This window comes from Corvus kubaryi, unplaced genomic scaffold, assembly GCF_017639235.1.
Source record: "Corvus kubaryi isolate FWS band 111438036 unplaced genomic scaffold, C.kubaryi_AGA036_p1.0 133, whole genome shotgun sequence".
Classification (NCBI taxonomy): domain Eukaryota; kingdom Metazoa; phylum Chordata; class Aves; order Passeriformes; family Corvidae; genus Corvus; species Corvus kubaryi.
The window spans coordinates 24,597,568-24,741,746 of NW_024580667.1; the positions used below are offsets into that span (position 1 = coordinate 24,597,568).

General features: G+C 40.0%; 1 protein-coding gene and 2 long non-coding RNA genes across 3 annotated transcripts in view; all 3 read right to left on the reverse strand.

Moving 5' to 3' along the window:
- Nucleotides 1-1,194: 1,194 nt before the first annotated feature.
- Nucleotides 1,195-13,346, reverse strand: LOC121670005. The gene is made up of 4 exons (XR_006017990.1): nt 7,617-13,346; nt 7,377-7,497; nt 5,429-5,507; nt 1,195-1,818 (listed from the first exon to the last, which is right to left on the reverse strand). It is a non-coding gene; the product is annotated as an uncharacterized LOC121670005 (long non-coding RNA).
- A 16,280-nt stretch (nt 13,347-29,626) lies between these two features.
- NCK2 (NCK adaptor protein 2) lies at nt 29,627-116,026 on the reverse strand. Its single transcript, XM_042039696.1, has 6 exons — nt 115,705-116,026; nt 113,561-113,651; nt 83,799-83,876; nt 61,037-61,278; nt 40,263-40,984; nt 29,627-30,997 (listed from the first exon to the last, which is right to left on the reverse strand). The coding sequence occupies exons 4-6, from the start codon at nt 61,260-61,262 to the stop codon at nt 30,803-30,805; spliced, it is 1,143 nt and encodes a 380-aa protein (XP_041895630.1). The 5' UTR covers nt 61,263-61,278; nt 83,799-83,876; nt 113,561-113,651; nt 115,705-116,026; the 3' UTR covers nt 29,627-30,802.
- Nucleotides 116,027-131,613: 15,587 nt separating this feature from the next.
- LOC121670016 overlaps nt 131,614-144,179 on the reverse strand; it is a 15,496-nt gene continuing 2,930 nt past the window's right edge. Inside the window, exons 2-3 of the long non-coding RNA XR_006017991.1 lie at nt 139,787-139,978; nt 131,614-139,482 (exon numbers count right to left, since the gene is read on the reverse strand). This is a non-coding gene — a long non-coding RNA (uncharacterized LOC121670016). The remainder of the gene's footprint in view (nt 139,483-139,786; nt 139,979-144,179) is intronic.

Sequence of the window (144,179 nt, forward strand, 5' to 3'; positions counted from 1 at the left end):
CAGGGACAGGGGAGCTCTGTCCTGTAGCACTACTTCAGAATACACTGTTTCATCAGATCACAGCCTACTTGTTAATTCAGTTAAATCACACGAAAAAGTGTTCTGGCTGAGGTGAAAGGGTCAGAAATAAATAATGTATCTTGCTTCAAAAGGTTATTTTTACTAAAATGCAGCACATTTCAGCATGCAATGATGTGATGAATAAGTCTTTCATCACTGACCTAGCAAGCACATGAAATGGCCAGATATGTGCCAGGGCCGAAGGTTTATGGCTTTACCCTTGTACCCACTCCACCATTCATTCCTCCCGCAGGCACCATCGCTGTCCCCTACAGCTGGAGAGCCCTTTGGCAATTCCAGCCTCATCAAACCCTCCCTTAGACCCTGCTCCTGCTGGCTGCCTGTTACCCTGCACAACAGCCCCGCAGGAGGCACTGGCAGCATGGTTTCAACATTCTGTGCCAGGGCAGCTCTTCCACCCTTGCCTCACCTGGCTTTTCACCTCTTCTGCCTGCAGATCTATGTATCCCTCTGGTCTTCAGTGTCAAGGAGCTGGAAAGATGAGTATGCAGCAAAACAAAGCTTTTTTTTTTTTAAATTATGCCACAGGGTTTGGGTTTGGGTTTTTTAGTGATTTACTCTACCTTTGGGTAGATAGTTGTGACTTTGTGCTGGTGTCATCACGATGCTACTAACTTTTGTGCAGGTGGCAGCTCTATCTTGGAGTTTTTCACATCCACACAGCCTTCTCTACTAGATGTGTGGGAACTGGGTCCCATCAGTCTAACTGAACCCATGCCAGACGGATGTCCAGATTTAATTGCTACAGATGGAGTTACAGCACTACCAAAACTGTGTAGGTAAACCCTTGTGTATCACATGAATATGCAGCGGGGTCCTTTCTGCTGAATGAGGGTGCTCAGTGTAGTCTATTACTTTCCACCACACGATAACCCGTGAGCGATGCTTGGGCAGTTACCATCCATCAGCACTTGACCTGGCATTTGCCTACAGAAATCTTTATTACAGCAATTTTCTTTCCTAGCAGTGGCTCTTTCCATTTTCCTTCCAGCTTTCAGTCACCCTCCTTTTCTGGCCTCAAACCCCCAAGCTCTCTGAAAAAGCAATTGCATATGCTGCAGGTTTACCTTGATACCCACTGCACCAGTCTAAATTCCATCCTACAGCTCTGAGTTGTGGTACAGTCACAGCTTTAGATGCAGCTGGGCTGATCTCACAGAGCAAATTTTATTCTTTTGCTAAAGATCTGAGAAGCTAGAGGAGATAACCTTCATTCAGAGCCATCTGAAACAATAAGTACCAGAGCACACCTAAGGGTGAGGACCTGTTAACATTCACTGTTCCATTTTCCAGACACACATGGCTCATTCAATTTTCTGATGGAAAATATTTCTGGGGGTGGATGCCCCATCCTTCCCAGCATTAAAGCACAATAGGGAAGATGCAGAGGTCCTTGAGGATATTGGAACATGTAGCAGAAGTTACAGAAATAATCTCTCCTAATATGGGAAGCCTTTTATTTTATTAATAAGTGACTTTCCAACATTGGCACACAGATTTGAAGGGGGTGGGAAGGGAGGGAAATGCCTGCAGGATTTAGATGGCAGGGATCCATGGCTTGCTCCAGCAGATGAGTGGGAGACACTACATGAAAATAAACACGTGGTCTTTCTCTGGGTGCTGTTGGCAGGAACAGAAAGAGCCGGATGCAAACGAACAGGGAGCTGGTTTGATCCTTCTGTTGTTCCAACTGGATGCCAGGGGAGAGTCTTCAGCATGGGGGGGAAACTGCATGGCCTGCACCAGAACAGGCAGGAAGATAGTTGGTGTCTGAAGCCCTTCTCCCCACCACTTCATCACACAGTCCACACAGGTTAGTGGACAAATGTGCACATTTCACAAGGATGTCGTCTGTCTTCAATCCTCCCCATAATTAATCACAGACACTACAGTGCTGAGGTGATTGGTTTCAATTTGGTTTTTTTTTTTCCATTAGAGAGGAAGAACTCTAAATACGGCTTACAAACACACTAGCAACACATGACTGTTAATAACCTTTAATTGTGCTGTGCCTGGCTGTGGCATTAAGAGTCAAAAGGAACACAGGGCTCAAAGACTATAGCGAGTCAATGTAGCTAGAAGAAAGGCTAGAGACTGTCAGCATTTCAGCACTGGAGTTGTTACATGGCTATCTCTTGAATAGGCCAGTTCAGGGATAGGGATAAAACTCTGGTTACAGTAACATTGTTTAAGAATGGGACAAAGCCTAAAGCCCCAGTTGGCATTGCACTGTCAAAGCAATGTATAGGCTGAAAAAAAATTATCCCCTGAGAACCTTTTTCCCTGGGCTCTGGGTAAGCTGAGGTTAGAGTCTGGGGCAGGGTTCAATTTGGGACAGAAACAGGGAGAAAGTTGGGATGGGAGCTCTTTTAGCATGGGGCTGCCAAGGGGATTCCAAAGTAAGGAGAAGGCAAGAAAAATGTTTCTTCCCTACAGCTTTTTCATTTAAATGATGGCCCAGGGCTCATTCCACATTCAGTGTTAGGATTAAAGTATGGGTTTCCTGAAAGCTTGTTCCTCTGACATCTTGGTCAGGACCACAGCAGGTTATCCCTAACTATAGTTAACTGAAGGTCAGGCTTTTGCTTTAGGAGGGTGAGATGCCCTGAAGCTTCAGTAGATGTTGCATTTGCCACAGGCTGCCAGGAGAAGCAGCAGTCTCCTAGAAGGTCATTCCTTTGACAATTGCTTGATTTGGGCTTTGGTTCCTCCCATGGTTCATCCCATGCACAGCCTTAGAGTTGAGTTCAGTGTTGGGAAAGGGAAAAAGCCTACAGCAACAGTTAACATGGCACTGGTGAGGGACTTCTGAAGGGAAGTGTGGGTCACAGAAATATTTCTCCTTTGATTGCTTTTTCATCTGGACCATTGCTCTGTGTGCTTGACTGAAGATCAGCTGTCCCCAGGCTTTAGGGCTAAGGGTGGAAGGGGGACAAAGCTTAGAGCTCCAGATGGCAAAGGTCTGCAAAGGGTTTGGAAAAGGCTAGAATGAACAGGAAAAAATTTAACCCCCTGCTGCATTTTCATCTCAGCCACGGCTGAGTGTTCTTACCTGTGAAGCAGCCCACACTGGGGCTCAGGGTTACAGTGGGAGCACTTAGAGGTCCTATAGCTCCAGCTGGCATGGGGTTGTTAATGCACTGCTAAAGGCAAAGCAGAGGCTGCAAAAAGCTTTCTCCCCTCACCAGTTTTTATCTTGGCCATGGCTTAGTCTCTTAGGCAAATGCTCAACTCTCACAGAAAGTTTAGGGTTAGGTTCAGGGGAATGTCAAAGCCTAGAATTGCATGTGATGTTGAACTGCCAAGGACCTCCCTCAGAGGGAGGGACTGGATTCATTAGGATTTTGTCTCTGAAAATTTCATCATTGGTGTGGCTTGTGATAATCCAGCCAAGGCCAATGTTTAGGGTTAGGAGAGGGAAAACCCTTGAACTCTAGTTGTGTTGTGGCTGACAAGGGAAAATGTAAAAATATTTCTCCCATGATAGCTTTTTGATTTCTACTACAGCTTGTGGTCCTTGGAAAAGGGTTTAGTCTGTGCCTAGGGTTAACGTTTGGGTTGGGAAATGAACAAACTTTAGAGCTCCCATTTGCCTAGGAAGCCTGGGGTTGCCAAAGGAAAGAACAAGCTGTGCAAAGACTTCTTTGGGAACCTCTTCATCTGGGCCCATTGCTCAGGGTCTTTGGTTAAGCCTCACTCAAGTCCATTTGTCAAAGGATGTCAGCAGATTTTTTTCTCTCTAAGTAAGTGGGAATTTGGTCATGCCCATTAGTTGTATTTTGCTCCTCAGGGTTAAAATCAAATCCTATTTTATAATGTTACTTAGAAGTCTTTTGAAATAAAACTCCCAACCAAATCTCACAAACTTGACTGTTCCAAATTATTGCTCACAGTGTTCAAAAGGAGGAAAATATTGGTATGAGGTAAACACCATAAATATCTCCACGAGACTCTCTCTTCTCAGTTGTGCAAACCAGATCTACAGACAAATTCATAATTTTCTTGCAGTGGATAGAAGTCTATCAGGACTTGCTCAAAAGCAGATTCTGTCACAACTTCATACTTACAAGCCTGTTGACACTTCCACTTAAGTAGCACCAAGTAATTCCCTACTGGGATATGGCCAATTCAGCCCTGTCTTGCCAAAACAATTGAGCTCTTCAAGGGGCAGTCACACATGCAAGAGCTCAGGCAAATGGGTCACAGAACACAAGCTTGGGCAGGTCCAGAAAATTCCTAGCCTTCACTTTTTCTCTTTTCCTCGACACAATCAGTGGGACAGTTCACTACACCCAAAAGCTGAACAATACCTACAAAACGTACTCTTCGTCCAAGGAGTGGGCAGAAGTAAAATAGTGGTATGCTCTTACAACCTGGGTCTGCTAAGAAGGTGATGAGGAGGGGCAAGCTCACTCTGAGGTGCTGTAATTTGAGTCCAGTGAGAGATGAAAAAACCACTTGAAGCTAAACAAATTCTTCTTGGCAGAAAAGTTTGAACTAAGGAAAAATGGAATAATAGGGTGAAATACTGAAGAAAGGTATCAGTGAGGAAGAGAAGGCTGAGAGCTCCTGTTGATGGGGAAAGGTAGTTATCAGTGTGGGTGTGAGATACAGGAGACCCCTCAGAACTCCTTCTCATTTCCATCTGCAGTAGAAAACGGGCCAAGGAGCAAGACTTGGCTAATGCTCAATGGGTCATGAGTGTTGTGGCGGTGTAAATGGCTGCAAGCACCCTAACCTCAAATGAAACACTAAACCCCAATGTTTGGTGGTCAGGCACCAATGTCTGAAGACTGTCTCCGTGGTTAGGGTGAGAACCCATCATCCCCTGGTTCAGTAATTTGTACACTTTAAAATGACTGGTTCATGTTTTCCCCTCCCTGTTTTATGTAGGAAGTTGTGAATATTTATTTCCCTTAGTTAACTATGTATTAGTTCTAGAAAGTTCTGTACTCCTCGACATCCCATTGGTTGCTTCCCTTGCTCCCGCCTATGTTTTGTCCCCATTGGTTCTCTTAGCCTCAACTCCACCTCCTTCCCTTTGTCCCATTGGCTGTATCCCTTATTCCCGCCTTTCCAACCATCTATATAAAATCCCTGGACCCTCAGATTTTTTTAGCTCTTTGTCCTTAATCCCTTCACAAATAAAGCTTCATGTGCAATCTATACAAGGAGTAGCTCCCTCAGGCGAGGAGCTCACTCTGACCCATTTGTGTGGAAGCCGCCGTGAAGCGGAGGGTGCAGCCAGACCTTTGGGATTCTTTAGTGTTTCCTGGCCACCGCGCCCTCAGAGTGTGAGTGGCCTAGTGGGATGAGAAAGGACATGGCACTCATGCCTGGCACTTACCTGAGGCAGAATGAAGGCAGAAATAGACTTGACATCTCATAGGTTGGCAGGTATCGAAGCCACCAACTAATAGCTGTGCCTAGGGAACACTAAAAAAAGTGATCCATAGGAAACCCTGCGGAAAACAGTTCACCCTCCTCTAGTGTTTCATGGATGGCAATCTCCAGGACATCACCACCTGCGCCGGCCACTGACAATTGGCACAACATGGATCACTGGTGGTGCAAGAGCTGCAGGTGGCCTTGCATGACCAGCCAACCTGTGCTCAGACAAGTGTGTTCAGGGAGCACTGAGACCCAGGCACAGTCTGCTGCACTGCCCAGCAAAACTGCTCTAATGGACAAAGCCAGAGTGCTGCAGGTAAATCCCAGCAGCTGCACCCATCTTTGAAGGTCAGAGAGTGAAATGTGGGGACTTGTACCTTCACTTGGTATTTTTCCTGGTTTGTCACACTGACCTTGGTGCTCTGGAAAGATGTTTGTACTCAGCACTAACAAAGGCTGGGGCTGGCAGGGGCAGGTGGGCACAAAAGTTGTCTTGTGGTTGTTTTGTCATTGAAAATATAGTTTAGCACACAGTGAGACATGCCAGGAGGTGCCATCCTGTGCCTGCACCTGCAGGCAGTTTTAGGCTTGTTGGATTAAGGCCACAAGGAAAAGCTTTGCTGAGATGGAAGAAGAGAAGGGCAAAAAATACAGGATTAACACAATGCACTTGGCTCTGTTTCAAGAGCCTATTTTGGTGCCACAAGGATCCCAGCCCTTCCCAAAAGCGCACAGGGCACAACTTGTTTCAGGTTGTGCTACAACCTCAGCCATGTTATGGGTCTTCGAGTGCCAGAGCGGGTGTCAGTTTTTAGAAGAACAGATGCAAAACTAACATGAACTGAAAGCAAGATGTTTATGCCCTCACACAAAAACATGACATTCCAATCCTATTCAGAAGTAGCCCTGCAAAAATCAAGCAAAATTAATAGCTCATATCAAAGTTGGCCTCACTTCAGGAAAATTTCTGTTGCCTTGGTAAACACAGCTGAGTCTCCGTTTTTCTCCTTTCTATTGGCAATGTACTTCACTTGCTAAATAAAGGTATCTAAACAATCTCTCTTTGTACAATAATTTTTATGCTTTCCCCATCGGTCTGTTTCAGTCACTTGCCCCTACTCTGTGCAGTACAGTGCAAAGCAGCATTCAGAGTATGCATTAAAAAAAGTGTTTGGGGTTTTGGTCAAGATACTAACAGGAAAAAACCAAAATTTTCTGGATGTAAATGTAGGGTGAGAGAAAGCCCCTCTTCCTTCATCTCTATGAGACAACGTCCTACTACTGTTTCCCTTATAAAAACCTCATTTTTTCTGCACAGAATTAATGGTACAAATTTACTCCAGTATACAATCTAGTATTCAGAATCTATCAAAAGTACTTCCACACATAAAATATTTCATTTCTCTGTTTTCTATCCTAAAATCTTTGTTGCTCAAAACCAATTAGTTATTTCTGCAACATAAACACTTACCTTATGATTAAATTGCTTTCATTTTTGCCTTCCCATGGAATTCTCTGTAATTAATTTCCATTTATTCTCCACCCCCAGAGGAGCATTATCCTGGGCAGAAATATCTGCTCAAGGAGAACTGAAAACTGGCAGCTTTCTCTATCCAGTCATTTCAGCCTTTATGGCAACGAGCAGAAATCCCTGATCATCAGTTTAACACTGATTTTAACAGGTCTTTGGGTTGAGGACAATCCCAGAAGCAGTTTCTCAAAAATACCTTACCTGGGTGGTAAGCTGGAGCTACTTGCCAGCTTCCCCAGCAGCCCAACAGCAGATGGTATGTAACAGAGCAGCAAACCTCTCCCTGCACCTCTAGCTGCAAAGAGCAGCATTGCTGCACCCAGCCTTAACTTTTCCCAAACTAAAAATCCTAAAAATGCAAGAGCAGCATTACCTTCAAATGCAGATGGGCTAAGCCATACTCCTCATGCGCTCCAGCTTTAGTATAACAATTTCCCATGAGTCAATCCAACCCCAGCGTTTCTCTAACAATCATCCTGAGATGAGGAGGAACCCTGTGAAACAAATTGTTAGGCTGCTGGTGTAGCCTGCTCCCTATTAAAATAAAATGGGGGATGATGATGAGAGGGCAGGCACATTACTAGGTCGAGAGGGAAGAAGACTGTGTACTTACCAGTGGTGTCATCTGAACAGCAGCATGGGCTCTGTAACTGATACATGGCATTTTAAGCATGCATGAGCCTGTGTCCTGTGCTGCAGGGAAAAAGCAACTCCCCTGAGACTAGGAAGAAGGATTTACTTGCCTCCCTATGCCTTGGCTTACAAGTGCATGGCATTAATTTGGTTTTAGATGACTCTGAAGACAGTGCACAGTTACTGCTTCATCTACTCAAATAAATAATTTGGTTTTAAAAAAAAAGCTGTTGTCATTTCTATCCAAGAGTGAGCGCTTCTCACTTCACCAGCTGCACAGGCAAACCTTTGTTCTATAACCCCTACAAGCTTTTCCAGCGGTCAGCACAGAGGGACAGATTGTGCCTGGCAGAGAGAGGATGGGTGTGGAGAGCATGCCACTGGTGTGCCAGACCAGTGACTAACCATGGTCTGGATGAGGGGCAGAGAAACTGTGTCAGTCTGTTTGAGCTGCCAGATTTCCTTAAAGGAGATGGTTTTCCCTGCCCCCACTCCCTAGTCTAGACCAAGCTTTGGCCCCTTGTGAACATGCCCTGTTGTCAGCCATCACCCAGATGTTGCAGGGCTTGTAATTCAGCTCCATGCCTTGGTCATGGTGAGATACGCGAAAGAGAAGAGCTGCGTACAAAGGGATTTTGATTTTCAAGTAGCATTCTGGTTTGTAGTAGTGCTCAATTAGAAGAGATTGACACGTCTCCCATTAGGCTTCTGTAAAGGAACCTCCCCCATGTTTTAATAGCAACTGGGGCAGGCAAGGGCCGTTCACCCTGGAGCTGTTGTCCCTGTGTGAACACAGCCTTCCCCAGCTCCTGTCTGGGACCAGTGTGAGATGGGGATCCAGTCCTGCAAGAGGGATGGGCGCAGACCTCAGGGAAGCAGTTTGTTCCACAGTTTGGGGCTGGGACAAGTACCTTGTTGGGGTCCTGCATGGAAGAAACAGCTGTTGTTTGTTGTACAGGAGACTTGATCCATATGCTAGTCACATGCCACTGTGCCCATGTTTCAACAGAGAAGATGGTAAGCATCAGGACAGAGGAAGATGAAAGGTCTGCCTGATTTTTGCATCGTGTTCAGCTTCAAAAGTGCATCAGAAAGACTTTTTTCTCCATGAGAAGGTAGAAAGAGCCTAGAAATAAGCACCAATGATTGGCTCCATCTGCACTCATATTGCTGGAAATTATTTTGAATTACAAACATAATAAGGGCACCTTGTGCTTGTACAGAAGCAGCACCACCCACGGAGTGATTCAAAAGCAAAAGGTCTGGTTTAGCCTCCAAGTTGAACTCGTTGCCTAAATAACATCGTTCAGATCCAAATTCTCCCCCACCTGCTTTTTTTCTTTCTAATGTAATTAAAAAGAAAATGTAGAAGAATGCACCAGGCTCAAGATTAGACATCAGGACTTTTTCTCAGCAAACATGTTACTGAAGCCCAGCAGATGCAGAAAGTAAGAAACTTGCTATCAACAGGGGTAAAGAGGCAGAGTTTTATAATCAGTAAGTAGTGGCAGGGATGGAAGAGCAGCAATACCACCAGTCAGTTTACTTAAATCAGCTGCATAACTTCTGCATCATAAAAGTTCATGTTTGTGCTGAAAACAAAATTACTAACTTTCTTTGCTGACATGGAGGTTTCTTCAGATCAAATCAGAGGTGCTCAAGCACAGCTAAACTGGCAGTTTAATTCTGTTACTGTACAGGACCTGCTTTATGAACCGACAGCATCTGCATCTGGAACTGCCAATCCAAACCCTTTAATTTACTCAGAATTGAAAACACAAGATTTCATAAAGGACAAAAAAAAAGGGGGTTGTAAAGATGCCACATGGCAATGCCTCCCATTACAAACAAGTATGTGCAAAATTATAATAAGAATGCCTCAATCACAATGCTGATTTTACACAAAAGTAGAATAACTAGAAATGAAACAGAACAACCTCTTCTCTGTCTTTTTCTGTCTCTTCTAGTTGCATTAGACATGCAAACTACATATATTTGCTTTTTCAGATGAACCCATGCAAGACAATGAAGTGATCTTGTCTGTGGCAGGTTCTGGGTGCCCACTTAACACGTTTTACTAAAATTCCTGTGTCAGCCTTTCACCTGATCCAGAAGACAAAGCACAGTATCAAGCCCAGGTTCACTAACTTTGCCAGATGCTCTGTGACACAGAACCTTGATGCTCGCTGTTCACCTCTGCTCTCAGCCAGAGCAGGGATGACACCAAGCACCAGGAACTGCCTGCTCAGGTGGAAAGCCCTGGAAGAGGTGGGTGGCTGCTGGCAGAGGCGGTTCCTCTGGTTCTTGCCGTGCCTCCAGTACAGAAACTTGGGGCATGCAGAGCGAGATGTGCTTTCGTGGCACGGTGAGAAGGGACTATTTAACTACAGAACTGGTTAAAAGTTCAACGACTTCACAGCAGGATGAGACACAGAGGGACTGAAGCTGATTTCACAGTCTCAAGAGGAGCTGGAGCTGTGGAAGAGAGGGACGAAGATCCCGGTATTCCCAAAACATCTCAGACCCCAGAGTAAAGAAAGAAAAGACAACCATCAAAAGGAAATTGATACAAGCCCATCAGCAATTCCTGCCATAGATATAATTGTTTTGAGTGCTCACCAAGTAATGAAAAAGAACTGTGTTTAGAAACCTTTCTCAGGTGGCTGGTTTCTACAACAACAAACGACCCTGCATTTGTGAGGTCAGCCCCCAGCTGCGCATGGAGAGCCCCACTCACTTCTACAAGAGAGCTCCACATTTTCAGTAAATACCCTCTCAAAGGGGATGATGCTCTGCCTTGCCTCCCCTTCCTAAAGCTGTTCCAAGGCTCTTCAGAGTCATCACATACCAGCCTTTTAAGAGACACTAAACTGATTATACTTGTTCATAAAATGTGCTTACAGAATGATTTAATTCCTGTTATTAGCACTTAACACGACGGACTGGTTTTCTTGACATGACTGCAGCTCCAGTCGGCACTCAGACAATCCCCCAAGAGCATTCCTGAGACGTTCCTGCAGTTTAGCCACACGTGGGCAAGCTGGGTCTCACCTCAAGACAGGCTGATACCAGAGACCGAAACACGTACGGCACTCTTAGCTGTACAAGCACGTGTAGCATCCTTGGCACTTGCCAGCTCCCAGCGCTGTTACTGTTTATCTGCTCACCCATCACTTGCATCAGCTTTCTTACTGCTGACCGGTGGGATGATCCAGTTCTAAGAGGCTCCACTGCTGTGCTGTACATCCTAAATTATACATACAGCACTCTGCCATAGGAGAAAAGCAATCAAAGTGATTTATTTCTGGGTGAGCGGAAAGCGTCCCCTTTGTCTCAAAACAGTAATTACTGTGGGCCACATTCCAATGCTAGCCTTAGCCATGGCAGGAGTTACTAGAGCAGGGATTATTTGTGGAGTAAGGTATTTCTCAGCAGGTATCAGGATGTTGGTTTTCAGCCTTAAAGCCTCTATGTTAAATACCACATCTTTAATTATTTCAATTTACTTTTAATCAAACTATGTGAAATTAGAGTGCCTCCCTTTCTCTTTGTTGATAGCTGCTCCACAGATATACAGAAAAGCAATTAATTACTGCAAATTTTAGAACAGAAATAGCTATACAGGTATCTGTGAAGATGCTAAAAATGTCAGGAGAAAAGTGAGATAAATGTCAATGTTATTAAAAATAAATGTTACTTCATGCAACATTTACCTAAATGTTTGCCAGAAAACAGTAAATAAGGAATTTAAATCCTGATGTAGCACAATAACATACTGAGGTTAAACTCCACCTCTGCACTGAAAGGCAACCCAAGATGAAAATCTCATTCCAAGCCCTGATATCATCTGTGCTAGCCCTCTGCACAAAAGTGGATTTTATCCAACATACAGTGACTTTGTAAACAACCCGCTTCCGTTTTACCCATACTGAGTTCAGTTTTCTAATGTTTCCTTCCACATCCACAATGGTGCCTTATCAAACCCCACAGCCTGGCAGAGTGTCGGGATTTATACTCCCTTTTCCATCCACCAGGGCCTCTTGATTGCTGCTCTGCAGGACCAAAGCCTCAGGCCCCTTCAAGACCTGCTGTCCTGAGCTTAAATAGAAGACCCTGTACCAGGCAAGTAATATATGAGCGTTTCTTACATTCTCACAGTTTATCATATAATGTGGGTGGCTCTTACAGTGAGCTGACTTATTCCCTCAGTTGTGTCCAGTCTGCGTGCACATCTACAAACAGTAGCAGTAATCATTTCATGTTTTCTAGCAAGCTAATGACACAAGTGTTAAATAGTGAAAAGACAGTAAATGACCTCTGAGGAGCCCTACACCAAATGCTCAGAGATTATTGCCTCCATCCATCTCCACCTGGAGATCTGTCAGCATCAGAACCATTTTCTGTTGGACATTGTTCATTTTCTCTCCGGATCAAGATGTGAAGAAGGCCCACTCAGGAGACTACCACGACTTTTATCAGGCAAGCTTGTAATCTTGGTAAAATACATCAGGCTGATTTGACAAGATCCATTTTCCTTAGGCTCAGGTAGATAGATGTTAACAAAGTGCTGCTCCCTTAATTTGTTAATAAAGGGCTCCTATTTCAGTTGTTCCATTATTTTGCTTTGGATCAATGTCAAGCTGATAGACCAATACTTACCACCAGCACTCAATTTTCACAGCCTGTTAGCAGTACACTTTTTTCCACTTACTGACTAAAAAGCAACATACAGAGATCACCAGAGCTCCTATCTCCAGGTCTTTAAAATTTCATGGGTACAAATTTGTTGGATTTAAGAATTCTAAAACGTTCAGAGTCAGCAGTTGTCCACAGTAACCTTCTCTAGCTTCTATCTCAATGGAAAAGACTTCAATTTCATCATCTGTGATAAAGCTGTATCTTCTATTTGTTAGGCCATGCAAACTGTGTATTAACACTGGCTTGAGCACTAATCTCAATAGAAACAATCAAAACTGAGCCAGACATTCAAAGCTTCCACCTGCAAAACTCCTGAAAGCTGGTTTCAGCTCTGCACAAGCTTATCTTCTCAGCTCAGTGAGAATAAGCTCTTTTCTAGAACATCTTTAAGCATTTCTGGCCAAGGTATAACAATTTCTTTGATGCTTGTGTGATGGACTAGAAGTGAGAATAGAGGGCTTCATGCCAAATAGTTAAACCTCTTCTAAACCAGAATAAAATGCAAGCTTTGTTTTACTTAATTTGGGTTATGAGCAAGATATTGGATCACTTCCTAATTTGACTGGCATGATTTATTTCCCCAAAAAAGCTGTGCTGGAAGCAATCACTGTAACATCAGGGTAACACTCAACTTCATATATATGCAAGAACAGTGACAGAAAACAGCAAATGTCCTCACATGCACTGGCAGCTCCTAAACCTGCAGGGGTTGTACTGCCTGACAGGGAGAAAGCTGGGACCTTGCCACTGTTCAAACTAATAAGCACATGCTTGGCTAAGATTTGAACAGTGGTTGTAATTGCCATCTCCATTATTTGCCTCTGCTATGTACGAACAGTGTCAGGCCCACATTTTTTGAATATTCAAGGAGGAAATTCAAGATGTCAAGATGTGCCTTCACAGACTGGGGGGTCAGGGTATGTAACTCACATTGTCCATTTTTTCACACACTACCTTCCCTCTTTTGGATCACTTCTGACAATGTAATGCCCCAGCTTGAGTTCTGAGCAAGCTCTAAAAACTTATCTTCCTCATGGAGGGCAGAAGGAGATATCTGCAGACCATAAAAGATTGCATTTGCATAGCTTAGATACTATCAGCTAACACGGAAACATAATATTCTTCCTTGTATCCCAGTAATATTGAACCCATCCTAATTTCCTGTTCTGCACATCAGAACATCTGTGGCAGCAAATACTCCCCTCAACAAGTTGGAACTGCTGCACAGAGAGCTCCTGCACTCCCATCACAGGAGTTCCCACGAAATGGCTCCTGTTAGATACCTGTCAGCAATCCTTCCCCTTCCATTGCTTCAGCTTACTCCTGCTGCTTGATGCACAACAACAACAATGCTCTATAGCCAGACAGACTTCAGTGAACAGCACAGCTCTTCTTAAGAAGTTTGCATCATCAGAGATACAGCTCTTCATGCCTCTCAGCGAAAAAACACTCCCTCCCCAATTACATTTTAAAAATCTATTGTAGATTTTACTGGCACTGCTGCCAATGACAGAAACCACACTGTCAGTATGAAAGATGAAACTGCAACACAACTAAGAATGAATGCCCACTTTTGTGCAAAAATGCAATCCTAGAAAGCTACAAAAACATTCGGAAACAACAGCTCTTTTATTTGGCCTTGATACTGCCCTCGTGTTCACTCCAGTTCACCAAAATAAGACACCCCCCTATCATTAGAGATGATCTCATCGAAAAGCAGCTCCCTGCAAGTTTTCTTGCATAGGAGGTTTAACCACCAGCCCTGATGCAGCCTGACCAGGAGCGGTGTTTGCTCAGCACATTCTGGTGGTTTCAGAGACAAAGCCAGCATTCCCAAGGCTCGAGATAATCAAGCAGATGAAGTCATGCACTCTAAATGCTCCAGAAAGAGAAATGGATGGGGGGTGTGGAGGGTGGGTGTTGGAGGCAGGAATGGGGGACCACATTTAACATTAATGCACAGAAAAGTAGACAGAAAAAATGTTCCCCATTTAATGATTCCCTACATTAATGACACATTGGCATTACCAGTAAGATAGTGTGTGAACAAATGAACCATTTAACCCCAGAAGGAGTCTGACTGACAGGCAGCACATCTAAATGCAGGCACTACAACGCTGCACTACGTGCTTTCCCCAGGGACAGAGATCTTTGGTGGCTACAGACAGAGCCTAAAGCCAGTGAGGTCCTTTCAGGGACCTCAGTTAAGCACTACCTCATTATCCTCATCTCTTTTGAGGAAGGTACACTAATACCAGTCAACAGCACGTAGAAATAAAAGGTGAAGCATGTGCTTCACATGGGGCAGAGAAGGAGCACAGAGCAGTTCTTGGTAGTGATACTTCAAAGGCAGCCCAAGGTTGGGAGACAGGCTGGAATTAGATACTGATAACCACAAACATTTCAGAAAGCAACCAGTGTTTTAAGAGCCTTTAAGAGTTCAACTGCTTAAGGGAAATAAGATTTCCAGCCCTTTCTAGAAAACCATGTACTAGTTGCTTAAAAACTGAAATCTTTGTATTGACCTATCCCTGAACTCCTGTGACTTCTTATATTCATCTCTGCCTGCAAGCCCTCCAGGGATGGATCTGGCCTCACACTGCAGCATATTTCTGGGCCTTATACTGCAATTATTATAACGGACATCTTTCTTTTCAGAGTGGGGGAGAGTGCGGTGAAAATCCTTTCCATTCTCATGTGTTTTCAATCATTTTTTCCTCCTTCTTACAGACACACATCTCTTTCCAATTTTAAAATGTATCATTTCCCTGCAGATAGCACAGCTGGATGGGTACAGCTCATTACTTTCTTAGAAGCTTCTTTTCTTCCAAATTCCCTATTTTTATTTGAACTCCAGCTTTATGCTTTCTTCCACCTTGGAAGGGATTATGGGCTTGGTGTCTGCTGCTGGATGGAAGCGTATTATATTCCAGTTATCTGCTGCATAGTAGATACAGCCACCTCTGGATAAACTGGAAATCTCCCAAGGGAGCATTTCTGAAGGAAAGCCCATACCAGATGCCACGCCGGAATTTCTCTCCTTATGAGACAGGCAGCCACAGTCAGGCTGAATTCTCCTATTGCAACTGAAATGCGGAGAAACAGTTTACACTTCAGCATTCCAGCCATGGATAAAACACAGCTAGCATCTCTGTTGTCAAACATCCTGCCGTCTCTTGCCACATTGATTTCACTTCATGCTGAGTCTAGTGGCAAAATCCCAGCACTAATGAAGTTAATGGGAGTTTCACCAGTGGATTCAAGAGGGCTGACATTTCACACTGACTCTTCCATCATAAAATTCCCTCTGCTCACCTCTGAGCTTAACAACTGTGCCCGTTACACCCAGCACGGAGGATCTGGGGTTGATCCAATATCCTTTTAAGTTAATGGGAAGGCTCCCACTAACTTTAATGAGGACTGAGATAGATGAGTTAGTGGATGAGAGCATTTTATTTGAGAGAGGGAAGATGATGTTCTACAGCCACTAACACTGTCTTTTTAACCCCTCATGTACTATTTTTGTGCTTCTCTAATCCCCCGTGCTGATGTCACTTGGTTCCCAATAATGATTTTGCAACAGTGAGGGACATTATAAGCACTCAGGTTTTTACTCTTCCCTCCTCCTACCACTTAATGTGAGCAGTAACAATTAAGAAAGTCTGACTATCAACAGAAGCACTCAGGAGAGAAAAATACAGATGTAAAAATGCACTAGGAAAAAATTGTCTGCATAACCATGCTTGAGAGTATGTCACAGCCTCAGTTACTCCTGTGGCTCACAGCAACCTCTCTGCATTAAGGTAATGTCTTTTGTTGGGAGCACACATCAGTAGCCAAAAAGCTGTGACAGCAGAGTTGTGCTTAAGAGAAAAGCATTACTTTTGTATCAGTGCCAATCAATAGACCTGATTTAATGCTCTTCCCTTTCTGTGTGAGTATCAGTGGAAGCTCATTCCTCATCCTGATCTTCTTGTTCACCCCCCACCCCACGCTTGTTGCATGAAAAACTCACGTGTGTACCTCAGCTTTCTCTTGTTCTTCCGCATGATCAGTTTTTCTTCCAATACCATTCCACAGGGCACCTTTTTTAAAAGGGTTTACTTATCTCTCTTAATACTGCCCATTTGTTTTAAATGCCAGTCCTAGAACTGTGAGGCAGTTTCTTTTATTCTGGATGAAGCAAGATGGGAGAAAACAGGTTGCACTGATAATCCAGGCAAACTAGGTCTGATTCAAGTCCCAGAGACTGTTGGAGGACTGTGGATTTCAGTGACAGCAGCATGACACCAAAGCCTCTGTGAACATCATACAAACCTTCACTGTGTTTCCCCTCAATCAGTGACAAGAAATTGGGCTTTTACTAATATTTCACACTTTTATTTTCACTGTTGTCTTTAAGCCTCATCCTCAGTATTATGGCATGCTTGAAAACTGAGCAGAAAGTCGCAGGGCCACGTGCAGGGCTGAAATGACAGTCACAAGTACGTGAAGCATGAGCCAGTGGGTTTTAATGCTGTAGCACTGAAGGGAGATACATTTCAGTCCCAGAGTTCCCACTCCCAAGTCCCCATGTCTCCATTTTTTAATTTTTTGGATCCCAAGAATATTCTCAGACCAATGTATTCAAAATGGAAATGAATAATCACCAGCTTAACAACAGTCATTAATCCCCTGTAAGCACACTTCTGCATGAATCTATTAATTCTCATTTCCAAGTTTTCAGAATTAAAGTGTTTGATATAGTACATGCTACTTATTCCCTTTAATTAAACAACCTCCCACTGCTGAAGCGGGTGAAATATTTCATCAGTCAAGAGCATGCACAGCCCTCATGAAGAAAGTTTCTGGGCTTGCCTGACACACAATAAAATATGGAGCATCAGCTGAAGTTTCTTGGCTCACCTTAAATCCCACTTGTGGCAGAAGCAGCAGGGGAATGAATTCCCTCCTTCTTTACAACATGCACCTTAAGAGAGAATTGCACAGTTCAGATTTATATTGAACATCCTCTATACCCTTCTTCACAGCCTGAAGTGTGGCTCTGATCAACAGCAAAAAGAAATTATGAATAACATCGCTGAGCACCTGAATAACAGCAAATCAGTGACCTATAGGAAACAGTTTTGCAGCAGCAAAGCAATTCCACGTGAACAAGGGTCCATTCATGTGATGAATCCATGTGATTTGCCACTTGGCAACTCTGGAAATAAATTCTAGTAGCAGAGGGATACACTGTCTAAGTAGTGTTGTAAAAGGAAGAGACTGGCTGGGTTTTTATTTCTCAGTGCTGCAAAGCACATGGAGGAACAGGCCAATGGCAGAAAATGCACAATACCATTAAATTTTTCTAATTCCTTATTTAATTCCCTCTATTTTGGGGGCATCTACAAAACATGTATACAGTGTACAGGAGTAATCTTATGACATTTGTTATTTATTATCCTTCTCATAAATAGAAAATGGAAACATACCACTCTGCCAAGAAGGTGGACTTTCACACATTCAAGGCAAACTGAAGTCTGTAGTGGCTTTTAAAATGGTGTTTCATAAGCAGGGCCCAAGATTGTGCCTTCAGTTTCATATATGATTGAGAAATCTCACATAGTAAGCACACAGATAAGAAGAGGAGAGCACAACAGTGAAAGCATTGGGGTCATAGGGGGTCTATTTGACATGGGTGCCTCACGTCCAAGCAGGATTGTGACCCTGCTTGCACAGAGGAGCTTAGGACTAGAGGAAAGGGAGCAGGATATCTTGGCATGGAGCAAGCACACTCATCCAAAAGAGCACAGGCATTTGAGGAAGTCATGTTTTTGAGTCTAGAACTGAAAAAAAATGCTCATTCCTTTGAGACTTTTAAGGTTTTAGGTCACTTTGAACAAGCTTTCTTTAAGTGTGTGCAATGCAAGTCATTCCTGAAAATCCCAGAGGCCTAACACCATCCCCTTGATGGAATCAGATTACAAGGAAAACTTGGGTCATTCAAGAAACATCAACTAATAACAAAGTCATCTCTGGCAGTCCCAGTGGACTGCAGTGTAGGAGGCTGTGAATCACTGAAGACATGGGAAAATGGCAGCAAGAGAAACTAAAAAAAGACCAGTTTGCAGCAGATAAACAGGTGTAACCTTGCTAAACCCTTCTGCAAGCAGTAGTCAGCAGCTGATCACCGCCTGGAAACTCACTGCTCTTTTAAGTATCCAGTGTCTAGTACTAAACATCTTATAATGAATTACAGAGTAATTACTGAAATGTGAAGCTTGTGAATCCAGTCAGTTCCAACCAGCAGAGAAGAAAGGAACATCATTAAACAGCAAGCTTAATGCTTCTTTCAGAGAAGCTGAAAGAGAACCCAAGAGGAACAAACTGCCAAACAAGCTACAGTTGTGTTATATTGCTATACCATCACAAAGATAAACATCAAAACCCATGAGATGAAGGAATTGAAAGCAATCATTCCTAATCTACTTTTTAAGCTCTTTCACACATTGAAAACGTTTCTCACTACGATGGTGCAACAAGTGACTGTCTCGAAGGCAAGTCCTGAAACTGGGAATATATGTGACACTGTCTTCTCTGTAATTCCAAAGGACTGGAGGAAAGTATGTCTCTAAAAAAATACAGGCTGGGCATGACCTGGCAATATGCACATTGCAGCTCAGAAAGCTGATGGTGTCCTGGGCTGCATCAAAAGCAGCGTGGGCAGCAGGGCAAGGGATGGGATTCTGCCCCTCTACTCTGCTCCTGTGAGACCCCACCTGGAGAGCTGCATCCACCTCTGGGGACCCCAGCACATGAAAGGCGTGGACCTACTGGAGTTGAGAGGAGGGCTGCGAACATGGTCAGAGGGCTGGAACACCTCTCCTGTGAAAACAGGCTGAGAGAATCTGGGTTGTTCAGCCTAGAGAAGAGAAGGCTCTGGGGAGACCTTACAGCACCTACCAGAACCTAATGGGAGCTGACAAAGAGAGCTGGGCAGGGACTTCCCACAAGGACATGTAGTGACAGAACAAGGGGGAAATGGCTTTAAACTGAAAGAGGGTAGATTTAGATTAGATATTAAGAAGAAATTATTTACTTGTGAGGGTGGTGAGGCACTGGGACAGGGTGCCCAGAGAAGTTGTGGATGTCCCATCCCTGCAAGTGTCTAAGACCATGCTGGATGGGGTTTTGAGCAACCTGGTCTAATGGAAGCTATCCCTGCCCATGGCAGGGGGATTGGAACTAGATGATCTTTAAGGTCTGTTCCAACCAAAACCATGCTGTGATTCTGTGAGACATCCAGAATTTATTTTTAATACTGGCTTATTATAGATGAAGAAAACTTGCAAAATCCCTATGGGATGGGAATGTAAGGCCCAAGTGTATAGGCACAGTAATACCATAGTGTTCCTTGAAGAGCTGGAACATTATTTGGAAACATTATATATGGAAAGGTGAAATAAACTGAGAAAACAAATAGCATCCTTTTCTTCTCCAGCTTGAGGTTCCTAAGTCCCAAAGTGTAATATCCTTTAAATTCTTACTATTAAGGTTTTATCCATTAAAAATATATCTAACACTTAAAACACTTTCCTCTAGCTAGGATCAAATAACATTAGACAAGGGAGCTCTGAAGTTGGAGGGCTGAATTTTAATAACCAGAAAATCTGAGAAAAGCCACACTAATTCTACAGCAGAAAACTTAGGAAGTCAGATTCAGTTAAGAACAGTGCAATAGTTCATATTGAAGGAAGCATGAAATATGACATTCTCTTAGCAGATTTGGCACCATCTCCACTTTTTATACTTCCTGCAAGATTGGTAAATATGCCTCATCTGAGATAGTTTAGAAAACACAGATGTATACTCCAGTCAGCTGCTCTGGAATACAAGTTAACATTCCTGATCCCCTATATTTTCTAAAATTAGGTCTCTTAAAATCATAAGTGCAAGTGCCTTAATACCTTCTGATATCAAACAGAAGTCAGTAAAAAATGAATTGTATTAGAGTTTGATCCAAAGCCAAGTCTAGTCATTTTGATCTTTCCATTAAATTTCAGCCTGCCTCAGTATAAGCCCTTAGAGAACACGTAAAGTAAATGTTGATGCTCTTTGTGGTTATTGCATAATATTGCGAGGTTCTCTGCAAGTAATTTCCTTCTTCTGCATCTCAGTTCATGGCCACTGCCCATTAAAACCCAAAGCATTCTCAAATTAACAATCAGGGTGCCAGATAAGTTACATGTGTGCTTCTCAGTATAGGCAGCATTGCTGAGGGGCAGTGACACACAAATCGTGCTGAAACATGTTAACAAGCCTGTATATTCAAAACATGTGGCGAGTGTAAACTGCAATCATTTACCAGAAGACAGTACCAAGACTGGCCAGTTTCCTGAGTTCTAGGGCAAGAAATTCAGACAGGAGGAAGCACTGTCAAACTTCTCTACCATCTGGAAAGGATAAGGCTTACAGGAAGGGTGAATGACATTCAGAGAAAGAAATGCCTTCATTAACTTCTGTTTTTTTCAGTACCTATCATGTTAGATGAGCATAAAAATCTATAGCTCTCTAGATCACAATTTATCATGACTTAATTTCAAGACTGTTCCTCCCAATGTCTGCTGACACAGATACAAGCTTCTGTGAAAATCTCTCCGCTTTCTTTATCAAGCCAGTAAAAGATGGCTTTCATGACTGGGAAGCACAGCAGCTGAAAGCCCAGGGGAGGATTAGTTCAGAGCACCATGTTAAGAGTTCATAACTCACTTGCACCCATCCTGACTGGGAGGAGATGGGTCCCATTCAGAAGTACAAGGCCTCACAAGGACTGATGAGGAACCAGCAAAGAGACCACATCAGCCAATATTACTAACAAGAAAGGTGTATTTTTAACCCACATTCACTACTTTTGCAACAATTACGTTCTCTTGCTTTAAAAACAGAAGCACCACAGAGAGCCTTTTATGCAGTGTTTTTAAGGCCTTGCATCCCTCTAATATAAGTGTACTGGTTAAGTCTACTGTTAGAGCTGTATAAATAGGAGGGCCAGCACAGACATCAACACCTCTTCATTGAAAAGAGATGATTCAGAATTGACACACACCTTATTTTACCTCTCGTTGTCAAGTTTCATGCATCATCAGCTCCCAATCCAACTCATATCCATGCTGATGTGAAATGACATACAAATAGCCTCATACTGCACTTCCATCAGGGATGGAGCAATCCTGTATTTTCTGTGTACTGATGGCAGGCAACACATTCTTCTTATGGCAGTGGGCAGTGAGGTTCTCTGGCTGGCACGGGTATGACTACATAAGTGCAGACATTTTTCACGTTTAGTGGGTATGGCTGGTGTGAGAAGCAGGTTCAAGGGTTTTTTTTCCAAGTATCAGACTTAAAACAACTTGAGCAAGTATCAGGGCTGCAAACCATATCAGCCATGGAAACCAAAGGGATATGTGTCCCCAAGCTATCAGTATGGTGGGGAAGGAGGAAGAGCAGAGGAGTTTTAATGCAATTAAGTACCTTACACTAAAATTGTTCAAGTATTGGTTCTTCCTTCCTAAGGCACTGAGCTCACCAAGGATTAAAGCACCCATGTGAATCTAGGACAACATGGATTACACTCATGCTCAAGGGTAATCAAACTTTCCCTGGCGATCAGTCTGCTGCGAAAAGGCTTGCACTGATTCTGAATGGAGCACTGAGTTAGTTCTGGAACAAATCAAATCTGAAGCAGTCTTTTAAATGGAGGGAAAGTAAACAGGCAGACACACATATCTATCTGGGACAAAGGGGATTTCTTAGATGTCTTCATTTCCTGCCACAGAGGCTGACTGCTTATTCAAGCCCACTGCTATTTATATCCCGTCTCTGTATCTTGGGAGAAAATGCATGAATTTCTTCAGAATGAAACTGAAGTTCCTCTGGGCTGAGCCTGCTCAGCCCAGTCCCTTAGCAAATGCCTCACGTGATCATTTTGAACTCCACTCCTGCTCACTGGTGCCAACACATGCATCACTCCATTCGTGTGGGTGAGCACACTCCCAATGGCACTGTCACCAGTCCTTTTATGCTGCTTCGTTTCCATGGCTCCTTGGTGTATGCTCTTTGTCTGCTCTCCATCATCACTGTACAGTGCATGACAATTACTTTGGCTCCTCTTTTCAGTTTGAGCTTTTCCTTCCTTTTGTACGTGGGCTGGGTGCTATTTTTTTCTTTTTAATTAAAGGGCTTTGTTTATGATATCAGGTTTTGAATGAAGATTTTATAGCACACACCATAATTATAACAGTCCCAATAAATAGCCCAAACTGGCATTTACAGCTATAACACAGTGTAATAGTTATATGCCACTGTAAGAACTCCACTGTATCAGCCTAAATATGGATTGATGCAATTCAAGCAAATTAGATCTCAAAAGCTGCTACTGATGAATTGCAACTCTCTTGGAGGAATGATTGCTATTCTCTCTGTTCAGTGCTGGAAAATACCATCCAGTAGGTCAAGCAGAAGAAACTTCAGGCAGCAAGAAAGGAGGGATTGGGACATCACTCCCAAATACCAGCAAAAGAATTTCACTACCCCTCTTTTGATGAGCATGCTGTGTGGCATTTGGGGTAAATATGCAGAAATACTGGCCATTTATTTTCCCACTCCCCATTTCAGAATTGCAGATGCTTAGCCTGTTTGAGCACCTTCCACAGTGAGAACACATGCACTGAGGCCCTGAAGTCAAGCTGCTGATTCAAGTGGGCATTATACCATCCAATAACCACCTGCATGAGTAAGAACAGGTTTGATCAGGCCATACAGTTATTTGCTCAATGGTCTGTTCCTTGATGTTCCCACAGCACAAATACTGCTCCATGTAGGGAAATAGGTCTGCTCCTCTGCAATCTGGGGGTGTAAGGGAGAAGTGTGGAGCAAAGCAATCATTCCTCTTCATTAGGCAGGCTCTAAATATGAAAGATTGTAAATGGAGGGAGAGTAGAAATAATTGAAGACAAGAAGAAGGAGATGAAAAACTGAAGAAGCTCTAGGGCAAAAGAGAAAACAGGTGAGAAAAGCAAAAAGGCAGAATAGGAGACCAAGTACAAATGAGGCAGGAAGTCAGTGCAGATGAATAAAGCACAGGACAAGCACGATTCCTGGAAGCTCAACCAACTTCAAAGAAAATTATGCCAGACCACATGCAACTGCACTAGGAAAAACAAAAGAAAATTGATTCATGTAAGTCATCATAAAAGTAAAATCATTGCAGTTAACAGTAAAATAATAAAAATTTAAGATAGGTGACTGTGTAGTGCCCTACCCTCAAAGATTCAGAACTGTAGTATGCACAGCTTGATTTCAGATATATTCCTGGAGGTGGTTGGGTTTGTTCTTCAGAAATTCTAAAACTAATTAACATCCTCGTAATGCCGAGGAACGCAATCTCCTCCTTCCATAAGTAACCAAAGTGGTTCCTGACATTGCATTATATAACAAGCTCCTCCGTTATTAGTTTTAAAATGATTTGCAAGCTTATACAGAGCATTCTACTCAAACCAGAATGGTAACCTGTTCCCTCTTTCTTTCTTCTCAAAAGAATGGCCAGAGTTCATTCTATTAGCACAAAGTGCTTCCCAGAACTACCATGAAGTAGGAAAGCACCTTTGGCTCTTATTTCCCCAACAAAGGATAACGCAATTCATCAAGACGAGTATTATTTCCCAAGAAGCCAACACTGGATGGAAAGGCCATTTTTCCAAATGATCCACAAAGTTCCAGAACAGCAGCCAAGGACGAGGAGACTTTCCAGGAACTAAGAAGACTGTTAAGACAGATGCATGTGTATTTCTAAGGAAAAAAAATTGGAGAGAAAAAAAGCCAAATGAACAACAAAAAAAAAAAGGAAAAGGTAAGTCTGATGCTATTTTAGGGAGACAAGTCTCCAGGACCACTGTTTTACAATATGGAATGTTGCCATGGAGGGGCCCATAACTGGTAATCTAATACTCACCACTCGGCAAAGGACTGAGTTGAGATTGATAACTTTTGAAACATGCTCAGACTTCTAATTTTTACAGAAGAAGTAATACTAAAGAGCATCAGAAGGCTAACAAGATATGTATGGTTATATGCTGCATCAGAAATACCAGCTAAAATGAAGACATAATTTCTCTTAAACCATTCTGAACTTCATAGCAGAATGATTACAGAGATAAGCCAGAGAAGTGGTACATCTGATCAAAGTTACCTGTTAGCACAAGAAACAACCCTGAGACTTACTAACACAAAACATCAAACACTGATAATGGCAGCATTCACTGCTGAACTAGTAAGGGCAAAGGACAAAAATAACTAGGTTTAATGAGTTCTCTGTGGCACCCACCCATTCCTGGTGGGTTCTTCAACACCTTGTTCTTCTCTTCACACTGCACTCTGTGCTTAGCCCAAGCTAGCTGCACAAGAGCCCTGACACTATTGAAATCTCTTCTAACATAATCACAGTTGCCCTGTCTTTGGTGGAGACAGGTTGTGGCAGCACAAAGCCAGGCCAATGCCGATGCCAAACCAAGGAACATGAAGCAGTACCCCACTTTTCACTGGGACATAAACCTAGAAGGATTTTCATTAGGAAAGCTGTCATAAACACCAGTACCCTTAATTCTCCTGGGGCCTCAACATTCATATTCCCTCCTACAGTGCTAATTCCTGCAAATTTACTTACATATAAATGCACTGTACAGCAAAAAAGGGTTAAGTTTAACTTCTACAAATTAGCTATGTATATTCAAATGACAATAAACATCCGAATTCTCCAAAGACAAACCATCAAGACACTTGGTTAATGATGCCAGAGCCTGCTCTCTCTGACTGTCTTCTGGTGCCCTTACCCGCAATTGTTTATGGCTGTATTATCATCATCATCATCTCTGGACTTAGTATTCCAAACATACCAGCTGCCCACAACTGAAGGGCTTCTTTGCATTACCAATTATAATTGCACTGAATGCGTTACTGGTTCTGTGACATAAAAAGGAATTTAAAAAAAAAGTCATCAAGCTTATTTCAACTTGAGAGAGCTGAACCCAGGTGAAAAACTAAGTCAGTAACCCACAGAACCCACTAATTAATTACCATATAGATGTATGTATCCAATCTAATAGAGATCAAAATTTAAAAAAAAATAAAGAAAGAAAGTAGCCCATTATTCACCACCAGTTTCAATTACAGCTGGGAGAATAATTCCATTTAACACATTCCCTGTGGCCTGGCCCACACTCAGGACATGTTTTTTGGGAAGAAGCTTAGAAGCAAAATCTGGCTTGAAAACTGGAGCAAGACACTTCTTTTGAAGTCTTCCCTCAAAAACCAAAATGAAAAACCCACCACCACAAAAGAAATCCCCAAAATCCCAGTTCTCCCCTTTTTAAGATGACTACTATTTTCTGTAGTAAAGCATTGAGATTAACAACTTTATCCATCCACTCCTTCAATAAAATGGACTAAATCAGCATTAATTTGTTAACCTTTGTATTGCTTCATGCACTCATGTCATATGATGTCAAGATAAATTCCAAACTAAATCCATTTAGGAAAATAGAAAATAACATTTCTTACCTGTTACTATTTCCTCATAACTGTGAACTCCCACTCTGAAGATAAGCTGTCAAGTTAGAGTCCTCTTTTTTCTTTCTTTTTGTTAAGCCTCCCACTCTTAAACCGTTTAATATTACCACATGGGAAAGAAAATGCAAGGAAAAACTTGTCTAATGTGCCAATGGCTACATGCCACTTCTATTAGTCAGCTTCTCTATCAGCCTGGGTGGATAGTTGAAGTAACAACAGGGGAAACAGCCTATTTTCTAACAAGAAAAGAAACACTAAGAATACGCCAGAAAAAAAAGTTACATTTTAAAATACAAAAAGAGTGTAGGGTTCCAGCAGCATGCAAAAGACCAGAAAATACTACAGGTATAAGTATACTATATATAAGTTATTTTTCACATTAAGTCAATTTAGGTCAAAAAACATTGTTTCTCCAAATTATATATCTAACAGCTACAGATATGAACACCCACCTAAAACAGAGAGAAAGACAGCAAGCTATTGCTTTTGCAAGACACTGGCACAGGAACATACACACATTAGGCATTATTATCACGTACTAAAGCTGGTGCACATTTGGATTGCAATTGCAGTATACTTTCTGAAAGAGTATTGCACAACTGATTTACTTGTTAGTCAAAACAGTGAATGAATGGCAGCGTTTACTTGCATCCTACTCTAAAAACTTTCATTCATGTGGTACAGGTGATCTGTAGTGCTCTTCAGGACCGTGCACGCTGTACTCTTGCTGGCTTACACTTTTCCACTTCATAAAAAAGGCACTGAATTTTGAATGTACTGAAAAGAAAAGAATAAGAAGGTTCACAGTTCCTTGAGCATTTTAAGAGCTCAGTGTTACTTTAGCAATACAACTGTCACAGTTTATTACAAATATGTTAACAAGTTTCCATTTAAAAATGAGTCATCCCATCCCACTGGAGTAAGAAAACAGAACTTGTCAGATTCAGATTGTAGAGATTGCCCAAGTTTCATTTACCTCTACAACACTGAATTAAACTAGCTTAAGATCAAGAAGAAATGAAAGCCCTTGCAGTTATTTAGTAGCTTTTGCCACATAAATTGTCACATGTAGCTCAAAGGAACTGTGATCCATTTTCTAGTTTTTTATTTATAATTTAGGAAAAAATCTGACTCATTTTTTAGGTGAAATTGTATCGTGGCATTTTGAAAGTACTTCAACGTTGTATTCTAACAGAAGTTATTGTTCTAAGTGTGGAGGATCTCTATTTTCCCATAGTGAAACCATTAAACCAGACACCAAACTTTACAGTACAGAAAAGTTACAATAAAGGTTTGGAAGAACAGCTGTAAACTTTTAGGATTTAATATACGTTTATGAGACAAGAAGATCTGAATAGAGAACACTGAGCAGAATCATTCAAGTGTGGGACTTCAGAGTTTGTTCATGCAGTCAGTGATGTTAAATACCCAACTGCATGTCTATATTATTGCCTCTTCTCAAAAGCAAAGAGTAAGCAAATCCTTTGCTTTTAAAACACAGTAGGTCCATGTGAGTTTACCTGGCAAGTTCTCAGTGACCTCTTATATTAATCCTTTGCTAATTTGTCCCCACCTAATATGTGATACCAAAAGGGGTGATACCACAAACAGTCAAGATAACTTCAATTGGGAGCTTGTCAACAAGCTCCCAGAGCTAAAATTATAAACACGGATCTCAAATTTCTGCCACTGTGTGGAAAGTACAGCAACTGTTACGGATTCACAGGTCATCCACAGTCCTTCGTAGACACCAGCAAGGTAAAGAAACATTAACAGCTGTACAGGAATAATACTTAAAAGTACAACTTATGCACCTGTGTCAATCAGGTATGATGGCAAAAGCCAGACTGAACACCATAAGGAAAAATCACCACTTCTACTCCATCAGAAATTATTTGAGCCTTTAATGAATACTGCAGGCAAAGGAAGTCAGGTCACCATGACTCAGCTCATATTTTTAAAAAACATCCCCCCCCCTCCCCTAAGCTTTGACAAAGAGGCTATAAGTAGTCAAAAAATAAAGGTGAGGTTTTGTCAAATAATTGAAAGGTATGTATGAAATAGGAAAATAATAATAACATCCATGTCTATTGCCCCTTTCAAGCAGTTAGTACTGAAGATTATTAATGCTTAAGCCAAGTCCAACAAGTGAGATGAAAAGGACAGGAAAAGGTGGCAAAATTTGTATGAATATATCTCATTAATGGTGGGAACAACTGAAGAGCTATTAATGAGCCTGTTGAATGGAAAGCATGCTGATAAAATACACCATGGGAAAAACCCAGGTGAGACCTACTTGAAAAAAAAGAAAAGAAATTACATGAGCTAGTCATTTACAGGTCATAAATTAACTAACTGCTTCCAAAACAAAGTACTTTACAATTCACACCTCAAGACACAGAAGCTGTTTACAGAGGATGAGGTAACAAAAACAAGCAAAGAAAATTTGATAAATCCATTAAAATATAAAGCATATGGCAAAATCTTCATTCAGATGTCTATTTGACTTAGTTCTAAGCTACTAAGACTAGAAAGGAGTTAGGAACTAAGAGAGCTTGTAAAAATGGACTCTAGAAAAAAGTGAAAAAAGATTGCAAGAGGCATAATGAAGGCCCCTGAAACAGGAAACATAGGCAATATTTCAGGAAAAAAATGAACAAGGGGCATGAAACAGTAATTAATCAGTTTACTGAAAAGGTAAACCAATCCCATATATAATTTTTGCAAATACTACCAAGAGACAATGAGACTGAAAAGCAATTCACTCAAACCTGAAAATGCTCATACAACATATGACTTTCTTAATGTTATTGCCATACTTGGTACATGCTTAGATTCACCTAAAGAAAAAACTAGGAATTAGAAGGCAAATCCCTACATTCTCTGCAGAATTCACTCATGAGGTTTAAGAAGCTCACTGTGAAGTCCTTCTGTAGGTAAGTTGTAAACAACTGGTACTTCTCACCAACTTCCTAAGGAAAACTTCTATCTTCTTAGAAGACAGTCATGGGTAGATGCTCTTCAGGATAATGCATGATCATTTTGGATTGCTCGGAATCACTGCTTTCTTTCATTACGCTTTACCAAGCACAAGTGTCACTGCCCAGTTTTTAGTTAATGCACATACAGAAAAATACAGTTTTTAGTTCCAATACAAGCTGTCAAGTCAGAAAACCTTACAGAAATAAGATTTCAAGAGTGGTGGAAAAATAGTACGTGCAAAGAACTTCAGAAACTGTACTTGCCTCTTGGATCTGAGCAAGGCTGCGGTTCATTTGCAAAGGTGCCAGTGCAGTCTCCTGGCAGTGGCATGATTTACCCCAAAGCAAGTCAGACAGTGCTGGTGTCTGCTTAACCTGCTCTGGAGTTATACACAGAGGTAGTTCCACTACTACTGGCTGAAATACAGAATAGGTTAAGAAATGTGTTTTAATAGCAAAGAGGTACCAGGAAACAGGTCCATCTTGCAGTTTTCATTAAAGCTTTGAATGGACTTAATCATCACAGAAACAAGAAACACAGAACTCATTAGACACTGCCTCATATCAAAACTGTCCTCTGCAGTTGCAGATGATTTCTTTTTAAGCCACACAAATTCCAAGACAAACAAATTCATTATTCACCCTATTTCACCTTGCTAAAGTAACACCAGGACTACCACCCAAGGATAAATCCAGTACTCCATCATGACATAATACCTTTTTTATTACAATATCCAAAAAACTGAGTATGCAAGATTTTGAGATCTCATGATCCCTTCTTCAATCTCAGGAATGTGCCATCTAAAGACTGTATATTTAAACCATAAAGGAGTTTAAATGTAAAGAAAAGAGAAAAATGCATTTTCTTCATAAACATTCTGTGTGTCTCTTCCTACCAACCACGCCATCCTCTGTAAAACCCGAAGATTTCCTTCTGTAAAGCAAATATATATATAGTGTTGGTAGCCCGTCCCACCCTGTCCCAAGATCAGTTTTTATTAATCTTCTGTATTAGTGTCAACAATCAGCTACAGATACATATTACTTTGAGAATTAAATACATAATCATTTAATTCAAACAAGCAGAAGGGCAAGAGGAAAAAGCATTATGTGGATGGCACATTTGGTTGTAGATTACCAAAACATTCAGCCTTTACAATTCAATTATTCTTTCTCTAGTAATCAACTTTCAAATAAAATTTCTCTTTGTTGCAATTACAGACCAAAATACACTAGTTTTCTTTTACTACAATCTTACCATAGTAGTTTAAGAAGTACTATTACAAAATGTTTTGAATTAGTGTACTCTTTACAAAGAGTCAGAGAGGCAATGTAATAGCAGAGTACAGTGTAAAGAGTGCTTCTAGGAACTAGGAGATTTTGTATTATCCTACTCGGTGAGCGATATAGCTACAGAACTCACAGCCACAACTGTTATGTCTACTCTCTCTCACTCAAGCAGCTGCAGCTTCAGTGCATTCAAACTGTGCCCGATGTCTCTGAACGGAGAGTTCTGCCTGCATGAGCAGTCTGAACAGATTAACACTGGTTCGAATTGAAAACGCCCCTCCTTGATCTGAGCTAACTATGTAAACGTACACAGGAGAGGGGCGTTTTGAACTCTGCCGGGAAGGTGAGTGCTCGCCATGGCCACCCAAGGGAAACTCTCAACCTGAAGAGAGGTGGTCAGAGGTTAACAAAACTGGAACACAAAAAGATGCAAACAAAAAGAAAGGACAAACAGCAACTGACAGAGCAAACACTTTAGAAAGAGCCTATTCCTTAAGCCTGCTTCAGATATTGCTCTGCTCTATAAAAGTGAATTTAGGACCTAAGGCTTGTAAGTTATAAGAGGCCCAGGTGGCCAAGTCCATCTTCAATGTCACTGAAGTGCTTTCACAAGATATAGCTTTTCCCCGTGTTCACTGGTGAAGATGGGAGCCTTTTTGTAGTGTTCCACCAACTCATCCATAGTATTAAAGCGTCGCTGCCCAATACAATAGACATTGTCCACGAGCTGCACCTTGAAATGTTTGTTCTTCCCCGACGCCTTTAGAGATACTGAGAAGTCACTGGGCTGTTGAGAAGAATTCAAAAAGAAAAAGAAAATTACATAAAAGTGAACAAAATGAAGGTATAATTTTTGGTTTCAGGAACAAACTGTGTCATATAGTTGACAGTAATTTACATAAGTCTTTGTTCCACAGCTCAGTGCTTTAGCTACTTAAGAAACCCAATAGCCTATTATTCAATAAATAATTGCCATCGTTATTAAAGTGTGCAGTTAAGTCAGTTAAGTGAAAGCTCCCCAGATGCACAGTCTGAAGTTGCCAATTACATGACTAAATTGCAAATATTATCTTAGTTACTCAATCTAGAAGCACAAGAATGTCAAGGAGAAGGGAAAATTTTTTATCATGCATGTCTTCCTCACTAGAGTGCCCTGGAGAAAACAGTGACTGCAATACTGCTTGTGCAAGATGAAAATTCCCCATATCGTGACCACTAGAGGGCCGTTCTTGCTTTGCATTGCAAAAGACAAAAACACATGCACCTTTTATCTTCATTATCACATGTATGGGGAATAATTTCTCCCATTGAGTACACTTTCTTTGTAAAAAAAGATAATCTATAGAAGAAAAACACAGGACAAATCTCACCATCACACCACCACCCACAAAAGACAGAATTTATGCACTAATTAAGTTATTCAGGATGTAACAATTTCTAATGATAAATCTCTTCATCCTGGCCATCAGTTGCTTTAACAAGGGAGTGCTGTCATCCAAACAGCCAGAATAAGACCATTCCACTTTCTTCACCACAAGCCACCACAGGAGGGTAGAAAGGACACAATATCCCTTGCTTCCAGCTGAACTGTCTCCAGCCACCTACTGCTGCTAGCTGGCCACAGAGATGGTGCAGAAGCCTGGGCAATAAGGATTTAATGTGCTGCTATGCCTCAAGCACGGACGACCATTCAAGCAGGCAAGCTAGAAAAGGATGTGGCTGGAAAGGGGGGATATGCAGAGGTAAGGCAGCACCTTTCTGGGACCAATTTTCCTGTTCTGGTCCATGAAGACCACACAACACAAAACAGTGCAGGCATGGGAATGGGGTCAAGGAGCAGGCAAGTCCAGTAGAGGGGGATCAAGACCACCAAAAGGCCCTCAGAGCTCCCCCCATTTTCATGAAGTCCAGAAGACTACACATGCCAATTCATTTACATGACAAGCAAGAAACCTAATCCCAGGGAGGGGAAAACTTACCTATAAGAAGGTAGCCCCAAAACGCCTTGGATGTGTCCCCCAGGCCCTCGATACCCTGTTGGCTGGATTGATCCTGGATCCAGGACTGTGGATCTCTTTTCCTCTGCAATATGATCTTTCACTTTCTTCCCTCTTTTCTTTTATTATTCCTCTCACTATTAGAGAATGGGGGCAAAACATGAATTTCTATGCCAAGTAGTTTGCTAATAAAACTCCATGAACTTCTTTTGGACCCTTCTGGTTTTTTGCCATTCTTTGATGAATCTTGGATGCTCCCTTCCATGTAGGAGTGGGATGTGACAGATGGGAGCATGGGTTTGCCCTGTGGCAGCTGTATGGAGGTAGGTGTCACCAGCCAGCAGGAAAATGAATAATAAAAAGCACACACTGGAGTCTGTAACAAGCACTTAATGGAGTTAAGTAATGCCTGGTGCTAGTCTGGAGGTCCTGCTGCAGGGTCTCAGCCCACTGAAGGCATGGCTTCAAGCACAAACTGCTGAAGGCACGTGCCAGGCTTTTGACACAACCTTACTGTGTCCCTTGGTCCTTTCCCACCATGCTGCTTTGGCTGGGCCAGCACTGCAAACCTGAGCTTGTCCAGGTTAAACAAAACCTACCAGCTGGTTAACAGCCCTGCCTTAGGAACAACCCTGAGCATAGCAGAGGACCAAGTGGAGGGGTCAGGAGCCCTCACATGTTACTGCTGTCACCAGACTTCAGGTCATGAAACCACACCCTAAGAGTCCTCTACACTGCATTTGCGAGGGGTCAAATACACACTGAGTGCATACTCATGTCCAAATAAGCTGGAGGACAGCATTTTCTCAGACAGGCTGTCTTTATTCCTGAAATAAAGTGTGTCTCTACCCACACATCCTTCATGTCCTGCCTATCCCAAAATCTCATCTCTTGCATTTCCCACTCACCTGTTTTAGCACTAATGCTTTCTCTGCCTTCCCTCTGACTCCATGCACCCTGCCCACAGCAAACAAAGCTCCTGCCATGCCTGTTGATCTGGCTCTGGTCCAACTCCTCAGACTCACAGCTTGGCTTTGGGCAGCAGCTCTTCCTTTTTTGTAGTGCTAAAGGCAGCAGCAACCTCCCCACACCCCTGGCCCAACCCTCTTCTACTTGAAGCCACTACATTCCAGAGCAACAGGCATCACTTCTTCAAAAATTATTTTATGTAACACCAACAGGATAATTACTTGTTCCATCTACAGTCCAGTGTCACCGGGCCTTGACCGGGTCAGTACAGGCTCCATCAGGAAGGCTTCCTCTGGCATTGAGCAGCCACTGGCTCAAAATACATGGAACACTCTCTGTGACTGCCAGGAGGGGACTGGGAAGGGTGGGGGAAAGTGATGGAAAGAAATGTGCATAAGAACATATCTTTGGTATTTCCAATGCTCCACCCAAGATACATTTTGTGCCTTGTCATCCATCCCCAACTCCAAGCATGAAAACTGCTATTTTAAGCCAGCTCTCTCTGATACTAAGCCCCTGCCTCAGGAGCATCACAAAGAAGGCCGCACAGAACTCAGTGACACTGAGACTGACTTCTTTTCAGCACTTACCCCACTGGGTTAAAGCTAACCTGGCTGTACAAACACTTTGGTGTGGTTAAGGCTCTGAATGCAGCGTGGACAAACCCTCCAGCAGCCACAGCCACACAAGCCTGGGACCTGGTTCCAGTGGTATCTCCACAGTTCCAAGCTGCAGCCATGGAACAGTAACAAAGCACAGGCCCGCACAAACGAAGCTCTGCAGAAGCTTTGGGACCTTGGGCTCACAGAGGAGAAATTTAGGGCATGGGCTCTGGGCAGTGTGCTGATTGCTGGGCCCTGAACACAGGCAGGTCTGTAGGGTCTCACCAAGGACAGACTGAGGCAGCAAGTACAGATTAGCTGGTTAGGATTCAAAAAACAATATCAAATCTTGCTAAGTTCTGCTGCTTCCATGGGTGATGCCTACACCAAACAAAAACCACGAACCAGAAGGCCCTCAATTAAAACAGAAGAACTTACAAATGGGAAGTTCATAATCTGAACTAAACAGATTTGTTTTAGGAACAGGAAACAATGTTATGGCGAAAGTTTAAGTGAAATAATCACTTTGCTCTCAAAAAAGTTTTAATGTTTTCTGACAAAGCAGAGTTGTTTTTAGCCTGTAAAAATTATGAGCTTTCAAAGCTCCTTGTTATCTGTTGAGAATCATTATTTCTAGACCATTAAGGATGTGCTAATGACATGCAGAGAGATGCTGGACCTCTGACCTACTGTCCTATGACCCAGACACTGGCCAGACTTCTATCTTTGTGAAGTGATCCACACAATACATTAAATACTCTTTCTGCCATTTTAATTATAACCTTAGTGAATGAACATTTCTCATGAACTACTGTCTATTCTCCACAACCGTGGAGCCTGCTAGTTAGATTGATACATAAGTAGAAGACGTTATCATATTTTCTGCAGAATATATTACAAAGTTTATTCTTTTCATTATCTGATTTAATTAAAATAAAATGTAAAAAGCGGAAAGGCTGATCTAACTCTTTTGAGAGTCATCATCCGGTGCAAAGAGATGGAAGAGCTCAAACAGCTGTTGCAAAAATCAAAACCCTTTATTGGTCTCAGAGTAGTAACGTCTGTAGGATTCAAGAATGAACAGCAAAAGCAATTGGACTTGGTTTTGTTTTTATTTCAGTTCCTTTCTGCCCTACCAAAAATGCAAATTCATTAAAAAATACTATTTAAAGAAAAATCTAAATAAACTATTGCTCTTAACACTACCATTTTAAAGTCTGCTGGATCAATGCAGTTTGAATTGGTTCCCTGCTGTCCTCCTTGGATTTGCTCCAAGGCTGTTTATTTTATTTACTGTTTAAGCTATTTTGTTCTAACTGCTGGCCAATTTTTCTCTCTTCTCCCTCTTAAATTAATTGCTACATTTGGATGTTTACACACTAACTTTTCCAGGAATAAAAGACTCACATACACCAAAAAAAGGCATATCAGAAGTAAGCTTTAATCCCTTAAGTTATTGAAGAGTTGATGATGCTGCAACAGTTACAGAGCATAGCTTTGTGGCAGGGACCCTATGAGTATTTCTGCACCATCATAATTGGAAAGACCTAGACCTGAAAAACCTAACCTGAAGTGAAATCAATCCCTAAACCAAAAAATTAACTATTAGCTCTAATGTATCTACAGTCCAGGTGTAGTACTACTTTGAATTGTTTTCCTTTCTTTTAACACCTGCTTATATGTAGAGATGATCATAAGCTAGCTGGTGCCCACAGCACATGGAAAACAAAAGGTAGGAAGATGTATCTTTAATTTTATTTCTTTGGTGAGGAACTGAACTATCTTAAAAAGAAAAACCAAAACAACTGAAAACTATTACAAAAACAAGTGATAAAGTAATATAAGGAAAAACAGGTGAAATGGGAAAAAGAGAGTTTCCTCTTACAATCTCCATTTGAGAATGAAACGATAGTTGTATCATTTATTAATGGCAAGGTTGTGAAAAACAGCTCCCTCTGAGAGCCTTTTACTGATCCTGTAACTTATTTCAATTTTTCCCTTTCAATCCACTTCCATTCGCCAATGCCGTTTCTCAAAGAAAGATATTTTCATGCACTCATTCTTCAAACTATTCCTGACCCTTTGAGCTCCCATCAGTGAGCCTGTCCTGGGGCTCCCCAACTCCTTCCACTTCCATACCCAAGTTTTCTCTCACTTCTCCTCTTACTCAATCACCCAGCCAAAAAACTCCAAGTCATGGCTCAAAGATCTGAGGTCAGGCTGGAAAGACATTTGGATATAACCAAATACCATTCTCCTCTCTATGTAATGTTCATGTTCCAAAATCAGTATTACACAGGTTAGAAATATGAATTGGTTCCATCAATCTTCAAGTATAGCTCTAATAAGATTTCTGTTCTTCCATTTAAAATATACCACTAGGATATTTCCTTATTCCTGTTTTCAAAGAAAAACTGTCTCCTCATGTCTGCTGTACTCATCAATCACCACATGTCACAGAACATGACCAATGTTCAGTTTTTAAACAACTGCCACATATCACTGCTTCTATCCAGCAGCTGCAGGATTAAAAGCCCAGGAAAACACAGGGCACTCTGAATGCTACAGAATTGGCACATCAAAAAACATACAAATTCTCAACCTCTACTCCCTCCCTCTATTGTCATTATTTCTAGACAACAGAAAAGCTAAATATGATCTCAAAAAACTGACAAATCCAGTCACACCTACAATCCTCAATATCATTTTAATACATCTACAATCATCAGTATCATCTTTAAACTATACCCTGCAACTCTGTTTAGGATGGGCTACTGTAATTTGAATGCTGTGATGCTACCAGCAGAAGGTAGACATTACTTCCTAATGAATAACTGCCCCTGAAATCATCCAAAAATTTGCATAGCTCAGACTCTCAGAGTCTGAGAAAAATAACACCTTCTCTGCTTCATGAGAAGACCTTATAGGACTATGAAGCACTGGTGTTTGCCTGATCACCAGTTTCGCACCCACCTGCAGAGGAGTGCAAGGGGCCCGCCAAGTTCTGACAGAAGCTCCCTTTGAAGTTTAAGGGTGTCTGCAGCAAAGGCTCTGCTCCGAAGCTGGAGGTGACACACTACTGCTTCCTGTTAGCTACAGCACTAGTGAGCACACTTGTTTCCTGGTGTGAATCTGAACAAAACAACACTCTCCCACCCAAATTTGCTTCTCTAAATCTGAGATCTTCAAAGCATGACAATCACCCACCCAACTAAGACCACCAGTATCAGCCAAGGCCTGTTTGTCTTGGGTTAGGAACTACACAAAGAGAGCAAAAATCTGACCACTGAAGAGCCTGCAATCCAAAAAGTGATTCTACAGAGACTGCATATGTTAAATCTACATTTTTTTGTTCAGGAGTGCTACTTAAATAAGACAAATATCAGGTTTCATTAGCCTGGCAGCCTGCAACAGAAAGAACAAATCAAGCAGTATTTCTAACTAGGCACATGCCCAGTTCTTTTAGATCTCCAAAACTAAGGTGACATTACCGAGCTGTAACAGAGTTGGCAAAAATGTTATCAGTAGGTAACTGTGCCTGTTACATAAACTATGGGCTTAAATGGTTCAAACAAGTTTATGGTTCCAATAATAGTATTTCGTAATTAATGAAGATAATCAGGCTCCTAGCTACCTTATGGAGTTCATCTCAGGTTATTCTCCACTATGGCAGCATCCTGTAGATCTAAGTGTTTCTGAGCAGAATATTTTTGGCTAAAGGAATCTAGCTGTTAGACAAACACCTGGTAAATTAAACCTAGAGAAATATTGTAAAATCTTGCAACTACTAACACCTGAAATGGAAAAACATTACAGTCTCATCAAGTGACTACAGAATAATACAAACCTTCATCTATCCAAGGAGAGCTTTTCATAGCTCAGTAACAAGAACAAAACTGAAATCTAAGTAAAACTTTTATACAGACAAATTTTTGTAACTATGGTGATGGAACGCTACAGAAAACTCTAAAACAGGTCAAAAATCAGGCACAGAATTAGCAGTATGAGTCACAGTTTTATCTATGGGCCTTTCTATAAAGGAATAACCCCTGCATCCACAGCTTTAATAGGTAACACCACAATGTAAAGGGAAGTGCTGGTCTGCTGGTCAGATGAGCAAACCAGAGAGCTGACAACTTGGCTCTGCTCAGTCTGTTCTCTCTAATCAAGATCTTCTGCTCAGATTGTGCAGACACTCCTGGTGACTTTCAGCCACAGCATGAACAACCTCTGTAGTCATACACGTGAAATACAGCAACTGTCAGAAATTTATGAGATATTGCTAAACTCTTTCTTTGTTCCATACATAATAAGTTCGAAATAGATATTTTATGATCCTTTTCTCAATGCTATCAATTATGCCCATTCGCTTATTATATCACCTGTGGCACTTCAGGGAAAAACTAGCAATCCCCAGCATCTTATAATTCACATACATAAACACACCATTAGCATGGAATGATACATAAGGACTGGGGCAGATGAAAGTTTGAGATGCAGTAAATTATTTCTTTAAACCTAATAAAAACTAGAACTCTCATGTAGTACTAATAAAAAGGAGGCATTTACATGCATAACTACGGTTTTTTAATTGCTAAAAAAAGTCTCAAGTACAGGGTTTGCAAGACCAGATAAAGAGTACAAAAAGAAGGAAAAAAGGTAAGTTCCTCAATTCAGCGCTTTTTTTTTCCTGCGGGTGAGCAAAAAACTTGCTGTGATATGAACTGAATAAATTTTCTATTACCTCACTAAGTGTTAGGTGCTGGAAATAGTTTGAAGACCACATGCAAAATGAATCCTTTTGTACTCCAAAGCAATGATTTCTCCAGCAACAGTGCAGGCAGAAAAGTTTGAAACTGCTCTGAATACAAGGATTTAGCGTTATGATGTCACATTACATTAAAAGGTTACTGTGTTCTGTCAAGGCAATTTGTTTATTCCAGAGATAAAGGTAGACTCTTAAGAGCAAAAAACCCAAGCCATAGCATAGTGGTCACTGTGACATGTCATGCACTGAGAAATGGGTGAGCATTTTTGTATTTTAAGTAATGTATCAATTTTTGAACTCTCCTTCTGGCACTTTCCCAAGAAATGAAAGGAAATTGATAGCTATAGTCTCAGGATATATCACAATGTAGCCTCTAGAACTGAAAGTGAGCTTCTACCTGCGGGACAGACATGCCAAGAATCCACCACATCCAGTATGCCCCTGTCAGAAAGCATGTTGACAGAAAAATAATGTCAAAAAAAAAAAAAAAAAAAGGAACTACTGTAATTTAATGATCACCATAATCCTCCAGTGGCTTTCTACATTTCAGAAGACCATGTGTCCCACATCAGTCTTTTCTTCTGTTGACTAAACAAACTTGATTCCTCTCAGCCTCTGTAAATCAGTCATGATTTCTAAATTCCTATTTTATTTCCTGTCTTCCTCTGGTTTATTTTTATTTAATCTCTGTTTTTTTTCCTGTTCTCCTGTGGTTTATTTGCATTTGCCTTTGTTTAGTGATTACAATTAAGCAGAAATAGGAATTCAATTACACAGAGCTTCAAAGAAAGGGTAGTTTGATAGCTATCATGTTTTTTGCAGAGCAAATTCATTAAGGAGAGGTGCCTGAAATTTAATCAGACAATACTGTCTTCAGATAAAAATATCTGGGACTGTTACAAAATCGTGCTTTGTCAATTTTGTCAATGTTACATATGATGTAAGATTCAAATCTGTCACCTTTTCAAAATCACAGTCAAGGGATAATTAAATTTTAGTGCTTTAACTATGAATTCTCTGGCCTCAGCATACATGAAAGTCCTTTCAGCTGAATTTTAAATCTGAACTTTTGGAATTACATAAACCATAATCAGCATTACTCAGATCCCTCTGATGTCATCAAGGCTCAATTTACAAGGCATATGAGCTGCTGACTTGACCCCTTCTGTTGTATATTATAACTACTAGATTATTAACAACTAGATACAATAATAACTTTACCTTATTACAATCTAAATGATCTAAGTAGATCAAAAATACATTAAAATGGGATTTTAACTAATAAAAAAATGATGTAATTATTCAATTAAAAGCAGAACAGAACTGACCAATGTAAAGATTCTATTTGAAATTAGCTTTAAGATCAAATCAATGACCAAATATTCAATCAACTAGAATTATTTTATCTTCTAGTGCTTTAAATTTGAGGATTGCATAAGAAACACATGAAAAGCCAAATGGAAACCTGAAATATTTACCTGCTTGTCCATTAGTTAAAAAACCCCTGGATAATACAGATCACAGCTGTTAAATTTCAGTGTAAATGTCACTGCATTTCACTAACAGATCAATTTGCACAAGCAGGGAGGGTATTGGCTGGTAACGCTGACGCCCTGCTCGCTTCTTTATGGGTGAAAAGACAGGGACCCTGTTAAGTGCTGTGCTTGCTAACCCATGCATGGGGGGTTACAAACCTGTGGGCTGAGCACCACTTACCGAAGATTCACTATCTCTAACAAGGAAATCTCCTTCCACTCCCCTTTCGTTCAGGGCACATTCCGCTTGGTGCCGGGTAACGTTCCCATAATACCACTCTCTTCCAGCAAACCGTCCAGTAGAAGATGGTCCCGTGTAGCTTATCTGAGGCGGATGGGAAGTGTTCATGGTAGGACCATCACTAATGATTACTACATAGTTTTTAGGAACAAGACCGATTTGACCTCTGGAATTTTTACATTTCCACCATTCTGGGTCATTTTCTGGCTTTTCAATGACTTCCATCGTTTCCCCTTTTTCAAAATTGAGCTCTTCTTCTGTGACCGAGCTGAATGGGTACAGTGTCTGAACAATGTGGAGTACTTTGGTGCCCTGGCCGTTACTCATGGAAGCGCCTTTCCTTAGGCTGAGAAAGCTGGGTGAATCTGCAGTTGCCTCCTCAACCTCCTCTACCACATAGTTCGAAGGGAACCAGCCGATCTGTCCATTGTAGCTACCTCTCCACCAGCCGTCGCTGCACTTCTCCATGACAATCACTCGGGACCCTTTAACGAGGGACAGCTCATCCTCCCTCTCGGCGAGATAGGCAAATTTCACGTAGGCGGGAATGTTAAGATCGTAAATCCGGTCGGCGCTGCTGCCGTTGGAAGGGTATTCTGCGTCTGTGCTGGGAGTGGGGGAGGCGTCTCTCGCACTCGTCTTTCTCTTGGTTTTTCCCAAGCCTGTTAAAGACAGAAATGTAAAGTGGTCACTTGGAATGCATGTCCCCAGACTGCAAACACTGGATTTGGTGACATACTGTACCCTCACTTCAACAACAATGCTAAATGAATATCTCTCCTGTAACACTACATAGTCAGGAAATAGCAACACCTTTAAGAGATTCTTGTTAACATCCAGCTGATGCACCATTAGGTAAGGAGCAATTTGTGTTAGGATGACTTCTATTCTCTTCTCAGAAGTACCAGAGTTTAAACACACTTAAACACAGTGATTTCTCACTAGGAGAACAGCTAATCACTGAAACATTTCTGAGCTTGCTGTTATGTATCTTTAAATTCCAGCCAAATCACCATGCCTTTTAATTTTAGAGATGACTTCAATTTGGCTCAAACAAAAAGTGAAAGAAAATCTACAAAAATTAATGAGCAAATAAAAGCAATAGTTTCTCTGCAGATTGTTTTGCTCTCTTTGCTCTGGCAGTACCCAGGCAGGTACAGCTGCAATTCCTTCCAACTGCAACCCCCCATCCAAAATCCACAATTCTTTCACCTAAATTTCATCACATACTGTAACAGCAGAAACCTGAGGATGAGGAAGAGCATTTGCATATGTTTCCCTATAATCTGTAAATTCTGATGTCCTGTCATGGCTTTAATTATAGTGTGAAATACAACACACAGAAGAAACAACAATAACATTGAACACATCGCTTTTTTTTTCTTACTTAGAGGAACCATACTAATGTCTGTTTACATACAGAAAAACTGCATAACACACGTGGTGCACTTTTCAAACTTTTGCAGCAACCCCTGCTTAAGCTTATATATAAACAAAATAATGATGTGAACAAGTAGCCCTCTCTTGTGACATTAAAAGTTCTGAAAACAAAAGATGATGTCTCAGTATAGCACAACCCAACAATACCCAAGATGTCATGCAAGGGACAGAAAGCAAAACCACCACAGAAAGAGGAGCATTTGTACTTTTCTCCATACTCCTAGAGCCTGGCTGGCAGATGAGAGATTTAGTTGAGACAACAGAGCACACATGCTGATTATGGAATACTTAATGGAAGGAAAATAAATAAAAGTACTTTTTTTTGTTTCTTCTAATAATCTCAAATAAGGAGATGTATGCTATTCCGTTTTTAACAATTCAGGCCTACTCAATCCAGCCACTCCACTGCTGGAGTGTGTTTTAATATATTTAACATAAGTATAGGTACTTGCATATACAATGGGGATCTTCAGCAAAGCTGTTTTTTCAGCACAAAACTTCATGCTTATTTCACATAGTCATCTGTACAGCACAGACTAACAGTGCACACATAACCATGCAGGGATCACTGTCTAGAAGGGTTAAATACATTAATTAATACATGGCCTTATGGTCTCAGAATATGGCAGAAAATTCTGATGATCCTAAAGTGTTTCCTGACCTTCCCCAGTAGTGCCTTGTTTCCTGCTGGAACCTGCTACATCTTAATGTAATCCTAACTATATCATTTCAGCCGAGAGCCTGTGGCTGCACTTTCAGGCAAAATGAGGGAGGGCAGCTTATTGTACTAGGGGAGACAATCACAGGAAAAGAGTGTCCAAGCAAGCACTAATCAGAAGCTGGTCAGGGTCTGATCTCTGCCAAGACTGGAAATTTTCATCAGTTTAGAGATCAGTTTTAACCAGAAAGACAAGGATGTCTCGGAACTAATGAGCATTAAATTACAATGATATAAATAAACACAGCTTAAGGGTCATTCTGTTAAGAAAGGGGGGAAATTACTTGTTGTAACTTCATGGAAAGCAAGCAACTGTATTTCAATAGATTCACTCTACATAAAGCCCTCAACTGAGATTGAACCTTCCAGATTAAAAATTTAGGCTTCTTTCTGCACACTATGAAGATACACAGTACACTTCTTGGAATTACAGCGGAAGAACTAATAAAAAAGCAGTAGATGATGAAATAGCTGGCCTAACTAGTTGAAACTCAGAGCACAGAGATAACGGTGAGAAACGGGGATGTAATGTGCGAAGAAAATGCCATAAACTGAATTATCTAGAGAAAAAAATGTTGACAAACAGGTAAAACCCCAAAATTTCTCAAAAAAACCCACTGAAATCTGATAAAGGTATCTAAATATTTAGGGAAAAATTATCATTCAAGCACTTTCTTTCATTTGGAGTTTCATAAATTCCCTCTTTTTTCAAAAACCTTCCAATGGTGCATCTGACATTTCAAATGTTGCTTCCTATCCTCCCCATTAAACACAAGTCATTACAAATGCAGAAAAATTTAAGAAAAAAAAGAAACATAAAGTTTTTATCAATAAAGACAACTGGAGTTCTTTAGTTTAAGCTTAACATTTCATGTGAACAAACTTTTTAAGGCTGACAGCGTGGTAATGATTAACCTTTTGCAACAGCAGCAATGTGCACCAAAGACTTTCCAGTTGGTTTGACCAAAGGAACAAACTATACAGAGACCCATCTGCAGTCAGGCACAGTGAAGGGCACGCACATTATCTAACAATCATTTTTTATGTGAGGTTGCAACATTCATAACTGCGTCCATGACTGAAGAGGAAACAAGTTGTTCCAAGAGCAGAATGCAGAAAATCTGTTCCTGTTTTTCTCCTTATACCTCCTGCTGAGCTATTCCTCCTCTGCCTCCCCCATCTCCTGCAGCATTCACAAAAAGTCCCCCTACTGTATGACAGCTTTCACATCCCCAGGTCCTTCTCATATCTCTAGCTCCCATCTCCAAAATGCCTTCAAAGCATACTCATCTCCCCTGGTGCTGCCATCCTCCCTGCCTTTGTTGGGCTGGCCAGCCAAGCACAATGCCTGGTGCTCCACTGCCTTTCAGCCCTGCCTGGACTGAGCTAAGAGATAGGGTTGCTCTGGCTTCTCCTCCAGTGAGGGACACTAGCAATGACTCTCCCAGGCACAGACTTGGAGAAAACTTAGTTAGTTTATCTCTGCCAGTCTGTCAAGTTTGACTAAAATTGGCTGAGTTATCAAGGATGGACAGATGGACGGACTATGACAGCTGACTGTGACAGCATGACTAGTGCAAGCTTCATTTCCTTAGGAAACAAGTCTAAAAATACAGCTTAGTAGGATGGCTTGTCATAGCTAAGCAAGAATAAAGTTAGGACAATTATAAACTTTGTATATACAATCTGTAACAAAAACCACAACTCCATTAAAAAAAAAGTACAATCTACATGAGTCATCTCTAGAAGAGTAAACACTACCATTACTCACTATGAACAGAAATGTTCACTTACTACTGTTCGTAAGGGGATCGCTATTCTTATGTCCAAATGGAATGAAATCCATATAAAGGATTTAATGGAAAACAAAACATTCAAGCACTTCAGGAGTCACATGTAGAAAAGTTGAATATACTTGCCATCGCAGTGATAGTTTTGGCATTTTTTCTTGTCTTTGTTCTAATGAAAACCTATCTACTAATGAAATACAACTGTGCTCCTCCTATTCTGACTCGTTGGTTACAGTTCACCTGAAGCCATAATCCTTTGTAAAACAGTTGTAAGGAGTAATCTAAAGCAAGAGATTAGCTTTCAAGTGAGAGGAAAAGTGTGGAAGGAAAAGAAATATTGCAAAGCAGCAGAAAGCCTGTTTTGTTACTGCAATTTGTAGGAAGTAACACTATTCACAATTTACAAGTAACCTACAGTAAATTAGTTCATTTTCACTCTTATAAATACATTGCCAAGTGATGTGAGCCGGTATAATTTTTAGGAAATACTACTCAGACAAAGAAAGAGAATCAACTGGTTAACATCATTTCCAGAGAAGGGACCCACTGCAAATCCTCCTCTCTGCAGTGAAAGTAATCCTCTGGTCCCACAGTTAGTCCTAGGGAAACTCAGAAACGTGCCTGTCGCATCACTTTGTGCTGTCTTCCTTTCCTAGCTCAGCTGCAGCTCTAAAGAATAGCTTGTTTTTTGAGCAGCAGGCTGAAGACCAGTTTCCTATGAATTTGCTTCCTGTCACTTAAGTTTCCATTGTGCAAGCACCCCTTCACGACCCTCAGCTTGTCCCTGAGACAGCCTTTCCATTGTACTGACAAGGTCCTTGAGCTTGCACCTCCAATTCCCTCTCCCCACAGCACTTCCAGCCTTCCCACCTCATCCTCCTTAGACTTGTGTAGGAAATGCCTTGAGCTCCCCCAGACCCCAAAGCTCGAAGTGGTGGAATTTCCTTCTGGTCAGTCTCCTTTGGCCCGATGCTGAGACAGTGCCAGTTCCCCTACCCCTACATGTGTCTCCTGCCATGCTGGCCACACTCCTGGACCAAAGCTTGGCTGCCTGTCAGACAGCACAGATGCCCCAACTGCCCAGCCTTCTCCTGCTAAAACTAAAAGGATTTCTCTCTCTCTCTCCTGCCTTCAGTGATGGCACTGAAACAAGGCTGCAGAGCTACAAGCTCTACAAAAATTGGTTCCTAGCATAAACAAGTTTAACACTTGCATAGAAAGGGACTTTTTTTGCCACTGGTAAAAGTTTGTATTCCATTTGCTAATTATGGTTTAGTACTCCACACTACTAGAAAAAGCCTATTTACAAAACAGACAACCTCCTAATTTCACAAAGTTTTATTTGACAAGTCTTTCCATGTTCCTGCAAGCTGGTATCCTCGTCTGAAACTGATGAGTGACCACATTTTGTATTTTAACTGCATTTGATAATCTCCAGAGATGAAAGAGTATTTCCACAGGCTTATCCATATGGTTATTACGTTCTGCTTAAGATTAACCAAACGTTAAAGGTATATGCAGTCAAATTCTCTAGCATCCCCTTCCCAAGACTTCTCCCTAAATTTGTAAAATCTCATATGTAGCTTAACTTTAGACTAAATGCAGTTGCATTTCTTTTTTAAAGGAATTTTAAGTTGATTTGATACCTGACTTTTTCTAAAGTTGATTTGATATTACTGTCTTTTGATTTGATATTAGTGTCTTTTCCATTCTTCCATCTTCTGTATACAAAAACCATTATTCAGTATCAAATGACAGTTTTTGAGAAACTATCGGCAAGTGAAATTAGTGTCATCTGAATTCTCCCAATCTACCTTTTCTAAAATATTCTCTGATTTTAACACATACATTTAATACATAAATGATGAGCAAAAATATTTTTTGCAGCTTACCTGCACATCAAATCAAAATCACAGGACAAAAAAAAGCCAAAAACCCTTTCAGAAAAATGTTCTAATACAAGAAAACTATTGCTTTGAGAAATCCTAAGTGTAAATTTCTAAAACAGAATTCCTCAACTCAGAACTCAATGAAAAAGATCATACCACTAAATATAATAGATACAACTCCTTAAGAATCCTCCAGTAACTTCTTATTCAAATATCAAGAACAATTAAGGATGGACACTCTCCTCCAAAAGTGACCTTTAAGTTATAGAGTACACTGCAAAACCAACAAAAGTGTCTCAATACAACTGAGTTTTGAAAACTACTTTCTCTTTAAGGCACTAGAGTTCTACTAAGTGGTGTTCTTCAAATATCCTGTATCAGTGTTGGAGAAGACAGTTTTAAGTCTAAATATGCAGCTGGAAATATAAAAATGAATGCTGCTGAGTAAAGCTGTTAGTTCTCCCCACAGCAATTAGAAAGCCAACTATTTGTACATTTTCACCTATTTCTGTATTTACATATCTTAATAGATTTTTTTATCATAACAAGTCGGAACTAATTTTTCTATCATGTATTAAACACTTTATGTTTGAAATTGGTTTCCCATCAGTTATTATATATTACTACAAAGCTGTAAGTTGGCAAAAAAAGTAACTTGACCAAGATAAGAGTAAAAGAGATATCTTGAATTAATAGTGCATCAAATACCAAGAAGTACTCTCTTTTATAATCTATTTACAAATACAACAAGCTTTTTCTCAATTAAAAAACTAAATTGTGCTGTATCACCAAGCAAAAACACAGAAAATTATACTAGAGCTGAAAAGGACACATGTACCCCCACAACTCTCACACAGGCTGTCAAAGCATGGGTTTAAAACTTAACAGAATACTTGAAAATTTATTTATAGGAAAAAAAAATTTAAAAAAAGATCTTTCATTGGAAATAGGAATTATCCAGTAACTTTTTTTTTTTTTTTAATATTACTGACCATTATCCTCCAAATTAAAAAAACAACAGCAACAAAAAAACTAACAACAAAACAACCCAAAACAACAAAGCTATTACTTGTAAAAATTTTCATACAAATTTTAATGCATTTTAATTTAGGTACCCTCCCTCTAGAGTAAAATGCTTTTAACAGTCCCACTTGCTTTATGGCTATAAAAAAACCCCAAAGAACTCCATAAAATCATAGAAGCCACACAAAGAACATAAGTACAGTACATTTTTAATGGAAATATTTTAATTTTAACCAATTTTTTTATAGTAATGGGTTTTGTTCTTTAAAAGTAACCCCATTACAATTTGAACTGAAACAAAGCACTCCAGAGTGCCTTATTATTATATTTTAAAACAACTTCCACTAAAGAGCTGAAAGGTTCAAGATAACAAGTTTGAGGCTATAAACTTCAGGGGAAGTCAAATTAACTAGAACTCTCAATAAAAATACCTAGAGCAAAAAAAAATTTCTTTTAAATAATTTCTGCTGATTTCAGACAGTTATATAAAAAGTCAAGAAAGAAATTTCAGCTGAAATTGAGATATGTTTTAGTACCCCCAAACATTAAATCACATTTTACAGAACACCTCTCCTTGTTTTAAAAATTTTCAAAGACAAGGCAACCAGAAATTTTCATTCAATTTACTAATCAAGTGTTTCTGTAAGATGCAGCAGAAACAAGAAAATTCCAAAACTCATTTTTATTTAGAAGTAATATTTAACATTTTAGCCAATTAACATTTTTCTTGTTTATTCTAATAAAATTCCAATTCCATCTGACTTCATATAGATGTAGTTAAAAACAATGATCCTTTCTTGTTTAATAAGTTATTAATCTCTGAATACTGTGACAATGAATTATATTGCATATTAATGCATACAGTTAATAAGTGTGCAAAGTGTACAGCGTCTGTTTTAAAAGAAACCAAAAATTGCACTAAGAAAGAAGCAATTAACTTTTCAGGGAAATTCTTCAGAAAAAACCCCACCATAATGCAGTGTAAATTAAGGAATTCATTCACTCAGTACAGAGATAAACACAACTTCTTGACAGCTGGAATATTCAAAACAGACATTCATTTAGTTTTGTTATTTATTATCGCTTTTATAATTTCAAATTAACTTGTCTTTGCTTCTTTATGACTAAGGAATTCAGCAGACTAAAGTTTCTTCTGTTACACAGAAAGAAAAACCAAACATTTCTGCACATTTTCAGACTGCAATCTCCCACTCCTTCTTCTCCCCCTGCACCTACACGTCCAGTTTCCAAGAAAATGTTCAAAGGCCAAGATCCATATGGGGTAGTCAGTGTTTTAGAAGCAACATATCCATCAACAGCACTCTTTAAAGGACACTGCTATAAATTCCAGAAATCTTCAGCTGCATTTGTGATCCAGAAATGAAGCTTTACAGCTCAATTAATGACTTTTTGTATCTTCTCTAAGAAGCTCAATATCAAAAAAGCCACACTAGAACAAATCAGAAAATGGAAACTCTTCTCTAAATGTCAAAGTGAAACTCTGACATTTCGACAACCAGGCTGCTTTATCACTGCTTTTCAAATACAGGAAAAAGTAGTGTCAAAGTTTTCCATGCATCAAACACTATTCGGTCTGGAGGCTTCTGTAAAGAAATCAACTCAACAACTATATTAAAAACAACTACTGCATTAATTCTTGTAATTTACACTGTGCTACACATGCCTATCTGTTATTAAGAAAGGTACACTCAAATTCCAGTATCAGATACTGAGTTTTCTATACCCAGAGCATTTTAGAGCAAAAGGTTAAAATTATAAAGATGTAATACAGGGACGTATGTGGACAGAGACAAACATGCGATCTGGAGGCTTCCATAAACTGACGCATGTATGCTCCTACCCCAGTGGCAAGATGAAGTAGAAGACTTGCTAGGCAAATTTAAGTGGTCTTGGGATTTTAAACACTCTATATAATAGGAAAATGGCTGTCTTGGTCTCAAATAGAAGGTATATAAAATGAATGGGGTTTCTCAAGGCCCACCATTCCAATTTCTCTCTACATATTTAAATTGAAGCTTGCTGGCTTTAAATACGCAGTCTCTGCTTTCAAATACAATAAAAATATTTCCACCTAATTTGTAATCTTATAAATGATGCTATCTTGATTTTGTAGGATGTCCTGATGAGAGAATATAACCAGAACTACCTTAAATCTAAGGCAGCCCTATAATTCTAAGAACATTATTTATAAAGTGTGGAGAGAAGGCACAGTAGCTCTGTAGGACTTCCCATTGCTTTCCATTCCCTTGATGCAGGGAGGGAAAGCTACATACTATTTTGCCTCTCCTTCACAAGGGCTAACAGAGGATATTGACAAATAAATCACTAATATGCATGAGATGCTCCGAACTGTCTACCTCAATATATACTCCTGTCCCTCAGAAAGTATATCATAGCTTACATTCCCTCTCCCCTTCCAGCACTAGCTGGGAAGATGATCTATACTTAGCTATCTCACATTTATATGAAGTAAAAGAGGTGCACAGGGCAACCCAGGATATAAACTGGACTTCCTAACACAAACCTGCTCAATTAAAAAGAAATTGGAAAAAAAAAATCCAGCAAGTACAAAGTAGACTATCCTGAATGCAAGATGACAACCCTCCAATTTAAAAGCATTCCAAATAACCAAGATGGAATCATTCCATTTTAGCTCTAACTTAGTCTTTTCACTTCTTGTATGCTCTTAATTCTGTACCTGAAAAGCAAAGATGTAATAGATGTTACAGAAAGGGACTGAAGCTCAGATCACCAAGCCCAAACCTGAACAGAGAAACTACAAAACAATTATACAGCTCCTCAACTGAAAGAAATGCATTAGAGGACAATGATCCAAATACTGACTAAAGGGCAGTATGTCAGCATCAAAAAGCTCAAGACAGTCCCTCCTGAAAGTACAACAGTCATCTACTCTTTGAGCTTACTGCGTTTTATTCCAGTTGACCCATACCAATACCAAGGATGATGTAAAGCCTTAGTAATTCTACCATAAGACCAGAATGCCCATGTTATACTATACTAATGTTTTTGAAAATTAAGTAAGGTTTACAAAATAATACAAGATGTTTATTACTTTTTTTGGTTTAGAAACCTCAAAATCCTTAGAAGCCTGTCATAGATACTGCAGTTTTCTTGTAAGCTCCTTTTAGGAAGGGGAAAGCAAACTAAATGCCATCTTTTCTGTACTAACTTCCTCTCTGAATTTCAATGCATGTAGCTCCATTAATCAAGGGCTCTCGGGTTATTTGCAATTACATACACAAAACCAGGCCTCTCCATCTCTGAAGGGGAAGTAACAGGATGAAATGGCTCACTTAACAAAGCAGCCCATCTCCTCTGAGGTTTAGTCCTCACAGCCAAAACACAAAACCCCATAACTCACACAGAAAATGAAACTTTTTCTTTTGTAGATTTAAACTCAATAACTATAGAGTAATAATAAAGTAATAAATGTGCCTCTAGTCCTGGAGAACATTTTCCTGAATGAACAATTAAAAAAATATCTTACAGGTTGATTAGTAAACTGGTAGAGCCCATATACAAGAAGAATGACATTTTTACTACATCAAAATACATTTTCCCTTTCTTTTCTCTTTCACTTTCCATTTTCTTTAATTTACAAAATCCCAAAGGATTTTGTAAAATGCAAACAGGAGTGATGGCAATGATTGCATACAATTTAGACAGTCTACAGCCTAAGTCCTAAATCAATTTCTAGTGCAAAATACAGCTACAAATAGTCATGCATTAGAAAGAACACCCCTAAATGTCCACCTGAGCTGCCCAGCCATTAAGAGAGGTGTCTGTCCAAATGCACTTGCTAAGACCACAAAAATGACTTGTCAGTAAACACGTTCCCCACTGAAGCAACTCTCAAAAAACATATGTTTATATGTTTCCCCTTAAAGCAACAGAGGCGGGCATTCTCTCCAGCATAGCAGCTTTGTGCTTTATGTCTGCATACATTGAATGCATGTCAATTCCTGCTTTATGGACAGACTCCACAAAGCAAAACACTTTTGAGACTCAGAAAATGGAAGGAAACCTTCCCTTACACACTCTAAGGCAAAGTCCAATTTCTTTTGGTGTGACTGCTAATTTACAAACTCTGTTTGTGTCGTATGAGAACGTGTCACAGTAGCCACATATTGTTCAGGTCTTCCAAACACCTGAGAAACAGAAAACAATGGAACTGAAGTGGAAACACGCAGAGAAAAAGAAACAAGTTAATACTTCAAAATATCCTGGAATATTAAACCTCAAGACAGCCCAAGGCCACCAAAAAAAGAAAAAAAAAAAAAGAGAGAGAGATCCATCTGGTAATACTGAAAGAATTACTTAGGGTTTCATATTGAAGGAAATAGCCACATCTGAAGGAAAATAATTCCCTGATGATTCTAAGGTGGGAGAAAGCACAGCCACTGTCACCTCTGTATTGAAAAATCTCTTGTCCTTTGAGTCACTGGAATTCCTTGGAAAATGGTGTCCCTGAGAGTACATACACAGGCTCTTGATTTTTGCCAGTTACCTTAGCTTGGTCTTTAGAACGCTGACCCAGCTCCACACACCAAACAAGGTGCACAATACCTCCAATACTTCAGCTATTGTCATCTGGATCTTCGCTCTGCTACCACCTTCATGTGCTAAGACATGAAGCCAAAGGGGAGGGCAGTATGCAGAGCACACAAATACATGTACCCCCACAAATATGTACTTATGGAAAAAGCCTGACCCAGGCAGATAGGTGCAATGCAGTGACCCACACACTGCGGCCCCAGTTCTGCTGCCTCAGCCAACTTCAGTTCTCCCAGGAACCTGAGGGAAAGGAAGACAGAAGGGAACACAATGCAATGAATCTAGGACAAGACAGTACTTGGAAAAAAACATACTCTATTTTCACTGGTTCAGAAGAGACATAATTAGCAGAGTGCCTAAAGTATTTTATTCTATGTAAAAAATGAAACATCAAAAGAGTTGAGGGTTCAGACACAAACTTTAAATGCTAAGAAAGTAAAAGACTGCCTCCACAGCTGGAACAGGGCATAGGAAGAGCTACTGGCAATGGAGTGACTCTAATAGTGAGCTGTGAAACTACCTTGGGAGCTAAGTTTTGGGCTTGCTCTAAGGCCAGACATTACAGGTTGAAATATAACTGGCTCAGAGAGGGACAAAACCAAGGATCCTCCAAGGTGACAACTGAGGGAGATAATACCAAAGACATCAGTACACACAGCCACATTGAATTAAGGTGATCCTTTTATCTTTTCACACATAATTATGAATAAAGTCTCATTCTTCGACCTGTAAATGTCAATGTACCTCCAAGCACACACACACATTCTGCATGGGAAAGGGGGGGAAAAAAGTATACCTATTAGATAAAACTTCTAACACAATACAAAGAATAAATTTATTCATTCAATATAGACAAAAATAGGAGGATTTCTTTATGCCTTCAGCCTTGCAACATTTTACTGCAGCCATCACAGTAGAAAAATCTGCTGAAAGGTAGCACACATCATGGTTTCCATTATATATTTGTTTTAAATTCTTGGAGCAGCACATCCTTCAAATAATCTACCACAATAAATAATCTACCCCAATAAAGCTAAAACTTCAATACATGAAATTGTAAACAGAAAAAAGCAAACTTCCGAACCATTACAAGCTAGCCCTGCAAGAAGCTTCAGGTTCTGCATTCACTGCTGCTTTTGGCTTTTCACTTTGGTGCAGATAAAGGGCCTAGTGCATACATCCAGCAGAGAAACTTTTATCAAGCAAGAAAAGAAGAATTATTCTGTACCTTGAGTTCTCCAGAATATTCACCAAAATTTTTTGCTTTCAGCTCTTTAAAAGGCATTAAATTTTGTGTTTAATTTTCATTGGGGTTTTTTGTTGTGGTTTTGTTTGTTTGTTTGTTTTGCATTAGTCTGCTCTGCAACTTCAGATTTTTTCCTTTTCAAGCAGATGTTTCTTCAGAAATTACAACACAGGATTTTTTAGAAAGTCTAATTTTAGTTCCATGAAGTAGAGACTTGGATTCCTTTAATGTTACTTTCAGTGGACACAGTTGATATGCATATTAAAATTATTTAAATATTTGCAGGTGTACAAAAGGTCCAAAACCATAAATTTCCGAGTTATGTTTCGCATTCTAGATAAATATTTTAACATGTTATAGTAATGCTAATTCAAAATTAATATACTTTTTGCCATTATATATCTCATTGATAGTGAGAAAGCAGACCCTACCCTGTTATCAGTATGTTCGTGTCATTTTCCACATGCAAAACTACTGCTATTGAGCGTGTCTCCATATTTTTGAAGATCATCAATAAAGTGAAACTGCTGCTTTAAGTCCAGGTTTTAATGATCATGAGGCAGATATATTTCCAGAAAGCAGCAAAGCATTTGAATTACTACTTATACAAATCATCTGCTACCACTCCAGTGGCATCAGCACTGCCAGCACCTAATGCCACATGCTCTAGATGGGAATGGAAGAAATCTCTTCCCTTCGTTTGAAATCATTGTGAACATCTCTCATTTCTCCTTTCTCAGCAATCTACGTAACCACAATGATTACTGTGAATATGGAAGAAATGCAATTGTTCCAGCTTTTTTTTCCCCCCTGAAACTAAAGACACCACACCTAAAAGGAGTTCCCATCACTTCTCTCACTACCACAAAACCATGTTACTCAATTTCATCCCTGGTAAAGAGTCACCACTGTTGCCACACTGTCTCACTAACAAACATGCTTATTTTGAGCAATGCAACTACAAAGCAGCATAAAGCACAGCAGAGAAAGTGCTTTTGTTGAACAATTTCAACCATGAAATGAGCTATTCTAGGATTCTAGGAAACTGAGCAAGAATTTGTGCTGTATATAAACACTTCCACTACTTCCTCTCCCTAAATTTGAACTTAAATTCCTGTATGCCAACTCCTTTAAAGTGCAAATAGAGATAACTTACCCTCATCCAATCCTCCAAGAGACACAACGGACATGCCACTACTGTCATGCCTACATTTTCTGACAAGCTAGAAAGCTTCAAAGCAACAATAAGCGACACAGAAAAAAATACTTTTATTTTTGCTGAATTCCTATGAGGGGATTGATTTTATTCTAATTTCAGCTAGAGGTATTTGGCTAAACAAAAACTTCATATAATTCCTTCTTAGGAATTTTTATATGTGATAAATAATTTGAAAAGTAGCTATATACCGCAGGAAGTTATTTATTTTTTAAAATCAGCTTTATTAAATGTTGGTTTTTGAATGGAAAGACTACCATTTCTTACAGGTCTGTGACAAGGAAGGCAAAAAACATTGAGAGCTTGAAGTTCTAAAGAGATTAAAAAAACTTCTGTTTGTCTTGTAAGGTAGACCTGTTTTTATTAACATAAACTGTATAAGGCTTAAGAGGCTGTACTATACAACAGTGTACTTATTATACAGTGATACCATATTTATTTCCACCATTCTTTCATTCTGTAGCAAATTTTACACCCTTATGGTGTCCCGAGAAGACCAGAATTGGAAATAACTAAGTAAGAACTAACAGAAATATTCTCAAACTGTTACTTGGTCATATTACGAATTTAATGTGCTTTCTGTGATCTTGCAGCTCATGAGGCTCAGGCAGGTCACTGATAAACAAACAAAATCATCAGGCAGAGAATACGGAAGACTCAATTTAGTGCTCTGACTGTGCCAAAAATACTGTGCATACTACTTATTATTACACTTTTAAAAACTAGTGTGGAAGAACTGGAAAATATCCAGCTAAAACTCACAACATTAGAGTCACATAAGCAACTTTTACCAGTGAAAGACTTTAGTAATCACATTTCAATATTTAAAACAAGATTTAGAAGCAATCTGATTAATGTCAAAATAGCACCTTATACAATTAAATCTACCACATGTACCACATCAGAACTACCAAAATCAGATCACTAAGATATTTTTAAAAAGAAAAAAATCCTCAAAACCAAAGCAAACAAGCAAAAAAATAAAATAAAGGCCAATAACACACACACCAGAACTTAAAGGTTGATAATTTAATTGGAGAATGAGATTTCATAACCATGTTATACAGAACTATGGTGGTAATGGTTTAAATCCAAGTTGAAATATTTCTATGTAAAAAGGAAGTATACCAAGTCTCTTAATCAACAGTAAAGAGGAACAGTTTTCCATTGCTAAAGAAAACATTGCATTAAAGAATGACCAATTCCTCATTTCTGCCTCTTACTAGGCAGTGACACTGCAAAGAAAAAAGAGCTAACTTCCTGGTCAATTTCCAAAAGAGCACCAAGAAAGTGGTACTAAGTACCTCTAAAATGGGAAAATATGAAGTTATAAATTTGAAAAAATCCCCAGCATTTTCATTAAAATAACTGGGGAGAGGGGGGAGATATAAAACTGTTAATTTCTGGAAGTGCCAGTATATATGGCATTCAGGGACTGCTGCACAGATCTACAGATTGACCCACGCAGACACACACCCCAGGGTTGACAAACACAGGAAATACTCCTGAACACTCCTTATATTTCTGAAATAATGTGCTAGGATCACCGATGCAAGCAAGGACTGGCTTCTCTATACTACACCCCGCTTAGCAATTCTTACTTTTCAAATCTGGCACACTGAGTGAATTAAAACTAAAAAGTTACTGAAAAGTTTTGCAGACTTCCAGAAGCTTAATAAAGGAGCCATTTAAAAAGTCTCTCATGCAACTCAAACATCTCTGTAAAACGTTATCAAGGTTACTGTTACTTGCCGTCACCACCAAAACTCATCCATTTCTATTGTTCCTACAGATTTGCAAACACCTCTCCTGTATTCTTGCTGTCCAATCTCTCTTTCCATACACCTTTTATTAAACCTTTTTCTTTTGCAGGACATCTGTTCAAAAACCCACACCAAGAACAGAGTAGAAATGTTCTCAAGGTTTCTTATGTAGTTGTTCACTAAAGGGAACAAGACCAGAAACCTGTAAGAAAAGCCTACATGCAGTGCTGGTTGTGAAGCAAAACCAGTAACATTCAGAAAATCATGGATTCCCATGAAAATGGCATCCTGCTGCTGGATCACACGCTTCAGTCACTCATGGCACGCTGCTGCCTGGGGAGTTGTGCTGCTGCCAGGAAAATGACTTGCAAAGGGATGGAAAAAATGTAGAAGTTTTATTTTGAGTACACAAACAACTGACTTCTCAATTATTTTGGCTTCCTTTAGATAAGGTTTCTGTTTGGCATGACAGAGACAAGCCAGCAGGCATAGATCATCTTTGCTGCAGAAGGGGAAACCCGTGGAGTTACACTCAGAGGCAGCTCTGGGGGTGGTGCTGGCAAACACCCACTCCAACCAAATGGATATGGGAATTCCTTTCCACCCCCCAGCACATGGGAAGAATAATATTACAGAAAATTACAGTTTAAAAGATGCATGCTGGAGGTCTCTTGCTTAGTAAGACTTATTCAAAATGTATAAAAATTACCCTCCCTGCAAAAGAAATAATGTAAAAGGAAACTATTTTAAACTTCATTATAATGAAGATGAAATTTTAATCACAGGCATGGAAGTTGGCTTTTGCCTTAAGAATAGTAATAATTACCAGATTTCATTCAATATGAGCAAACAGAAGACAGCAATTTGAAATGGCCAAATTACCGTTTTTACTTGCAGTATCACTCAGCTAAGACAAAAAAGGGGAATGAGAAGATGAATCATTTAAAATACTCAATAGGTGGCCTATACACTATATTTCCATAATTAAAACTAGGCCATTGTTGCTGAGTATTCATTAGACTTCACTCAAGAAAGAGATTTAAGAAGACACAAGTAGTATATATCAAACAGAAAAATGACAAAACCAGACATCCATCAATAAAAGAATGACAAGACTCAAAGTTTCTTCAAGTAATTTAAGGAAAGTTAAAAGTCACAGAAAATTCCCTAATGTCCGGACTAAAAGAAGATTCAGTAGAATAGAGCAAGCCCTTAAAAAGGCAAAGACAAAGTGAACCGTGTAGAAAAGGCTATTGTTTTGTAAAAAGGCATAGGATGATTCAAAAATATCTCTTCAGAAATTTCTGGGGGTCATTTGAGATTTTGGGTGAGCTGTTTTTCAGTTCACAAGGAACTGCTTTAATGAACATATGCTAAACAAGCATTAATCAGCATTTTAATAAGCACCCAACACATTTAGGAGAGCTGTCTCTGAACACATTTTATTTGATATTCTTTTCAAAAAAATACTGAAACAAAATAGAAATTCAAGAAGAGTTAAGACACTGCTAAAAATGGGCTGATATTTTAAAACATCAAGCTGCCTATTCTAGGTACCCACATGTCCATTAACCTTCCAGCAACCCCAAGCCAAAAAACAATAAAGCTGATAGGACTCTATTAATAAAATATTCAAGGGGTGAGATATAATTAATGACAGTCAACAGTTCTGGGAAAATTAGTTTTTAGTATCAAACAGGCATGACTTCATTCTCTGATGAGATTATAAGTTTTCCAGATAAAGGCAACTTCAAAAAGGTAGTAAACTTTCGTGGTGTACTTTGGCTTTTGTGTACAAGACATCAACATAGTGGGATAAAATTTCATTAGAACGCAGACTGCCAAAGATGAACAACTATTCAGATGATGCATCTTCAACAGCAAACGAGGGGAACTACTAATTAAATAGTTATAGCTTCTATGGGCCTGCCACAATTTGAACTATGGCTGTCACTTTTCATATTTATTGAATATAAAAGTATAAATCAAGCACCGGTAATTACTGTGGATAAGCACAAGAGTGGCAGATAGCCACAGGTAATCACATAGACAACACATGACATCACTTGCATGACAAAAATGCTTTCAGATGAATTTATTTTTTAACACAAGGAAATGTAATCTATTAAAGAAGAGGCAGGGAAAAGTGCATCTCCATGGGAACAACCATTTGCTTGAGCGACACAAGTATGAAAGGCGGGTCCAGGTACGTCACTGGAAGTAGCTATGAGTTTGCTGTTTCTCTCCTGAGACTTCACAAGACTCATAATTAATTATTAACAGACTACTAAGTGACACTGTTGGATTTTTTTTTTTTTTGAGTTCAGTACCTGATATTTCAAGATCAAGGCTGGAAACAGATTTGGTTTAAGGACTAATACTCATGACCATCATTCCCAACTGTGCTGGTTTAGGAGGTATTTTAATGAGAATTTTCTTGTGATCCTTGGAGAGGCAGGAGTGATGATGCATTAGACATATTTGTATAGAGAGAACTTAAGAACTTGCTTCACTGGGTGAAGCAAAACTTTCAAAAGCTGTTTCACTAGATGAAGCATCAGTCTTGTAATTTGCAAGCCTTTGTTTAAAAAGAAGGAGTGCATTTTTGAAGGCCTCTCAGAACAATGGCTCCTCTAAGGAAGGACACATACTCTGCTTGTTCTGAATGGGAAATTACTGTACAGCAAGACAGGAAAGGCTTAAAGACTATAGTTTAGTTGAGGACTCTGATTCAAGCAAGATAAAAAAAATAGTACAGATACGTGGTGCACAGCACACACGTTTCATTACGGTAAGGAGTTCACAGCACCTAAACCATTAAAAAAGAACACTCTTAAGCACCAACTCTTTTGGGTGGATTTAAAGAATATTCTGAATCAATTTGTGAGTTAGGTATGTGTTGGGGTCTCCCCCCCTGCCATGGAGCCCTGGGAGAGGGCCCTGGGGGGGAGGCACGGTGTTTCCCTGCCCCTGGTCAGCCTCATTCCTCATTGTTTTGTGTTCCCTTGTGCGGGCAAGGACCCTCGGGTCCCGTGACTGGGGGCAGCTCCTGAGCAGAGCCCTGGCCATGCGGCTGGAGAAATAAACATCTCTGAAACATCTATCAAGAATCCGTCCATAGATATTTCCTTTCCACGGGACTCCTGGTTTGATATATGCGTGTTACAGTAATCCCCGCTGTAACAGGTATGCCTTAGGCAGTTTCTCACTGTCACAGGATGTATGAGCTTAAAAGAGCATGAGAGGTGCTTTACACTCTGGATGCTCACCAGGTAAGTGTGGTCACAGCACACGAAAAGCCAGATTCCATCATAAGGCACTTTCAGCCTTGGCTGAACAAACATACCAAGAAAACCATTGGAAAGGGAACAGGGAATGAGTAATTATCGTAACAGTGCTTCAGAACTTAAAAACCCATGTAGGTATGTGCAAAGGGCTGAGGTTTGGAAGATGTGACACTAGGGATGGCTCAGCCATGAAACCACCAAGCTTTTTTTCTCATGCCTTTTCATTGTTCACCATCAGAGTGAAGGGAAGCACCCTGCACCATGCAGCTTAAGGTTAAGACTGAAAAGATAAACACATACATATGCCAGGACACACCTCTATTCCTTCACTTAAATAGATTTCTGTTGGACATAAAACTGTGTTTACATGAAGCAGATATTGCCCACATTTTACACAAACACTTGAAATATTACTACAACAGAACTGCAATCCTTTCCTAAGGTACCTTTCAGACAAAATACATACATTAAATTTATGTTTTAAACAACATAAATCTATATAAAAGGAGCTTAAAGTCACAACTTGGACTTTGATTTTAACCACACAAATAATTAAAAAGGCATAACCACATTTCCTGGCACTGTAATCAGTATATTCGAAGAGTATCTGTAGAAAGGACTATGGTACTAAATATTACCATGGTAAATTTTATGATAACCTTGTTTGCCTGCTACGTAGTCCTCAATTTCCATGTACTTTATGACAACTTAGCAGTGGAAGACATGGTAATAAAACAGTGACTAAGAAACCAAACTTGTTAGAAACAATACTGGTACAGGATAATCCTACATAAGCTATTGCTGTGTTATTTTTAAGTGAACCTTTTAGCTTTCTATTAAGTCCAATCCCAAATCCTAATTTTTCTGTTGAAGAGTCATTTTGTACAGCAGTCCACAACAGAAGTTTTCCCTATGTAAGACTTCATAAAACAGAAGCAAAAGAAAACCCCTCAAAACACTTCTAATGTGCTTGTTTCTGTTTTATTAATAACATCCTAAAACACCACTAGTAGGTTTTCCTGGCATAAAACAACAACTTATCACTATGTTTATAAACTTCTCTAGCCATATGCAAAGCCCTTTTTAATCAGTCCTTAAAAATCAAAGAGGAAAAAAAACCATTTCACTTGACTTTCAAATAGATTTCTTTAAAATACACATAAAAATTTTCAAAGCTAGATTATTTTATATGTATGACAGACTGTTGTGAAGACTTTATGTGCAAGTATAAAATAGAATACATATTCAAGGACCTGGAAGTTGACAGAACATGCTGGACCACAGAAACTTAACCTCTGGCTCTGTACACTGCCACACTGTAAAAGCCTATTCATACAGTGATTTAGCTTTGGCTATGAGAGCTATGCTGAACAATCCAGTTTACATCCTTCATCTTTCAAGTGAGAGGAGTTGGCATGAAAGGAGAGGATTCAGCAGTTGATATGTGTGTGAAAATAACAGTTTTTCAGCCACTGAAAATACACAACCTCTGACAAACTGGAACAATAGTAACATCTTTTTCTGCTGGACGTGATGCAAGAAAACATGCTACAGATTTTTACATGTGATTCTCCACCCACACCCTCTGTCTCTCCCTCCCTCAATCATCCACCCACCATGTCACCTCAAACTAAGCATAAAGACAATCCAAACATGCATGTTAAAAAAAAATTGTATCTACATTACATTCCCAACGTGAAACTCATCAAGTCAACTAAATGTACTCCAAAATACAGAAGGACTTACCCAATGTGTCTTTTAGATTTTTAACCAGAGAACCTTTCTTCAAGCTGTTTTTTCGCTCCACATAATTTGATGGCACATATCCTGTTTTGTTGGCCGCGTTTCTTACCCTCCACCACGTCTTAGAATCATCTAATAGCCAAAGACGCTCATTTTTCTTGATGTCAAGTTCTTGGTCTTGCTGTGCAGTGTAATCCCACTTCGCAATAACAATAACTTCTTCTGTCATCTTTCATGGAGTCCTTCTGCAACAAAATATTAAAACATTATCCTCAGTAAATTATGTCATATAATTCTTACTCATTTTTTTCTTTGAATTCTTCTAAAATAAGCAAGAAAAAGGCTAGGGAAAAATTAGAATGCCATACAGGGAAAACCCTCTTTTAAAAATAAGGGAAGTCATATCGACCTTTCTTGCTTTTTTGCCACTAAAATATGGCAATACCTTGATAGTAAATGCTGGTCATAATGTATTACATACACTTCCTCAGAATATATATAAAATATTATCTGGATATATAGTAACAAAAGCTAATTTATAAAATCCATTTAGGTTTTGCATATAGCATTATAAAAGTATCTCACATGTGGCATTCCAAGTTCTGATCCAAGTAAAAAAATAAAATAGCAGCATTTCAAAAATATTTTTTCCTTCTGCACTAGTTTCGCATCCTCACACTAATGTCACATATAAGTCTTCCGCATTTAAACGAAGTTATCCATCTTTTTTTAGTAGAAAATTAAGAAATAATTCAAGAAGTAATGCAACCCAGCAAGGAAATCTACCATCAATAAGAGGGTACTGTCTTTAGCAAGTCTTTGTTCACCGTTTTGTGCAGGCAGCACAAAACTGCATTTAAGAGTCTTCACTCCTCCTTTGTTCCCAGGAAGATCCCAGCTCAGCACAGTCCTGCACCAGGCATTAGTCAGGGGGGTGGAAAAGAGCACCCACTGGATTTCATTTCTTCCCTACCTGAAACATATCCAGAGTTCCATTAAGACTGAATGAGCTGTGTTTTTCTCACTCACCTGTAAGAACAATGATCTTTCTCAAAGCTATTTGTCAGCTGCACCAAGACAGCTGCATGCCTCCACATTTTCCTACGCATCCCAGCAATTACCAGGAACAATGTGAGGGAGCACAATAGTGTGCAAGGATAAGTCCAACGCTAGTACCAATGACATTCAAATATATTATAATGCCAACCAAAGCACATTGATTTTACCTTCTAAATTCTGAGAAGTCACCTTAAGTGTTCTAATTGCTGCCATGAGGGTTGGGAGAGGGAAGTGGAGGAGGACAGAGAGGGTAGGAGGTAAGAACATATTTGAAAATCAATGTAGCAGATTTTGGGGTTTTTTTTAATAAAAGGTGTCAATTTTATTTAAACTACAGATTAGTAGAAAGAGGTGCAAAAGTACTTCAATCTATTCATGTCCAGTGATCTTTGTAACATTTGACTTTGTTGCCTAGGTCTTGGAAGTTCACAACCCTATCTTCTCTGATGCCTAATAGTTTATGTGACAGAAAGGTAATTAAAAAACCAAACCTCATTCAGAAATTCTGTTCAGCATGTAAGTTACATCACCTACATTCCAAAAGGGTTCCTTCTGCAGTCTGTAAATACACACACACACACTTCCCCCTTTAGCTACAGTACAAACTGTGAAAACTGCATGCCAGACAACCCAGCTTACCTACTCCAGGAAAAATAAGTGCTTTCCTTATTTAATCTATAATCATGAAACACAATAGTGGACCCTATTATAAATTAATAGCCTCCTCTTATCTTGAATTTTGTTTCCAGGAGAACAGCATATAGGCTGGAGCTATGGTTGCTAAGCAAGGACCAGCACTATTAAATATTAAATGAGTATTACCCCTCATGGCCAAGGAAGGACATGATTTTTGAAAACCTGAAGCTGAGTTGAACAGGTTTAAGCTCTCATTTTCCACTCAAAAACCAGAAAGAACATACAACAATTAGAACATTATTCAAATGTGCATTTGCATGGTTGAGGTCCCCAAGACGAACTTAAAAAGGAGCTATGATGCTTTGAAAACTGAAAAGCACAATCCTTACAATTCAAACAGGCTGTGACTTATGCAGTGGAACTGATAGTTTTACAAGAAATAAGTCAGTAACCATTCAACCATTTTTTCCCCCTAAAATAATAATCCCATCTGACAATGACAGAGAAGAGCCTGAGCTTTGGACCTCAGTCTCCAATAAACTGCCCTGCTTTCTGACTGACATAAAATGGACAGAGAGCCTACAGGTCGATAAGCTGATGTAGCCACAGGGGACTGCAATCAAACATGTTCTGGAGGCTGGTGTTGTCAATATAATCTATCTCTCCAAATTAGGTTGGTTTATTTTATCTCAGCAATTGTAAAATGGTCAATTCTTACTATTCCTGGGGACATGGAGAATATGAAGAAATAGGACATCATCAATGCAGTTGGCTGACGTGGCCACTACATAGGCTCCCCTTCTAAAAAAGGTTATTTTCACAATACAGGCCAGTTAAAATGACAAATATTACAGGATATTAATAATAAAAAAAGCCCACATTAGGAATAATATTTGAGGAGTGACTGGTGGAAAACCATTAAACTCTTCCCATACCTCTGAAGAAAAAAAAGAATTTGAATTGATCCCTATTGCAAAAGTCATCAAGTCTTTACCCACGGTGTTGGGCGAGGACAGAAGCACAGGAAGAGAATATTTACCAGGGCCAACAACATCAACTGTAATCCTCTGAAACTCACCCGGACAGGGTGCTCAAACCTACTTGATTTCTTAAATTCCCATTAGTGTAGACATGTAAAACTGTCACTATGCCTGAGAAATGATGTCATTTCACAAGCAGACCACCCCTTGCAATTTTGGCTGAAATATTCAGGTATAGAGAAGCCAAGTTTCTGGAGTACCATGCTCACACAACCCCTTTCAGTAAAGCAGTCCAGGTTTTACTAAATGTTTAGTGGCAGAAGCTTTCCTTCCCAAGTGGGGCACAATTTAGAGTCAAAATGCATAATGTAATTGCAGCTCAACATTTGTCCATTTAAAGCTGTACACATGTGTGTAGAACTTAGTTGTGTTGGGTTTTTATTTTTTTAGTTTTAGGTTTGTTCTTTTTTTTTGGGGGGGGGTGAATTTTATTTTGTGTTTTGGGGTTGTTTGCTTGTTTTGTTTAATTTTGTTTGTTCGTTTTTAATGTGGGGAAATACATTAAAGTTCTTAAAATTATTTTCTTATGATTACATCATTAGACTGGCTCCATCAAGGACAATATGGCTCTTCCTGTGACATCTGCAGAGCTAAGATTTCCTAGTATGTGAATTAGGACACATTTGTATCCCAGAAGGGGGGCTGTAGAAGTAATAGTTTTGAAATGCTTCCACAACACAGCCATGTGCTAAATAAAAGATTATAAGCCGACAACATAACTAGATCTGGGGGAAAATGAAAGGAAAACACAATGACACAGCCTCCCAAAGCATCTGAGAGTACCATAAAAACTTGATGTGGACTGAAAGCATGAAATTTCTTTAGTGTACTGCTTACAGACTGCAAAACAAAACATACCACAGTTACCAAAGATTTTAATGGCAACATGAGATTCCTTCACATCAAGAAAATGAAAATCCATTACTGCTAAGAGTGCACAACTTCCTTGAAAGTTCCTTCTCAAAAAGCTCAGAAGTCCTAGCACTGAAATACTGAGTTGTCTTCTCCTACCTGACAGAACAACATTCCACACTTTAAAAAGCACCAGTGAAAAGCTTTGAAATACTTCTGCAAGGAACTGTAAGTGCATGAAATGCAAATCTTACCTCCATACAATATTGTTTCACATGACCCTGGTTTTTACCTTACCGTATCAAGGAGTATTTGCTTTACTTTTATGGCAATCCAACTTCCAACCTTAAAAACCAAAACCACCACATTAAATGAGAGCAAACAGAATTCCACAACCCAGACCTTCAAAAGGTAATTCTTGTATCACCTACGTGACCAATACACAACTCCAACTCCTTTTAATCCAGCAATTCCTTCACTGCTATCAGTCCTAAAAAACTAATTTATTTTACCAACATTGTATTTGCTGAAATGTTAAAACTAATATAGTTTAGACTGAGCTCACGTATTTTCAACCACTTTGTTTCTTCCCTCCAGTTTAGGTTTTGTTAGGAAAGGAGTCCTGTCTTCAATGGAAGCTGCCCTACTGAAGAAGCACACACGAACGTTTTTCTACCCGAAATTGCCCTTAGGAGAAAGGGCAAAAACTGAAAAATTGCCCAGCCAAGAAGGCAATGAACAAAAACTCAGCCAAAGTCAAGTCAGTTAAGGCTGTACTGAAAGTCTGCTCAGACAGGTGAGGAACATTAACTAACCATATGGCAGAATAAAGGCAGACATTGGTGGAATATCTAGTACTGTATCTTCTGTACAACTTTATGAGAAGAAAGCCCAGGAAAGAAAAGGTTATGTTCAATAAACTATCAACAACCCAACAACTTAGCAATGACAGGAAAAAAAACCAAACAGACAAATGAACACCTATGCCGTTTTGAAGCCATGCTTAAAACTGAACCATGCAAGTAATATTTGAGATTATGGAAACTTAAACATAGAGGAATGTAAGAGAATTGCTCCAACAAGCTTGTAAATCTACTAGTGATTCTTTATGTGAAAGATTTACTTGGTGTCATTTTAAATATCAAAATACATAGAATTGTTACACAGATCTCAGTCTCTTTTTACCAGGCTGGGATTTCAATCCTCACTCCCTCCCCCTCCCCATATAGGACTAATATATTTCTCCCACAATGACAAATAGGAAAAGACCCTTATCAGCATTCCACCTGAAATGGAACCTTCTCCTATAGACACACAAGTTAACACTATGACTAATTTCATGTCCTGGTCCAGTGGGTAGAAAAGCCACATTTTTTTCTTGCCCTCAAGAAGAAGGCTCACAGGTATGTCAGGGTTAGTTAGGACAGTGCAAACAGAAGCTATGTTTGAGCTTTAAAGATGCAGTGAGAAAGGAAGCAGTTGCTCTCCTTATAATTTGTTTTGCAAAAAGGAACACGACTGAAAAATTACTGACAGTAATGCTTGAAATTTAATCCCTCACCAAGGGAACAAGCAAAAATTCTAATAATAGGCAGTGCCAATTGATATAATAGACTGTTCTGGAATTGGATGTCTTCCTAAGACACACTGAAAGAAAGGGACAGAATTCATACAGAGGCTTTTACATGACACTGATGTACACAAAACACCTAATTGCTACACAATATTAAATAAGGTATAATTACTATATGATATTTAGTTAATTACATGGGAAGAATGGAAAACAAACTAATGACATATCATGGTTTTCTCTAAGATTTGAAGGCTGAACAACCTCTCCTCCTGTCCCCAAACCCTGAAAAATCAAAATGGGTTTTGAACTGCGCAGCATTTGTTACTGACAGGCCAGCTATCTGGTGCCCACCCGGTTAATGTTTCATAAGCTACAGGAAACAGGCAGTATTTGGTCCTCTAAGGCAATATAGTTGCAGAAAATAAATTTTAAAAAGCCTGTGTTCATCAAGACTTGTTTCATAGTACCTGGATGTGCTTACTGTATTCTGCAATTAATAACTTCTATTAGATCACTTCATCTGAAGTATGCTCTAGGTCTGAAGCGTTCTTGTTTATGATGATGCAATCTCTGGTTAGCTTGCCTACAGTTTCAGGAAATTTTGAAGTTTTGTTTTCACCTACAGTTTTTTTCTTTGTTGCATGTGTGGGTGTGTGGTTAGTTTTCTTGTATCAGCCTAGATGAATAGTTTTGATATATAGAAAAGTTTCAAAAAAACAGATCTTTACATTTGAAATTTTTTCATTCAGTTCTTGAGAATCAGTAAACACCAACGCAAAGACAGTACCCAGAAGGCATTTAAAAGAACCAGTAATGTGAATTCAAATAAACACTTGTGAAAAAGAATACACCTTTTGGACATACTTTTAGCTATTTCCAGTGGAACATGTTTGAAGAAACAGAAAAATATCATCTCATTCATTCAAAGGCCAAAGTTAACCTAAACCAAGGAAGACCTATTTCTAATGATTCTCAAAATCTCAGAATGCAGAGGTTTAAAAAGAATAAACAAACTGACCCAAATTACAGCTAATCACAGTCCTTTGTTATAACCAGTAAAACCCTTTCCATGCTTTGTTACTTGGGCTATTTGCTGGTGCTTGGACAAATAAAGATGGATCACATAAAGGCCACTTTGTCTAACTGCTTTTGCAGTTTAACACTTTAGTACTTCATATAATATGTGTCAATCCACCCCAAGAGACACATTTCTTCAGAAAGAGGTCACTGCATCAAAAACTACTCTAAGACTACTGTACTCTCTCTCTTTTAAAGGAAGTTAACTAAACAGCTGTAGTGAACAAGCATTCATCACCCAGCTATGTAGTTCTGAGGTGTCAAACCGATACCTGAGCAAAAAAGCCCCCCCATGCCCAGGCAGTCTAAAATAGTTGACTGTTTTAGCACAAGCTTGACAATTAATTCAGGGGATTTCACTACTAGGTCTCATTAGGATGCATTGATTATAGAACTGAAAGTGATAGCTGAGTAAGTGCAAGTAATTATTATCTAATTTACTTTGATGTGCAAACTGGAGACACAGTCACAATCAATAGATGCTGCTGTCTGTACTTTAGGGGTCAGTTTTCCAAAGGTGAAAGCAAAGATGAGTGGAAGCTGTAAAGAATGAATATGAACAAAGATGTAAATAAATTAATCCACTGCAAAGGAGGAATGTTTAGAATTACATTTCCAACCTACTCTCACAATTCAGCATCTACAAAAGAAGAATTGGTTAAAAAAAGAACCTGTTAAAAAAGTGAGATAAAAAGCTCTAGAGGTTTCTTGTGTCCCCTCTCCCTGGTCCTTTCCTTGAAAAGGAAAAACTGATAGCAACAAGCTGAAGTCCAGAAAGGAAAACTGAAAGTATTGAAAGAAGTAAAATTCAGCTCATCAAGAACTATTAAAAAGGTATTAAAACTGCATTGGAGTAATTTAAGTATTAGTAAAAGAATAAGTGGAGAATTAGATAGAATATTAAGTGGACTGTACCTGATGCAGGAAAAAAGCTTAATACTTATTTCTACACTGTGGGATTATATTACAGAGACAACCATTTTCTTCTGTGTCATTAACTAGAATATAAAAGTAATAAGAAAAATTTAAACAATGTTCAAATGCACCCCAAGATATCAGAAACATCCACAAAGCTATCACAGTTTTAACTATCCACTAAATTTTTTTTTCCACTTCTTTTGAGATCCTGGTTTAGGTCTACCCATCTGCCGAAGCTGAACAGATGTACCAATTAGTGAGGGGACAGCCCCAATGACAGGACAATGCAGGAGTGACTCAAAGGCATGCTCAGCAGGTGCCATGAGGCCGAGATGGCACTCCTGTTGCTGGATGTCCTGTTTTCTGGCAGCAGCAGGACATTTGTTCTTAAGCACAAAAAGCACTTGGTTTCCTTTCAAGTCACTTATGGGGGGAAAAAAAATTAAAATACAACCAGAAAAGCATAGTTATAGATGAAAGGGTGAGAGCAATCCAGGCCAGTGCAACAGTTAATGGCACCAGAGGCGCTACAGCCTGTGCACCCAGGAAGGACAGCCCTGCCACGGTCCCCTTCTACAGGCACCGAAAGGATGGGACTTTTAGGAGCTCTTGAAAACAACACACACCCCAAACAAACTGAAATATGTTTGTTTGTTTGTTTTAATCCCTTAAGGTTGTCATCCCATATTTATGGAAGTATTTGAGTTAGGTTTTTCTTACAAGCCCACTGCCTTGTCTGATGGTGACCGTACTAAGCTTAGTTAAAGACCTGTTGAAGTGTTCTCTCTGTAATTTCTATTACTATCACTATCTATCTTCTAAGCATAGGTAAGTTATAAGGCTTGTAGTTAGTACTGTGAAACTGTAACGTGAGCTGCTATAATACCAGGCGCTATATCTCAAAATAAAAGGGAAGGATCACTCTCAATTAACCAGTAATTTAGAGCTGTACCAACTAACTTGACCTTGCTATCTACAGACCCTGTCCCCTTGGTGTGGCCTGCCACTGTTCATGGGCACAGTGGTGAGGGCTGGGGTTTGTTTCTGCAGTCAAATGCCTTTGACAGCTGCTAGGCAAGGTTGGCCTTTCTCCGCCCCACAACATATCTGATATCCCAATCTCTAATACAGCTACAGCTACGTGCCAGCACCTTGTATCTCACATTGCAGAACAACAGCAAACAGGAAACCTCAAGACTAGTTTAGTGGTAACGAATTTCTGCATAGTTCCAATAGAGCACAGAACTTAAGCATGTGTTTTTGACTTGTACGTGGCTTAGAAGTCTTTTTCAAAGACACACAAAGAAATAAAGGAGAATACATGTTAAAACACCCAGAAATACATCCTTCCTGCTAAGGAGTCAGTACAGCATTTTACTATTCAACAAAAATGAAATCTTTGTGTGTTTATGTAAGAATGCATAAAAAGATGTTTGTAAAAAATTTCCCATCCAAAGTTTTCATGAAGTCTATCACACAAATGAGTCTGCTCAGTTGAAATAAGCAAGCAGGAACTGCTTCAAATGATCTCTTAAAATGTAAACTCAACATTTAAGGAAAAGGAATAGTTATAATCAAAAAGGCTACATCTCCTCAGCAGGACCCACTTATGTTTTACTTGCAGTCCAGATTCTTAGTGATGTCAATATCTGATGGTTGTAGGTTTTTCCAGCTCTCCAAGCCCCACTTCAGCAGGAAGGTGTAGCACAAGTGTCTGTCGTGCAAGACCAGTGGGGATGCCCTCAAAAGTAGAGGCTGCCAAGCACAATGAGGGCAATTTTCCAGCTCACATTTTTTCCTCCTTTCTTGAAAGCCAGAGTCACCTCACAGTCACAGGTGCCCATTATTCAGACTAATACAGCTTCATCATTTGAGGCATATAATGTCAGAAGTTGAAAGAAGAAACAACACTAAGACTTTGGAAAATATCAAATAGGAATAAAATTGCTAATAGTTATGTGAGAAAGTGGCTTCACCAAATGCCTGAGCAACTTAGTGGCCTTCTATGATGGAGTGACTACAACTGTGGATAAGGCTACAGATGTTGTCTGTCTGGACTCCAGTAAGACCTTTGACGCAGTCCACCACAACATCCTTCTCTCTACTTTAGAGAGAGATGGATTTGATGCATAGATTACTCAGTGGATGAGGAATTGGCTGGATGGTCACATCCAGAGGGTATTTGGATATTGATCAATGGTTCAATGTCTGGATGGGTATCAGTGACAAGCAGAGTCCATACTGGGACCAGCACTGTTCAATGTCTTCATCAGTGACGCAGATGTGGGAATCGAGAGCATCCTCAGCAAGTCTACGTGTAACACCAAACTACAGTTGACAAAACTGAAGGATGGGATGCCATCCAGAGGGACATAGACAAGCTCAAGAACTGGGCCCATGGGCACCTCAGGAGGTTCAACAAGGCCAAGTACAAAGTACTGTGCCTGGGTCAGGGCAACCCCTGGTATCAGCACAGGCTGGGGGATGCAGGGATTGAGAGCAACCCTGTGGAGAAGGACTGTGGAGCATTGGTAGATGAAAGTCAGGACATGACCCAGTAATGTCCACTTGCAGCCCAGAAAGCCAACTGCATCCTGGGCTGCATCAAAAGCAGTGTGGCCAGTAGGTCAGAGAAGGTGATTCTGCCCCTTTACTCTGCTCTGGTGAGACCCCATCCAGAATACTGCATCCAGATCTGGGGCCCTCAGCACAGAAAACACATGGATGGGCCTGTTGCAGCAGGTCCAAAGGAGGACCACCAAGATGTTCAGTGGGCTGGAGCACGTCTTCTATACAGACAGGCTCAGAGAGTTGGGGTTGTTCAGCCTGGAGAAGAAACAACCTTACAGAACCTTCCAATACATAAGAAAGATGGGGACAGGCTTTTTAGCAGGGCCTATTGGGATAGGACAAGGGGTAATGGTTTTAAACAAAAAAGACAGTAGGTTTAGACTAGATGAAAGTTTTTTTTTTTTTTAAATGAGAGTGGTGAAACACTGGAACAGGTTGTCCAGAGATGTGGAAGATGCTCCATCCCCAGAAATATTCAAGGTCAGATTAGATAGGACTCTCAGCAACCTGATCTACTTGAGGATGTCCCTCCTCACTGCAGGAGGGGTTGGACTAGATGACCTTTAGAAGTCCCTTCCAACCCTAAATATTTTATGATTCTATGAAAAGTAGCAGATACTTTAGCCTGCTAACTCTCTGGTGGTACAAAGAGAAAGCCCTCCAGGCTAAGGTAGGCTGCTGCAACATCAGAAGAACACAAATCTGAGTTCTGGCCTTCTACTAACCATGCAACACTACTCTAATTTTATGTGCTATTAACTCTTGTTTCGTGTTGTGAATTTCATACAAGCTAACCCTCCCAATTCCGTATTTTTTAAGATTTTCATTAGTAATACTGCTATACCACAAAATTTCCTCATCTGGTGCAGTTCAAGATACAAATGCTAATCAATGTGGCAGACTTTAAAACACATAATACTAAGTACTATCTTTTCTATTTACATGATAAGTGCTCTGCTGCTTCAGGAAGCTAAGTTTTTAAAACTCTTTTGATGTTTTACTTGAAAAGGATATTTCTATAGCCTCTTTTGGAACAGTATGCCTGTTATAAAGCAGGCAGTGTTTGTTTTTAGCTTCTGACAGATAATTTAAATGTAAAGTTCTATTTCAAAGGACAAAAAGCTGGTATTTTACAGGAACAAGGTGGTATTATAGCAGCTCATGTTACAGTTTCACAGTACTAACTACAAGCCTTATAACTCACCTATGCTTAAAAGATAGATAGTGATAGTAATAGAAATTACAGAGAGAACACTTCAACAGGGCTTTAACTAAGCTTAGTACGGTCACCATCAGACAAGGCAGTGGGCTTGTAAGAAAAACCTAACTCAAATACTTCCATAAATATGGGATGACAACCTTAAGGGATTAAAACAAACAAACAAACATATTTCAGTTTGTTTGGGGTGCGCGTTGTTTTTAAGAAATGTGTATCCACATGTCATTCAGAAAACAGGACAAAGATTAACAGACAGTACTCGCAACCTTCTAGAGACCAAGCAAAAAAACCCCAGGAAACAACACTAAGAGAGCGGATTTTGGTAGTTAGATGATTTTTACTGTTTCATCTCACCAAGACAGTATTTTTGGAAGAAGGTATTTCCCCGTATCTTGAAGACTATACATCTTTTCATGCCCTTTCATCATATACTTATCAGAAAACACAAGGAATGTGAAATGTCATCTTTGCTGATTTTAATTTGTTGAAAGATGAGAAAAAATAATGATGTCTGAAAATAAAGCAACTCCAATGGCAGACAGTTGGCTAATATCTCTCTTCCTAGCAAGCCCCTTCTCCAGCCTTTAGCCTCTACGTGCTTGTGCCATCTGCCCTCAACCTCCCTTTCCTGCACCTGCTGCTGCAATCCCCAGCAGCAGGCAGGGCTCAGGCAAGTATAGGCAGCAGCTGCAAGTTTTTTTTCTGTCTCCATCAGCAGCCTAATGCAGATGCAGCTACTGTGAATGACCCAGCCTCCGGTGACTTTTTCCACTATTAGTGCAAAAAGTCTTCTTGCTTTATTTTGAAGGCAATCAAGAGCAATGGTACATTCTAGACAGCAGTGGAAAACCCCAGAATGTGCAGAGACCTTTAGACCTTTTGGCTGCAAACAACATGAGACAAACAGCAAGGTGGCAACTTTTTTGGCCCATGTTTCTTGACTGCAGAGTAAACACAACAGAATCTCAAACTGCCTCACATTTAGATACAGCAAGAGGGCCAGAAAAGAGCATTGGCTCACCTTTTCCTGAATGCTTTTAAAAGCAGTTCCAGAAAAATGATGCAGTTAATAAACTCTGCTTCCCTAAAGAAAATTTTTGGAAAAGAGACCTCATCTCACCTCTAAAACAGCAGCAATGATTAATGACCACATCTCTGCGTTGGTTTATGGGTGTTTCTACAGAGACACAGATAAGCTTAATGTTTGTTGCTCTTGCTCTGGCTAACTCTCTCTTCATTCCTCCCGGCAGACAGCATTAAGTTTACCTCTCTATTCAGAAACACATGAAACCAAAAACAAACAAGATAAAAGAGAGGGAAAGTCTGGGAAGAATAAAACATACCATAGGTGTCTACATAAGACAAAATTACAAATAATTTCACACCTAACAACCTCTCCACAGCCCTTTACAAAAACAGGGTAGGAGGGAGCCAAGCACACAAGGTCAAAAAAAAAATCCAGATGCTCTGCTGAGAGGACATTTAGGTAATATTAGCTTTATGACAGACCGGTGAAACATGCTCTACAGAAGAACAAATTGAGTGTACCCCCGTTCATGGACTTTCATCCTTACTATCAATAAACCTTCCTTCTCTCCTCAAAATTAAAACAGTCAGCCACTCAGGACACTGTGAACACCATGAGATTTTATAAAGGAGACATCCTTGAATTTCTTTCAAGATTCCAAATAATAAAGTGTTTGAAAGATTTCTTTCCACTGCTTCTTCTTTTCCCATAACTCAAACATTCAATGGTCTGCAGGAGCTATACTTCACTGGAAGTATTAGTACATTTATGTATTGTATAAACAAAGAACAGTCCTCAGACATAAGAAGTTTAACCTTGATCTCGCACAGAAGGACAAAGCTCAGAATCACTGTGGATTGCTACGTTTCACTGCTAATCCCTTGAAACACCGCTACCTACTTTTCAAGGGATTTCACTTTAAACTGTCTATAAAATGCTGAAAATAAAACTGACTGCTGACCTTCTGTTCCCCAATGGAAAAATCACATATTCACTTTTTAACTAGAAAGAGGAAGAGATGTTTGTTCAGTTCAAAACCCCATTTATTTCTAAAGTTTTTAAGGGGGGAAAAAATATATACATTGTCCGTTTCTAGACAACATTCACTCTATAGTCTTAAGCAATTTATCATTTGCTTTTCAAAAAAAAAAACCCAATCAATCTACCTCATAACAGTAGGAAAATGAGAAAACAATTTTAATTGTTAAAATAAATTTAAGCTTTTAGTTCACAGAGTACTAAGTAGTTTAAAGGTCCTGTTTGGACTATACTCCTGTGAGCTTTCCAGTTTAATGTCATTTTAAATACTGAATAAATTCTTAGATTTCTGGATTTTCTTACCAACTCACCTGGGCCAAAATATTTATCCAATATGAAAAGGTGCGTGTAGCAGTGGGGAAGAAAAAAAGAAAAAGATACATCTCAATTTAAATCTCAAGGCAAAGTTCCAAAGTTTTCTACCTGAACTGGGGTTAATGAACACCTATTTCTCATATCTAGGAGAGTTTCTCAGGCACAAAGCTACTTTCTAGAAGCAGGGTCTTTGAATAGTACAAGTAAAAATAATCACCAGATGTAAGATACCATTCTTGATTCTGTTCTTATGTATGTAATCAAACAGGCAGCTTGAAAGATGCACTGTTAGATTTCATTAAGAAACAGCTAACAGTATTAAATTTATTCCTGTGTAAATCTGTACACCTTCCTGAAACAGACTGGAACATGAGATAGTTACTCAGAAAGCTATGCTTTTAATTTCCTGATAGGACACGTATCCAGAGAAAGCACAATTTAAATAAAGAAACACTCTTGGATCTTGTACGAGATGCAAGTGAACGCTGCAGCTTCACAAGCCTTTTGTCAGTCATACTGACTGCTGTGCTAACCAAGAAAGTATAAGGCTAGGCAAGAAATAGCAATCCCAGTCTCCCCTTGAAATTATTTCTTCTTCTATCTAACAGCACTTCAGAGTTAATAGAGGAATCCTCTCCTACTGCTCCCAAAACACAAGTACAGAGGAAACACTATCCCTCACACTTTCCTGAACAAAACAGGTTTCAAAATTACTTGCCCTGTAACTCTTAAAGAATGCTTTAAATTTAAAACCAAGACTGCATTTTTGGTCTGGATTTTTGGCAGTGTTCATTTATTTCAATCAAATTATTTCTTACGTATCTTCCAGTTTAAATGAGGACCTCTTCCAAAAAATTGTACTGGTGAGTGTTCTGCTACACAATTACAGCAGCTAGCTATTGGTAATTCCTCAGTCAATGGAGAGGGACACAAAGCCAAGAGAGAAACACCATTCATAGAAGAGGGAAGAGGATGAAAGGGGATTTTCTAAAACCATTCTGCCAGGAGTGCTCCAAAGAACACATGATTCTGTAAGCACATTAGGAAGATGCTACTTATTCTGAATTCTTACGTTACACTTCAGGTGCCAGCTGCTCTAAGATGGCTTACACAGACAATCTAAAAAGTTGTTCCACTGCTATTAAACCAGCACAACTTTCCACTGCACTAGATCTGCCTCTCAAAAGGATAAGCATCTGAAAGTAAACTTTTACTGCAGGAATACCTGACTTTTTCCATAGAAACAGTTACCTAAAACCAAAATTAAGCAAATAGAACTGTCTACATTTCTAAGAGCAAAATACACATTCACGAGAAACCAACATTGCCTCATAATGCCAGACTCTCATCCTCCTTTATTCCTACTCTCACTTCCAGTGCTTGAACAAAATAGAGCACTTCCAAACACCTTTAAATATCCTATTATTTTTATCTTCTGTCAAATTTCTCCAAAGCTTACTTTTCCTGAATCAAACCTCCCTGCAATAACTTGGTTCAAAATTAAATATTTGGTTTTGGCTGCTACGCCACATTCCCTTTCATCCAGAAATGTTACGTACTCTTGCACTGATGAGACATTCTATCCTCACGTGCTCACAGACATATTTTCTTTCTTACTCCTGCCAGATAATAATAAAATGCATTAAAAAAAATTAAAGGGAAATAATAGCAGCCAAATAACTTCCAAACATGGAGAGAGATTGTGAGGATTAGCATCTGTACAAGAACAAAGATTAAATAAAGGAAAAAACAGGTTCAAAACCACAGGTCTGAAATGTGGAACTTCAATTACAGAGTTTGTGTTCCTTCTAGATTAATACAAATTTAAAAATTTATATTGCTACTGATTTTCAATAAAAGTTATTATGCCATTGCTCTCATACACCAGTTCAGCTGGGAGCCATAAAAAATACTAATAGTAAACACTACAAGATGCTGTCAAGTACTAAGCATTACTTGTAGTCAACATCCAAGAGCGACACACCGCAACCCTGTTAAAAGTAATGTTACAACAGAAGTAGACAATTTCTTCATTATCTAACCCAGACCTCACTCAAACAAGACAACAGTGTTACCACATCTGGATCAAGCCTGAAAGGCTTTCTGAAGAAAACTGATACACAAATACTGGGAGGTGCAGAGCAGTGTATTAAAGGAGCAGCAAGTTATAATCCCATGACTAAACAGAAATAGGAGTAAGCATGTAAAAATTCACAAATCACCTCAAGGTAATAGAGAATAAAATAGAAAACAAAGAAAATAGAGGAAAAAAAAGAATAGGGAAGTAGGAAGATATACTCATCCTCTCCTTCTCTGGACTCCAAGGAGAGCTTATGGAAGAGACATCCCTTTTCCTTTCCTCTACCACAGAATTCCTGACTGTTTCAAGTGACTAATACCAAGCATTTTTATTTTATTTGTTCTTTAGCTTCTTGCAAATTAAACTCTGAGGAACAGGTCTTGGTCTGAATTGTTACTTGATGCCTTGCTCCTGCTCCTCTAGAGTGTAACAAATACATTTAGGTTCAAAAAACTCCACCCTGAAATCAAGCTATAGTCTGTAAAGGTAAGCAGCACTATTTCATCAAATACTGCCCTCACATTTGTTTCTCTTATTTTCAAGAATTCTGCAGGATTCGTTAGGACACTGATTCGGGATGTGGAAATGCCAAAATGCCCAGCCACCACCTACAGGCTAGAATCTTTAGCTGACCAGTGACCTACTTTGTGCTGTCATTTTTCTCCCCTTCTCCTAAACCAGACAGGAAGCAGGCTACAGCAATCAGCAGGCTTCTGATCTCTCTGCCACCACCTATTTTCCTGAAGAATACAAAGCAGCAGCTGCTCTTCACACAATGGACATAAGCCCAGCACACAAATGGGACACCCCCATTTTGGCCACATAACGATGCGTGACCAGTCATGGAGAAAGACTTCCAGCTCACAGCTCAAGACTTCCTGAAGTTTCAGTAATTTACTGCAGTCAGAAAGTATGTTACAGCAGCCATGCATCCAAAGGGTGCCTGAAGCGCAAGTCAGCAGCTGAGAATGCTAGCTTCCATTAGCCCTTTGACAGTAAATTCAAATTCTACGGAGCACAATTGTCAAAGCCTTGCTTATGAGCTAGTTTCAAAACCAATTTTATAAACATACATACACACACGTTTTGTAGCTCTAGTCCAAACACGGAAGTAAACTCAAGGATGTCCTTTTGTTTTGAGATAAATGCTTTACATTACTATGCATCCAGATCTTCATAATCATAAACCAGCACTCTCTCTAGCAATAACGGAACACACCGTTCCAGAACCCATGCAAATCCAGGGCTGGCAGAAAATACAATTCAGTAATCTTCAGGGAGAACTAAGCAAGGAAAACTAATACTCTGACTGTTTAATCTCGAAAAACAAATTCAGAGATCAAATATAAAGAGAAGTCTAACCCTCATTCAACAGCATTTTTGGGGCTGGTATGTGATAACCTGAGAACTAATGGTATGAGACAACTGAGCTTATCAGGGAATGCACTAGGAGCTATGGATTTTGGTGCAAGATAGAGAATTTAAAATCAACCTCTTGGGAAAATTTGGATCCCCCAACTACCTGCTGCTTCAGGGAAATAATCTCACTGACATCACCTGCTGTAGCTGCTTGCATGAGGCAGATTTCTAACTTGCATATAGGAACACGTCTGTTGAGATGACGGTATTGCACATTAAAAAAAAAAAAAAATCAGGCTACTGGTAAATTTTAAATATTAGTAAGAAGAGGTGGAACAAGCAGCTGCAAGGAAATGGTGTGCTACAAAAATTCAAGGACCCAAACAAGTGAGGAAAAAAACCAGTCTGGGTAGCAACAACAGTACCTGGAAGGATTAAGCATACAGCTGCTGAATCAAAAAGCAGGAGAAGGGTCATTTAAAAGAAAGGTAGGGGGATAAAAGAAAGGATGGAGCAGGTAGAAGATAGGCTACGCAGAGGCTCTATTGCAGCGAACAACTAAGAGCAGCTGACACAAACAACAGCCTCCAAAATAAGGAGGGATGAGAGCTGCAGGCGATGCCTGAAACAAAAGGGTGTGAAGAGATAGTAAAAAGGAAAGCGGGGTTTAAATCCACAAGACGGCAAGGAACCTGTGATGCCAAAATAAGGCTCTCAAACTTAAAATCACGGAAAGAAAAATAAACTGTAAAAGGTTTGCATCTGTATGCATGGTATTCTATGCTTTGTGTTGCTACTGGCTTAAAAAATAAACAACAGGACAAGCTCATTTTCTCAGTCCTTTCTGCTTAGTACAATAGGAGCTTTGTTACTACAGTGCGAACAGTAATTGTAATGCACAATTAATTAACCAAGTTATTAGAAACAGAATTCCACAAGAAATACACCACACTAATTTTTAAATATTTTTCTCTTCTGTGAAATTCACCAATTTCAGCATCTAGATAAGACACCAAACCATTCACCAGATACTAAACGAGATTAACTCTGTGTACAGTGTCTTCCCACTCAGTAAATGGCAGTAAATCAGCAAGCCCAACTCTTTTTTAATATCATAATACATTTGATGCAATACATACCATTTCAACAGGACGCCATATGGAATATGCTAAAAACACTACCAAAACTACATACATGTACTATTTAGGCTATAGTTCTACTACACACTAACACGAACAGCAAATCATTTAAAGCTCCCTCAAAGCCTTCACACCAGAAGACTTGCCTTCCAGCTATTGTCAAATGGACGAACAAGCCTTCAACTGATTTTCTTAAATGACCTATGCCAACACCAGATGCATGCCCACTCTGCAAAGCACCAGCTGAAGAAGTCAGCCCTGAACTAAAAAAGAGGCACAGCAGTCCAAGGAGAGGAGATCTCCTGTATGTGTCTGCCAGCAGATGCTCCTTTAGGGACAGTTAAATCTTGGAGTAGCTTGGTGGACTCAGCTGCTAATCTGCTTCCTCCTTCAGGAGGGTGTGGGGTCTCTGCCACTCCCCTACACCAGTACAGCCCAATCACACTACACAGTGCTGGCACAAGGACTGCCCCTGGTCCCTGCATCCCAAAAGCCTCAAGCTGACTTTCCCCAACATTTGGATCTATATACAAGACGCAAAGTCACAACCACTTTCAGCATCTAAGGACACCCTCCCTGTGATGTAGTTTAACTGCATAAGCTACTTTGAAGGGTTTTTTCAAGATCATATTCTAAGCCACATCACTTGTCCATCAGAAGTACAGTGCATATTTAAATCATTTAACTGAAACTGGTGTAACACTGGGATATATTTATTTAGAAACTACAGCAACAGGGGCTCAATACCCTGTTCTGCCATTCCTCTGAACACTGGTCAAGACAGCAAGGTTAGTCACTTTTTTTAATACTCAGTTCACTAATATACTTGGGCACAAGTTAGCTCACTCATATATAACTACTACATGTATATGCATAGGTATGTATAACTTAATTATATTCATGAGCAACATGCTGGATTCTTTTCAGCAGGCCAAGTGGTTTTGGCTCGGAAAAACTGACATGCTGGATGACAAGACAGAAAAAGTCCATACTGGCTATCATACCACAAAACTACTTTCACCAGGAAAAACATGGTTATTGTTGTATTTTTACTTAAGTTAATTTTCCTGCATTGATGAAAGCTGTACAGTGTTCTCTGATGAGGCATGCACATGGATTGCAGTTAAAGCACAATGCAAAGGCCATTTGTGGCCTGTAACAGGTACTGCTGGTACCCACAAACATGCATTGCACTTGAAAGTATCAAAACTCGAAAAAATTAGACAACCGATTCTTACCTTTTATATTACTAGCAAATTTAAACATGCCTGTACTTCAAGCAAAGAACTACAATTACTACAAAGAGAAACAGAAAAAATGCAGTAAAGAAAAATCTAAAAAACGAAAGTACTAAAATAATGTAATTCAGAGAAGATCAATTTATTCAGGGTGTGTACCTGTGGTTATGGAAGTGGAAGAGTGGGCTGCAAGTGTTCTTCCCCACTGTCCTCAATTACAGGTTACGAAGTATTATGACACTAGCATAACATAACAGGCAGTATTCTATAAATTCATTTATTATACTAAATGTCTGTAAGTATATTTAAGTAACACTGAAGTTACATTCAAAGTCTTAAAATCACTTCGGGCACCTGAGATAATTGGCGTAATTACAGAAATATTTTTTTAAGGGAAAGGAATCCAGACATCCACTCAGCACATACCTTTCATTCTCTTCATAACTGTCAGAATCAAAGCTCTCATAACTAACTCATATGAAACACTGAGAATAGGTATCATTTTCCTTGGGTTAAAAAATCTCAAAAAAAGCCAACAACTACAAACATACTGAATCACAGAAAAATACCAAGAAATATTCTGCTACAGCATCACAAACAGTTCCATCAAGTTGAAATGTCTAGGGTGCTTTTTGCTCTTGAACAGAGGAGGAGGATCAGTCTGTCAGAAGCTGTGTACAGGTCCCCAGTCTCACAATATGAGGAGCTCATCTCTGTCATGGTTGTTCTGAGAATCTTTACAGACAAGGATTTCTGTTGTACGCTGTGGTACTGTAGCCTTTGACAGATCTGCTGAGTACTAACACATCTATAACTTTGCTTGTACTGGTTTGCTTCTGATCTCATCAAACAATCTCCCTCCCGTGTACAGGGGTAACCTAAAAAACCAATCATTCCATACAAATGTATCAAGTTTCAAAAAATTACAGAACATTTCCCAGGAGATTTTAATCTAAAATACAAAATGTTCAATGCACATATCAACATTGCAACCACTTTTCAAAATATTTTATTGTGAAAATACAATATGAGATCTTGGTTTTGATTCAATTACTGCAAGTGAATGAGGGACAAGCTCAAAAGTACAGAATACCACTACATAAAATATGATGTTAGAGGAGAGGGAGAGAGAGGGGGAGAGGAGAACAAACGACTGAAAAAAGCCAGTTTGCCCAGCTACGTAAAAGAAGACCTGGCAGATCTTGATGACCACAACAAAAGCCTGAAAGGATACATGACTGCCTGCAGTTTAGTGAAGTTTAAGGACTTCCGGTGTAATTTCTGAATATTTACATTGTTGCCATTTCATTTCCTTTTCAAAGGGCAAAAGGGTTACAATGTTCTGGTTCAACAAGCATTACAAATGTAGGCTTTAGTGAAGTGAACCTACATCTACGCATTCATTTCCTTTTGGGAACAGCATTAGAATGCTCCAGGTTTTGCAGATTCACATATTTACCAAGCTGAATACAGTCCATCAGAAACAAGCACACGAAGGATGGAAAAAGACATAAAATATTAATACAGTTAGATTTAATTTTCTTACTGAAATTGAGTGTGGTCTAATTGTACACAGCAAATATGCTGGGTACTCATCTTCAATAAAAAAGGGAAAGAAAAAAGATACAAAAAGAGAGACACTCCTTACACTCCCCCACCAACTGACATGTCCAGATAGTTCCTCCTCACCTCCTTTTAGTGAGCTGTTATCTACTTACTGCCTTTTCCTGAAATACATAAAACCTTCACCTGATGTAAAGAACTCTACTTTAGGCCTGCTTGGTTACCCTCCACATTTATCGGATTAAAGAGTAACAAAAAAAAATTACCCAATAAGCCAAATATCACAGCAACTAGCTCAAGAAATAAAGATGACTAAGTACATAACCAGGATCTCAGACACCTATTTCCTTTAACTGAGCAGTGGACTATTTTAAAAATTATTTTCACTGAACATTTAACTTAAAACTATTATAAAAAAGAACAAGAAAGATTCCAAAGATAAAACTCTAATGTGTTTTATATTACACACTTGAAATAAATACATAATTTGACCCATAGTTAGTAAAATACAGGCTTAATTTTGAGTAGAAATTATCATAGAAAAATAATTTTACAATGACTAAGTCAACAGCTTGATTAATCATTTAGGATTGTGTACTTTGTTTTCACATTAACAGCTCTTTCAAGAATATTTTAATTTTGCTACATTACGTCATAGAAAAAGTATTAAAGAAAACTTACTGCAATTTCTACTCCAGAAAACTAGTACAAAAGGTTTCTCACTATTAGTCTTTAAACACCTAAGTCGTCAAGGTTACACTCTGATCTATTAGAAAGGCCAGGATTATAAATTTTTTTTAGTACATTTAAAAACAAATGTCAGATAATTTGAAAACATAGAGCAAAAGCCCCCTATCTCAGTATTACTTTAGAATTTCCTTTTCAGTTTAAAGGAAAATGAATCATTTGCAAAAACATATGGAGACACTATAGTTAAGACTGGATTGCATTTTTCATTCTAACTGGTTCACCTTCACTTTATTGAATAAATATGTCTAATTTCAATGGCTCATAACACTTCATTGAACAAGTATTTAACAGAACTCACGGCAAATATCAAGGCACACAACAACTTAATATATTGCTTTCCATTTGAATGTTCCAAAATGTCAATAACTGGACTTCATAACCTCCCTCTGAAGAAGGTAAAATTACTTTTATTTTATAAACAGAGAACTTGAGTAAGAAATAATAAATCCACCTGATAAAGTACTGAATAAAGCCAAGATTCCAAGTTTTCTGTTTCATGCTGCAACTACTACAATGCTGAATGTTTATTCAGTGTACTGCCATTTTGATTTTATTTTTTGGTACAGTTGTAATGAGGTGTCATTTATTAAAGGTTTCTGTTAATAAATTCCTAATAAGCCACAGAGATCAACTACAGCTACGACAAACTGACAACAGGGTACACAAATTAACAGAAAGAAGTTAGCCAAACTCTACCACAAAAAGAATTCTACAGGAGCATCAGCTTCATTAGATTATTTCAGGTCTTCAGAGCCAGGCTAGGAAGATGCTCTCTATACATTGAATGCAATTCTCTTCTGCTCTCACAGAAAACACAAAAACCTTCTTTCCACTCAATACTTTCAGTACTCAACACTTTCAAAGCTATTACTTAGTTTTCAGAATCCAACCAAAGAATAACACTAAGCCTGCCCCACCATGGTGTATGGATGACTGCTTCTCCTCCATACTTCCCACACCATCATGTTGTGCTTTCAGGCAGCACCTTCAGGGGAAAACATCCCAAGTCAAAGCAGTAGGTAGCAGGAGACAGGGGCCATGAAACAGTGGAAGCAATACCTATTGCTTCATTCACAGTCTGAGACTATCATTTTTTCTTGGGTTTTTTTTCCTGAAAGCAAGAGCTAGAACTCATTTGCCCCAGATCACTGACAGAAAAAGACTTACTATTTAATCAATCATGCAGCAGTTAAAAAAAAAAAATTAAAATCACAACTACACTGCTATTACATAAAGCCAAAACCAAGCAATACATCCAGTTCACTTGTTATCTTTAGTTACAAAAATAACCACTGAACTTGAACCACTCACCTTTGACACACTGTTAAAAGGATCCAGGCAGTGAAAGGCAGGACTCTCCAACAAAGTTATATACACCACCACCACCACCTGAAACAACAAACATATATTTTAGTTCTAGCACTAAACTTAGAACACTTCTACTAGGTAATTTAGCTTTCATGCTGCCAAAACCTCCTGTGAGATGCTGAGGAGCAGGCAGAATAGCTTGAACTTGATCCACCGTTTTGCAAAAACAGACCCCATCTTCATATTTAACTTCTCTCAATGAATACAAGGTAATTTTAATCACGAACAATCCAGACCATGTACAATGTTAAGCCTACATAATACAGAGAAAAATCAGTCAAGAAATGGAATTAAAAATTCAGCCTAGTTTTAGAAAGATTATCTTTTACAAAGCACCATTATTTACTGTTTCCTTCACTCCTGTATTGGTTTAACTTGACTGTATTTTCTAAGAAAAAGGAAATGCCTCTACACGTGGAAAAGAGGTACAGCAACAAAAGGACCGCCAGGAGTTTTGTGGGGTAGGGAAGTATTTCCATCCAGAAGGCACTCACACACATACAGATGTGTAATTCAGCTGGATTACTACCACATGTGGCCTGGGGCCTTCTGGCACAAGAGATGGTGGCCCAACGAGAGAGCTCTGACAGAGGTGGTGAAGCTGGTCATATGGTCAGAGAACTACATTCAGGGAAACTCTGGCTGGATGTAAAGAAGGCACAAGGGTGGTTAAGCACAGCCACATATCCTCTGAGAAAGTAATGGGCCTTCTTCCTGGAAGTCTCAAATTCTACTGAACATGGCCCCAGGTGCAGCCTCAGCCCTGACAGGACGTGGATGGCTTGTCCAGAGGTCCCTCCTGGCCTCCATTTTTCAGTTAAGTCTTTCTAGCCACAAAAGTAACTGTTCAGAAGAGAGGTCAGAGTATTTAAACCCTTCTTTCTGTTTTTTTAATGACCCTTCTAACTCCATAGGATGTCTGACAAACTCAGGTAGTGTAAACCCAATAAGATCCAATTCAAAAAGAAGAAAAAAATTCTCAGCAACTTCTTGTGCTGTAGCCTCTACCTCATAAGAACGATGTGTTAAAACTCCTACGCAACCCCAGGCCACTCATGCACAAATGTTTCTGTTCAAAGTCTTTTCTGAACAGATTCCAATCAGTTGTGACTCTACAAAAGCATCCTAGGAAGATATTAACTTCAAAGGAGCAAGTCACCCAGTGATCCCATGCACGATAATGAAGTGAGGCAAGAATAAAAAGTATTGACAAAGGTGTTATAAATACCTTACACAAATGTTTCAAAGTGAGATTCACTCTCACACTCATTAATAGGTGGAGTAACAGAACTACTAAAGTCACAGTTTGACAAACACTTAAGCCTAAACATATTGTTAGGGGGTAAAGAACAAGAGACTCCCTGACCCTCTGCTCCTGGAAGCTCACCCCTTGGTCCCCAGCAGCTGCAAGGGGAGACAAACTGTTGCCAACCCTCCTGAAAAACACACAAGATTAAAAAAATAAATAATGGAGGATAGCAAATCATGAGGAAATATTATTCCAACAGAAGAGCTCGCCAACTGAATGAAGATTTGCCTGTGGCAGCAGAAAGCAGACAGGACTGGAGAGTGACCAATCCCTTTTCCTCTGCCAGGTGGTGGCAAGAATAGCTGCTGCCCCACCTGGGTTTTCAGCTTTCTGCAGACACAGACTACAGGCAACCACACTTTGCTATATCAATTTTTCTAACCAATTATAGACCTTAACTGTGTTCCCACTGAAAACTGCTCTATTGAAATTGTAGGACAGATATCAAGTAAATGAGAGAGATACTTTAATAAATGAAGCAACATTAAAACCCTGAGGCAGAGCAGATCTATTTTCCTGCTAGCTGAATGTTTTGTAGTATGTGTTTTTCTCCTGTCAATAACACAAGGACATTTTTAATATTAAGAGGTAAAAATGAGAAAATAAAAGTCTCCTCATTTTTTGGTACAAGATCTTCTGAATAGTACTATCTTTCCTTGTCCTACCTCACAAATCATCTACTGTCCATTACCATCTATCACTGAAGTGCTGTAGCAAGCCTCTGATTTTGTCTGGGGTTTTTTTGGTTTGTACCTTAAAGAAAAACACAATACCTCCCTCAATTATTGCTTCCACCTTCACAAATGCACACCTGCATATGGAACATGTGTTCAAAAGTGAGCTGAAAAACAGTACTGTTCATTATCAATATCTAAAAAACTAACCCTGTATATATTAGTTAAATGGAGAAGTACAGTTGGGAAAGAGTCCACATTTCATCCAAACGCATAAGAAAAGAATGAGTCAAGTGTTTATCTCAACATAACAATGCTGACTTCCTTCTGTAGAGCAAGAATGGTTTTATTTTGGCAGCTTAATTAACACACATTGAAAGTAGCTCAGAATGTTAATAGTAATAGTGCAAATAGTCAAAGGAAGAAGATGCACAAAAACCCATCATTCCCTAACAATATTTAGATTGAAATAAAATTCTGTTAATCTAACAGACACAGAAGTACAAGATGCAAACTGGTCTCTGCCCTCCTTGGGTTCAATCCTGTTGCATTGTGACCCCATTTTCTATTTTTCTCATGATAAAAATCTTCACTTGGCTTTGGAAGAGCCAGAGGAAGTTTTCTGCTACGAGTCATATTAACAGTCACTTCCCCAGGGGAGTAGCCAATTTCCATCACACACCCCCACAGTCCAAAGCTTTGCCCAAAACACTGTGATTTGCCAAGTGACACAAACTCAGAATGGAAACTCAGACTTCAAATATTTCACTTCTATCTAAAATGTGTTCCTTGAAACAATCTTTCAGTTACAGAAGTTCAGGACCTTTCTTCTCAAAGGTCAATAAATTGTAAAAGCAGTTAGGGTTTGGGACTATCTGCCCCAGGCAGAGTTTGCACCACACATGGAGTTTTCTGGTTCTCCTGCTATGTTCTACCAGCCAGGACTAGAGAGATATATTTGATAGCGCAGCCATTCTGGGGAACAAATTGTTAAACTCTAAGAGTACAAGATCATCTCCAACCACCTTCAAAAGCCTTGCAGCACACAGGACGTAGTGTTCACCCAAAAGACAAACTGGTGCAACACTGGAAAACTTGGGAAATCAAGTCAACATCTTTTTTTTGGAAGGCAGCAAAGCAAATGGAGGCACAGAGGTAGACAGTCTTATCCCATGGTATCCCCAGTGCCCATCACTTCTGTACATTTAGCATGATGTCCACTTGCTGTACCTCACTCAATGCATCTGCTACTGGAGTAATGCCAGCCCTGCCCCATGTAAAATGCCACACCACCTTACCACTCATGACTCTCCTCATATCCTACATTTCCCTTGAGGCCCAAAGCAGAGGAACAGAAGACTGTGACAAAGAATAGGAATGGCAAAGTATAGGAATTGGATGAACACGTGATTACAAACACATAAGGCAAAAAGACAAATTTATCCACTTTTCAATAGCAACTTTAGTCACTCATTTGCTTTCTAAACCAAGGTCTTCCAAACACAAGGACTATAAAAGTTCCACTGTAAAAAGCTCCTGTCAACAGTCAGAAATAAAAGTTCGAACTTGATGCTTGCAAACGAGCACCAGAAGGTAAATACCAGTAACATCTAATATAATAAGCACCTTATTAAAAAGGTTACTACCTCACAGAATAAATTAGTGGTCTTGTAATGATTACATTACAAGTAACATCCACAGTTATTAACCACCTCATCTTTCACTAATAGCTCTAATGTGCCCCATTTTCTTCATCTCCATGGCTAAAATCCAGATTCAGCCTTACAGCAACAATTTCAACGACAATTCTCTCAGGCTCTCTTCCCAATATCCAGCCACCTCCCATTTAAATTCTGACATGAAATAGCTAAAATAATCTCTTTGATACTTAATATGCTAATACACAAGAATGATCTGACCATAAACCTGTACTGCACAGAGTGGGAATTTTAACTCCAATTGACGTATTACTGCTGACCTTCTGGAGAACAAATGAAAAGCATCACATTAATACAAATTCTCCTGTGGAGAAGATCAAGTTGGCAATCTGCCAGTTCATTATACCATCTAGCTTCACTCCAACATTAAATATTGCCTTCCTTTGTAATTGACTCAAATACACTGGAGCAATTGCAGGTAACCACTCTGGGCTATTAAAGTATTCCATTAAGACTTCTACATTAGGCAGATATTTCAAAAGAAGTTACATTAAAATAGGCAATGTTCAAAATATTTTAACTATGCAGACAATTGGGCAAGCACAATCCAGTTCCATGGAGCAGCAGACAGATCAGCCTAAGCACTCAAAAGCCCAATGCCTGAATTTGCTTAAAGGGAAAAGAAACCCGACAAGTTTTTTAATACTCTAGTATATGCTTAGTATTTTAAACCACCTAGTCATATAAATCCTCTCAAAACTCACTTAATATTACCTTCTTCTACAGCTAAGAAAATGGTTATGTTAAAATAGTAACACACTTTCAGAGTCAGTAAGAAACACAGGGAGAAAAGAATAAGGGAAACTGGATTTATATCATATTTAAGGTTTCAAAAAGGCAGCAAATTACAATGCTGCATTACAACGTGTATAACATTTTAAAAACAAACAAAAAAGTTAAAATCCTGTCATGCTATATAGTCTATACAACTAAGCTTTTCTTCTCTTAATATTGTGGTTCCCTAACAGTGAGAAAGCAAGTGAAATGAGGCACAAGAATAGGTTCATTGCCTTGCATGCAGAAAAGACTGTGAGATCCTTAAAACACTGGGAAAGATTTGTGCTCATATGCCAGCTATAAAAATGGGACTAGCCCTTGAAGCAAAGACAAATTACTGTATTTAAATGGGCTTTTTTAAGCAGTCCAGGTTTGGAGCCATCACCAGAGGCTGTTCAGGTTATCCCAAGAAATTCATGTCTCTATTGAACAGCACACAGGCAGGAGGTTGTGCATCTTCTCTGTGCTCCTGTCTGGATGCAAGAGCTGTCGTGCACCTCTGGCCATGCTGTCTGTATCAAATAGGAAGCACTTAGACACGTATCATTGGTCCTTCAAACAACTCTTTTTTTTTTTTTTAAACAAACATATACTTGGGGAGAATAGGAAAAGAAATGCAGCTAGAAAAAAATGCATGGCTCACACTTTAATCACACACAATTAAAGAATCTATGCTGACTTGTATTCTCATTTAACTCCTGCAGTCAAATGCATACGCTCTGTAGACTGGTGTATACATGATATGCTTTCAAAAAACAAGGATATTTTTTACATCTATTTGCACAACCACCAACTCCTGATCTACTCATGACACACAAGTAGTTGGCTGTTTAAATAATACCAGTATTTAAAAGAAATATTGTCTTTCAAAACCTAACTGCCATTGCAAGCTTCCTATGTATTGTATGTATATCCTCTAATCACTTGCATGACTAGCAAATTTTTAAACTGGAAAGAAAGGAGGAGGGTTACATCTGTTAGTGGCTGCCTCTGCTAAGAATTCTACAACATATATTGTACAAATTTACATTATTTTAAGAGAAATCATACGCTTTTTACATTCTCTAGCTCTCCACCAAAAGTTTAAGCTATAAAAAACCCCTAATAACAAATTACTACCTAAACTCATTGTAATATGCAATTTTTAAAATTCCTGGATTAAGCAGGATTTTCGATCTTGATACTTGCTGATATTGATCTAATTCATATTTGATTATGCTGAGCTGCAAACGTCCATGGCAGCCCCTGCATGAGAAAAAGAAAAAAAAAAACCAAACATAAAGCACAGTGGAAAAATCATGAATGGGTGGCCAGAAAGCTTCCCTGACAGGAAGGCTATGAACTCTTTGAGAAGACATGCACTATTGCAGTCTCAAAACCAAAACCAAGTAACACCCATGACCAAAACCCCACACATCTGTTGTTCAGACCAATAATCAAGCACCAAAATAAGTGCAAGCTGTGACCAGTCACTCTGCAAGCTGAAGGAAGCTCACAACAAATGTGCTGTGCCACCATCATAGCTCCAGTTTCTTTAAGCATTCCTATTCAAGAACTATCAGTGAAAGGTGAAGTATTCAAACTCCATTTTATATCAATTCCCCTATTTTTTTTCTTTTTTATTTGCAATAAGGAAACAGAGCTCACAAGCTCTATGGTTTTCTTTCTTTAGGGGTTTACAAGCTGGATCTGTAAGTATAGGGATAAATACCCCTAAAAGCCTACATATGAGAAGCAACAAAGGTCATGATTCATGCTTAGGACAGCTCTAACCACTTCAAGAACCCCTACAAATGCACACTGAAAGACTTGCATTACCAATTGTAACTGCCAATAGATAAGCAGAAACTGAACTGTATGTACCAAAGCTGTTCTTAAACTTTGCCTCACAGCATCTCTAGGGAAAGGAAAGTATTAGACTTCAGCCTAAGTGAGCTTCTCGGGGCATGGTTTGAGCATGAGATAATTAATTATTTTGATTTTGTTAATAGGATGCTTTATTATTCAAATTACAGACATTTTTAGAAACATCTTAGCATCTACAGTCAGTAAAAATTTCATAAACTAGTACTTTGTATATACAGTTTAATAATTGGTTGCATTTGAGCTTCAGCCTTTTTCTGATCAATAATTTAATGCTCTGTAAAAACTGTACGATGACAGTCTTTTCCACTAGATATACAATCCTCTCAGAATCTTTGAGGATGACCTCAGTGGTTAGCAACTTACCAGCCCCAAGCAACTCCTTCACAAATCTATTTTTCCTATTGCATCTTTATGTAAAACATTGTAATTGAAGACATATATGACCCACTGAATTATACCAGTTCTTCCAAACCTTTCTACTAGAGTCAGAGCTTTTAATTCAATACTTGTGGATTTCAGGACTGTGAAAGATGACTACAAATAGCATATTATACTAATCTAGTAATCTGTACATGTAGATTACTGAAAATTAACACCTCCACTGGAAAAAGACATTCACAGATGCCTTTTGGAGAACTGAAAACCACATACTCTGATTAATTAGCTACCACAGAAGGATATAACATTAACTCAGTATCAGAGAAACACCAGGCAGAGACAACTGGTTACCTCTCATGGCTAAAAAGACTAACATTTAAAATAAGCAAATAAATCTCACAGTTACACAGTTTGAGAAGATTGGAAGGGTGAGATATAACAGAAAATGGACTGTACCAGGGGCTACAGAGTCAAGTAAGGCAGACTTAGCCTTCTGGCAATTCAAACTTAAAGGCTGACTGAAATCCTTATTAGAGCTTCTGTTGTGGTAAATTATTCATTCTTTCTTAGTCTGCAGAAATTTTTTCCTATGTGTACATTCAACACAGCACTGTCTGAATTTAAAACAATATTGCCACTACTGTCTTGGTGCTAAAATATATGGCAATGGTGATTTTAAGAGGGATGGGTCAAGGTCAGTGTTTGCCTTTGAAGCCACCAGGCAGATACAGAGAACTAGAAGAAAAGCACAGAGCAGTTTGTGACTGTTATCTTCAAGGAAACCACTGTCAGAAACTTCTTTGTAACTCAAACTGCAAGGTGGCAAGGGGATAATTTACACTGACAGAACAAGGCCTGGTTTGGGCACTCCCCAGCAAAAGCTGCCATCACCAACAGCTGCTGCCATCACGCCCCACAGCTGAGCCTGTTTGCTGAGGGTGTCTGGGTTTTACCCTTCCTCCAGATGCTCAGCCACCAGATGTAATGATACTCCAGGCATTACTGTCCAAGTAGAAAATCTGACACCAAAGATTTTGCAAGTTCTGCCCTATACTCTTTAGGCAAATCTGAAATACTGCCAGCATGAACGAGCCACTTGACTTGGACAGGACAGCAGAAAAGTCCAGGCATCCTGGCCCTCAGGCGAAATCAATAATGACTTCAGCTCAGGGAGCAAGTTGAAGAAACCTCTCTAAACCATAACCATCAGAAAGAGCAGATATCTACTGTTTACTGAAACTCAGTATTTCATTTACAATGCCAAAAAGCACAGGGCTGAAGAACTCACATAAACAGACACTAACCTAGAATGCAATAGTACAACTGAGGCAGGCTCAACACAAAATCCCTTACTGAAACCGGAATAGGCTCAAATAATATCTGGTGTTAGCACTCAGTAATGCACTGATGAAAGCTATCTTCCTTGGAAGGAGTAAGATATTTTTGTCACAGTCTATTTGTATGTCAAAGGCTGTGAAAAACTGGTATTTCACATTTAAGTTTTTCTGAGTCTCCACTGATGATGCAATTGGCAAAAAAAAAGGTTCAAGTTGCAACAACCTGCATAAGGTTCAAGTACAAAACTACCAAAACTAGAGGTTCACATATAAGAGCCAAAGGGAAGCAGAAGACAAACCCATGAAACTTTGAAGTGTTTTTACCACTTACACAACTTGGTAGGTGGTACAGTGACCATCCTCTTTCAACGTGGCAGAACAGCAGCCTCCAAATTCACCACCTTCAATGTGCAGGACAAAGATCCTTAGATCCATGTTGCCTTTTGGAAATAATGGCTGAGTTGCTAAGACTGCTAGTTCCCAAGAACACAGTCCCCCAAAAAACCTGTTTTTCTTCCAAGTTAACCATCAGAAAAGCAGTTGAAGCAGATTCTGCCTGAACCACACAGAAACTTTGCTTTAGGTTGGCAACAAGAGAAACGTTAACACAGCTTTGGTTCCATCACAGCACACAGCAGCTCTAGCCACAGGCTCTGCTGTTATTGGTGTTTGGAAGATAACTAGGTATTCCAGAATCTCATCATACTCAAATAAAATTTGGCAACAGCCTACCTTCTGAGGTTTTTAGCGCTGATTTTCTCTCATGTCTTGTACATGTTTGATGGTGTCTTACTCTACTCATTTTAATCACAGCAATTCAGTGGCAGACTACGAACGAAAATGCAATAGAAACATTGCAGGCCCTGTAACAATAGTCAAAACAAAGATTTCCTACAGCAGCTGTCAAATTAATGACATCTCCAAAGCTATCTAAATACAGTATCTGGGCAGAAATCCAATTATGTCAATTCTGTCTGAATACCCCAAAAGAGCGTCCTACTGGGGTTAGAACTGGAAATAATTTTAAGCGCAGATTAGCTACATAAGCAGCTCCACTCCTGAAACCAGAACAAGGGAACAAAAACCTGAAGGCATGACATTTATCTGGATGCAAGGGAGAGGGGAAAAAGAACTGTTAGACATCTGGCTAAAGGTCAAAGCCAATTACCTTCTCCAAATTTGCCCCCCAAGATAATAGCTTCCAGGTCCACTTCTTTGAAAAAAGACATACTGACTCAAGTCATTACAAAGATTTCTACTTACCTCTTCATCCTCAACTACCATTTTGGTTTTCCCAAAATTTCTTTCTCCCGACAAAACACTAACAGCAGTAGTACAACATGCCAACTTCCCAGAAGCACAAAATAAATATTTATATGAAGTTTACATAAAAGAAAATAATATTCCCCCTCACTTTGACAAATGGTATTCATTGACAAATGTATTTTAAGAGTATGATTTCTTGCTGCTTCCCTTAAACCATTTTAACTGTTGATTTTCCTTTTTCCTTGGAAGTGTCTCTGTTACTGTTTAATTATGTGGCAAATTCAGCTTGCTGAACCCTGCAACAGGATTCTGTTTATTCGTTGTTTTAAAACATATAAGGATCAAGGAAAAAGGGAAACAGTATTTTAATTCAACAAAGAAAAAAATATAAGGAATTTTTTTTCCTTCGTGGCAGGCACATTAAAATATAAGTTTACCTGTTTTTAAAATGAAACTATTCAAGAAACTGCTATGAAACAAAAGAAAAAAACTGTACATGCCAAATAACTGGAGCAATATATGTTGGTTAGTAAATACATTCTATCGAGAATCCCTTATCTCTATTATGAATAGATGAATAAACCTTTAAATATAAGTAAATGATGATTAAAAATAGCAGACTGGTTTAGACAAAGTTTCTAACCCTGATCTGTCCAGAGCACTTTCAACGGTAAGGATACAACTCACTTTATATATATTGCAAGTGCTTCTGGTATCAAGACAGTATAAAATTCAGGAGAGAGTAAAGCATTCATTATTAATGTGGCTAAATTTAGAACTGCATATTCCAAGCCTGTGCTTCTTACACCAAGACTCACACAATTAGAGTTGGGTATTTTTTTTCTGTTTGACTGATTTTTTCCTGAATACAGTCATTAGCGATACTCAGAAAAGTCTGAAAACAAGAAACTTTCTTGGTCAAAATGGGGAACATTCTAGAGTATAGAGCTAATTCAAAAAGAAATTCAAAGAAAAATGTAATACACAAATGCAGGGTTGCATTCCAGAACTCAAGATAGCCTCAATTCAAAAGCAGTGCCAATGAAGAGCAGCTACCATTTTCTTGGGGCATGTAGTCCCAAAATCCTTTTCAGAGGTATTCACAGACATCTCTTTGCAAGGCAGCAATTTTGGATATTACTGGTTTGGAACAAATTCAAATCAATAACCCGTATGTTTTCTGCTGTTAAAGCATAACAGAGAATATCAGACAACAATTTTAACTAAACTTCTAAACTAATAATAACTTTACTGTATTTACTTAGAATATACAGTTAAGAGACTGAAAATATAAAGTTTATATATATATATGAAAATATACAGTTAATTGAAAGTATCTTCCAGCTGAATCACACAGTCAATGAGCCTGTCAGAAGCATTTTGACAAAGCCTAGAATGAAATTCTTCAGCTACAATTTTTCTTTTTTTTTTTTTTTCTAAGTTTAAGGATATATTCAATCAATCTATTTGTTTCCAGCTTAATATGAGATTTAATTTTTGCATTTGCTCTCTACAACAGACTGAGCACAGTACCATGAATCCTCCTTCATGTCACACAGGCACTGCAAATCCAATCAAATCCAATTACTACTCCATTAGGTCTCATTTAAATCCCATACGGTACGACAATAAACTGAATGAAATGAGAATCAGCACATTCTTCAACCATCTTTACAGTATGACATAGATGGCAATCATAGCTTAATAAAATTTCATTTACAAGAAAGAAAATTCAGAGCTACCTTTCTCTGCTAGGCATTTCAGAAAGATTTGGGAAATGCCTGTTCTTCCCACCATCCATTGAAAAAGCCAGTTGCTATTTCATAGTTCTCAAACAAGAGTTCATTCTGCTTGCAGCACAGAAGTTTGTGCTGGTCCCAATGCTCAAAACGTATGCAAAACATAACAACCACCAGATGAATTCAACATTTATTCCAATGGTGTCCCAGTTCTCATTTTCTTGTTTGCTAGGGTTGTTTTATTCTGTTTGTTGTTTTTTAAAGATTTCCTGGGTAAGGAACCTTTTGACACAGGGTTACATCAGGCTGGAAAACAGGGAGAGGGAGATCAAAACAAACTCACCAATCTGAAGGCTACTGAAAAGATGACTAAATTCTTAAAAATAAGCTCTTATCCTATCTGGATTTTAAAAACTATCTTTGCTAAATATTTCCATGTAAGTTTAGATAACTTTCATAAGCTCTGAATGCTTCACCAGTTCAGTGCAGTTTATTTATGGATATATAATAATCACGTGTCTCTCTCTTCATACAGTATTTCCCAAGCTCATCCAACTACCCAAAACCAAATGTTTATAGATGTCCAGGTCTGTCCTTTCTTTGGGAACAAAAAACTCAAAGAAAACAAATAAAAAAATCCCTCATTTGTAGTAGGCAGTCACAACAGTCAAAGCTCTCTCTGAAGGGTACACAAGAGCCTTGTTGAATAGCTCTTTCTCAAGAGCTAACCTGACTAAATCATCTTCCTCATGCAGGCTAGGAATCAAAATGTCATGATGCCATTTAAACACATGATCTGTTGTTAAAATACAAAAGCCAAGAAAACATATGCTGTCCACTTTCAAACACACATGCCAAACACTTTGTTTCTAGTACAGAAAGGCTTAAAGCTTCAAGAACAGACTTTAAAATATTTCAGTCATTTCATTAAACAATTCTTGTTATAGTTTTATTAAATTTTGTCCTTTACATGCCTACTGACAACCTGAGAAACAGATAAATTCCAGACAGAGAGAGAAGATGCTGATGGGGGGAAGGAGGGTAGTTAAGTAATTTCAAGGTTTGTACTCCAATTCCACAATTAAAATGGGAAGATCTGGGCCAGAACTTTCTCGGTGCAGGGGAGATTAGAAGACAATAACATGAGGTTTGTTTTTTTTTTTCCTTTCTGTGACAAAAGGAAACAAAAGGCAGAGGTATTTTTCCATGCATATTACTTGATCACGTGGGCTTTTCTGGTGTGTTTCCATAGCGTCTTCTGCACACACTTTAAAATGTCTTTATTGACCTGAAGGAACAGAAGCTTCGCTAAAAGAAATGTGAAGACACCAGCTTCATGATCCAAACATCTTTGCCTAAAAATAAAGCTAAGAGTATCATCTCTGAGTTTTTTAAAACTAATAAAGATTTGAAAACACTAGATTGTACTTGTATACTTAAATAATTTTGAAAATTCTGGTTAACTTTAAAGGAGGCAGAACAATTTCCTCTCCTTTCTGTGTGATTTTAATGGTATTTGTTTTCTTTGTAATTTACCATTCCTTTCAGTAGACTATGATGGAAGTACGGATCCTTATGTAATAAGAACAGATCCTTTAGGGAAGTTACACATCTCAAACTGCAAAACAGCACAAATATCCCACATGCTTCAGAACACAAAGTCTATTGCCATGAAGCCTAAGAGCAACAGTCTCAAAAACTCACTGTTAATTACTAAAGCATACACACAATTTTGCTTTAAAAAAGTTATAGCAACCTTTCATTTAAATCAGCAATATCACAGATGACACAAGTGCTTTCTTCTTGACAAATACAAAGTAGCCATTCCCAGTAAGAATTAAGTATTTTCAGAACTAGAACCTACAGACTATGAACATATCAAGTTCTCAAATTATAGCTACTATATTTTTAGAAGCACTAGGTACCTTAAGAAAGGAGTACAACAAGCTTCATGTTCTTTGCACATTTGACATATGGTGGCAAACAAAAAAAAAAAAAAGAAAGAAAAAACAGCCCAGGAACAGACATCCTGTGTGAACAGGATTCAAAATTTTGGTGATGCTCCAAGATTCAGCAATAAACCTACCATGACAAAACAATATTAAGGATAAAAAGCATGATGCACCATCTAGTACTGGTTCTAACCCCATAAGTGGGGTACACCATTCATTCATTCCTTTGCCAAAAAAAAATTTATTCTCACCTTACATTTTACCAGCTTATAGTAACTTTACACGTGCAGGCTTTCTTCAACCAGAATTCTTATATTTCCTGCTGATGACAGGCATTAATGAGTTCAAGAAGGGTCAATCAATATTCGACACTTCAAAAAATACCCAAAACAAAGCAACTGGGGGCAATTTATTTTTATTAAAGACATTACTGTCTTACTTCATGAGATACAAAGGAAAGAGAGGACAGAAAAAAGACCAACCCTCCAGAGGACATAGCAACCAAAATCTCTAGCATGGGTTTCTATGCCTATTACTTATCAGTAACAAAATTTTGAAGTAGGTAGTGCCACACTTATAAACTGCAAGGATAAATGTTGCACACTTTGCTTAGCTTGTATCTCAGAAGCCAGTTTTAGCTTTGTCACCAAAAAAAGCTAGCTGGCTTCACCACAGAAACACAACTCCTCTTTTCTGCTAAATACAATCTGATGGGATCTTCAAATGAGCACTTTGGGTCTGAGAACCAAGCTCAAAATTGTCACAGGGCAAAAATGCCTCCTGTTTGAATACAGCGTGAAGGAAGAATCACCTCAAAGGACAGTAGTATTGTTTCTTTGTCCAGCCTTTCAGTGTACCCATAGGCAAAAAACCTTCTCTTTCCTATCAATGCTCTCCCTGGAGCAGAGAGGCAGGAGGACTGCTTGGACCTGATACTTTTGAAGGCAACTTACACTGGTGAGCAGAAGAGTAGGTAATCCTGATTTAAGCACCATCTTAAAGTTATTGGCGCATGTTTATCACTCGAATTTATAATAACAAAGAATAAGCTATTCGACTAATACACACACATCCACAAACTTCTAAAGGCATCTTGCGTACCCATACAAAAGCTTTACTGCAAAATGGAATGAGATTGTGGGGTCCTCAAATATCAGAATCACAAGACTTCTGTGATTCTCAGCAGGGCAGGATTCCCCCCCCCCCCAACTCAAATGACTCCGGCTAATTGCCACCAAATGTTATGAAACAACTCTTCATTAAAAAAACCCAAAACAAAACAAAACAAGCCAACCACACACATCTATGATTTCAAAGAAAACTTGCAGAACTAGAAGTATGTGTAAATTGATGGCCTAAGGGCAGCAAGAGTTCTGCTTCAGGTCTACAGAGCTTCTCCAAACAGGACCAAGATGTGAATGAGAGTACAAATCTAGCAGGGATGTACTTTGATTGCTAGAGCATGCTATCACGTCTTCCTTAGTGCCATTACCTGCAATATCTTCCAAGCAATAAAGCTTGGATGGGCATGCAATCACAATTTTATTTCAGAATTGCTCTTTGCTGGTGTTTTCAAAACAAGAGCATGGATAGCAGATGTAGTCTTTTAGTAAGTGGCTGGTAAAGATAACTCACATGAGAAGGTCAAGCAGTGCAAAAGTAGAGGAAGAAACAAGACAAAAACAGCCAAAATTTTGGAGAAACACTGAAAGACATGCAGAAATGTTTTAAGCAATTAGCAATTCCCTTCACAGACAGGGAAGGACAAATACACACAGAAGAGCTATGCAGAGCTTAGTGTTACTTAAACTGATGACAAGCAACCACCAATTATTACATCATTCAAAACAATTTGATAGAAAATAAGGGTTGGTTGGTAGTAGCCTTGGAAGAAACATCACTTTTGATACACCAAAATTTCAGAGATAATACATTTAAGAAAATTTATACACAGTAAAGGAAACACACATCACCTGCAATGACTTATTACACCAAAAGAGCTCAGGTTTTAGCTAGGGTTTTGTATTGACAGCTTAAACTATAATCCTGAAAGATAAAATAAAATGCTAACAAATTCAAGTCAGTCTTTCAGAAAGGGAAGAACTGGGGAGATGTTTGTAGCTAATTTTGATCCACATCAGAGACATATGATGAAAAGGTTCAGCATACAGGAATTCCTCAAATGGCCGACTACATGTTCCATTTTGTGATTTTTTCCAAGAGTTTCTTATCTAGGTTTCTTTACAGATATGATTATACACAGAATTTCTACAGAAGTTGGAAGAAGAGTTTTGAAACAAATGTATGAAGAAAGAAGACTAACAAACAAATTCACAGTGTACTAATACCCTTCTTAAACCATTTCAAAACCAGTTTCTATATGGATGGCAATTTAATAAGCGTATTGCCATTCTGACACAAAACCTTATGTTTCAAAATTGTTTGTGCATAAAGCAGGTAAAGCTAAAAACTCTAAAATGTCCTTTATTTTATTCCTACCAAAACACACAGAAATTGCATTTCACAAATGCCAAATCCTTGATTTCAAATAAACATTACATTGAATACATACTTGGTGCTACATATGGTGCCACAGAATTTCAAAAGCAAAGAACAATGGCTTATTACTATTGTGGGAATCTCTATACTCCAGAAGTCTTCAAGTGGAAGACAGATATGAACTAAGATTTTGTATTTAAAAAAAACTTCGCTTAAATTATTTTAAAAATCCATTTTCTCGGAAAGAGGAAGATAGTTTGAAAACATGTAACACACCAAGAAAAAAAAAAAATCACCAAAAAGCATTCAGAAAGAAAGAAGGGATATAGTTTTCTCCTCCTTGAAAACGCGATGAATTTTCCAATCGTTGCCCACTGTCACCTACAAGGGGACATGCTGTCAGCATCAGGAACCCCTCACTCTGTGTCTGTTCAGGCTTCTGTGACCTCTAACCAGAGAGAGCTGTCCCAAGGGCCAGAGGAGGATTGCACACACACAGATCCCAAGTGCAGCTCCTGGCCCTGCTGCCACTGGCAAGAACCACAGCTTCCTGCTTCTCGACCCATGAGGACATCCAACCTTGTCAAACTGATTTATTAAACAACACAGACCTAACAAATCAGTACTTTCTAGGAAGAAGGAAAACATTTTTCCACCATTTCCACATTTTACCACCATTTCCACATTTTACCAACATCAGAAATATTGGTAATCATAAATACACGTAAAACTGCTGCTTTACATCACTTCAGGATCATTCCTTTGCCGTCACCTTTTTCATACAACTGGAACACACAACATACTCTTTCATTCAAGGTCAGAAACAGCAATTAATTGGCACACAGAAAATTAAATTGAATCATGGAGATGACCTAACACGGAGGAAATCTTATGAAAAGCCTTGGGGTTTCACACAAATCAAAGAGCATGAGGCTGTGCATTGGAAGTGATCATGAACAGTTACTGTATTAAGGTACATTTTTTAAAAGAAAAATTTGGAGGAAAGGATTTAGTAGAGTAACATTATTTCCCCTGTGAACACTCTCTTATTGTTAGAGGAAGACAGAATTAATTTTAACAAATTCGACCAGCTAAGCAACTACTGTGGCAAAATATTAATCACTCAAATTAGCTATCTCACAAGTAAGTTTCTCCCCCCTTTCTACATTAAAAAAAAAGCCTTCAAAATTAATTGTCTTTGATTCTGAAGAAAATTCACAGAATGGTGTAAGCTGATCACACAACTGATCTTAAGGAACTACCTTAATAGCTTGCCCTCTGCAAGCAGGAGATGCTTTTTCTAACCAAAACCTGATACAATTTCCCCAAACATCTCTTCTGCATTTAAAAAGTCCACATAAAGTCTCCAGGATTAAAAATAACCCTGGTAGAAATACCTTCAGTAATGCTTCCTGAGCTTTTATTAACCAACAAAAGCTTAAGAAATCTACTCAAATTACAATCAATACAGCACCTTTTAAGGAAGCACAGCATATACAAGAATAACCGTTCAACAATACTTAAGAATTAAGTTCAGGCATCAAAGTCTGAAAGAGAGGTTTAGGCACAGAAAGGGTTGGAAATTAAGAATTGAAAATGGTAACAGTTGCCAGTAGCAAAAGGATGCTCAGTATTTCTTACCATCTCCCAGAACAGCAGAGCAGCAGATAAATCAACAGTCCTGCTGAAATTAGTGCATATTTTGAAACATAAATTACATCTATACCTTGATGCATTAGCATGGTGGCTCAGAAATAAGCACGCAATCCCTCCAGCAGAATTTACTTCAAAGCCTTCCCGTTCCTCTGCCTACAGAGCTCGGCAACAGATAAAATTGAGAATGTGGTTTTCATTCATTTCTTCCAGGCACTCTAAAATTCACACATGCACCTCAGAGTGGCTTGAAATCTGGTATGCCATATGGCACTACACTTGTCATTTCCAGAAATATGTTGAATATGGGTTCCAGAGATATAAAGCCCCAATAAAAAAATAAAAAAAAGGAAAACAAAACCAAAACTCCTGAAGCCAACAAATTCTGCTCAAACGCCACCAGCTTTATACTATGTACAACAGGAGAGCCTGGGCTTTGATCAGGCTTCAAAGAACCTCTTCATTTGCCCCAGAAAATAAATCTGATGCCTTATCTTGTGGAGGCTCATTTCCCTACTGTTTTGCAACTCTGTAAAGTTATTTACAGTTGCCTTAAGTGAGACTGAAGTAGAAATGATACATCAACATCAATAGTAGATTTATACAAACATATTGCACTTGGAGCACGAAGTAAATGACTTACAAGTTGCAGAACAGGGGAGAATCAGGATCAAGGGTTTTCTGGCTATTCCACTGTGAACCAACTGAAGAAGAAATAATTACTTCTCATTCCTGCATAAAATGTTTAATGGTGCACATGATGAAGCTACATTCAAAAAAAACCCCAAAAAACCAAAAACCCCCGAAACAAAACCCAGAAGAATTAGCAAGCAGATTTAAAAAAAACCCTGACAAAAGAAATAAGGCTCTCCTGCTGGCTGAAATAATCACACAGTTTCCAAGCTCAGCAAATTAGAGCGAGATTTCAAAAAAAAAAAAAACTGACGGAGCTGAACTAAACATCTTGCTGTTGCCAAAATGAGCAAGTCCTGTGCTGTAGGTAGAAATCAACTAATTCATCCTTCTACTATCATTTCTACTTTCCAGGGGTGTCTAATTTCCATTATTTGCAATCTGTGATTAAATGATCTTTCTTTTCTGAGAAAGAAAACTCAGACTAGCTGAAATCAAACAACATTACATGACCGGAATAACTTTTCTCCTTGCTTTTTTCTTTCACAGATGGAATCACAGATACAGAGAAACAGGGAATCATTCACCTTTTTGCAGGCACATACAGGTCCTCTCTTAACACCTCTTATCGCATCTTGAAACTAAGTTACCTTAACAGACAACTTTGTACCCCAAGGATGAAAATTAACAGGGAGTAGTAACTGTTGACAAGACCTGCTTTGGGGGTGATACTATGTTTTTAAACACATACAGAAATCAAGGAAATAGTCTTACTACAGAGGGATAGATTTTAAAATCTGTAACAAACTTCCCATGTGTGTATTCCACAGAAATCCTTGGTTTGGAGACAAGTGTATGTGTGCTATTTATCCAGCAAGCAGAGGTGACTTGGAAAAAGATGGCAGGTGGAAATACAGGTGATTCTATTATCAGAGTCCAATCCAGACCTACTGCAACATACCTATGAATAAACAAGAAAATCAAGAGCATTTCCACCGTATCTGGGAGAGAATATTTGCAAGCACCTACAACAACTCATGGCAGCATCAACTGACATATGTTACATAGCAGACACTCTTCCACTACACTAACCCATCGAGCTCGTCCAAGACCAGGATCCATTCAGCTGCTCCAGCAGACAATGGTTTCAGCCACGCAGAGACAAGACTACCACATACCTGCCACTCACATCTCCTAACAATGAGTGTATCTGCTCATTGCTGCTAGAGGCAGTGGGCTTTGAGAAAGACAGGGCTTTTTCCCAGCCATAACAAGCACAGAGCTGCCAGCCGCCAGTGTTGCCATTTAGGGAAGCTATTCCTAGAAAAGCAAGATAAATGTGTGGGCTGAGCTGAAAAGACAATGTAGAAACTAAAGCAAGCAGAAGAGTCCTCTGTAATACAAGAGGTGAAGAAAATCCCCATGTCTGCTAAGATGTAGGCTGAAGAGCAGATCTCTCCCCCAACACACTCCAGAGCCAATAACTGGATTTTTCAGGTACACTGAGCTTGTGGGTAAGATGAAAAGCAGCTTCCACATGCCACAGCAAAATTTCACTGTGCCCAGCAGACAAATGAAGTAAACTTCCTGAACATTTTAATATTCATTGCAAGGCAGAATAAAACCAAACAAAAACCCTAGAAAATCTGCACTTTACCGAACTTCCCATGTACTTTGCAGATTGCATTGAAACCATCTGCTGATGCTGCCACAACAATTCAGGAACCACCAAAATCTGTGTTTGACCGGTCCAGACCTACTGTAAAGAAAGGAAAACCTGAATGACTTCAGCATGATATATAAAGGTTTTCCTGGATAATACAGATTACATTTCTTCTTTAATCATTCTTTCAATAAAAGCAGTGTGAAATTCAACTTCTATGGCATTTTTAATTGTAGGTGTAGAAAACAAAAAAGCTGTCAGCTGTTGAAGCCTCAAGCACACCACCATCCTGCCACAGCTATTACTACGCTGGTAGAAGAACTAGAGAAACCTAGAGAAACAGTTCTCTCACTGGCACACCTAAAATGCCCAAGAGCCAGAACTGATTCTCAACTGTGCATACACTTCTTTTAATCATCATTTTCTTCTTCCCATATGTGCCTTTCTTTACAAAGTCCCAAATCCAAACCTCAGAAAAGTTAACCAAACACATTCATAAGTAGCTTGAGTATCATAACTCAGTTGATTAAATATTTGGAAGAGTTTACCTGGTGGCTTTGAAGTGCAGCAGAGGACCAATTCAGGGCTCTGCGAGCGGCAATATACTTCTTGAGGATCTATCAGTAAAGTGGTAACAACCCTTTAAGTAAAGTAAGGCCAAAAGATTCAAGACGGGAAATGAAGCTATAAACAGTAAGAATGCAAAAGTTTACTTCCTGTATGCAAGGCTAGCAAACTATTACAACATCAAGGTACATGCCAGTCTTTTCCTTTCTTATTTACAGATTTAGCCTTTAATATGTCCTGTGCACTTTTCCAAGCTCTTGCTACCTATTTTAATTCTATACTTAAAGATCTTCCTGCATTCCGAGACAATTCTTATTATTTTGCTTTGATGCTTTTTTCCCTTGGATGTTTTCCAGATGAAGTTCTAAATTGAAGTTCAGCAGAAAAACAGTCACAGCACTACATTTCAATAACAGAAGCATTGAAAGTGTGGCCTTCAGTGTATTAAAGTCATTGCCGGAAGCTACATATGAAAATATATTACCCACCTCAGAAAAACCTCCATTGTTATAATTTGGTCATTTCACACACCAGTGATCAATCTCAGCTGAGCACATTTTGTAAGTCCATACATAATGATAAAAAATTAGACATACCAGAGAAAAATTTAAGTCTTTCCTTTGTGAACAGTTTATTCATCTAGTGATTTTATATAAAAATCACTTTTCTACTGCTTCTTGGTATGAAGCTAAACAAGCTGAAGATATACAAATTGTTGGTTACAAGGGTCAATGACTCAGCAACCTGCATTACGTCCACTTTGCAGCAAAAGCTGGTATCCGCAAAACAATTACTTTAAAAACAAATCTTGGAAGTATGCCCAAACGAAACTTTTTAAAATACACATATACATTTAAGGCTACTAACTGTGAATCATATATCCTTTGTCTAACTCTTCCTGAACTCAAGATTTCTATTTTCCAACTCTCATTCCTTTACCTGCCCTTTAAAATTTGTAAGTTTCAGACCAATGTTGCATATAAAGTCCTCAGAATCAGTAACAGTCAGTAAGTATACTACAGCACATCTACAAGCTGAAAACTCCAGGTTACATTTCATTTCAGTACAGAACAACACAGACTTTTCAGAACAGCAAAGTTCTGAAAAAATATTACAGAAAAGAGCATATCTAGCTATTGGAAAACAGAAAAACTGAAATAATATTGCTTCCACCATTCCCCCAACATCCTATGAAACTGGGATCCAGTGCTGAACCTCATCACACAATTCTCTCTGGGGCAGCTCTCCCACACTATGAAGAATGGACAAGCAGAAGGAGGAGGATGTACAGTGAAGGAAAGTACAGTGTTATTTTTATACAATTCGTCTTAGCCCAAAGCCAGTGCATACTGGTAAATCCTACCCCAATTTGGACCACATTAAGTTCAGATTTAATTAATCATTCCCAAATACCAAGTTGCAAGCATACACATATGAAGGTAGGAAACGAGAACATTATATTCAACAGAATAACCTGTAAAGCACCCTACAGTTACTCCTACCCTGAGCAGACATAAGCGGCAAACTTCCTTTCTGTGACTGTGTGCAACTACAGGGTTAGAACAGTGAGCCAACAAAACACTGACAAAAATATCTTCATCCAAATCCTATTCACAGCTGTTAATTTAATGGAAAGACTCTTCCGGCATGAAGAATACATGAGTAATAGCCTCCACGGGAACTTTAACAGCAGATCGTTAGACAAAGGGCTTCATAACACAGCAGCTGGACGCCATTCAGCTACCCGGCAGCCCCTGTGCTGCATGGAAAGAGTGCATTAAGCAGAGGATGTGATTTCTGAGGCACTGACCTGTGCTCCCCGGTGCTGCAAAGGGAGCAGAAGGGAGATGGGGTAAGGAGGCAGATTTGGATGCTTTGAAAGAGGTGTTAAAGCAAAGGGCTGTATGATGCAAGACAACATATGATGATCAGTAGCACGGAGCAGCTGCAGGAACACAGATTTCTCCACAAAATAGTTACACACAGTCATTTTAGCCTTCCATAAATTTACAGTACTTCAAATCAATGCCACTGAAAATTCTAGAAAAACAATGCAAAACACTTATTTATTACATTTCCCAATGTAAAAAATGTTTTTTCTTATTTAAGGAAGGATATGTATTGACTGACCCATGTGGGAGCCCAACCCAATACCCTAACACAATTCCAGAATATATTCATAGAAGAAGAAAGTTAAAAACAATTATACAGAAATCTTGTAAGCAAGGGTTCAAGTGTATCCTCATTTCAGAAATCTCATCAACTCTAATTCTGCACATCACGTAACTGCAATGTTCCAGTCAAATCTTACTCATTCCCAAATGTGTGCAATCACGTTAAACAGAATACATATTTTTCTAGTTTTATCTAATATTTTATTTTCTTTGCTTAAATATTTCTGCCATATGAATGGATTACAGACAACCCTAAAACACGTCCACTCACAATCAAGGCTATTCCCAATCCTAATTATCTACAAAATACAGCAAAATGGAAAAGAAGGAGGGAAAAGATTAAGCAAAGGTATGGGTGATCACCATCAGTTTAGACAGCACAACAATAAAGATAATCACCAACTAAATCAAATTTCTCTTGAGTAAGTATTTACAGATTCATAAAATAAAACTGTACTTACCTAAGAAAATCTAAAGGTGCATCTACACAACTGCCAAAACTAAGAATTATATTTACACCAGGTGCATGTATTAATATTGAGGTTTGGAGTTTTGATTGTTGTTGGGTTTTGTGGGGGTCTTCTTAATATCTAGTAGGCACCACAGTTTTAGAACAACAGTATCAGCAATTTAAAAATCCACTGAAATCCAGCTGCTTAACATCAGGCATGACATCCTGCAAACTAGGCACATCCCTCACATTCAAAAAGCCTGTGGCAGGAAAATGGTGCAGAAACAAGAGCCAAGGGCTTCTACCATTCAGGTGGGCAACAGGCAGGCAGAGCTGACCAGGGAGTGGCACTGGAAAAATGACCTCCTCTCTAGCACAACTCCACCTAGACTCACCCACACTCATGACTCACTGACATCAGATTCAGAATTGCTACTTTTGAAGAATGAAGCATTTAAAATTTTATTACCTGCTTTGCAAGCACAGTATAATCTACTAAATACCAAGCTGTTTCAAATGCTATGTATACTCAGTAATGGTATGTATGCCATTGCTGCAGAAGAGTAAGTCAATGGCCATTAATTCAGATTGCAGTTATGTATGGTATCTTCTTTTAACCACAAGTATATCACTTATATTAACTCAAAGGAATCCAAATGACCAGCTACTTAACCACTAAAATTATCTATCCAGAAAGAAGGGAAAAAAATATCGAAGAACAGAACAGACAAATCGCAAGGGCAAGTTGAAAAGACTTTTATAACAGAACATTGAAATCGTGTCTAGCTGCACCACTGAACAATCTAATACAGTTAAAACATGGGGGGCAAAGCATTTTAAAAGTTATGAATTTCCATGATCTGCATTAATATTTTTAAACCTTGATTCCTCCAAAACAGGAATTACAAACCTCAATGCATTTAAGAGCTTTTCTTGCATCACATTTTAGTTTTCCCTTTTTTTTCCTGTTCTCATACATTTTGGTTTTCTGTTTCACATTCTAGGTTTCTATGTTTTTAAATTATACACCAAACTAACTAATTCCTTGTTTCCCCCCCGAGGGACTAACTTCCTATTCCATCAACTTAAGCAGCCACTATATCAAGCACTGCCTGATCCACACCTGTTCTACAACAGCTCAGTATTACTGTTCATTAAACAATCCTGAACTACTAGGAGCCACACTGACCTTATGGGACTGCTGGAAAAGTAACGTCATACACAATGTATAGGTATAAAGTCTGTCTCTAAACACAGTTATACGCTGTGTAACACTACAGCAGAAGTTCAACACATAATTCAATACACATATCATGACAAGTAAAGAATGTGTAACTAAAAAAGAATTGACCTGCAATGTAACTGTGGTTCTTGTCTTGGAAAAGAGGTACTTACAGCTGAGCTTCGTATTTTGTAAATAAGAGACATTCATTCCAATAGGACCACCAGTGGTACTAAGCACGTGCTTGCATTTTCACAGGGCCACAGCAATGGAAGGAAAAGTTGGGATACAAAACAAAGAATGAAACTTCGGCAAAGCTTTGACATTGCGCCTTCCAGAGAGGTGAAAGAAATATCTGAATAAAATAAACATCCAGAATCTCCTGTCAGCAAAACCAGAAAAGATCCTAAAGGAATACAACCAAGAGTATTACAAGACAAGATTAACAGAGGAAGACACACATTGTCACAGTAACAACATTACCCAGACTTTAACGGTTTCCTGCCATGGGAAGTCTATAACATTTGAGTTCATTATGATCCCCATGCATCCCTTAAGAGCCTCAAAGCTCATAAAAATGGTGTGTCATATTTTGATACTTGTGCTAAACACACGCTTTGTGATTACCAGTGTTTAAACTCAATACAATCCACACAGTCCTTACTGAGATATCTGATTAAATTTCTAATATTCATGAACTTGAATTTTAATATTGAATGCTCAAAATGATTTAAGTCTTTTGATGTAATGGAATATAAGTCATTTAGTGTCAAGTGGAAGGCAGACCCTTTATTATAGCATTAATTATTTGGGATATTAGCATTAATTTCTTTCTCTATTTGAATTAAACGGAATTCAAAACAGTGTGAATTTATGAATAGGCCACAATATAATTGTTTCTATATTATCCCTGCAGCACTAGCACAAAGACTGCCAACAGACCTGAAAATGTAAAGGAAGGAGATCGATCATCAATTTTTCTTTTCTTTTTTTTTTCTGAGAGACAGAAAAGGTGATGCTCAGGATGTTTATATTCTAAATGCCTTCACTCTTTTTTTGATGTAAAAATACACATCTTTATACCTATAAATGCCACCTACATATTTTTGCATTCAACATGCAATGATTAAAGGAAAGCACACTTAAACAAGACATACCATAACTATCCTCCTTTATGACTGGAACAAAAACATTCTTAATTAAAACCACAAAGCTGAAAAAATAGCAGGGATTTTTACAAAATTTCAGTGCTCACTGGGAAAAATGCTATGTTGCAACTTACATTTCCAAAGTTGGTCCATACACAGAATTTCAAATTCTGGTAGGAAGGACTAATTAAAGATACAAACATGGGACTTCCTTCCCAGCACCTAAACAGTACCAGTTTTCAAGTCACTTATATTACAGGTATAGCCAGACAGTATTGCTATCAAAAGTAATCCATAACTATAAGCAAATAAATACACCACCATGCATGAAAAACTGCTGTTTGCAGATCATTTGAGTCAGTTACCAGAGCACTAGATACTGACAGACTGTAATGCAGTTTAACATTCCAAAACAAAACACACAAAAACCAGCATTTATAGGACTTTGCCCAACTTACAGGACCTTCTTCAGTCCGGTTAAACCAGAAACACCTGGCCAACCAAGACTGCACCCTTACAAATAAACAACAGCCAAGACTATAAATAAACCAAATAAGCCATCTGTGCCACTGACTGCCCCTGTCTGCAGCCCATCTACACAGGTGTCAGCTCCTAGCCCTGCACTCTACAGCTGAACTACCATGGAGTGTTTGTACCATCACTGACTGACAGCACTAACACAAAATGAAAAAAATCAGTGAACAGAGTGCTTGCTTCCAACTTAACAAATACTCAAAACCTATCCTTCTGGTTTTGCTGACATTTTTACTAAAAATACTGAAGGCGTCTAAAACACATGCACCTTTGAAGTGACTGGATGAAGTTCAACTACCTTTTTTTCCTCTTCTACTATTTAGCAAACAAACTTTCAATCTAAAATTACCAATTATATTTTAACCAACATTAAATCTATTTAAAATGAAAACTCAAAGGATACTTGTAAAAACAAACTAAAAAAACTCTGAACTCAAACTCAAGAAAAAGCCTACAGTAATTTTTGCTAAGCTAAGTGGCAGAGTGCATTTGCAGCAGCCCAAGTCTCCTGTGGTGGAATCCAGAATTCTTGACATGCCATCATTCAAGACCTGTCAAATTTGATAACACTCTGTGTGTGTCTGGAAGGACACCATCCATTCAGGCAAATGAACGTGTCATTTGTTGTCATGACAGCTATCAAAATTCAGCCTGAGAGCATATCATAGAGCCACATATCTCTCCTTCTGCATTAAAAGGTTGAAAAATACTTTCCTTGTCGTCATCTGAAACATCATTAGGATGTCAACTAAGAAGTCGGCTCCCCTGAAACAGCAGTGGCCCAAGATGGCACTGGGAGCCAAGTCCAACACACAATGGATGGGGGAGAAAACAAGTGTGATGGATACACCGCTACTGCATGAACAGGAAGGAAAAACCTTGCAGTCATGGTATGCTGAGGGTGCTCTTACTGCATTAAAACCAAGAGGTCAGTATCATCAATGCTTGGGACTCTTCTTAGGTATCAGTGACAGGTTTTGCTAAACCAGAGGCTTAATTTATTGCTGGTTCCTTGAAATGTTTATTACTCCAGAATCCGCTAAAAAAATTTAAGAGTAATACACCAGTTTAACTCTCCATATACAGAGTAAGTTTTAACAGGATATAGTGTTCCTCTCCTCTCCCAAACCTGTGAAAGGACTGATGGAATGTTTTATTTTACTATATAGTTGACTAATGTTTAACTGGTATACAAAAAGCATTATTTCAGCCAACTTTAATTTGACAAGGATGAGTTAGAAAATCCCACCACATTTCATTTATAGTTTATATGCCTAATGAATATCATCGTTCCTTTCTAAACCTTCCCACCCTTCCAAGGATCTAATCTTATTTTGAAGGAAAGGTTCTAAAACAGTGTTCAATGACTTTTTGAAAATAATATAAATAAGTACAATATAGTTAAATCCAAAGAGAAATTGACAAATTTTTCTCCAAGAGCTTGCTTCTATTTTCTTAAAAATAAAACACATACTTCTTAAACGATGCACTGCTAGCACAACCAATAATCCCACTCCAGCATGAGTAAAATGCACCTGCTTTTGTTAACCCTCTTCCTGTTTTCCTATAGGGTCTGATGGCTCCTCCATATTTGCACAGAGCTGATCCAGCATAACCCATAGGGAAAGACAAGCAAGAGACAGCACTCAGCTAAAAGCAGCTTCTCGCACTGTAAGAGGACATGACCCAGCGTCAGCAAAGCATCCGCATCCTCTAGCTTCTCCATAAACTTCAGTACCTGCTTTCGCACTTGTGTCACTTCTCTTCATTAAGGCCCTCATAAATACTTTGATTATTACTAGAATGTAGAAACTTCAAACAGCTCAGAAGGCTAAAATCTGTCTTTGTAACAAATAGGTAATAAACTGAAGGCCTGCTCGTTTATTTTTGGTTATTGATCCATCTTGGCTAATCAGCCCAGTCCTGGCACAACAAGTACCATCCACATCAACTCCAAGCACCACACAATAGATACCTCTGAAGCAACAGAGGAAACCAGTGCCCCACCTATCCAAACAGCACAACTGCTGAAACACAACAGGCTACCTAACTAAATTTCCTTTCTTGCTTAAACATCTTATGTGAAACAAAGTTTGTATTTCATTTCATTAATTAAAAAAAAGACTTTGAAAAGGAGGTTGCCTAAGACAATTGCTACCCGATTCTGTAAACATACTACATTCACCATTTTTGTCTGATAAAATTTCAGCCATATTCTATCTGTGGTATATCTCACTACCTGTTTTCACATCTGCTTCTATGGTTGTGCATACTTTGCACACGGTAACTGATATGAATTGAGGAAAAGTGGGTAAGGTAAAAACACACCCGTATAGCATTTTATTTTGCACCTGTATTTTGTCATGATTGTAAGAGAAAAGCAACACTTTTGAGAATGCAGGGATCTGCCAAGCATGCCATGTTCACCACACTGTCTGCTCCACCGAATGATCAACAGTAGTTACATGTCACCATATTAATACTGGCTAATGAGATCAGGACCAAAACCAACACAGCAAACCTATAGTACCAAAAAGTCTCTAAACCACAAAGTTTGTTTCTATAACTGTGAACAAATACAGGCTATACCAGCATGCCCGAGCTTCCACTCTAACATATGTTTTTCTTAGCATGAGTATTTCTAAAACTTTACTGACACCAGGGTTTTGTGTATAGCTGCAGTAATTTAAAATGCAATGGGTTGGTATTCTCTAATCAAGATATATTCCTCTGTATCTGAATTCTTAAAATATGCAATACTCTATTAAAGTTTAAAAATGTACACTGTCAGGCCACCTCATTGCACACAAAGTTATTATTTATGCTGGGTTTAAAATATGAACTCCATTAATGGTGAGAAACAAATTAATTTGTTGTGTCACATATACCTAATTGAATATAAATATATATATTTCATATTTCAATGCACTTTCAATTTACTCATGCCATTAGCATTTATGAAACAATTAAGAATCCTTATGATAGAGGAAAAAAGATTACTTCAAGAAAAAAAAAATTTAACATTTGGAAGAATTACTTTACCCACCACTGAACAGAGCAACAGTTTAATTGGGCAGAACACCGATGACTATATTATTATTAGAAAACTAATGGGTCTAATTAATTTGCAAGAAAATTTTAAATTGGAACTACCTAAAACAGAAATAACTTCTGGATTCCTGGGCCAATATGCATAAATCTGCAAAGCAAAACAAACAGAAAACTCATTTTTTCAAAAGGTGTACCAGGATCTCATGTACTAACTTTTTCAAAAGACTGGACAATGGTTCACAGGTGAAGTGATTAGTGCAGGCCTCATTTCTCCACCTCAGGATGAAGAAACACTGCTATTTCCCACATTACAAACACCATCCCAGCTGTCTCTGAACATTGTTCACTTCAGGAGCTAGTAAGAATCCTTGACTTTCACTCCCTGGAAACTATTGTTCTACAACATTTCTCTATACCTAGTAAATACAAGGACAAAGAGCACTGCCTTTAAGTTTATTATTTCATGAGAAGCAGAAAGTAGCTCTCCTGCAGAGTGCCTCAACCCTCCGCCTCTCCGACACGCCAGATGACCTACTTTGGGGGAGCAGGGTGTCCAGCGACGAGCACCCAGCACCCCACCCCTGTCTGACTAAACTAACTGAAACACGGCAGCACCTGGTTTCACAGTTTTCAGCTATCTAAAAACTCCCTTAAACACCTCTAATAAATCCACATCAGTAATCCTCCTTCCTCAAAACACACTGGGAATGGGGGGTTGTGAATAGCCACAGCTTAGAAACCATCAGTCCCTCAATGCAAACAGAAAATATTTTTCTAGAACATGCGCTTTGCATTCAAAGATGCCTTGGTTTTGATTTCAAACCTGCGGCAAGTAAATTGATACAGCACCTGTCTCCATGAGTCTGGAAGCAGCTTTTATGCTCAAGGAGCATGAAAAATGCAGATACTCTGGGTAGTTTTGCTGCTGCTCAAGACCACGACCAGCAAACAGAGCTATCTGGGTATCACTTTTCAAGTCACTACTGTTATAGTTTCTACCTAAGAAAGCCATGACCACTGCAAAGGATTAACATACCAACAACAACACAAGGCACAAAAAAACAAAGGCTGGAAAAGCAGCAGACATGGCTGACCTTGTCTCTCTTCTTTAGCTACAGAAGATGCAAGGTGACACCGAAGAGAACAAACACCTTTCCATAAGCTTCCAGACAGCAAGCCAGGAAACTAGAGAAGAAAAGACAGGAAGGGGAGGTGAGTTCCCTTTCTGTGCAGCAACAAGGCAAAGGCTGAAGTTCTGAATTTATCATATGTTCAGTAACCAGGGTGCAATAAAAAGGATCATCCAGACTATCAAGGGCTAACTCTGCTGTTAGTTTTGGGAAAATATAGCAAAAGTGATTTTGTGTATCTTTTTTTTTTTTTTTTTCACAAAAGCAATCGGAAACACAATCTGGTAGAAGTAAGAGGCAAATGCAACAGCTAATGTTGCAATACAGAACAACAGCAACAAGAGCTAACATTATAATGAATCTGTATCTGTTTCATGGCCTATATAAAAATATTTGCTAATTACAGCCTTGATCTTCATGGTACAGGTGCCTTCTATTGCTACATTTATTCACTGTTCCCAAAAGTGACATCTTCTGTCAAAGTCACAAGAAGAAAGTCAGTTACAAAGACAAAGCGATCTGCTCAACTTCTTAAACAGACTTGAGCAAGACAGAGGATTTTGATTTCCAAAGTTGTGAAATCAATAGTTCAGAGAAGCAACAACATTGCATCAGAAATTATAATCCTAAAAATTAAAACACAGTACCATTAACATCATCTGTGTGGTGCAGACTGCTTCAGATTCCTAAAAAGCAGTGGCAAAACAAGTACTTTCAAACAGAAATTCTTCATAATCTCCTACCCAGTAAGTCCTTTCAAATTCTTCCATGTTAAGTTACTAATCCAAACTCCCGATGATACAAACCACGCGTGGTTGGGCCATGAAAATTGGCTTTTACAAAGGCCACTACCACATTTCATGAAAGAGAAGTCTAATTCTCCCACGTTGAGCTGCTAGAACAGTAGCAGTATATTCCTCAGAAACAAAAATGCTTCATGGGAAGGAGAAGGGGAAGAAACGCTGTTCAAGCTGAAGAACACTTTAAATTCTTGCCGACTTTCAGTCATCATTTAACTTTTAAAACAACAAAAGGTTTCACTTTGTTTTACAAAAACATGACAGCTCCGAGTGAAATATTACATGGAATTCAGGGAATAACCCTGATGCATGCAGAAGGGCACATTCACGGTTAAAAAACAGTGGAAGATATCAACATAGGAACTAGAACTGAGAGCACTCAGCTGTAGGTGAGACCTGAATTACAAACCTGAATCCCAATCTGACAACCTGATCTGAGATAGGCCAAAGTGCCTACCCCACCAGGAAGGGGTAGCTGTTAGCCTGGGCACATTTTTAATTAAAAACAGGGCGAGAAGACTTACAAACTTCAGTAATTTTCTTCCCAAAACACGCAGGGATGCGCTTCACTGAACACTCAGTACATGAGGTGTAATTTTACCTTTGTGCCCTTTTCCTACACTGGTATCAACCGGGGCCACAGTGCACCGCGCTCCTCGAGAAAACCTCCGGCCTCAGCCCTACTAAAGTCGAAAGTCGGTGACGGAAAGAAAAAAGAACCGAGCGGGCCGAGGGCCATGTCCCCGCTGCAGCCCGGTGTGCCCGCCCGCCCGCCGGTCCCCGTGCGGGGCGGCGGCGCTCCCGCTCCCGCCCGGGAAACTTTCGGGTTGCGCCGCGCTCCGGCCGGGAGGCGCTGCCCGCCTTCCCCCGGCGCTGCCCCGCGGCCGCCGGATACGCCGCCTCCATTCACCGGAGCCCCGCGAGAGGTGTGGGGGGGTGGTGTCCCGGCCCGGCGCTGCCCCCCGGCCGAGCGGCACAAAGCAGCGGCTGTCACACGCACACAGACACAAGCAGCAACTCGGGAGGATGAAGGAAGGGCCGCCCCCGACCCCCCCCCCGCCCCCGCCGCGGGGGGGGGGGGGGGGAACCCCTCCTCCCGCCCCCGGCCCCCCCGGCCGCCCCCCGCCGGGTCCGGGCCCCCCCCCCTGCGCGGGGCGGCCGCGGAGCCTCGGCCGCCCAGGTGACACCCGCCCTTCCCCCGCTCCCGGCGCCCCTTCCCCGCGTCGCCCCCCGCGGTCGCCACAACTTTGCGGCGGGCCCCAGCCCCCGCCCCGGCCCCATCCCCGTCCCGCCCGCGGCCGCGCTCACCTCCGGCCGGCCGGCGGGGAGCGGAGCGGGGCGGGGGGCGGCGGCGGGGAGGCTCCCAGCCCAGGCGGGCTCCGCTTCTTTGTCTCCTCGGCGGCGGCGCCCGCTCGCTCCCCCTCCGCTTCCCTCTGCCCTTCCCCGGGCGGATGCGGACCGCGTCCTCCGAGAGGGGCCGGCTGGCTCCCCCCCTTCTCCTTCCTTCTCCTCCTGCGCTCTTCGCCGGACGCGTCCAAGGCCCCGGCCCTCGGCGGCGGCAACGACGGCGGCAGCTCCGCTCACTGCCTTCCCTCTGCCTGCTGCGCCCGGCGGCGGCGGCGGCGGCCCCTCCTCCGCGAACCGCCCCCCCCGGCACAGGCACAGCCCCCGCCCCCGCCCTGCCCTTCCTGCCGCTGCCGCTGCCGGGATCGCGCGGGAGGAGCTTCCTGGGCTCCCCCTTGCCCGCCGGGAGGGCCGCTGCTCCCCCGCTCCAGCGCAGGAAGGACGGGCAGGGACAGCCTGGGTGGCTACCTCCCCTCTGCGGGAGGACCTCTCCGGGACCGCGGGGCGGGGCAAAGGGGGCCCTGCCCGGCAGGAGCGCTCTGATGCCTCCTGCCCCTCCCTGGTCCCCTCCCAGCCCCGTGAGACCCGGCGCTCCCGGAGCAGCTGCCCCGCTGGGAGCGGAAGCGTCCGGGAAAAGTACTGGAGAACGCTGAGAGACCCGGGGATGGGGGGACGCGCGCGCTTCGGGGCTGGGCCGGGGGAAGCGCCCCGGAGCGGGGAGGGGCGCGCCGAGGTTCGCCCGGGGCTGCCACGGGCCGGGAGACCCACGGGCCGGGAGCGCGGGGCCGCTGCCGCCGGGGAATTTCCAGCCGCCGAATCGGGGTGCTTCCGCCGCCGCCGCCCATTGGCCGCGCGGCAGGCGTAGCCCCAGCTGTTCCCGGCCCTTCTCTTCCCTGCCAGCCCGGGGCGAAGTTTCAACCTCAGCGCCCCGCGTATCAGCCGGGTCGGGCGGTGATTGGTATTACGGGGACTCGGCATGTACCTGCGCAGGTGTTGTGCCCTTGGCAGAGGGTGGTGGGCACGGCAGCCGCCCCAAGTCACGGGATCAGAGAATATTCTGTGTTGGAAGGGACCTACAAGGATCGTCGAGTCCAACTCTTTGCCCAGCACAGGACACTCCCAAGAATTCCAGCATGTGCTGTGAGCATTGTCCAAATGCTTCTTCAAATGATCTCTGTTAGGCTTGGTGCTGTGACTACTTCCCTGGAGACCCTGTTCCAGTGCCCAACCACTCTCTGGGTGAAGAATCTTTTTCTAATACCCAACCTAAACCTTCCCTGACACAACTTCAGGCCAGTCCCAGGGGTAAACCAGTTCCAAAATAGAGCCCCGTGGCTGGGTGTATGTCCAGTCCATGCCAGCCGCTGTGCCCCTCCGCGCACGGGAGACACCTCCACGAGTGGTTAAAGGCAGAGAACAGAAGCCTCCCATGGTAGCCCTGGTCTCTAGTGGGAATAGCCAACCTGCCAGCCCCAGTGCCTTCCCCTTGGCACACTCCCCCCAGTAGTGTCCCTGGGCTGTGGGGAAAGATCATCCCTCGGGGTGGGCAGGGGGAAGGGGGAAGCCACTCTAAAACACTGTAAGCCCTTTGCAACATGGCAGCTTCGAGGGAGAGGAGGCTGGAGTGTTAACCATACTGGTTCTCCTCAGGAGACTTTTCTTGGCTTGGGAGGCAAGGCTAGGCAACACCACTCTTTCTGAATCCAAATTAAAGTCAGCAGCCCTGCTGTCTTGTTTTCTGTGACCAAGCTTAATCTGGCAGTGAGATCTCGGGACAAAAATTTTAAATGCTTGAAATATGATTTAAAAATATTTCCTCCGCAATCTTTCCATGTTCCTGCTTAAAATAGTTTAGAAATCCTCAAATAACTCCCTCTTCCGCTTGCTAACTTTTACAAATTCTCACAGCATTTAATTGAGGGTTTGGGAAGCCCCAAGTGCCTTTCACGTGCCTGTGAGATAAACCTGAAAGGAAAATGTGGCCACTTCTTTCTTCCAAGAAAGACTTTGCATGCACCTCAGGGAGGAACAGAAGGGCCCTTTCCTGGCTTTTTGTGCGTGCATTTGACTTCAATTCAGAGTGGTGTTAATCTTCCTTTTGAAACAATAATCTGACCATGCTTGTTTAGAGCTGGAAAATATTTGGGGTCCCGGCTATCTCTGCCTCACAGCAGTCAGGCCTCACTCCAGCTTGCAGAGACTTAGGCTGAGTTTAAATGGGATCGGTCATCCAAGGACTTTCAGTTAAAAATCTCTGTTGTTTCTGGAACAAGTTGCACTGTGGAAGTGGTAAAAGAGACATGAATTATCCCTTCTCTCCTTTGCATTTATAGTACACAGTTAGGTTTCGGTCTCAGTTTTGTCCCTTCTTATACCACACCCTCGCTAATGCCATCCTACAGTAAATCCCTGCACTTTGTTCTTTTCCCTATAGCACTGTTCAGTTGAGGATGTCCAAAGCAAGGTGGCATGAATCCTTCAAAGCTTCCAGGCTAAGTTAGACCTCCAGAAGTGTTTGGAACCATAAGCTGCTGAATGAGCAGTAGCTCTCAAAGCTTTCCAGGTATCTGAAAAAAAAAAAGATAAAGCACACCTAACTTTAGCAGATTAATGCTAATAGGATTTACAAAATAAGAATGTTTTAGGGAGGGATTTGGATGAATACATTGTCTTGAGGCAAAGGACTAATTTAAGGACTCTGAAGCATACTGTTGTTAAATATACTTAATTGCATTAAGAAGCGATCCATTAAAGCTGGTTTTTTCCAAACTGTGGCTTATGATGAACAGAAGACACTGTAGAAAGTGTTTGCAAGGGTTTGTATGTTGAAGGATGTTTTAACTGCCTATTTGCTGAATGGATCCTTAGGTTTCCCCGCAAAAACAACCAAGATGTTGCCCTGAGTAGTATTTCAAAACATTGAGCCTACTGAAATATTAATGTACGCCTTTTGAAATGTCATAATTAGCTGTTATCTCTGGAATAACTGTTATTAAGAAAAGCTGGCTGCTTATGATTTGAGTGAGAATTACATTCTAAATATGAGAAGATGATAAATTTGGGGTAATATGCACAGAAGTGAAAGCAGTACATGATGTGGCAGGCACGCTGTTTTGTATAAAGAAAGTAAATATGTAAAGCATGCACTTTTGCATATGCATAAGAGTGGTGCTGTCCTTAGAAAATACATACACCGGAGAGAAGAGCATGAATGTTTTTCCCAGCCTGAGGCCATAGCTATATACTAAAAAAAAAGAAAAATATGGTTAAGCAATAGAAATATGTATCTGTGTCTTTGGCAAAGAAACAGCATGCCTCATGCTGCTGCTTCAAACAGGGCTACATGCAAACCCCAAACCCAGAGGATGTGTGATAGATCTATTTTACAATTACATAATGGCAGTCAATTCATCTTTCTGTTCATGTCTTGCACAAGAGGCTAAAAAAACAATAGTGTGTCTTTTGGCTTAAACTTCTTTATTATTTTTGGCCTTTCTTTTTTCGTTACTACCCATTTTCTGTCCCCTATGTGATGCTGCTTGTGCTTTACCACCTGCCTGGCAGAGCAGTGGCTTCCCCAGGAAGGGCATGTGACCGTATGGATCCCAGCCATACAGATCCTAACCACACAAATGTATTTACACCGGTTGTGGAAGGAGACAACCACCACCCCCCAGATGCGGCTGCTTCTGCCTTCTGCGCAAATACCTGATCTTTTCTCCCGATGCATCAGGTTTGCTCACCAGCTGCTCTATTTAGAGTATGAGCTATTACCCACTCCCATAGGGAGACATTTTAACAGGGATGTGAGAAAGAGGGACTGGTAAGTTGAAAATCTGGAAAACAACGTTGTCCATTTCAGAGGTAGACAGCAAAGGTGTTTGGTCACTCTATGTTAGTCCATTGGGGACAAAATATACCTAAATCTGAGTTAATGTAGGTTGGACTCCATGACCTGAGAGGTCTTTTCACAACCTAATTTATTCTATGATTCTGTGATCAACCTCTTTCAAAAACCACTACTCCTAACTTTCAAAACTGCCTTTTAAAGGTATCAATAGTCTAATAAATTCCATTTATATAGGTGGGCTGTTAATACTGTGTCACTAACAAATGGAAAGGTAAAAAAACCCTGGGCACTGGAGGAAAAAAAAAAGGTGATTTTTTAATTCTCCCTAACCTGAAAAAAAATGCTCATTTTAATTCCACAAACAACAGAATAACAGATGATAGAAGAAAACTTCTATCAGTGTCTTTTCCCTCAAGAAAAAATCTTCTTGGAGGGTTTACAGCACTACACGTTTAGTTTCTGCTTAAAACATATGCTCAATTCCCATGTAGATGAAGGGGAATTACATGACCAGGGGAGAATAGATCCCAAATACTCACTTAGTTACTGCTGAGTCACTTAAGTATATTTGCACTATGATTCTAATTCAGCCTGACGGTAAGGCAGCTGCTTTTCTCACTTAGTGCATGGCTGCTGCATCTTCAGTGACATTTATGAAAAATGTTGAGGGGAAGAACGTGTCCTTAGAGCTCACAATACATCCAAATTCTTCTATTCAATGGACCAAAGCTCCCCAAAGGTACTGTAAAACTGCAAGCTAAATCTATCAGCAGATCACATTTTACTATGACAAATTCTATCATTATCTTTTGTAGACAGTTGCTGAGATTCAAAGTATTTATGTAAGGAAAACAAACTGGTGTTTTGGGCTTTGGAAATGTCAGGGCCCTTGATTCTCCTGTTTATTTAAAAGTGGAAGTGTGCTGAGGGACATCTTTTGAACTCTATTCAAAGGTTAAAACTGATCTTTCATACAGTTTTGAAATTCAAAATACTGCTGTTAAATGTTCTGACTCTGCTGTGTAATATCCATTTTGCACTTAAATACCAAATTCTGTCCAGAGTTGGCTGTTCTGCACAGTGCAGAGACATGGGCGTTGCATCTTCCAGCCATGAGGTGCACCCATTTTAAGGGAGGAGCACAACCCCCTGCCGTGTGCCAGAACCATTCAACAGTTCAGAGCCAGTGGTGCAGGATACAGCATTCCACTGCTGTGGTAGGTTATGTCAGCAAAATGCAATTGCCCACACTGGACTTTGTTCAGGACTGCAAGTTGATACTCCCCTCTCATGGGGAAAAAATGTGTAGGGAGAGACAACAGAAGAGAAACAGAAGAGGTTGTCTTACTTGGAGATCCAGCAGGCTGCATGACCAATTTATGAGTTGTATAAGCCCAGGAACCAGTTCTTTCTTTGCTTGGGAGGAACATTTTCCAAGATTACATAGTTGTTTACTGATGCAGGGAGGCTTATCCCATGGACCCTCAAACTCCTTGGGCCAAGCTCCAAGGCAGCTTCCTTGAGGACCCACAGCCACAGCCTTGCAGCATTTGGGTGCCTGAACAGGACTTCTTCTCTGGCCCATCCCAGCTTGGTACAGCAGCCACAATCTGAAAAAGTGGCAAAGTGTTGTGCCTCAGATCCGTAGATACGTTACTGGACCATGTTTACCCAAGAGCCTGGGCAAATGGAGCAGAGAGATGGTGGCACTGAGTTGGGCCAAGAGGTTGAAAAAGCAGCTCAGGTTGTGAGTGAAGGCAATGCAACAATCCTGTGACATCATGCTGACTTGGGTTTAAGTTCCTGCTTGGCTCTCTACTATGTGTCTACAGCCTTAATTATCAACTTCATATCAAAGAGCTGACTTTACCTTTTAGAGGTCTGACTGGTGTCAGTTTCATAAACTGACAATACTGTAGTTAACTGCAGAGAAGGAAACAAATGCTCCTCATTAGCCTTCCCAATTATAATCTAATAACTGGTGACTATTCATAGGCCCTGCCTTTGAAAACTGCTTTGCCAATTATTGTAATTATTATACAAAATGTTTCATATCTCTCAGAGCACTGATCCCAAGAAGCATAAGATTATGTGAAAAATGCAACCTTCAAAACAATGTTTTCATCCTTCATGACTGCCAGGGAAAGTCTGGAAGCCTGCTCTCTGTGAACTTAGAGACCTGTAGATAAAAGAAAAATCAATGTGCTTTTAAATCAGGATTTTACATTAGTTTCATGATTGGTGTCATGATTGAATTTTTGAATGTTTGAGGTTGAGGATTCTGAATTAGGTCAGACAGTGTAAGTAATTTTCTGCTTTTATATGCTGGCATGAATTTTACCTTCATGCAACATTTCCTGTTTGAATGGGTAGTGCAGACTCTTACCGATCACTGCAAAAAGTTTTAGCCTACAGTCTAGACAGATGCACAATCCATGCAGATCAAACATCATCTACAATGGCCATAGTCTAATCTGGGTTTTTTCTGGTTCAGAAAATACAGAAGTGTAGCCTGTATTTTACTTTTCAATCCAGAATTAAAAGACAAAGAAGACCATAAGAGTAGTGTGATCAGTCAATGATTTTCCCTGTATCTACATGATCTACAATAACAGGAGGCAAAAAACAACGGGCACACAACAACAAACCAAGACTCCACCTGCCTCTGATGAAAAATTTAAATTCAAGATATATTGTATGGTCAGTCTTTAAAGTTCCTTCTTAATGTTACAGAGCTTATGATCTCTACACTTAACAAATGAAGTCATCCTTGTTTTCTAATGGGAAATAGGTTAAAAAGTATCTAAATAGGTGTGACTTTAAAATCAGCATTTGGGTAGAAAAGGTGATGGACCACTGTTTCCAGTAGAACTGGTACGTAATTATTGTAAAATTTGGTGTACTCTGGTATTTTGCTGTCTCTCAGCAAATAACCTCAGTCATCACTGTGGAATTAATTGAATAGTACATCAGTACAATCAATTGCTGCTCAATCTAATTAAAATTAGAATTAGCTGAGAGAAAAATAGTGTGAAGAACTAATATTGTTGAAAGTGAAATTTTCCTGACTCTGTCAGTTATAATTGAAATTGCTGAATGATTATACATAACAGAAAAACCGAATAACATACAGCATTATAAAAATCAGTAGTCAAATACAAATACTTCATAAAAAAATCTGGAAACACTGAATTTAAATCAGAGATGGAGAAAATTTTAACTATACAAAATCATAACTATGGGTTGTTAACTGAAGTAAAGTATAATTTATTTTAAATATTGATTGTATCACAATAAATTACATTAAGGAACAAACTTTTTAGTACTGACGAAGGGGCTATGAAAAAATAATCAGGTTTCAAAATACAGTTAGGGATGTCTTGGCTGGGGCTTTTTAAAGCAATCCCTTTTAAAGCTGCTATTGCATAGACAGTAACATGGCAATAGCAAATGGCTGAGCATATGTAAACTCAGATCTGCTTCACTACCATTCTTTTACCTCATCTCTATTACATACAAGAATTGTCTAGAGACAGGAAAAATAATTCAGAAATCAGTGTTCCTAGTCTGTTTTCCAGCTGTCACTGTCACCCAAGTGCTGTATAGCTTTGGCTTGGTCAGTAAAGCTTTGATAGTTTGGTATTCCTGGGTTTTATACGATTATAGTAATAGTTCACTGGGAAGATAGAGGGATAATTTGTAGATGTAAAGCACAGAGGTCATCCTATACAAGTGGTATATTTTAGCCTTATGGCTTGCAGCAGCAAAGTCAGTCCTGATTTAGCTGAAAAATCCAGTACCCAGCTGAAATATATCAGGTGCTATTTTTTATTCAACAAATTTTGGGAAGATCAGTTGTGTTTGTAGTTTTGACACTCATTAGCCAAACACCTTTGTCACACTAACCTAAGTGACTACATGTTTATCTGTAGTCTGTGAACATACATGGACATATGCATCAGAGCACTCTGGATGAACACCTGAGTCAGTGCCATCTGCCAAATACAGGACCAGTTTCTACTCTCAGCAGGAAGTAGTCTATACCAGACTAAAGGTACACATGGTTCCCCAAATTCCCAATTTAAAATATTGAAGCTCTTTCAATGCCAAAGCTCTCCTGAGTGGAGATTGCTTGCTATAGCTGTGAATGCACACCAGGCAGGAGGCACAGTGCTGTTCAGCTGGCATATGAAAATGTAGCGGTCCAATCAATGAGTTATTTGACCCAATACTAACAATCAAGTCTGTTCTAGGTTTGAAATTACCTACAGTTTGACTTTCTGTAGAACTCAACACTGCAGTAACCTGCTTTCATGGGATTTAAAATTGGATGGGTGAAGTCCCTAGCTGACAGGGTAAATTGTGTAGGCGAATTTAATCACAGCTCATTCACTTTGTGTTGATACTGGTAGGTCGTGATGGTCCTTTTGCAGGTCACTCAGGACAAGGCCATTTCCTTTGCCCTCACCCCAAAGAACAGTTTCATTTACCTTAGGAGTTTCCCAGCAGACCACAGGAAACCCTGCAGAGGGTCAGAGCTTGAGGTCGGTTGCCTTTGCAGCCCCCCTTGAGGGCCCCTGCCAGCAGAGCTGTAGCTGGCATGCCTCCCTCCCCTTGCCAGCTGCTTCAGAGCTCCTGTGAAAGCATAGGGAGAGAGAAAAACTCCTCACCGTGGGAGGGTGGGTGGGAAAAATGATAACAGGGAGTGGTTGCATTCTCCCCATTCCTGTCCCAAACCTCCTAGTCGTTGGGCCCTCTCCACCGAAATACCCCTGGGAGGGGAATTCCTGGGAATTATCCAAGCCAGAGGGAATGAAATGTGCCTTTATGTTGACATGTTTTTGTTCACATTGGTCTTAAGATGTTGTGAACCCTGCTTTGTGCTGGTCCCCACACTGCTCTTTGCCCATTCAACACATTGCCTCACAATGCTGTGTATTTTAATTGTATGTTCCCCTAACAGGTGCCTAACACTGCACTGCCTTGTGCTTTGGTGTCAGTAACTTTGAAATTGTTTATGGAAAAGCTCGTGGCTCCCACTGATTTCATCTGCTCTTGCAATTTCACTGTGAGTCATCCAATATGGTGTGTACTTTGTTTTACTTACAGACCAAACTGAATTGCATCTTTAGTTAAGTTGTCCCAGCTTCCTTCAGGCAAAAAAGCGCAAGCAAATAAAAAATTTCTTGCTCTCAGAGCTGTGGAGGCACACTTGGAAATGTTTTTTACTTCTAAACTCTTTTTTACTAGGAGGTAAATAAAAGCAAGCCCACCATTGCATTTTTAATCATGCTTATTTGGGGTCACAAGTTATGTGTACCAGAAGCTGGTGGTTCTGGGTGTTTCATATCTCTGAAACTTTCACACATCTCCATGTGGGTGCCCAAAAATCACATTACCCACCCTTGGGAAAGTAGCAGTGTTTTAACACCTCACAGGTGTTATAAGCTTGATAAACGTCCATAAAGCACTTTGAGAACCACAAAAGGAAAACATTGAAGGAGTAGTAGTCCTGTGGTTTTTTAAGAGCTTCTAAACAGCCTAGATCTACTGCATTCAGAGTGTTTTTCTTAATGAGACTTGCACTACACCGCTTTGTCTGTGAATCTTTATAATGGGGATGGCGTGGTCACTACAGCAGTGCAGCATCTACCCATTTATATTTCAGTCTTAGGTGGGACTTGGTCTTTCAAGGGCAGTTGGGAAGAAGCAGCAGTCCACAGCAGAGCCTGGAAGGACTGCAGAGGGACTCTGCTGATATGGATACAACTGCTCAGTCCCCTTCTATCCCAGAGCTTCACTTGCTGCCTCTAGAAGTCAATCTCACACTCTTCTTCCAAAGCTGAGCCTGTTGAGAGCACCAATTGCTGTGAAAATCCTTAAGCTACACTTTCAGGGAGAGTGTTTTTACTACGATTTCTTGAAACCAGGAGGTCACTGAGTGCGCACAGCCCTCTCCGAGCAGGGATGCTGTTAACGAGCAACATCAGTGTCGATTTTAAGAATAACACATTCAGGTGCAATGGCCAGGCTAAGGGAAAGTAAAGTTGTTTTTCCCACAATTTGGTTAAAGGTGTCATAATTATGTCCATTACTTTATCAGAATTGTTACCTTTTCAGTTGTAAACAAGAAAGCCTCGCAAATTTTCCACTCAATGGAAAAGTCCTGTATGCTTTGATAGCAATACACCAGAGACAGCATATAATGGAAATGTTGTCATGGAGTGCCAGCTCAAAACCAGAGGAAAATGGCTGAAGAATTAACTCTTAAAAGACGTTTTTCTTTCCTCCTTTTCCTTTTCCTATTTTCCTTTTTCCCTTTTAATTTCTTCTTTCTCTCTTTTTCTTTCTCTTTAATAATATGCATATTAAAAAAGGGTTTCAATCTCAAATAGGCCTGTATGACTTTTTTGATATGATGTAAATTTAAGATATATAGCAAATCCACTTTTCAGTTGTCATTTCCCAGGTACTTCCTGCTTATGTCTTCAATCAATGTAACATTATACATAACCAGAATAAAGCAGCTTGAGAAATATATCTACCAATTAGTTTCTCTCAGTTAGATGAATGCTGTACTGCTTTTATATATCTCTAGGTCAAATTGTGATCTACTTATGAGCCCTCATCTGTCAGTTCCTTGCCTTCTAAAGGGCAGGGTGGGCAGAAGGGTCTTGGTAAACTTGATCTCTACTGCCTACATACATCAGCTGAGCTAGTGCCAAGGATGAAGCAACCTGTCCCCTTCGGAGCTGCATTTTGGTCACAGTTCTTTGCTTGCAGCAGTGCAGAAGTGTGTGAGTTTGACCAGTGTCACCTAAGAACTCCTTCAATCAGATTAATTATTTGCTGACCAACAACAATTGATTATCTGAGACAAAGGTTAATATTACCCTAGACATTTGTGGTGTCTCTAAGGCTAATTCCTAGATTAAATCATAAATGTTTATGCTCTGAGATAAAACATTTATCCAAAGCTATGAGAGCATGTATCTAGTACAAACATATCTCCAGGAGCCACCATTTGAGCTGTATGTGACTATTTGTACAGGTGCCTATGCTTACATTACTTAATCTTTTTCTAATGAATTTTTACTGGTCTTCACCAGCAGAAGTGGTCACTATGAGTGAGCAGGGCCCAAACCTGGAGCTTGGCAGTGTGTTCCTTGCAGAGCAACCTGTGGATGCAGGCACCAAAATGTTCAGCTAAGGACAAAGAAGAAATGCAACATGTGCCTCTCCTCCTTTCCCAGTCCTGCATCCTGCTTATACCAGCTCTGGCCCTGACTGGACCCTCCCTTTGACTCACTAGTGTGGCATAAAGCTATGTAGATTTGCTGTTGTTTGTTTTCTTCCAGGTTGTTGAACTGAGGTGACTCGAGTACAAAGCCAACCCGTGAGGGCTGGTGTCACTGTGAGATACAGAAAGAAACTCTGTGGTGGCAGGGGTGTGAGAGATGGGTGGGACCTCCATTTTTGGGGTCACAAAGTGGTTATTTGACTCCCTGGGATTTGTGATACCAAATCATTGGGGCAAAGGGGTAAGAATATGAACATTCTCAGCCAGCACCTTCTGCAGGGAGCAACCTGGCACCAAGAGACATGGTGCATGAGCATCTCTTAGAGATCCCACTCCTGTTCCTCTGGTCAGGATGAAGGGATCGTCAGCTTGCTTTGCTGACTAGGAGATAGAGATCCCTGGATTTTACTGACTCCCTCTTTTCCATGTAAGTACCTGACATATTACTCAGTGGCACTACACACTCTTTCTCCTGCCCCATAAATTTGCCTTTACCTTCAAAAACAAAGGTGGAGCATATTCATAGTCAAAGCTGCTCCATAACCACTGCTGTCTCCTGTGGTGGATCCATCCAATGGTTGTGTGCCAAGCCTACTGTGACAGACCCTTAAGGCAAAGTGATGTATTTTTGGGTTGCAATCACACCCAGACATGACAAGAGTATCAGGGACGGTCCCAGACACATGCAGCTGCAGAGCTGGCAGCATTTAGAGACTTGTGAAATCAAACAGGAAGGTATGGATTTGAGTACAGGAATCTTAATAATACATAAGCCTTTTTTTAGTCACTTAAACCTTTCATTGGGTCAAGCCCTAAGCAGCTCATTAAGTTGCAGTCATACAATCAGGAAGCTGAAGCAATGTCATGTAGAGCCTCTGCCCCCACATTGTCTTTCCTGAACAACTACAGGAGTGCAGTGAGCCATTCTTAGCCACCTAAAAACTACTCCTGCAAGCTATTTCAGGGCTACTGAAAAAGTATATGTTCATGATTTTTAAGTGGTTGAAGAATCAGCCTTCCTATTCTCCCTAATTTTCTTGAACATTTATTTACTGTTAGAGCAGGTGTCTAATTTCTTCAGATTAAATTGATAGATGTATTTAGACAAGAAAAAAATCTACCAGAAGTGGCTAAGTTTACAGATTTTCATGTATTTGGAACAAATCCTTTATGTACATTAGGTGGAAGTGGATTAGATGAAGAGATAAAAGTCTCCAAGTCTTAGGAAATAGCACTTTTTTTTAAAAAATTACAAATAACAAACAGCTGCAGAGAGGAAGACAGAATCTATATTGGGAAATTAGTGGAAGACTGCAGTCAGGAAAGAGAGAGACTGGGTGTAGGATTAGTAAATTAATTCCTGTAACTCCTCTCCCACAAATAAATCGGTGGAATGTGGATGACCCTCATTCTGGTTGGGAGAGACAGCAGGCAGTAATCCTATCCCCTCCACCCGGTTTCTTTTGCTCCCAGTTACACCCCTGGCCCCAGAGAGCAGAAGCCATGGCTCACCCTGCCCTGCGGCTGCTGCCAGCCCAGGCAGAGCCAGACATATGAGCATCACCTCCACTTTCAGCTCCCAGATTGAACTGCACCTCCTAAATTTACATATTTGCTGTTATTCCTACATGCTCTTCCCAACCTTCATTTTTCAAGGAAGTGGATATATTCTGATCCAAATGATTTGGAGTATTTAATAGCACTTCCATTCATTTTCTGCTTGCTAAATGAACAGTGTAATCAGTATGTCCAATACAGGAAAGTATTTAAGGGGGATGTTCACTCTAGGACAACATAAAAGAAATAGTATGTATGCAAGAAGCAATTTACATGGGCATATTTTTAGGTTATTTTGTCTCCTATTACAAATGATGAAGTGATGCTATTTAGACTAACTGAATATGATCACTGATTTTTTCATTTTCATGAAGTCTGAGGCAATAAAATATACCCTCTATAAAATAAAACCATGAACTGCAGACACATCTCATACATCCCAGGCAGGAAAAGAAAGAAGGCATTTCTACCTTGAGTACTTGTCCTGGACTCCTGTGTCTCTTATTCATACGCAAGAAAATTTTGCCTCAAGTTTAAGTGCTCACTAATTCATATTTTAGGCTGATGAACCAGGTCTAAAATTTTAAATCTATCAATTAGAATAAACACGATCATGTTAAAAACCTAGATCAGAACATCACCTGGATTAGAGCTGGTATTGGACCACTGCAGTGCTATAGAGGTGAGAATACGAGTATGGGTCATATTGTCTGGACAACTTTAAATTACAGCCTTGCTCAAAGCAATAGTCTTTTCTTCATGATTTCCTGTAAAATATCATCTATATCCATAGCAGCATGGGAGCAATAATAATACAATAACTACTGCTGCACAAATTAATTTCTGAACAACTGTCTCATATGAAAGTCCTCTAGGAGAGGAAAAAAATAGATCAATAGGCAAAGTGCACTGAATTTGCACAAGGCCAGGATGCTTCGGCTGCGCATGCAGCTGGAGAGTTGTAATCCAAATCATTTCTGCACGTGACTGGAGCGTGCTCGGGGCTGCCTTGCTGGTCTCTTAAGTGTAGTCTTTCCCAGAGAAGGAGCAAGCAATAGGCTGCTGGACTCGTTGCAGCCAGAGTGCGAACAGGTTTCTTCAGGCGCCAAGCCCAGCTGTCCGTGGGCGAGCAGGCGTCCTGGCACCAGGACTGCAGGAGACAGGCTGCCAGAGTACACGGCCTGGAGGTGGAGGCCAAGCCACTGGGGAGCTGCGAGGGCCCCGGCATATTGACTGTCCCTCTGAAGAAACATTTTATCAAAGCTGATTCTGGTGAAACGTAGGTATCCCTTTGTTCAGCAGAACAGCCCCACAGCCAGGCAGTGCAGCTGAAATGGTGTGGGGTCCTCAAGGAACAGCAGTGCACCCCAGCCGAGCTGAAGGGGCGGTGAGTGGCTTCAGCATGTCCTCTGTAGCATGGGCGAAGCCAGGACGACTGCAAGGACAGCCCTGGTTGACCTTGACGGCAGTCTGTCCTCTGGCTCGGTCTGAGTGGTGCAATTAATGCAAGTCACAGTGTGGTCAACCCTGCCTTGCCTACAGCTAAATTGCACAGTGCTTGTGAGGGACATAGTACTAAGTCCCTGTGAAATCTGCCTATCCCCAGCACACCAAGCTTTCTGTGCAGAGAGCCCTGGCCTTGCTCCCATCTCCAAATTCCCCTCTACAACAGAGCAGAGCATTTGGAGAAAACCCTTCTCTGTGTGTGTGTATGTGTGTAGGAATGGGCGACGAGGGTTCCCGCACATCTGCCCGCCGCAGCACCACTCCCACACACAGCCCGATGCTCACAGTACAGATGGAGTTTGAAAACACCCAGGTAAAAAGACCAAAATAAACCATCCTCTCTAGTACTGATACACCTCTTCAGTTTAGTCTAAACCACTCAGCCAAAGCATAATATTTTGAGAAAGAGAGAAAATGTAAGTACTCACGTCCTTATAGCCAGTAAAAGAAAATAAGTGCAGCAGACAGCCAGTTGTAATGGACAAACAGTCCTTTGGGGAAGACTTCCCAAGCCAACCATTACATTCGGTACATTTTTCCCTGCTCACTCAGGGCTCCTAAAGAAAGGGTTGAGCTTGGGGAATGACAGAGGAACTGAGGAAATGAGATAAAAAAGCTACTGAAATTGAATTTCGTCACAGAGTGATTCTTCCATATGCTGCATAAAGTTTTCTTACCTAAATAAATACTCTGAGGTGCACAAGTTTTTACATTTCCAGTGTGACTCTGTCTCTATTGTGACTTCCCAAGAATCTCAGAAAATAGCTGGTACATTTACATATTATGTATCACCTTGAGCTAGACAACACTCGGGAACCATGAAATCCTTCCAAATGTTGGAAAATACCAGAGTCTTAAAAAAAACTAAACAAAACCCCCAAACTCCAGCCTCCCCTCCTCCTCCCTCCAGCTCTGGCTGCAAATATTTCAAATATATCAAGAAAAAAGTCTCTAGACTTCTTGATGACTTGATTATAAAGATCTCTGCCTCTATCCTTGTCACTGCCTAATTGGTTCTGCCTGGACAGGCCACATATAAGCAGTAAAGAAAATAATGAGGTAATGAGAAAAGTGTTTAGGGCACCTAGGCTGTAAAGCATCAACTTAAATATCACCTATAGTGGCATTATGTAGCACTTTCAATATATACAGCTCTATTCATTGCTGAAATATCCCATGAGGCAGGTATACTTTATATACAGCTACATTTAGGACAAAGAAATTACAGTGTGCAGCTGTTAGGAGACTTGTCTTTGATCAAAAAGGAATTCATTATCAGAGACAAAATTCAACACAAAACTCCTGGTTCCACTGCTCCCACCCACTGTCTCAACAAGAAAACACAAATACTTTTACATTCATAAAATAAGAATCAAAATTATTTTGCTTCAAGTGCTTTTGATGCCTCAAAGTATTGAAAAAAAATAAATTCATTCCTCAATTTCTTACTCTGCCCATAATTTAAACAAATGAAAACATCCGTCCTTTAATTGTTAACCTTACATATTTGTTATGCAGCAGCATAGGGATTAATAGCATCAGCTCTTGACAGGTTGAGATGGGTAAATTCTTACCTTCATGCTCTGTCAGAGCTGGCCTTTGGAGAGTTGGTTTTCAACCTCACTTTCCTCTGTTAAATGAACAACTCAAACCAGATGGATTGCCTTGAAAGAAATTAATTTATTTTTTCTCTGTGAGACTCATATATTTACTTTCCATTCTTGAAAGAAAAAAACCCTCTAAATAAAAGCAGAAGTCAAAATAACAGAGCACAAGCTGTGATTTATTCAGTCCAGCATCAGAGAATCAGTTCTCCAGTCAGAAGTGAAGATGGATAATTTAGAAACAAATTTGTCCTTTTCATTCAAAGGCAAGACAATGAATCAGTATTTGTTTACATACAATCTGTCTTGCTATACTTTGTGTAGAGGAAGTGCTTTCACCCACACATTGCTCCACCTGACCTGTTCTTGTTCAGGTTTCACGTAGAAATGACCTTGACAACATCAATAAGTGGAACTAAACATAGTTTTGTAGTATTTAAATTGTTTCATTAAGAGTGTCAATTTTAAAAAAGATACTTTAAAGTTAACCTGCTGAAAAGAAAGAGGATAAAATCCATCACACATATAGATTTGTTTGGGTTTTTTTTCACTCTTTAGGGCAGCCTTCAGCCCTGCATCTGTGGAGTTAATTACCTTTAACAGAATTTTGTTATCCACTCACTTTTGTTGTTAAAAATAAAGTCTTCCATCATAAATTAAGACCACCATAAACTGAATCACAGGCCTCAGCTTATGATTATTGCTACCACCAATAATGAAAAAATTCTCTGCTGTACTGGAACAAATCCCACAACCTTTTAAGTTGACTGCATGAATAATCTGTGAAGTCCCCTATTTTAAATTTTTAGAAACATTATCTCCAAGTTTTGAGAGCCTTGAGAATTCGACTGGGAAGTTTCAATTTATTGCAGCCTAAACATGTTTGCAAGACCAGGAATAAGAAGAGTCCTTGTATAAACAGCAGGGAAGAGGTGGCTCCACGCTGTCTACCTGATACATTCACAAACCTTGCAGCACCTGCTGGTGCATACAGGGGCTAAAGCCCCTTCCACACTGCTTTCCCTCCTCTCCTTCCCTCAGTCATCACCTCTGCTGGGTAATGGCTATTAAATGTCTTTAGACAAGAAGACAATAAAGTCCATAAAGTACTGTCATTGAAGATACAGGAAACACAGTGGAACTAAAGGTCCAGGTACAATTTTGGTCCACTGACCCAAAAATTCAAACCAAGTCAAACTGATTCATTCATAGTATGAAGAGATTTCTATTGCTGATGCTGCCAATGAGCATTTTTCTGTAGTCCTGCTGAGTGGCTCCCAAGTCACTCCCGAGCAGCTGCCCCAAGACAGTGCCGTCACCTTTATAGCTTGAAGTGAATTTTACAATTAGAAGAGATATATTTAACACATCTGCAGATACAAAAACACTTGTACTCAGAGAGGGAGAGACATGCTTTTTGATACTATTTTAAAAGAAGTGATTCTCTTTTATTTCATGTATTGAAGAATGTACCAGAAAATGCGCCATCTCCCTAAATTCCTCCTACATCTTATAATAAGAGACAAAACCAGTCAGAAAGTAGTTTTGGGGAAATCTGTGAATAATGGTAATACTTAAGTAATTCAGTTCTCTGGAATAGTTTCTGAAGTCTTTTTCATATCTTAGTGAAAACAGTAACAACCACTTTTGCCTATAGATGAGAACTGTGACATTTAAACCAAGATGTGACTCTGACAATTTCCGACTTCCCCTACTTTGGAGGGCACACTTTTGGTATGGACTGAGATTGTAGGAGTTGTAATAAGTACACATATTTAGAACATCTTATATAATTTGTAGACTATTTGACATCTATAGCAAAACAAGGTATTTGAAAAAAAAAAAATTTAAACCAAGGAAGAAAACACAGCTCTTCTGCAAGATTTCCATCTTTGTAGGATCTGGGGAAAACACAAAAAGTTTTCAGCAACTACTCTGAGATGCAGATGTAAAGGAAAGGACTGGAGCAGAAGCATGTTTTAAAACAGACATTTTCCCAGAGAGACACAGTTCTTTGGATCACAGTATTCTGACATCAGTGCCTGGGGACAGGGGTCAGCAAACCTCCAGAGATCTATTGGATGGCATCTGTAAAACAGAGTGTAATGCACCCATATTTGGGGCAGGGAGCTGAGCAACAGATGCCTGTACGGTGAAAGCTCCTTTTGCAGGTCAAGTGACAAATATCACATGAAAGACCTGCAGCAGCATCAGGGCAGAGGATGGTACAACTTCATTTCTTCGCCCACAGCTCCATCCCTGAACATAAGTGTCAAAAAATAAAGACTGTGTCCTCAAAAGTAGTCTAACACAAGAACTGCATTTTTAAAAATCTGTATTTCCAAGAGAATCTTATTAGAATTTTATTCTCCAAAGTAAAAGAGTAACAATATTACAAAAATAAAGACAGAAAGATGAATTGGAATAAAACACTTGGGTGGAAACACTAAGCTGTTGCCATGACTAACGGGAACTAATTTATTTACTTATACATCCTTTGTAATCTCATTTTCTCCCTTGTGACAGCCAATGACTCATTGTTTGTTTACTGATGAAGAAAGCATACTTTCTGAAATCTGTACCAGGAGGGATCTTCTCTGAACAGTCTGCATTTATCCCACACCCAGAAGTTTCTCCGCAGTGCCCATTCAGTAGGTCCCTGCAGACCCATGAGCACCAACCCTCAGCGTCTCAGGGCAGGGGAAGGAGGAGGAGAGGCACACATGTAGGTGCTGCCCATAGGGACTGTTGTGGGCAAATAAGGTAGCTTGGGCTTTCTTTACTTTTCCCACAGGTTTTCCCAGTCTTGGTGGCTCAGGAACATTCTGGGCAGAGAAATGTAACGTTGGCAATGCTGCTGGAAAAGTGGTAAAGGTGATAGTTTGTAGGCAGTTCTGGTGTACTCTGTCTTCTGTATTTCTGGGCTTGACATGTACCAGTTCAGGCAACACTACCAGGAAATACACATGGGGAGTTGTTTGCCTTTTCTTCCCTTTCCCCTCTCATCCTCATCCCGATGAGCAGAAACTGAAACAGAAATATATTTCCGGGTGCTTCTTCAAGTCAGCAGGCAAAATAAAAAGATCTCCCTTGCAGAAAAGAAGAGAAAATCATAATTTTTGACAGATCAACCAGCTGCAAGAATCACTGTGGTAATGTGCCAGCCTCTTAGGAATGAGAACTGCTCACTTGTAGGTGTGTCACGTAAAAGGCTGCTACTTTATTGTTGTTGACTTGCTTTTTCCCCTTCCATTGCCTGTCCTTCAAAGAGACTTGCTGGACCTCTCAGAGTGGTTGTTAGCTGGTGGTGTACACCAAACACCACGTGGAAGAATGTGGCCCTGAATAGCAGGGTTTTCCCCAAACCACAGCCCTCTCTACCATTTCAGGTGACAATCAGCCACCATCATTTGATGCGGTGGGTTTGTGTCATTCTAGGGTTCTCGTTATTAAAAAGTAACAAAAGTGCTGACAGATAAACATATGAGATCATCAACTCTCCCATTAATTAAAAGGGAGTGTTTCAATAAGAGTAATAATTTACTTAAGTGGCAGTGGGATATGAGCCTTGTGGTAGGACTGAGTACAGCAGGGAAGCCTTTGGTGCCAGGAGGTAATGTCAGTCACCTGGGAAATCCTGGGAGCACCCTTGAACAGCAAGGCTAAACTGCTGGAAAACAAACAATGTCCTTTGGTCTAAGCCAGTGCCCCTTTCCAAATCCATTCCCAAATTCTGCTCATGACTTAGCCATAGGCTTGCCTATGGCAGACCACTTCATGGGCCAGTAGCTCAGATTCTGTGATTACAACATGAGACATAAAAATAAAGTCCTCGATTCAGAAAAGAAAATGGTTCAGCATGGTAATTTCAGGAGGATAAGTCTCATCATTCTTCTTGCTGGAGCTGTGCCCTCATCAAGGAGGAGGTGAAGCCATTGAGAGGGGACAAAGTCCAGCTATGCTGGCATGTGGATGATACCATGGAGCAGATGTTGCTGCCTGCTCCCAGGAGTTTTGAGATATAAAGGCAAGGCTCCAGACCGCCCATCCATAGGAAGCCTCGCGTCACTAGGCTCCAGGCTCTGCATGTGGGCTGAAGTAATGCTGTGGAGAGACAACAAAACCCCCCCCAAACTCCTGAACCTGCCAGTGAGCCTTCCTCACTGTGGCTGAGTGGCAATGCTGAGCATCCCCTCTCCCAGTCACTCCATTGGTTTACCTCTTCGGGTGCTTGTGTCACTGTTAACATCTGCTATACTGCAGCAATGAAATAGATTATTGGAAATATTATTAGTTAATCTGGACTCTGGCAGTAGCCTTATTGCTGCTTTTGTGTCACGTAACTGAATTGCAAAAGCATGGAGCTCTGCCCAGCACTGCTCTGAAGGAAGGATGCCCATAACACCTGAAAACCTGATAATTGAAAGATTTTATGCATAAAGATCTTTGAATCTTTGCTTAGATGTAAATTTGGATGGACATATCATTTATCTATCTCTAACCTAAAATACTCCAGGGTGATTGTTCAGCTTGTAAAATATTTAGATGCACACACCCACGCATGGCCCAATTTTTCAAACTAGGTTTGTATAGCTGTATGCCTAATTTGTTTGTGCAACTTCTGTGATTGAATGTTCAGCTAGAAAATGGACAGGCAAATGCTGACATCTATACATACCAGGCTCGCTCCTTCCTCATTTTTAGGTGTAAACAAGATAAATGTTAAATACCGTCTCTTGTCAGACCCCTAGCAGACAGCAGTCTGTGTTGCTTTCTAAAAGAAAGTAGGCCCAGGAACAAACTCCGGTGATCTCACCACTAAATGCATTAAGCATAAAATAAGTAGTTCTATAAATACACATACTAAGGATGTAAGTGGGAACTATTCATAGTGGATGGTCACATTCTTAACCCTAGTCTGTGTCACTTGCCAGATAACTACTGGAACTCCCAAATTTCATTACAAGTACAGCATTATAGTCCAAAACCACTTGAAGATAAACTTTTGCTTACTGTCAAGGGAAACTTCTGAACTTTATTTAGTTCCTAATGCAAAAAAAAAAAAAAAAAAAAAAAAAAAAAATTAGCACATTCCTTGAGCACTGGTCAAATTAAACTTCATACAGATTTTGCCCAGTATTGTACAATACTCTTATGGGCTAGCTCAGGGAAGTTCTAAACTTACATTATAGGGACAGATAAAAATAATGTCATAGACACAGTGCATATATAGCCTATATAAAATAATATGGTATTTATGCATCAGTCAGCATTGTGATTCATGTTAAACTATAGCATGAACACTACATCAGTGTAATACAGCTATTAACTATGAGAGATCCTGTGCCTTACAATGCACTCTTGTTCCCCTTCGTGCTTAAGAAGCACAGTTTTCCAAATTGCTCTCTGTAATTTCATAGACGTCATCCTTATGGAATTTCTGCTCTAATGTTCACCTTAATATCTGCAAATTGAATCTCTTCCAGTTGCTTGAGATATATATACATACATGTTGTAGGAATCCCCTCCCTCCCCTTGGCATTTTATTTGCCCTCTTCAGCAGTGGGAGTTGTAGAGATGTGATACAGTATTTCATCAGGGCACAAAACTGTCAGCAGGAAGTATTCTCAACACCCCCTCTGAAAAATCACCCCCTATTTTTCCAGCTCATCACCCAATCCAACTGTGTTGTTGTGGGCACACTTGCTGCAACTCTCACCTAGGGGGATCTGGGATTCACTTCACCCCAAGGAGGCAGCAAATGGAGGAAGCCGTGAGCAAGGGCTGCTGTGCTGTGGTGTCAAGTTACGATGCATTTATGTACTGAAGGGGGTTTGTTTTTAAATAAAGCTACCTGTACCTAATGAGGCCCTGATGGGCCACAGAGGGTGAAGGCAAGTGACTGACTCAGTTCCTGGATCTGGCCCATCACTGTGGCTCAGGGTGTCACACTTCACCCCAGGTGTCCCATCCTCACTAGGGACCCATGCAGCGGCCCCTGCATGTGGGTGCCCCTTCCCATGGGACTCTGCGTGTCAGGACAAGCAGGACCTGGGGCAGAGATCCAGCTCTGTAGGAGATTGAGCTCTGCTGGGAGGGGAGCAGAGGCCTCGGATCACTTTGCAGCATGGTTGCCAACACACCACAAATGAAAATTAGGCTTGTTGCAGCTCTTTTTTAATTTTGCTGTATATAATGGGGCCTCCTAGCATCTTCAGGAGAAATCACTTCCAAATGCCAGAGAGAAGAAAAAGAGCTGCTTTCCTCTTGCGTGGACCACCAGGAAGCTGGCTTTGTTGCTCTAAACGCTGAAAAAAATCACTCTCTCAGAAGCAACAAGCACTTGAGAAAGGGAATCCCTTTTATTTTAGAGGTCTGCTTTGGACCAAGAGGGATTGCACCTCCGTGCATCTCTCTCTTCATTAGCTGGGGAGGGGGAGCTTGCTCCATCATAAACCTCTCCTAAGGACAGGTCTGAAGTGAGACCAGGATAGTGAAGATAACCACGTATCACACAGCCCAGTGATGTTGTCTGCTGCGTCTTTCTCTCAAGGGCCTTAGGTGCCCATACCTTAGATTAGCTGACATAATCCTTAGGTATGATGTTTAGATGCCAATAGCTAGACTGAGTTATTTTTCACTAGGGGAATGTAGTAGGAGGTCTAACATCTAGCTAAATTGTGGCAACGGGCATTTGGACCCTTCAGTTGGACTTACCTCCTGCTCCCAGCTCCTGATTTGGCTGTGAACCAGAGGTGTCATTTTGAGATGTCCAAGGCCTGCCCTCTCCTGCCTGGCTTCCAGCCCTATGCTCTGGAGAGATGTGGGTTTCCTGTAGTTCCTGTCACACAGCTGTTAGTCTCCAGTGCATATCTGCTGTCCCCTGGGGCCATCAGGCCATGCCTATGTGTAAGCAACTGAACAAAGCCCTAAATTGCTACCAATTATAATGGGACTTTTGATGCCTCCATCATTTGTAGGTACCTCCCTGCTTATGTTTGTCTTAAATCAGCAAGATGAGTCTTTCCTTATATTGTTTCCCCATCTTAACGTATTTTTCCATTTTTTTGAGACATGAGAAATGATAGGCAATTCAATATTAATCCCTTCAATATTATGGATTTATTTAGTCAGGGCAGCTAATTTACCAAATGTTGTCTCACATGCTTTTTTATCAACAGCTAAAGTTTTGTTGATGCTTCTTAATTGCCAGCACTCCATCTTCATTTTAGCTTACATAAAATAAAGTTTAAATATAGTTGTGCATCATTCCCATTTCACAGCAATTTATTTCAGTTGTCTCTTTAAAATGGGGTCTGCTTCCTCTTTAGCACAGCACTTGTCTTATCTGATGCCCCTTTGGCTGCCCTTCACTTCTTCTGTTTTCTTGCTAGTTTTATCTCTTCCCAGGAACTTGAGCAGAGCCTGACAAGCAGGATTTCCAAAGGCACACTGCCTGCTTCTTCCTCTATTCTGTTTTCTATTTCAGGGATGGGGAGTAGTGGGGAATGTAGACAGACATGCTGCAATTGTGGTTTCTTTTCGAGTTCCCCAACTTTCTTAGAAACTCATGTTGGTTGGCTTGCTTGTTGATGTATTCCATTGCATCATAGTGACTAGTTTCCTGTACACCTTCCAAATGTTCTTCTGTGCCTCTTACCTCCTGTACTAAACATCTAATCCAAAACTCCCGGTTGTTAGTGAGAGTCTCCTCTACAATGCCTTTTTGGATTTGCTTACTTGAACTTGAATCATTGTGAATACCAGCATCAAACTTTCCTATTCTTCTCACATACCTAATTCCTCCCCTTGCTGAACAGAAATAAGTCCAGGCTAATATCTTTCTTGACAGAATTCCAGCTGCAGTAAACCCTCAGAAAACCAGAAAATCGCAGATCAATCTTCCTGTCTACAACTGTGTGATACTGTTAAAAAAAAAAAAGAAATATGGGAGTTCAAGAAAACATGGAAAGAAATTAGGATATTTTTGATTCAGTTCTTTCAGCATGTGGGGCAGGAGAGGAAAGGCAGAGGGGGAGAGAGAAAAATTGAGTGAGAGGGGAGGGGACAGAAGGAAGGAAGGAAGGAAGGAAGGAAGGAAGGAAGGAAGGAAGGAAGGAAGGAAGGAAGGTAGGAAGGTAGGAAGGAAGGAAGGAAGGAAGGAAGGAAGGACGGAAGGAAGGAAGGAAGGAAGTTAAAATGAATGACAAGACTGAGGCACTCTATTACCTGAAACATGATGCAGCTGTGTCTGCAGCTTAGCAATGCCTTGATATTTGCAGTAGCTGTAACTGTCGTACCACTGATATCAGGGTGGGGTGTTCCCTGGTCCCTGTATTCCCAAGCTGTGAGGCTGTCAGTCCTGGGATTGCTCAGATTCTCTTGCTGGGCTCTCATCCCTGGTACCCAGTCTTCATTTTCCTTATATAATAAAATATAATAAACTAACTGCCCATATCCTGCTCCCCTTTTTCTTCATCTGATTGCACCAAATTACATTAGTGCTCTCTATCCCACCTCTGTCTCCTGTGGTGGAGCCTGGATCTGCACAGCCAGCAGCTGCACTGCCCACCTAGGAGAACAGCCATAGGGGCTCCCGCCTGTGCTGGCACCCTTTGGCACCACTGGGGGCTGCAAGGAGAGGCTGGGGTGCTGTAGTGGGGAGGGTGCCCTCCAGATGGGTCACCTCCTCCAGCAGCCATCAGGAAAGGACTAGCACAGCCAAGAGCTGTGCTTCAGGTGGCTTAACACAAGTGCCTCCCATGCTGGAAAAGAAGAAAATTAGAAAGCAGGGAGCCATCAAAACTATAAAAGGTTTCATTCTGGAAGTGCTGGACAGAAGTGGTATGAAGACAAAACGATAGGAAAGCAAGATCTTGCCACAGTAGATCAATCTTGTTGACATAATGGAGATCTTTGCAAAAGGCAAGGGCGCGCATTTCCTACATCAGCCATTTTAGTAGCAAGTGGTCCCTACTGTTCACAGTTAAAAATTGACCTTTTCATCTTTCATTACTACCATGGAGACCAATAATCTCATGCATGAGAGAGACACCAGTAACTGTGGAATGTCCAGGGGACAAAAAAATAATGTTATGGTACTCCACTGTCTGCTGAAACACCTCTTTGTGAGTGTCCCAAAACACCCTGCTTAAATTTCTTCTCCAATGCAGAGATGGTAGAACTCATCTTCATTCATTCTACATAATTAATCAGCAATGATAAGAGCTTGATGAAGCAACATTTGCAGTAATGTAGACTTTAAAAATAGATTCTATAATTTCCTCCATGTTTTCAGTTTCAGTCTACATTCACGCAGGATGTTATGCAAATCCATAATCATATCCTTCCCTCCCGCATACATGCATTCATAGGAAGGCTGGCTGATACACACAGAAACAAAGCACATGTATGCATACAGAAACACACTAGTGTTGAGATGTAGGCATTAATTTTAAATAGGCTAACAATATTTATATTATTTTTGTCATTCTTTTCAGGTGTATGATTCTATGTGTGCTTACATACCACTCTGCCATAACGCATCATGTAAGCATAGTGGTATCTTTACATTAAGCTGCAGTCATTGCAGATGAGAGACACAGAGTATATATTCAAATGCATCTTCATTACATATGATTATTCAAAAGATTTTTGTTCTCCCTAAGTAGACCTCACAAAACTACTGCTGCAAAGTCAGTTTTAGACTGTATTTAATATCCAATACATTTAGACAGAAAAGGGAAAAAAACAGAGAGGAAAAGAAGGAACAAAATACAAAAATAAAACAAGACGGATACTAAAGAGGAGAAAAGAAGATGTGAAATACATGTTCAGTCATTTTCTCTGTGATAAAGATGTGTACAATAAATTTCACCAAAAGAGTCTAGATAATTATAGATACACAGTGTCACATCTGAAACCTCTGTCTCATATATGTATATATAAATGTACACACAGAGGATATATATATATATATGCATACACACACATATATGCATATATCTGTATTTTCATACGTGCTTGTATCAATGTACTTATATGAGTGTATATATATGGGGTATATAAATACTACCAAAATTTTTGCAAGGAGACCAGTGAAGCAGACTCCTGACTGTCTGACAGAACTGGGGAGCCAGCTTATGTAATTTCTGCTTCTAGTTTGCTCAAAATACAAAGGACAAATTTCTGCTTTACATGCTGCTTTTGCAAGCAGTGCCTTACAGGCAGATTTACAGAACCACCAACATCAACAACGGCACAGTGGGGATAAGCTCACAGAAATCGCTGACACAACTCTGTAGATAGAAAATGCCCCACGGTGGCCCAAAAAAAATAATCCACCAAACCACCCCAGAAAATTTCTTGCAATTTCTTTCCTCATCATGTACTAATATACACCACTGTCATGTCTTGAAAGAAATTCAGAGCTGTCTATGGCAAAAAGAAGGATAAATTGCTTTATCTCTGCCAGAAGTGGAGCATGCCTTCTGTCATATCCCCAAAGCTGCTCCAGGGAGAGGATTTCCCCACATGGATTCAGGCAATTATTTTACATTGAATGTGAAACAGGAACATTTCTGTTTCTGTGACTGAGCCTGCCTGGGGGTCCTCTGCTGCTAACAACCAGGATGTGCAGCTCCTGCGAGATGGGTGTTGAGAGCTGAAGTGGCTTTGACAGCCAGTGTCTCACTGGGTTGCTGCCTCTCTCAGGTTCACTCCAGGGACTTCTCCCCATGGGTGGAAAGGTGGCAAGCCACCTTTCATCCACATCCCAACTGCAGGGTAGCAGAAAATGGGGCACCAGTGGTTTTAGTTCAGACCTTGAGCCCAGCCTGGATATCTTCTTCCTCCAATACAGGAAGAATTCAGTGACTTGGGCTCCTGGGCATCCCTGAGCAGAGGATGCAATCACATTCCACAGAGCTCCTGACTGTGGACTGCAGTGTTACTGAGCTTTCCTTTTCTATTAAAAAAAAAACCAAAAAAAACCAGACAACAAAACCCAACCAAAAAAAACAAAGACCAACCCCCAAACAACCTCCAGAGGTTTTCTGAAACTAGTCCTCAGCAGAGGTACAGCAAAACTTTTCATGCTGGGCAGTCTGCTGTGCCCCTAGGGGTGGGAATAATCCCTCCGGAAGCACCCCAGGTGCAGACTGGGAGGGAGCCAAGTTCTCCCTTGTGCTGCAGCCACCTGGCAGCTGCTGCTCCCTTCCAGGTATTGCTGAAGGAGTCCCACTGCTGGATCATGGCCACGCTGTGCTGGGCAAGAGGTAAAAACACATTAAAAGATGCTACCCTGGCTGAAAGGTGATTTACTGCAATTGTTACAAGTTAAAGGGCTGATTGCAGTGAAGCATTCTGCATTTTGCTTTGTTTATTGGCATCACTTTCTATAAATTCAATGGGAAAATGAGCAGTGATTCCTTCCACAGAGTGGCCATTGCATTTCTCAGCTCCACACAAACTCCTTGTAAACTCGATGTTTGCAATTAGTGGCTGAGCATGTCCCTTGGTATCTGTGATGACATTGTTAACTGAAAGACAACTGAACTTTCGTCACCAGTCTAGTTTTATTTTAGGACATAGAAAATCTCTTTTCCAAATTATTTGGTTGTATTCATGGACATCAGAGCTTCAAATTTTTTGGAGCACATCCACTGTGAATACTATTTTCTGCAACTTTTATTAATCTGGAGAATGAACCAGTGCAGAATGTGAGGAAAATAAATCTGGACATGTAAACCTTACCTGAATCCACCCATCTGTAATGGAAATAAATGCTTGGGTGATTCAGTTCTACTTAAATTGAAACTTAGACTGATTGCAGGTGTGGCAAATATGATTTATCAATATTAAACATCTGTAAATGGGCATGATCTTCTTCTGAGTTTTTGCATTAATTCGTAGCTTTGAAAAATTGGGAACATTTTAAGTTTTTCTATGTTTGCATGCAGTGGCTGAATCTCAACAGGGATTTTTGCCTGAAGTACAGTATCTGACTTCTGCTGCCTTACTTCTAAGTGTAATAATTAGTGTAGTGGTGCACTGAGGGCATTTGGGGCATAGCTCAGGCAGGAAGACAGAGTTACTCTATTTTCATGCAGTAGAAGCAAAACAGATTTGGCAAGCTCTGCAAAGTGATGACAGGGTTGACAATATTACAAGTATTTGTGCATCAAGAAGCCCTGCTCAGCACTTGGCTTTTTCTGAGCACATTCTGCACATATCTGCACAACCTAATCCCACAAAGAAACCGAGTTTTTGATACTCAATGAAGAGACAGAGAAACTTTTAGGGAGTTTTACTTGTTAAATGGGTGAAAGATACTTGCTCCTGTCTCAAGCCAGGAAGCTTTGCTGAGCAGGGGTTGTGAGCAGCATTGCTAGCAGCAACCATTAGTAAAGGTCAGGGCAAGCAATTTCTAATGCTGAAGGAGATGGAAACAGCTTCCCAAGGAGCGGGATTCTTCAGTGACAGAGATGTGTCTGTGACAACCACACCAGGCTTTTCTGACATAGAGGTGTCCTGGAACATCTGGAACACCTGGGACTCTGAGAAAAAACATGGCGGTGTACAGTGAAAGCTTAAAACTCTTATCAGGAGTGGGAATGGCAGG

Excerpts from the sequence above, each read along its gene's own strand:
- NCK2 (XM_042039696.1), bottom strand. The coding sequence starts at position 61,262 with ATGACAGAAGAAGTTATTGTTATTGCGAAGTGGGATTACACTGCACAG. Across the intron at positions 40,985-61,036 it reads AAATCTAAAAGACACATTGG|GCTTGGGAAAAACCAAGAGA; the intron begins GTAAGTCCTTCT and ends TGTCTTTAACAG. Across the intron at positions 30,998-40,262 it reads TTAGAGATAGTGAATCTTCG|CCCAGTGACTTCTCAGTATC; the intron begins GTAAGTGGTGCT and ends TCTTCTCAACAG.